This window comes from Saccoglossus kowalevskii, chromosome 15, assembly GCF_978046115.1.
Source record: "Saccoglossus kowalevskii chromosome 15, keSacKowa6.1, whole genome shotgun sequence".
NCBI lineage: Eukaryota > Metazoa > Hemichordata > Enteropneusta > Harrimaniidae > Saccoglossus > Saccoglossus kowalevskii.
In genome coordinates, this window is record NC_140655.1 from 28,085,205 (window position 1) to 28,207,100 (window position 121,896).

The 121,896-nt window shown below is 36.4% G+C and overlaps 8 protein-coding genes across 8 annotated transcripts; 6 read left to right on the plus strand and 2 right to left on the minus strand.

The window, feature by feature from the left end:
* Positions 1–7,370: 7,370 nt before the first annotated feature.
* LOC144350011 (uncharacterized) lies at positions 7,371–23,124 on the plus strand. Its single transcript, XM_085490675.1, has 5 exons — positions 7,371–8,141; positions 12,721–12,922; positions 15,950–16,055; positions 17,260–17,624; positions 20,338–23,124. The coding sequence occupies exons 1-5, from the start codon at positions 7,386–7,388 to the stop codon at positions 22,770–22,772; spliced, it is 3,864 nt and encodes a 1,287-aa protein (XP_085346801.1). The 5' UTR covers positions 7,371–7,385; the 3' UTR covers positions 22,773–23,124.
* A 4,457-nt stretch (positions 23,125–27,581) lies between these two features.
* On the plus strand, positions 27,582–34,021 carry LOC100369113 (uncharacterized). The gene is made up of 8 exons (XM_002730722.4): positions 27,582–27,741; positions 28,495–28,626; positions 29,002–29,131; positions 29,317–29,423; positions 29,925–30,078; positions 30,484–30,668; positions 31,180–31,351; positions 33,630–34,021. The coding sequence occupies exons 1-8, from the start codon at positions 27,604–27,606 to the stop codon at positions 33,812–33,814; spliced, it is 1,203 nt and encodes a 400-aa protein (XP_002730768.3). The 5' UTR covers positions 27,582–27,603; the 3' UTR covers positions 33,815–34,021.
* A 3,852-nt stretch (positions 34,022–37,873) lies between these two features.
* On the plus strand, positions 37,874–47,798 carry LOC144350061 (uncharacterized). The gene is made up of 9 exons (XM_078008439.2): positions 37,874–37,910; positions 39,091–39,221; positions 39,413–39,574; positions 41,767–41,890; positions 44,405–44,514; positions 45,408–45,558; positions 46,028–46,218; positions 46,452–46,623; positions 47,515–47,798. The coding sequence occupies exons 2-9, from the start codon at positions 39,099–39,101 to the stop codon at positions 47,634–47,636; spliced, it is 1,155 nt and encodes a 384-aa protein (XP_077864565.2). The 5' UTR covers positions 37,874–37,910; positions 39,091–39,098; the 3' UTR covers positions 47,637–47,798.
* Positions 47,799–62,536: 14,738 nt separating this feature from the next.
* On the plus strand, positions 62,537–78,187 carry LOC100369400 (uncharacterized). The gene is made up of 9 exons (XM_078008443.2): positions 62,537–62,681; positions 68,441–68,598; positions 70,070–70,213; positions 70,750–70,864; positions 73,430–73,539; positions 73,822–73,966; positions 74,554–74,738; positions 75,952–76,123; positions 76,407–78,187. The coding sequence occupies exons 2-9, from the start codon at positions 68,482–68,484 to the stop codon at positions 76,541–76,543; spliced, it is 1,125 nt and encodes a 374-aa protein (XP_077864569.1). The 5' UTR covers positions 62,537–62,681; positions 68,441–68,481; the 3' UTR covers positions 76,544–78,187.
* A 3,206-nt stretch (positions 78,188–81,393) lies between these two features.
* LOC144350014 (uncharacterized) lies at positions 81,394–92,998 on the plus strand. Its single transcript, XM_085508371.1, has 9 exons — positions 81,394–81,667; positions 87,605–87,777; positions 87,929–88,078; positions 88,251–88,368; positions 89,728–89,837; positions 90,081–90,225; positions 90,647–90,831; positions 91,695–91,866; positions 92,335–92,998. The coding sequence occupies exons 2-9, from the start codon at positions 87,652–87,654 to the stop codon at positions 92,469–92,471; spliced, it is 1,143 nt and encodes a 380-aa protein (XP_085364497.1). The 5' UTR covers positions 81,394–81,667; positions 87,605–87,651; the 3' UTR covers positions 92,472–92,998.
* A 3,751-nt stretch (positions 92,999–96,749) lies between these two features.
* LOC100369550 (uncharacterized) lies at positions 96,750–101,633 on the minus strand. Its single transcript, XM_006811513.3, has 8 exons — positions 101,514–101,633; positions 101,300–101,425; positions 99,790–99,919; positions 99,515–99,633; positions 98,098–98,236; positions 97,765–97,949; positions 97,350–97,521; positions 96,750–96,975 (listed from the first exon to the last, which is right to left on the minus strand). The coding sequence occupies exons 1-8, from the start codon at positions 101,631–101,633 to the stop codon at positions 96,821–96,823; spliced, it is 1,146 nt and encodes a 381-aa protein (XP_006811576.2). The 3' UTR covers positions 96,750–96,820.
* Positions 101,634–103,119: 1,486 nt separating this feature from the next.
* Positions 103,120–107,701, minus strand: LOC144350019 (uncharacterized). Its single transcript, XM_085508557.1, has 8 exons — positions 107,582–107,701; positions 107,344–107,469; positions 107,127–107,256; positions 106,853–106,971; positions 105,517–105,655; positions 104,981–105,165; positions 104,346–104,517; positions 103,120–103,352 (listed from the first exon to the last, which is right to left on the minus strand). The coding sequence occupies exons 1-8, from the start codon at positions 107,699–107,701 to the stop codon at positions 103,198–103,200; spliced, it is 1,146 nt and encodes a 381-aa protein (XP_085364683.1). The 3' UTR covers positions 103,120–103,197.
* Positions 107,702–113,210: 5,509 nt separating this feature from the next.
* Positions 113,211–120,643, plus strand: LOC146734293 (uncharacterized). The gene is made up of 6 exons (XM_085508372.1): positions 113,211–113,414; positions 115,273–115,416; positions 115,768–115,902; positions 117,623–117,820; positions 118,165–118,286; positions 119,368–120,643. The coding sequence occupies exons 1-6, from the start codon at positions 113,297–113,299 to the stop codon at positions 119,395–119,397; spliced, it is 747 nt and encodes a 248-aa protein (XP_085364498.1). The 5' UTR covers positions 113,211–113,296; the 3' UTR covers positions 119,398–120,643.
* The last annotated feature ends 1,253 nt before the right edge of the window (positions 120,644–121,896 follow it).

Genomic DNA, 121,896 nt, shown 5'->3' on the forward strand with positions numbered 1-121,896 from the left:
ATTATATAACCACCTAATTAGACAATATAATCTGTAAGCATCTAATTAGACAATATACACCTGTAAGCATCTAATTAGAAAATATACATCTATAACCATCTAATTAGACAATATAATATGTAAGCATAAAATTAGACAATATACACCTGTAACCATCTAATTAGAAAATCGACATCTATAATCATCTAATTAGACATTAGAGTTAGTTTGTAGGAATTTAAATAAATTTGTGTCATCTGCAAATTACAGCTATAGTCATCTAATTAGACTGAGATATCCATAATTTCGTGAAAAAACAAATGTTAATTAGAATAATTATATAACCACCTAATTAGACAATATAATCTGTAAGCATCTAATTAGACAATATACACCTGTAAGCATCTAATTAGAAAATATACATCTATAACCATCTAATTAGACAATATAATATGTAAGCATAAAATTAGACAATATACACCTGTAACCATCTAATTAGAAAATATACATCTATAATCATCTAATTAGACATTAGAGTTAGTTTGTAGGAATTTAAATAAATTTGTGTCATCTGCAAATTACAGCTATAGTCATCTAATTAGACTGAGATATCCATAATTTCGTGAAAAAACTAATGTTAATTAGGATAATTTTCAGATAATGGCAGAAAATTAAAATTAAACTACCCGTTTTGTACTAAATTTTCCCTTTTGTTGGTAGTTGAATTCATTTTTGTTGAAACAAATATATGTTTACTTCCATCGGTGTATCTTACAAGTTAGTCAAGTTTAATTCGTCACATGTAAGGGACGACGTCAAAAGATCGATGTCGGATAAAAAACTTAATTCCTTTAGTTTTTTTCCAAACCCCCCTACCCTCCACTGAAACTTAATTGATAAATATTGGTCATGGCGTCAGACTACATTCACCATTAAATACAAATTGATAATCGGACAGTAGTATTGCATAGCAGTTGGTTGTCGGGTGGGTGTAAAAAGATTTTACAAATGCACCTCATTTGACGCACAGATTTGCACAAACCATTTTTCTGTTTTTTCCCTTTTCGGTTATTTCTGTACATGATTGGATAGAGAAAAAAACAACTACAAATACTCCAAGATTTTTTTGACTTCATTAAAAAATAAAATCGTTTTTGTAGGATGGAAACTTTTTGAGGTCAAAACCCCCCACCCCCAAACTAAAGGAAATAAGATCTTTTGACGTCGTCCCTAAATATATTGAACATCCGTATTAATTGTATCTCCTTTGAATTATATAATTATGGATTATTTGTTTATAATCATCTCAGATATTTGTCACGTTCATTTTACAAATCGATCAAATTCAGAATTGTTGCTATTGGGGAAATCGTACAATAGATACCAACATAACGTCGCACGTCGGATACCCACTCTATTTATATGAGTGTCCCACGGAACCAATACCACTCAGTCAATTATCGCGAATCGTGTAGTGTTATTTTCTCTAGTTGGTAATACATATTTAGCTTAAACAACACTGGCAATATTTACTGGATGTCGAGCCAGATGTCGAGGAACTGGCCATCCACCTTACATTGTCAGACATTCTACGTTTGTAGTAGACTTAACACGGTACTATTCTTTAACTGACGCAGTCTGATAAATATTACGTTTACCATATTTACATCGCAATTAAAATCGTGTATGATCCGCAATAATACATACGATCGTTATAGACCGTTGGCGGCGCCCACCACCACCTGTTGATTGTATTTGAGGTAATGGTTTTTTCTACACACAGCATTGCAATACTCTTGGTCAAACTCATGTTTTGTTGTACAATAACTCAAGGGGCAAAGTATCATATTATTATTTTCCAAATAGCACATCATTGCTAAAGTCAACTTTCCCAAGGGCCCGAATAAATGACTGGTTTCTCCCTTTTGCGTTTTGTTTTGTTTGGAGAATTCATTGTGCGGCCCTTATTGATGTAGACGCGTGGTATGCTATTCAACAAATTTCAAGGACGCGTGTCAAGCAAATGTTTTCACAAACAAAGTGGTCCAAGTGTTTTTTTCTTGTCAAATAAGCAATGAATATTCATAATCTCAGTCCTTCGACTTCATTAGTAAGCGTTATTCTGGTCGGTGATTGGTTCACCTTCTCATTAACATGCAACATTTGCACTGTAACTTTTGGAGATGTTAACGGATCTTTCAGAAACCAATTAGGCTTTGTATCGTTACTTTGCCACAATTATATTGAATTGTAATTGTGTTATATGTTATCTACAATTGATGGCAATAAAATTAGAAAAAAAGATGATGTTTTTTTTTTGTTTTTTTTGCCTTTTTAGTATGGAATTCTCTTTAACTTCCCGAAGACGTTCTCCGTTTTCATAAGCTGCCTTTCAGAGTAAAATGTATTCAAATACGCAATTCTAAGGCTCCTCGACCTGACAACGATGCTCCTCGCTCCTTTTGCCAGGTGACAATCACGTCGATCTTCTAGACAATACGCGCTTCCAGGGGGTCGTGGGATACCTCGACGTCAGCGTTTCTGCTATACGTATTAGGCCCGTGGTCATTGTTGACCAATGCAGCGTGTGAAGTCAGCCTACATATCGACCAGTCATAAAGTCAATCGATATCTTCAGACGACCACTGTATTTTAGGGTGAGTTATTTTTATTTTAAGAGCGTTTTTAGTGACGCAACACTAAGTTCTAGTATACGTCATTCTAAAGTAATTGTCATCGGTGTTAGAGTCGACTGCGTAACACCTTTCGTGTCACGCCCATTGTCATGTACCACTTTTGAGAAAGCACGTTTTTTTCACAAGTCCGGATTATACTAGTATTGGTGTCTTACATACATAACTTGGGGTGTATAGAATCAAAATGGATGAACACATAATCACATTTAGTGTGTTATTTTGTTCTTGCACTTATGTGGCATGTCGCTTTTACGCGATGTCACGTTTATCCGTAACTACCACATGTACGGCATTCCTACACGGTTGTACACAAACTTCTCGTGCTTAAACAATTTCAACTTTTGTTCTATATGCTGTTAAAGTAATATGCTATAACCATCGAGGTAAAACTTGATATCGTGAGGGTAACGTACTCTAAGATCAAATATAATTCTCAGAATTCGACTATGTCAATATACGGTGAAGTGTACATGTTTCCATATAGGGGTTGTGAACTCTCTATATTTAAAATTGGAGACCGTGTCACCGTCACACGCGACATTGTCAAACTTCGGACTACTACAGGAATGTTTGTGGTCTGATACAACTATAATCAACGCAAGATATTCTCACGATCTCGGACTGAGTACACGTCTTGTCAGGTTAAAACCACATATATCACTGAGTCGTTGTGTTAACAAACGAGGCAGTGCTCACCGAGGTGCACAGAACCATAAAACAACATGGCGTGAGTTGATGTCAGTAACGTGACAGGCGAGACGACAATTTTCGTGGTTGGATGCGTGAAAACTTTCATTGCATTGAACTCACGTACATAACACATATGAGTTTTTGTGTTAGGAGTAACAAGAAATAGTGCCACTTCAAGGTATATTAATCGAACTTCTGTCCCACGTTGTTGGCACTTTCTAATTTCTATTGGAGCGCTTGGTTTTAAATTTCGAAATTCAACGCCCGTTAACGACTTTTCCTCGCCTTTGTCTGCAAAGACCTTTGTCTCCCCTCGCTTCCATTTGAAAGGGTGGCGTGCGCTGTTTTGATTGTATCACGCACGCTGACGGTTCAAAATCAGCCAGTATTTTTTTTTATTTCCGTCGTGTTTCTTAACAATTGTTGATATTCACATTTGTATGGCAGACTTCCAAGAAAGTTTATAGCATCGGATCGTTATGGAATGCACAGTTCCCTGGGCGTAATACCAGCGAGTGCTGAGGTACATCCCTACATGGCGTACACGGAGTCTGATCAACGTGATATCACCCGGAGATAATAATGTGTTGTACACAGGACAAAAAGTAACGGTAAGAGGAAGCCTTTCTTAGATTTAAGAAATGTGTTGACGTACATTAGTAGTAATACTGTCTGTAGTTACTATATTATCTATACTAGTAACATATCACGATGTTGAGAACGAGTTGTATTCCATTGCGATTCAAAACAGTCGAAAACATAGACAACTACCGTTAACTTTAATCCCCACAGTGAAATTGCTACCACCGTCTTTATTATCTCCATGCTATCATCGAAATTTCCAGAAAACCCTCTTACTTATTTCGATAATGTTCACTCGTTGTAAAATATACATCGCTAAACTCATGACTGACCGGGGTCCATGTGTAGGGATGTCTTGTACAGATTTTATAAAGAGACGCCTTGGCCATTGTTTAGTTTGTGATAAAAAACGGCCTTTCAACTAAAGATTCTTATTGAAAAGACTGCCACACGCCATTAGGACAAAGACGTTTCCGGGTGTGTGTACACGTATTTACATACGCTTCTACATCCATTCAGCCGTGATTCGGATAATACGAGTTTGCGCTAACGAGTAAGTGAACAGACTAGGGCGTTGTTGGCGCACAGTGGTTCACTGTGATATCACTCCCAAAACATCACATACAGAGATTACAATACCCAGCACTAAGTGTGCCATTTATGTCTAGTATTGGACAACTGCATAGTTTATTTTGTGATGAACTAGAATCTCGCCAAAGTACATGGATTGTCACATGCAGACCCTTCCATAACCCGTCCCACCATAACCAGGAAAGCCTCGATCCAGCAAATTCTGTATCCACCATGCTTCGAACCGTTTGTGACTATCAATGTCGCGTGGTATTTTGCCTGAGTACGTCACTTACTCAAATAATCAAAACTAAATGGCAAATTTAGAAGTATTCACATTTTTTTTCTTCTTGTCAAGTGGTAAAGCGTATTTTTTGTGATAGACATGTTTTTACCATTAACCAGGTTTTGTTTTGGTCACATTTCTATATTATTTAAATATCTCAGAAAAATAAAACTAGACATGTGCAGTAAAATGCGCCGCTTACATCCAACGAAAATATTATTGTATTAAAAACTGCCTTAGCTAAAATAATGTAAAAAATAAAATTCAGTAGACTAATCTAATAAGACTAAGTTTCAAGTTTGTTTTTGTTATTACCCACATCAATATATAATATTTACCACAAAACAAAAAAAACATTTTAAAATAATAAATTCAGAAAGTACAATACAACTGTTTCAAAACAAGAGAATAAAAAATGAAAACACCAAATCAGCTGTGGCCTTCAAAACCGTCGCCGTGTACCATAATGCATTTATAAATTCAATCACGTTTCATCTACAGAAATATATGTTAAAGGGCAGTGGTCGTCGCGCTGCGCATGTGTGACATTTGGGTTGATAAACATTCACAATCCAATGCGCTCTTTTATCGCAATCACAAGTATGAGATTTGACCTGGACGCCACTTGCACTTATTACCGCCGGTGACTCCTTTGATACTTTCCAATCACCAAAAAAAAAACAAAACAATTAAAGATTCGTAACGTCTCAGTTTGTACTCGTTGATCTCCGCAACAGTCAAAATCGCCATCTTTGTTTATATGAGACCCATATATCTCGCGCATGCGTGGTGCGACGACTACTGCCATTTAACATTTGTCTTTGCTAACTTACGTTCATATATTTGAATGTAATTTGTCTTTGGTTCTTTTTTTGCATCTGTATTACATTTCATTCAAAATCGTAATGATGATACGAGCTCAATAGTTGACACAGAACCACACTCTGAAAGTGTATGAGTACAATTAATATGTTTTACGTGTCCCGCGTTTTTACTGCTCCGTGTAATATAATATAACGATATCCGGTAACCATGGTGATGGCAAATTCAGGTACTAAACTCCGACATTTGCACAATATATCATGTACTTTTCCTCTGACACCGTAGCTCAGTAATGGATGAAATACTGAGAACATAAAACTCCTATAAATGTTAATATCGCGAGAGGTACTAGTATTATATTAATTACACGACTCGGGAAAAAGCGCGGAACGTTGTACTAAGGAACAAGTCACCCGGGGTTACAGACAAGAAGTATAGCAACTTTCGCGGAATTCAATTCAAATCGCAAACTTTCTAGCAACAAAAATGTCACGCTTACAGAATTTAGGACTTTGTGTCACCCCATAAAATTGTCACATTCCACGTGTACGGAGGTTTATTATTTTTATAGATAAAAGCATATTTTCTGTTAAGCAAAATATCTACCCAGGTATAATCACGCAGTCAACTGCCCATGCATCGTCTGTGACATCGGTGTTACCCCCACAGGAAAGAAAGAAAGAGAGTAGTCGTGTTTAGTAAACAGTCTCATCATATCAACGTCATACAGATTCAGATGTACGGTTTGAAGTGGATCGCTCAGTAAGTTAATCTGCATTTACAGCGGCTACAGTCGGCATATGGGTATACTTGTCACTGCCTGCCAAATGAACAATTCTACAGTCGCGGTATCTTGACCATACAACGGTAGTACATCTATAGTCTCTTAAATAGGAACCGTTTTCAATGTCAAAGGCACACCTGTCTCTTCTTATTACAGTCAATGTTATTGCTGTTCATTTCCTTCTACGCCAAAAAAAAACAAAAAACAAACAAACACGTAATATATTTTTCGCTTGCAACTTGCAACAAGTTTATATCGTTGGCAAACTTGTACGAACCACCCATTACGAATAACTAGTATGTGCAGAACAATCAATGTTTATGCTGTTTATATGTACAATCGACTCCTCCTGAGACGCCCTACTATACGGTTTATTTGCTCCATAATTTGTCTAACGTATTAACATTCAGTCCATCAGAAGACTTATTTTGTAATATATACATAGCTATCTGTACAACCAATGTCTTTATTACTATTATATACGACGAATTTATCTAACGGCATTCGATATTTTTGCTCTTTTTGGGATTTTTAAAGAAAGATAATAAATAATACCACATCGTTTTACAGGATGTAATTAAAAATTATTCAAAATTTTCTGTCTACGTGGTAAAAAAATATCACAATTTCACGTCGCATATTGCAATCAATTTTATTTCAGAACATACGGTACTGGTGTATGTGTGTGTGTGTGACGTCACTGGGATGCTATTAACGATGGGGTGACCTGAATCTAAGATTATAAGCCCAATAACCGTTACATTATTTTTACGGTAGACTTGCCACATTGAGGACTGCAAACAAGATGGCCGTCAGCATCATGGACACGGAAAATGAAACGAGTTTGTTTCTTGGCTCTTTCGGAAGTGATTCTATGGATGAAAGTTTGGACAATCAAAATGCATCAGATAATGCAACTAGTGTGGAAGGTGTTTTTCCAGTGAGCACGGTCGGCGTCGGCGTGTCTCTTGCAGTGATGGAGGTAGTGCTAATCGCCGGGAATTTACTGACTCTCTTTGTTATCAAGCGTTTCAGACGGAAAGCCGTGCCTGACGTACTTGTCGCAGCTCTCGCCGTGTGTGGCCTCATCACCGGAGTGTTCCCGATACCCGTGGCTATACACAGCTACTTGAATACTTGGAATCTTACCAATAATACATCCTTGTGCGACTTCTTGGGATGGATATCCTTCGCTTCCATCGCTGGATCTATGTTCGTGTTGACTCTGATGGCGGTCGATCGATACCTAACTATATGTAGACCAATATTTTATAAAACCAAAGTGACGGCGAAAAAGACGTTATTTGTGACAACTGGTGGGCTCCTTGCAATCTGTTTCTTCGCTGCCATTCCGTTAATGTCTTCCGAACACATGCGACCTTATGGCACCCATGCAGCCTACTGTCACTTCGACTACGGCGTCACGTCCGCGGCCGCGAAAACTTTCTCCATAACGGTCCTTATTATCGGATATTTCTTTGTCGTCGTCGTCCTCGTCTCGTATGTCTCCGCCGTCTGCGCGCTGAGAAGATTCATCGCCAACAGAAATCACATGACACGCAGAGTATCCGTAATCTCGGAGGAAATCCCAGGGCTCGTCACAAGTCCAGGTTTCCATGGCAACCGAGGATCTCCCGGATCATCGGAGCAAAGTTTAAAACTCGAAGCACAGTTTACTAGAATGAGTTGGGTATTATTGATGGTATACTGGATCACGTGGACCCCTTTACTGGTAAGCTCATCTTCCATAAAAAAAAATCAATAGTCATTTTCAAAAAACAATTTATCATAGCCGTTGATGGCGCTGTCTGATAATGGGGACGAGCAAGCCACAGATAACATAAATTGCCCAACTGCACTACACGCTATTCTACGCATTGTACATTCAGTGTGTGTACAAGTTATTGTGAGTTACGGGGAAGCGTATATAAGTCAATTACAGAAAAATGCTCACAAAGGTGCTTCTTATTTCAAATTTCACAAAAGCCTTAAAAAGGGGTCCCTTGCCCTCGCTACTGAATTAAGGCACTATTACGTGGCCCTGAATGCGACCTAGCCGATTACGGGCTGTAACGATTTCAAAGATGACAATGGATTTACGAGATTTGATCAGCAATTGTAATTCATCACGTGGCGGATTTTGGATTATATCGAAACCCATCCAACTAAATCTAAATATATAGCGTCTTATACATAGTATAATCAGTTCATGTTGAAAGTAGTTCAAACCAATATATCAGTACCCCCCCCCTCCCCTAAGGCTTTTATAGTTTATGGAAACTGGCTATTGCATTTTACGTTCGAAACTGAAATGTACTGATAAACAGGTGAAATATTTGCCAAACAATTCTCTAAAAGCTTATGAGGGCAACGTTAGATGACGCAGAGGAAACCATGGCTTAAACCATATTATGCGGCCGGGGTAGTATCACGTCAAAACGCCTAGAGTAAATGTGTCTGTTTACATCGTCGTTGTATATGTTCGTACCCCACCACGTCAGCCAATTCGCAGATACTCCGTTGTAATTAGTCAATTCGACATATTACATGAAATTTAGAGAGCGTACTATGCGTTCAGTGCATTAAAAGACTTATTCATGCTTATTTTACTGATAACTCTAGATGAATTTGGTATCATAAAATTAACACTCGTGTGAATATTGAATTTCATCCGTATGTAGGTATGTAGGTATGTAGGTATGTATGTATAATTGTTTCCTTCACAATCAGTTAATTTAAAACCTACTTAATCCGGCTTCGGTAAAGAATATTCAACGGTTGATAATATTTTTAATACTTATCTAGGCTGAGAGCGCATTTATGTAATTTTCATAGGCTTTTTCAAAGCCTTTGATAGGATAAATCATGCAAAATTATGGTAGAGGTTGACGACTAAGGGTTTTTATCTCTCTTCTTCTTCAACTAAGTAAAGGAATATATATATATCGCACAGCGTGTCTGGTGATGCGTAAATGGCTAAACGAGGCTGATTGAATTACACGGCCTATTAAAACCAAAATCCTTCTTTTCAAATATGGGATTGGCTTCGTCTGGCTTGAACAAAAATGTTGGCAATGTTTCAAATGTTTATTTGTTTTTTTAAACTTAGTATCTCAAAGAATTGACAGTGACTGACTGCAAGGAAGAGCGGAATGGCAATATTGTAGTATGGGACCCTGGTTTGCCTATGATACAGCTAAATTGCTCACAATTAATGTAGATATTGCTTCCCGTGGAAACACTTTATGTAATGTTGAGCGAGTTTGTGATTGAAAATGAATTACATTCCTTCGATAAGCCCTCTATACCATGCTATAAGGAATGATCGTTTGTCTGTCATCAAGTGGCTTTACAAATTCTAAAAAAAAAAAACTTGTAAAACAATTTATCCATTGATTATTTTCCCTTTTACAGTACCACGTGACCATGTTCACTTTGCATACATTTATTGAAAGTTGAATCATTTTTTTTTAGAAATTGGGTAGTCACGTGTCTTGTACGATAACTTTATTTTTTCGACCATCCTATTTCGGCGAACAAGCTTGTTAGGGCAAGGCAAACGTTTCTTTGAATTACGATGGTCGCTAATGTCATGACACGATAGAAAAAAACTGACAGTATTACGATACGAATAATTCATTGGACGGATTTGGGGGTTAGTCATGATCTCTACTTAAACCTCAGACAACTAATTGGTTGTCTGAACTTGAACATACTACTGAGCAAGCGTAGAAAGGAGCACGCTTTCCTTGTTCACATGGATATCATTTTCTCTAAAACTACAATGAAGGAAGGTTAATGTTCCTCACTAAATACTCGCATACACGAAATCAAAGCATTCTTATTTAAATGTATGGTCCTATTTTACCGAGGCTTGAGTCTACTTTGCCCACTCGTGGAACCGTGTCGTGCTCCATGGGTCACGAGCATTAACAAACAACAGAGTCAAGACGATATAGATGCTGACAATCCGCGGCGTCTGTCGAAACAAAACACTAAATCGTTTTTTATGTTTTGTTGACGCTTTCTATTGTGATGAATCTAATTTTATTCTTTCGCTGGATCTTGTGCGTCTAAGTTCTCGTAAAGAAGCGATCACGTTATATGCTGGTTGAATGTCTTATACAAGATCACTGAACATTGTTCATATTGTGGAGGGCAAGGCAGCGCTTAGCGTCGCTTGGGACAGGTTTTGTTCTTTCTGTGCCATGATAGCGTGGGTGAGCACGCTAATAATACAACAATACCCGGCTGGAATACAGCAGCCTTATCTGATAGTCATTCAGGCGTTGTGGAGAGAAATTTCGTCACTGGTAATTGTCGCTGCGTTGCATGTTTGTCTTTAGTTCACTGTGATTCAGTATTGTATACACCCGCTTTGCAACACCGACGCTAATCTATAGAAGCGCTGATATGCAGACGTGTCGTTCTGGTGTTTGTAGAACCCCAGTTTAGCAAAAACTGAATACCCTCCTTGCTCATACGGATTGGACGAAACGCGTGTACACACTACGCGTATACTGTTGCCGCTTATAAATAACTCGAACAGCAAGACGATGTGAAATTATTCGGTGCGTTCATTTACTTCAAGGTGACGTAAGTTGATTACTAGTATCTTCTCGCATATACGCTTTATTTGTATCAAAAATACATTTATTATGCTACTAGTTCCGAGGGCTAGGATTTTAGCTATGTCCTATTTAGCATAATGCGCAACCTACCAGGGCATGGTCATTATCCCGTGGACAGTTTCCTCGGTCTGCACGAAACAGCAGCGGGAAGTGGAAGTTGATGACGTACTTCGAAGACGGACGACGACAAAACTTTTGGTGATAACAACCGATTTACAGAAGATTTTGGCAAGACATTCTGTTTCTGTCGGTGAACTTTGGCGATTAGGCACGCTTTGCTTGTTGTTCACTCCGATCGTTCGTGACAAGACAACGTAATAGTCGTTCACTAAAAAATCCTACAGGTGTATATTTCCCTCGATGTCACGAAACCCTGACAGTGCAATTCCATTATACGGAAAGGTTGTTTATTGATTAATTCGTACACTGATTGATTGATTCGCCACATTTACGTTCAAATGAGAGTTGAAAAAAAAATGACGATTAATGCATCTCGATATTCCCGCAGATAATGCCAAACTTTCAGCTGCTCCGGTATACGTGATATTGAAACGGTGACGTCACATAATGACGTCATAATAACGCAACATATCCAATAATCAGTTAAAAACTATCAATAACCTAATCAAATTTTAATTGCATGTCAACATCGGAGACGGTCTTTGTTAACACCGCATTGCACTGGTTGCCACGGAACGCTTTGACAACTCGCGAATGACAAGGAAAACAATAAGCAAATAAATCACATTTGTGTTGGTTTTGTACCCGATTTATTTCCCATGGCCGTGATTACTTCTACTACTACTACTGTGGTAATATTAGTACGTAGTTTTCAAATTTTTTCGTGTGTTTTACTTTTGCTTTGGAACGGGTAGGAAGAACTGTAACCTCCTGGTGATGAAGACAACCCTGAGTGAAACTGTCCTACTTGCAAGATACCATAGCTTAACGTTACCATTTTTATTTTAAATCACCAATACTATTACGTATTGACGGGCCAAGCATATGGATTTATATATTTACTATGCTTGGTGTTTGGAGTCAGCGGTACTTGTCAGTTGACCTGCCGTGCTTCACCACACCACGCATAGTCAGTCAGTGATCACGCTGTTGTTGATATGATGTGTTTTCAATATACATATAGTAAAAAATGTTATGTTTACAAATAAATAAAAGGGCAATAATCTGCGTTTTCGTGTCATTTTCCGCATAACTTTGTATTCCGTGTAACACTGAGCCAATATGACATGTGTGATATCAAATGAAAACTTACAGGGGCAACATGTTATTGAGTTCATTCTGGCACATAGTCAGCAAAAACGTGAATTATTTTGTTCGGACTATATTACATTTCATCATATACACACATCAGGCTTGGCATTGACATTGGTAACCTTTCCGGTACCATACTTCACTTTAGTTCAGTTTTACATAATTTAATAAATAATAAACAATAACTGCATGTATGAGCAAAAATTATTTTTACAGTTTTTACTAACAAAGCAAAACGGAGGAAAACTTACAAACGATTTTCAATTAATCGTTTTTCGCCACCCGCCGAGTCCTTTCCCTCATAAGAAGCGTAACTCTCTAAATAAGTGCTTTGTTCGTTTTATTACAACAAAAGCTCTATTTATCATATACATGTTTTAAAAATCGCCATTTCCTTATGTATTACAGGGAGTCGTCACAGCTGCTCAACTTGGCCAGCAAGTCGGCGCACTTGTTGATTTCATTGCAGTGCGCTTGGCTGTTCTAAACTCTGTCGTCAACCCATTCATTCTGCTTTGTTTATATGGTCCATACCGCAAAGGATTACGGGATATCATATATAGAGTGTGTTCAGCCTTTCGCGAAAAAAGGAACCTTACGCCTCCGTCCAGTAAGTATGCCGTCATATTGTTGTGTTAAATTCGTAGTAGTTTATAAACGGAGATGAATACCTACTCAGACTGGAATCGACTTTTAAGCTTTTCGTTCTCTATTGCGTTTTTGCCAAGATCGTCTATTGCCTTGATGGCGAGGCTGCGGAGATGGTCACATCGCACGGGATGTGTAGGGGCGGGGGATTCTCGCAACATGGTCAAACATTAAGTTTTTTGAAAACATACCCAGTTGAATCGGTGGTTTTTTCGGGTAGTTTAAAATTAGTCTTTTCCAACCTGCTGCTTCGACAACTTCGAAAGGTCCGTAACACCATTTTCCAAACACAGGGAACACGCACGTCCCAGCGAATTTACTATAGTTACCTAATTTGCATAATGAAACTTATGGCGGGTTTAATCAATCTATAAGCTTATTAAATCCATATTGAATAGACTAGTAGACTTGGCCCACCTTTATGGGTGAAAGCTGTCATCGGAAACAACTTGTTTTTTCTTCCTTTTTTATATTAAAAGTATTGAAAAAATCCTTTTCTGAATTCGGCTTCGTTACACGTCAGTGAACACGGACGGCGGCAGGACACTGGCAGCTGCAACCGACACTGCAGTCTATTTCCCAGAGGTGAAATTTCCAGCTTTATGACACACGCATTTCAGCTTCTGGAAACTGTACGATAATGGCAAGTCAAGTATATGCACGACGGGGGTCATTTTCTGATAGATCTAATACAAGGATAGATCAATAGGAAGCTTAAAACGCGGCGACAACAAGTGTAGATCTGATAATAAAACCAGAACGGTAAAATGAACGGGCATCGACAGCTGTGAGAAATGATTGCAATTAAATAAAATTGCTGGTATCATTTGAGCAGACTTTCGCGCTTTAATATTATGTATATCGAGTAAACAATCGCACGATAACAACGAGTAGTTGAATATGCATAGTAATTGATAGTATCCAATATCTATGTATGCTCAGTGCGCCATATTATCCGGTCACGTACAACTAATTCATCAACCAACATAATATTCAAAAGGGCGGCAGTGGTGTTCAGAAGTTACCATCGTGACTCAATCAATCTCGTGTTACCGAGTATGTTTAAAGCGAGTTTTATTCAGTTACAGGGAAGCCCGGCGATTCGTACCAATAACTGTCGAACTTAGAAATTGTGAGAAACTCTGAAACAGTTCTTTATGTCCACGAATTTGCAAAAGTATTCAATTCAAGCGATTTACTTATTCGCATGTTGAATAATAAATTTGACCAGTTTGCACCGATTGGTTGAATTGCAACACGTGTTACTACAAAATATACCATAACCGTGAGCATTTACTGTTACAGTTTTCACCTCATGCAATAAACAACTTGGTGATGACTCAGTCTTCGTTCGCTTGTCATAGAGGCGACACAGTGTTAAGTGTAGAAACAGAAAAAAATAAAACCTATAAAATAGAACCTATACAGTATCCATGCAATATATTAGTAAGCTAACATTTGTGTGCGTACGTAACGTTCCAGATCACGTGACCATTATGCTAATAACATGCAAATAGTTAAAAATGAATTCATTGTTGAAACATAAATTTATCTTCCTGCTGTCTTGGTACACGTACGTAATCTATATATAGTAAATATCTATTCATCCGTGTATTCATCTGGTACCATTTTGTACCATAAATTATAAAAATAAATATAAATAATAAACGAAGCTGATTAAAACTTAAATATCATATACCATATAATTGCAGGTCCCGCTAACGATCATTGCGCACATATCGGCACTTTTATTGTCTGAGAAATGATAGAGTACAAGTCTCAAAATTTTCAGCCAATCTCACTCCAAATCGCAAAAAATATTCAAATTCCTTGTGTATATTTAAGGATAGTTTTGTACATATATCACAAAACTACGAGTCACAGCTGTTTATAGAGTATTACACATCGTTACACAAAACCACCGTCGGACATATAAAGTTGTGACTATATAATAATAAGGACATTCACATGAACGCAGTTATGACTAGTGTCAACACTTGTATGCAGTGAGTCAAAGGTCAAAATAGAAAGGCTCGTGAATTCAGATTCAAATGAGTGCCATTCATAATGCGCATAGAACGAAACAAGTGGACATCTAAACACTTTAGAGAAACAAACAGCGCGTGAATATAGCTTGAATGTTATCGTGTAATTGCGTCCATTGTTGGAATGACGTCACCTTTATGTTAATAAGGGTCAATAAACAAGAATTCTTATGTCAGCGGCTGACATTTGTATGTTGTTTGCTTCAACAACTCATATATACGAAATAATAATGAAAAAAAAAGTGAGAGTCGGGCATGCCAACTTCTTTCAAGTTAAGGCGTGGTCTTCGAATTGTTCGATTATAAACAAAGCTTGTTATCCACCGGGGTTGCCATGGAGATTTGTTTTCGCGGTATTTACGTTTTTAACAAAAGTGTGTTTTCCTTTTGTGATGGAGTCGCACGTACTATGATGACATATGTCCAGTGAAGGGCGGCATTGCTCCCACCTGGTGTACCGTATACGCATCGTAATCAGCGTCACAGATGAACAGTCCCGGTGAAAGGTATACATGATCGTTTCTCTACACCACTTCCGACGTATCAAACGACGTTGTTATTTTGATCGACGCTGGTTAGCCCCGGGGTGATGGGGTATAACTCCCAGTCGAGTGCGGCGAGTGTATAAAGTGAATCGTTTCCCACGATAGCATAATTTATGTTCTGACAGCCCAGATACATAAACGTTCTCTAGTTGCCTGAGATTTATGGAAGTTCTTCAGAATCAAGGGATGCTTTGAGCGTGGACGCTCTCTCGCCAAATATAGTGACATGTATTCGAAATAACCTGGGCCGATGGAACAACAAACATACGCACAAAAAGTTCCATGAGTCGTAATTTCTTTTGTCTGCGCTTATTAGTTTATAAATTGAGATATCTCTCCCAATTGTTTGATCACATTCAATCCCAGATTCTGATGTTATTTTTTTTCTTTTTTTTTCAGATCCTTGGAATGATCGTCATCGCTCCTCCATTCCAGGTACGAATAGTTCAAGATCAACGCCAACGACACCAACGCTACATCACAACAATTTAGGCACACCCAGAAGGTCAGTTGATCTCATACCTATTACCCCAACGGCGTTAGCACCGCCAGAGGTGTGCATATCGTGTTAACATCGCGTAGATAACTACACGCACCGATAACTCACCTAATTGCCGCGATGTGACACCACATGATGCATGTAGACGTATAAGTAACATGTCCAGGATTTTAGAATCGTTCCTTCGAATCCATTTGTAGCTCCCGTGTGCGCAAAGCACAAATGGGAGGTAATACTTATCCGCTCGTCTGTCCGTATGTGTGTCTGTGTCAAATTTTGTTCCACTGATATCTCAAGAACCACTGACAGGATTGAAATGAGACTTTGCACAATGCTATTATAACATGAGGACCAGATAATCCGTGTATGTTTATTAGATAATTTGCATAATAATTTGCACATATTGCATTGATATTGCATCAATATAAATATTAATGAACTATTTTCATTGTTTTTGTTTGAAAATTAACATTCAAGTGGATTAAGACTAAACACTGTTTTTGTAGTTCAATATCAAATGACATTTTGAAATTAATCTGTGTGTGTGCATTAACTAGTTAGCTTACTAGCTGACTGCGTGTTTATTTGAATAGTCAATCCTAGCTTGAGAATTAATCTTTACATAAAAATTGCTAATTTGCATACAAATTAACTAATTTCATTTACATTGTGGTCAAATGGATTGAACATTTATTCAATTTACTCGAACAGGGAGAAACTTTGTACATGCTTGTTATTTCACCAAGACAATACCTCCATGCATTCTTCAACTAAAAACTAGTGCACGGTATACAAGTATCAACGTGTCTGCTTGAACGACATAGTAAATAACTCATTACCGTCATTACCTGACAATTTTTATGACCCCCCTCTACATCCATCAATATTAGATTTCTATTTATTCCCGCATACCTTTGCTACTTCTTTCGAAATGGTATTAACTACACTAAACCGCCCCGGGGATGGCGACCACTAGACCCATTTTGAAGACCACGGAGCTGTTTCATGCACCAATACTAAACAGGGGTGAACAACAAGTAGTAACCCATAGTATGTAACATAACGCCAATACAATTACATGGCATGTGCCTTGTTATGCTGACTGGGATACACTTCCTGATTAGGCTGTCGAATATTCACCTACTGTTTATATGCCATCATATCGTGACTACCTGTTTGACATAGTTTTGTCTTGTTCACATTTGTATAGATGCCTGAGTATGGGAGATATAATTTCAGCGACAAGACATGAGAGAGCCGAGAGCCCACCACCTGTAACGTTGGCAAGGGCCGCCAGTACCAAGTCAATCCTCGCTAACAGACCACGCCCCCATGGCACTATACGGAAAGCCCAGAGCGTACAGTGGAATGAACGCGTTACTATAGCAGGAGAACAGCCAGGGAAAATATCTATCGATACGCTCAAACACCATGGACGTTCACGATCAATCCCACGAACTAAACTGGAAAAATATGTACCCAGCGACTTAGACTGGAGTGATTCGGAGTCGTGTAGTACATGTTCTGGTAGTTCCTATAGCGACGATTGCTATAGCGACGAGTATTGGAGTGACGGTGAGTTTAATTCATACCCGAAATTCATATTTGAACTACATACATACTATACCATCGCCCGGCTTTATCTAAGAACAACACTCTATCACTCATTTTCATTCGCCGGAATGGGACCTTTAAAGCCCCACAAACGTCGAGTAGCGCGCGTTTGCATTTCGTGTAAATAAACACGTGTCGCCATATGAAAATTGGTGCTTACAAGTCTTAGTAGGGGATTTGGATTATAACACGATCTAAATCCAACGTTAAGCCTATAAACGTTCCATTGTTTTTAGTGCCAAACCCCTTTGTTAAGTACAACAACAAATATTTCGTTGGTGTTTGTGAGCTCTTGTGTGATTGGTCAATGCATGGACAGCTCTTCAACTTCCGTGTTTTACTCCCTATCAATTTGGGCCCTGTTTAACCATAGACAGTATTGTAGTATAGTAACACCAATGTCAAACGCCGTATGCCTAACGTAAGCTGGGCTAGAATATTATGATGAGCAAGTAAACAATGACGTCATATTTACTTCGATGCGATGTCACTACTTTCGTATCGAACTACAAGTATCTTTCCCCAAACGAGTCGTTTTCTTTCCGCAATACGCATCTTCCGAACACACAATAGTTATCAGATGTTCTCGTGAACGTGGTTCACGAGTAAAAAATATGACTTTTAATATATATGTTCCTGTTTAATTGAATAAAATTTAGTTTCAGACGGCAGTAATGTTTCCGTACATGCTATATTCAGTCTGTACCCCGTTTTCGACAAAATATTTGAATATTTTTGTTTTCATGATGCATGAATCTTATTATGTTATTGTTTACCGACTATGCTCGTTTTTTATTTTTCTCTGCCACGCATTTTTTTTTCAAACAGACTTTGAATCCGTATGTTCTCTCGTCTTTCACCATCTTGACTATAGCGCACACTCTTTCAACTGGAATTCATGTCTAAGGTTGTACCCCGTTTCGACAAAATACTCGAATATTTTAGTTTTCATGATGCATGAATCTTCTTATTATGCTATTTTCCACCGACTGTGCTCATTTTTTGCTGTTCTCTGTCTTGCACTTATTTTGAAATTAACTTTCAATCCGTCCGTTTTCATGTCTGTCGTCATCTTGACTACCTAGTCACACTCCTTCAAGCGGACTGCATGTGTAAGTTTGTACCCCGTATTCGACAAAATACGCGAATATTATTGTTTTCATGATGCATAATTCTTCAAATTTTGTTATTTTCACCGACTACACTTGGTTTTTGTTGTTCTCTGTCTCGCATTATTTTTAATAGACTTTCATTCCGTCACAATCCCTCTATCATAGAGATAGAGGGACTGTGGATAAACACATGGTCGTTTTACCGGTCGGAAATTAAGCGATATGCTGTTGATTAAAATGTTATGAAAGCGAAATATTGGGCGAAATGAGTATTGATGCCCATTTATAGCTTGACATGCGTCACGAAATGGCGACATGGTTAGAGTTGCTAGTACCATGGAAGGCACTAATCCATGGTATTACCAGTACTAGTATATACGGGGAGGGAGTCCAGAGAGGGAACAGCCAGCATCCCTTTTACGGGAAAACGTGAAATCTCGACGGATTTGTTTCGTTCTCACATGTAATATTAGGTTTTGCGTTCTTCTGAGTTCAAAAAAGATGACTAAATCAGCCAAAAAGCAAGTGTTTAGAGACATGCCTATGCAGAAGTTGGTTTGCCAGTACTTAATCCATTTTTAACACCTAGGCTACTCTATTGACATTGGTTGTTTATTTCATGGATTTGGCACTTGAGGTGGCTGATAAGCCGTGTCGAAAACGTGCACAGAATGGTCGTTTTGTGCACGTTTTCGACACGGATTAAAAACCAGTTGTAAGCACAAATTTTCATATGGCATAGAACCTTATCAAACACGACGAAGGTTACGCTTTTTGTTATTCATTTCTGTGGAAAATCTATCTTTATATACAAGTTCTAGGACACGATGTGTATACAAAGTTCAGTTAACACTCGAACGCTTCAACATTGAGGACATTCTCAAACTAAGCCAAGCGTTACCAAGAATCCCGAAAAGCATACGACCTCGACATGATCTTGATTTGTGGGATTAGTGTCCTCGTACTATGGGATTGTATTCAAAGTAACACAATATTAAATAAAACACGCTCAAACTGAACTAAGCCCACTTGTTCGAATTAATATTACATTGTATTATGTTTTTTTTTTCTCGGGTGGCGCTTGTCAAAACTAATGTGTTTCAGATAATACCTTAATTTTAAATGACGTTGTCATTTTGAACCACATCGCCCATCTTATTTACGCCTGAAACAACGACTTACTGAGAATAGTGTAAACAAAAATCTTTGATACTCGTTGCTCGGTATGCTATTGGCTGATGTTCACCAATAATTATGATTTTTTTTAATTATAATAGGTTTTGAATAGTTTTGGCGAACTATATTTTGATTGAAAATTAACATTACAAATTTATTTTATACCAATTCTATACTGATGCAAAGAAAAATAGAAAATACTTTTATGGTCAATGCGTTTTTTTATCGAAGCACGCTCGCGTGGTTTTGCATTGCTTGAATTTCCTTTCATCTGTTTTCAAATTTTTGACACACAGTTTTAAACTCGGACAAGCGTGATGACCAGAATCATGAACATTTGTTCTTAATTTACGCGTGCCTAATACATATTTTTATTTCATTTTCAGAATGCTGCAATTCTCGTGGCATTGACGAACAGTATGAGGAGAAGTCCCACCACCGACAACACCGAAGAACGAAATCTCTTTCACAACCACAAAGAGTAACCACCCGTGATAGTTTTACTTCACATCGATTTAGCTACAGTGAATATGATGATGTTAGAACCCGTAGCCATGGCGACCACAGTAGAGAAGATCGAGAAGTGTCAAGTGGTAACGCAAGGGCTAATCCACGCGACACACGTATAAAGAGCGTGAGTGAAGAAAGCCAACGTAAAGATGATGTTGCCAATGGCGATCCTAGAAAAAGAACCACAAGTGAGACCGCGGAGAGAACAGAAGATAGGAAAGACAAAAGTAGATCTAATATTCAACGTAGAGGTCGCAGCCGGTCTGCAGAAAATATTCCAATCAGGATAGAAACTTGTTTGTATCGCCACTCTGGGTTCAGACCGTGTTTTCGGTGCCGAGCGTTGTACGGTAGAACATACTCGGGATGCAAGCACATAGAAGAGAAGTTGAAATCTACAACGAAAAGTGATGTCAATGATGATTCTTCCGTTGTGGAAAACGAAGTAAAAACAGGCGAAGATAGAGTTATGGTTAGAACGATAGAGGGCAGAAATCCACAAATGTATAATTTGATTTTTCAACATGTTATGGGATCGCAAAAGAAGAAATCCCACGGACGAGAACATTCTCAAATATCACAGGAACAATTAAAAGAGCCGCCCGTCAAATCAAGTGACACAAATAATCACAATGAGACGCGAGAGATTTTTGTGGAAAACAATGACACAGATAAAGAATGCGATGCCGCTGGAGTTGTCGTTGTCAACCGATCGTCGCTAGCCAGACATGGCGCCATCCCCAAGGTTCGCCGCACTACGCAGGAAAAAGGAAAATTATCGCACAACACAGACATTTCAACGAGAAAACAGACAAAAATGGACCAGTCAAAAAAGATAGACAATCACAGGACAAACAATCCCACATTTCAACGGCCAGCTGCCGTCGATTTTCAGCGAGAAAAATGGCCCGGTGTAATTTGTCACAGCGCTGATTCCCCTACTATCCGTGTTGCGAAAAACAAAGCTATTGTTGAAAAGCACGTGACCACCGGACATGCAAATAGTGTGCAGCATCACAGCGAATCGGAATTCGCCGCGCCGTCACGTGACGTCGTAGTTAGCGATCTGGGACTACAGCGACAATTGGCGGACACTGCGCCAGAAAGTATCGCAGACAGTGGCATGAGTGACGTTCCTCCAGAAATGTACTACCCCAGCAGCGGTAACGTCTCGGAAAACGAAATTCCGTATAACCAGTACGTAAGACGAATTCGGAGCAACAAAAAGGAAAACGGAAATGAAAGGACTCATAGTGAAAAGAAAATATCTATTAAACCAGATGGAAAAGAAAATGAACATTTCCGTAGAGCGACAATGCTGGACGGTAATCACCAGTCGGTACAAAAACGCAGCAGCATAAGTTCAGGGATCGGCTCGTCCACAGAATGCTCCGATGGAACAGCACCACACAAACACTTTCCGCCAATGCCAGTGAAATTGACACGTAAATACGACGAAAACGGTTTTGTTAACTCTGGATACGTTGCCGGCAGTGACTCGGACGTCGTATCCAATAGCAAGCACCCTGTCATCTCTCCAAATCACAAAACCCCGTCTCCAAGGAAACAAAACAAAAAAAGAAGATCGTCGAGGTCACCGTACGACAAATCGGAAGGAACAAAGAAGGATTCAAGTATGTGTTCGAATTGTGGCTGTCACCTCAAGAATAAGAAACCCGGGAAGACGCCAAGCGCTAGCATTAATAAAAATGAAAGCAAGTCGTACAGTAGACACGATTGCCATGGCATCATTGGCGACCATCCACACCAAAGTCCAGAACACAATTATGTTGAAGATTATAGTTTTACCCACGACAGCGGTTCCCCTGAAATTCGCAATTCACCGAGGGATTTGTTAAGAATTTCACCAGCAATAGTATATCGTTCAGAAGTTAAAATAAAGCTGAAAAATGAACCGGAAGATTTTAGCAACGAACGGTACAATCACGGACAAAAACAAATGTGGCAAAGTTTACAAGAAAGAAACCTTGAGGGCGCTCTTGCATACGATAACGCGAATTTCGAGGCTGACGTGGACGACGTGTTCAGCAGCGAAGAAACAAATACTGATATGCAAACCGAGCTGAAAATATTGAATAAATACCCACCTCAAATCAAAACCAGGCGAGCACACAGCAAACCAGGGAGTACTCACGAAAGAACAATTTGTAAACCAGGGGGTACTCACGAAAGAAAAAATAGTAAACTAGAGGGTACTCATGATAACGATAAAAAAGGTTACGATATACCTCGTCAAAGAAGGCCGGTAGTATTGAATATGATAATGAATACTGGGGTATCTGAAGTTTAGAAGAACACTTTTTCAGGCATCAGAGCAATTCACAATTACAAGTTTCAGTAAAATAATATCTTCTTATCGCCGTGCGTTTGTGTAGAACAATGTGCCTTTCCTAAATGTGCTTTCTTTACCTGTATCAGGTGACAGACAGACATGGCCAGGTATATTCATGTTGTTCCCTGTGTCAATACCGATCTGTGTAGAAACACTGCATATTATTTCACGATTTTATGAATAACTGATATTTGTATCTTGACACACATGGGTTTAACATCACTGCCAACTTCTTCTGACATACTGATTATATAGATGAACATTATTATTTTTTTTACTTTTTTGTTGATATTAAAAATTGTAAATAAAATTTCTTATTATTTTGATACATTTATTCAGGTTCAAGTTCATGAACGTTTTTATTATTTTCTATCAGTTGGACGAGGCTATGACGTCATTCGTGTAACCTACAATACAGTCATGGTTTGAGTTAGTATGAGAATATTGCTGTAAGACAAATTTGAGGTCGACACGTCTTTTCTAAATTTCTATAACGTTATAATATGCTTACCATTGGATCTTATGATATGGTGTTTGGCCTAGTATCCAAATAACTTATGTCGTAATCTATGTAGGAGAAATGAAAACAAACTAAAACATTTGGAAATGTAAATGAGATATTATTTGAAATATCCCAGCATCTATAAAGGCCAATCATATTAATGATGTTCAAGCCTTCAAAATGGCAACGGAACGCAAACATATATATTTTGAAAACTGTTTCCGCGGAATGCAATAATAAGTTATTGTTTTATGTTCAGGCTAATTATAAAATTTTGAACACCTATTACTCCACTAATCACGGTTTACAAAGTTCTATGAGGTTTCTCATCACATGTTATTGTGTTAAAGTTTGTGCAAAACAAGCCCCAAATAAGACATAAATATTACCTCCAGGGGCATGACTATTTAAAATAATGAACCAGTTGCAATACGATCTAGAAACGCGAGAACTAATTAATCGAGATACAAAGTCGCCAACTGTCTTTTGTTTAGGAAACCAGTCTAGGTAATTTGTAGTGTACTATCCGTTTCTGTAAACAGCGTCAGAATAATTTGGGTAAATAGTTTAAACGAAGAGAAATCTGTCGTTGCAAGAAATGTGACGGCCAACAACTCCGATACTATATAAGAATATATTAAATAAGTCTGATTAAATATTTATGATACACAGTCTTTGAGAGATTTACCAATAACTGAAAATTGCCTGAAAAATAAAGAAAGTCGTTACAAAGTTCGTAAAATCGTTTCGAGGGCGGGAAAGTGCCTTAAACGTATATAATGCCAGAGAGTCAACTTGGAGCTGTCTGGAAATTCGTGAAATCATCAAAACCAAGACGGGAAGTATTGAAATCTGTCTGTAAAACCTTGTGAGGTCCTTTCGGAAGGCGGAGAGATTGGTTTTAAAGTATTAAATTCCGTCTGCAAAGTTTGATATATCGCTTTAAAATGCGATAAAGTTTCATGAAAAGTCACAATAGCAATTTTTGAAAGCTCACTTTAAAAAGTGTTAAAGGCGGAAAAGCACAGAGTCACCTTGGAAAACAATAAATTTCGCTGAGAGGTCAAGAAAGCTTGCTCCAAAGTTCAGAGAGTGGTTTGGAAGGCGGGGAAACTAACTGAAAAGTATTGAAATGTCCTTTCAAGACGTAAATGTAGGGTAAAAATTAAAGAAAGCCGCCTCAAATATCAAATGAGTCGTGTGCAATTTTTAAAGTCACCTCGGAGGCAAACCTGTTGCCCAAGATACATGAAAGCCATTTTTAAGCTCTAAAAGTCGACTCAAACCTGGAAAGCTGCATGAAAAGTCACAGAAAGCAGTCCGCAATATTTAGAGATTTGCTTTGGAAGGTGTAAGGTATTGAAAGCCGTATGTCAAATTTAAAAGTCGCGCTGACAGGCAGTATAGTTGCCTGTGAAGTCAAAAGTGTAATCTGCAAAAAAACAGAGTCGCGTTAGGAAGTAATAAGTTTGCCTGAAAACTCAGAAAGTTGGCTGGAAAGAGTGGCTTTTGAAGTCGGAAATGTTGCCTGAAAAGTCTTGTAATATATTTGCAAAGCATGAAGGCGTGAATATTGGCAATAAAAAGAAGGCCGTCTGCAAAAGCGGTAAAGTTTTCTGAAACGTCAAGGAATTCGCTTGCAAAGTTCAGAGAATAATCTTGTAGGTGCACAAGTTGCTTTAAATCAATAGAAGCTGTTTTAAAGCTAAACAATTGATTAAAAACGTGGGAAATAACCTTCTGGAAAGTTTGGGAAGTTGCTTTTGGGGCATAAAGTTGTTTGCTGGGCCATTAAAGCCATCCGCAAAGTTCAAAGAGTTGGAGGAAAAGTTTTTCTGGAAAGTTGCCTTAGAGACACGAAGGATGCCTACAAATTTATAAAAACGCTTGCAAATTTAGAAAAGTTGCTTGAAAGTTCGAAAAGTATCTTTTGAAAGTTGTCGGAAGATATCCAAAAGCTCGCAAAAGTTGCTTTGGAAGGCATAAATGTTGTCTACAAAGTACGGAGAAGTGTACGCAATGTTCGAAGTGTCGCTTTATAAGGTTAGACAGTTGCCCGAAATTTCAAAAAAGTTACTTTAGAGTCACTTTAGAATGCAGCAAAGTTGCTAAAATGTAAAGACTTACAAAAGCTTATGCAAACAAGAATTGAACCCGTGTTCTATGTATATACATGCAACCACTATTCATAAAGAACTCGACACTCATACCATAGTACCTTCCATGTTCATACAAACATCATCTGTACCATATTCAGTGTCACTACATACCATTAAAAAACTCAGCATTACTCAGCACTGTATACCATGGACCATATGTACCAAATGTGTGGTATTCCGGGGGCGAACTCGCAGTGAGAGCGCGCATATACACAACACAATACAATACAACGGACAAGACTCAAACACGACCAACGATTATAGAATACTGACAACCATATATTAGATCACGCTTCTTTATAATACCAGATATACTGGCAAACCAGGTGTACAATTAATTAGCATATCAATATAACGTGTACAGACCACGACATCACGCATCTGTGCCAGCACGTGTAACGGCGATGGAGCCAAAATACCTCATTTCTTCGCACAGTGACGTGTTGAATATTCATAATTCGATTGAGCGCCCTCCCCAGTATTTGAATAACAGTCAACATAGTAAATACGTACGTATACGCAACAACGCCGTGTACAACAGTGCAGTAAACCATAATAAGGGAACACGGTCAACTCGCTGCAGCATAATTATATTTTAGACCAAGAATATCGTCAAGTTGTTACACCATGTGCGAACATGCGGGATATCATGTCGCACTAATATGCAATTGTCCCATTAACAACTGCGCAGGCGCAGGAGTCATCATCGATTTCATATTAATAATGCGGATGTCGAACATCAAGAATACAGATTTTGTTTGTGGACATACGTATTCATATGTTGGCACTATATAGATTCAAGTGAATTAGTATTTTGATACCAGAGTCCGAATTAGCAGTATGGTTCTCAAATTGCAGTAGAGTGGCTTAGCTACAATTTGAAATGGACAACATGCTTTTAATAACTACCCGCAGGTCTCCACAGGATGACGTCATTTTGAACTTTACGTCGATTTACTAAGCTATTTTAAGAACTCATTAGTGTGGCTTGATTGTATGTATACCACGAAGCAAGGACATGGGTAAGGCAGCAATGACGTAACCTATGAATACTCACGCTAATGTGAAGACCAGAATGTTTTCAGCGATTTCACTTTAAATGTTGATGTCCAAGCATATGCCTAATTTCACTAAATTTCGTATCACGTGTCAAAAGTAGTTAAAATTTTGATTTATGTATTTTTGATGTACGACAAAAAGGTAGATTAGTCGTAGCACTAACTGTGTGTTTAACCTTTTTATATGAAGCATAAAATATAATAATAAATATAAGTATAATAATAATGATATTATATAGTGGGATATTTATAAATGTTTATTTCACGCTGGTACGATTTCGAGCGAATCCAGCACCAGAACACCCATGAATTTCGATATTTCCCGTATCACGCACGATTACTTACTCGGAACACCAAACAAAATAATTTTAGATAGCACATTCATTCAAATGGTTTTTAAATTGATGAAATTCCATAAAAATCATTCGTAATTTGACAAAGCTCTCAAAACACACTAGTTACACGTAATTGTCGTTTCTACTCTTTTGTTTTGAAAAAAAAAATCTGTTCTGATTATTGACGTGTACAAATACGTGCGAAGACACTATGAACTGTAACTAGTTATCACGACGATGGGGCGAGCGTACCAGCATGTATGTGACGTCACAATTGTAGTACACCACGTGATACGTTATCTTAAGTTTTCGATTTGTTCAATTTCTACAAAAAATTGATGATCTTAATTACTGGCGACAAGGGCCGGGGGAAACATTGCATTGATATTTAAAAATAATTTCAATGTTATCATGGGATTAAAATAATAAGTTCAAACCGCAATATTTAATATATTCAGCGATGATTGTATGCTAACTTGAACGGACACATAATGGATCACTCTATTGTTTCTCATCAATGAAATCAACACATCTGACCCACATACATGAAATGTAACACGGGCGGCGCGGTTGAACCTGACCACAATCATTCTATAGTCTATAGAGGGATGTAACCTGACATAAAAACACGGGTAGTCACGTGACTCCGGAATTTGATCCTACATGTATACGTACATATACACATGACTGTTCTGTCCCGTGCTTTGGTTGAAACAGACATCAATAGTAAGGAACATGAATTCAATCGCATTTGTTACATGTTCATTTTTAGCGCTGATCAGTGGGCAAAGTTACGGCGTTTCGATAGCACCAGTTTATCGGCGAAACATTCATTCAGCTGTACCGACACGGAGTTACATCGTGGTGCTGAAGGTGAGAACCCTTCTTTTTTTATGTTATTGTCAAATTGTCGGAAAACATGTATTTGACACGTGTACTGTAGTCCCAGAAACCTGTGTAAACTTAATTATTATCCGACGTCGTAATATTCTTCTGCTTTATTTAAAATAAGTTCTGGAATACATAACTAACGCCAGGCAACATTTTGGTTCAACGGTTTACAAATTTTTAAATATTTATTTATAATTGTGTTTATTACTTTTGAACCAAACGGACACAATTTGTTATTGGCCACGTGTTTTCATCACGTGACACCAATAACGCAGATTTACTATTTCGTGGATGACGATAGCATTTGTATTCGGCGTTCACAAAGGGGGTAAATTAACGCGGTTAGTGAGTACGGTATTGGTTTGGTTCAAATACAATCTGTGTAACCATAATTAGAAAGGATTGCTCAATCATGTTGCGTTGACATTTCTATTTTTAGCGCTGTTCCCTACATTAAATATGACATTTGACCTGCATTGCCCAGTAATGTAAACACGCGCGTAATGTACTTCGGAGCAATGCGGAAATGTACATCTGAACAACCTACCAATTTACGAAACTCGAAAACCTAACATGGGTAGATTAAATATGCAACTGTTTCTAACTGAATAAATATCTCACATCTTAACTTTGACTATTACAGATAGTGTATTCACAACTTCAAGTTGAAACTTTGACGTCATAGTTTTTGTTGTTGCTGCGTCATTCTAGTTCGTGATATTATTTTTCTTACAGGAAGGTCATGAGTACGATTCTGTGGATCGAATCATCGATTATCTGAATATTAGAAAACTGAAAGCACTCAAGAAATTCATTACAATATTTCGAGGTTTCTCAGCAGTGTTAAATGAAGAAATGCTAAACATGGTAAACTACCAAGTCACTTGGCCCTCAGGGTCTTCTAATTTTTTTTTTTTAATTTAAAAGGCATCAATTATCTCAGTGTTCTCTTGCACGTAAGTGGTAAAATCCACAGAAATAAACGCAATTTTCCTTGCATATAACAGTGATACAATATTGATTACTTGAGAAACTTGAAGCGCCACAACCGTGACATCACGCCGTGATCAATATGAGACTCATACGACGTATACAACACGTGTAATAAACCTTGGTTGCTTACACACAACTCGAAAGAGGCACCGGACGGACTCAATTGTAGCATTTAAGCGCGTTGCTTCTACCAATACATGTACTAAATGAACAAACCTTGATTTAAATACAACGTGTTGTTTAACGTAGATACGTACATTTGAAGAAGTTGAATATATTGAAGAAGACTTATTTGTTGAGAAAACGTTTGTTCGTAGTTGGGGATTGGATAGAGTTGACCAGCGGGATCTACCACTAGATGGCGTGTTTAAACCTGCAGGTAAGGCCGTGTTTTGGTATGACACTGACACACACTGACTAGCTGTTGGAATGTAATTATTAGTCATGCTTGAAATGGGTCCCATGCGACGTAGAACGTGCGCTGTACCACGATTGTGGCGCGTTATCTTGGCTTCAATTTGTGCGATTTATATAATGACTATTTGCTTCTTTGTCTCTGTCCAGGTGATGGTGCAGAGGTAGATGTGTACGTAGTTGATACCGGCATTCGATACGATCACGAGGACTTCGGTGGAAGAGCACATTTTTTCTTCGATGTATTTGGAGATTCGGTAAGCCTTTGTTCTCTATAAAAAAAGGAATCAGTTGAGTTTGATGTTAGTCTTTTTGGCATTATTGTCCATGTGTCACATCCCATTTCTCGAATACAAAAATACATACAGTGTCACGCGTAAATGAAGTTTATAATTTATTTATTTTTAGTGGTTAGTTTGTGTACCAGAAAATATAATTTAAACTGAGTCATCATACCCAGTAGAACCTCCTGCACTGAACAGTCGCACCATACGTCAAAGCAATATAATTAGACATACATGGTAAAATATAATTTACCTGTGAATAGCGCCCTCTAGTGACAAATCACACCTGTGACGTAAATATACACCATTTACAGCGTCAGTATTGCCCTTATTTGGATTCATCCGACATTAAAAAACTAGCGTGTTTGAGTTAAACGTACTCTAAATGAGATACAAAATCGCGGCTCTCGACTATATTCGAGCTATTTCTCAAAAAAAAGAGCGAGGTACGAATCATTTTAATGCATATTTCAGGCAACGGACAACGACGGCGACTGCGAAGGACATGGTACTCACGTGTCAGGCACTATTGGAGGAACGACATACGGTATAGCAAAGAAAGTCACTCTGTGGGGTGTACGAGCTTTGAACTGTGACGGCCAAGCTTCCTACTCAGAATTGCTCGCAAGTAAGTTACAAGCATATTCGAAATATTTGATTAAATCTGAGATATAGTTAAAAAAAATACTGTTTTGGGATAATTTGTGTCTAAGGTCAAAGATAACTTCGACAGTTTAAAGGGCGGTAGTCGTCGCGCCACGCATGCGCGAGATATATGGGTCTAAATAAACAAAGATGGCGACGTTGACCGTTGCGCAGATCAACGAGGTATCAAAGGAGTCACCGGTGGTAATTAGTGCAAGTCGCGCCCTGGTCAAACCTCATACTTGTGATTTCCATTTGAAGAGCGCATTGGATTATGGGAAAACCAATGTTTATCAGTATAAATGTCGCACATGCGCAGCGCGACGACTACCATGCTTTAATTATGATTTTTCTGATAGTGTGCTGTTACATCCATCACTCGTTACAGGTTTAGAATATGTCGCCAAACATGGCACGACGTCATCCGTCATCAATATGTCACTGGCCGGGGACAGGTCAATCTCGATAAATCTTGCACTTGCATCGCTATCACATCGGGGATTCACAGTAGTTGTATCGGCCGGTAATGACGACACAGACGCATGTGACAAATCACCGGCAAGCTCACCTGAGGTATTTATCTTTCTATACACGCAATTATACCGAAAACCGCCACACCGAGGGTGGGCACTCGAGCGCACTCGATTCCAATCTTACCCCCTTTGATGAAGGGAACTTCCTATTTGCACATAACGTAGAGCTGAAACAAGACTATTTGTTATCGGAATACAAAGTGTTTGCAAACCTGTTTGCAATCCGCCCACTAATCGCATAGTGTGCCTTGCCAAAACATTTCCTTTTAAATAGGCGTTTTTTGGCTTTCAAGTTTGAGTACCCGACTTTCTGCCGAGTTGGTCGGATCACCACTGCTCTCTCGGCACCAGAATCACAGTCTAGGCACCCGTAAAATATTGCGTGATAGATAATAAACGACTGTTGACTGAGCATTGTTTAGTTTCAATTGTATGTTTCATAAATTACATTTCTCCATTGTATAACAACGCAGTCGGCAACTGACAACATATAGGAGCAGCGAGAAATAAGCTTTTCGCAAGCCTATAACACGTACATATTTCCTCTGCAGGCGATAACCGTGGCGTCAACTGATAAACACGACATTCGATCTGGTTATTCGAATTATGGAGAGTGCGTGGACTTATTTGCACCTGGAGAAAAAATACACAGTGATTATTCAACGTCTTCTACTTCTACGGCTGTTTTGTCCGGGACGTCTATGTCGGCACCACACGTGTCAGGTAACCCAAGACCCCGGTATATTTCATATTTTATTAAGACTAAAGTGCAGAAATGTTAAACACAATTCGGAAATATGTTTGACGAGTCAGAAATAATGGGATTCTATTTTCAATTCGATATGTTTCGAAAATAGATTACACACATTTAAGAATTTATAAAAGTTTATAAACTGTAATTAATTATCTGGGCAACACGTCACCGTACGTCACCTGGCCGGTACAAGCGGCCATGAACTTTGACCCCAGGAAAGTACATTATGTTAGACATTTCACTCATGTTGTCTATACTAATGTTTGATGCAATATATGTTTACGGGCTAGTTGGAGTCTATGAAAGAATATTTTCGTTCAAACTAGTGAATAATGATTTGCTGGTTATCTGCAGACATCTACGCCTGGCGCACGTTTGGACAAAACCATAACATGGTTAGGGGTATCATCTTTTCATAGAGGGATACCGCGTTTTGTATTCTACGTGGAAAACACAATCTCAACAATGCATTAATTAGCTTTTTATAATAAGGCTACTAAGTAAAATTTACCAATTTAACTACCGACATAACACAGTTTGGTGGAAACATATTCGTATTTATGTTTGTACCTTTTGATTCTGACGGTAAAAACATGTATGATCGCACCAATTCTCGTCCGGGTAATAAGCGAAGAATGACTCTCGTAAATAGGTTTATTTATTTATTTATTTATTTATTTATTTATTTATTTATTTATTTATTTATTTATTTATTTATTTATTTATTTATTTATTTATTTATTTATTTATTTATTTATTTATTTATTTATTTATTTATTTATTTATTTATTTATTTTAAGTTTTAGTTTAGTTTAAGTTTTTTTTCTTTTGTATTTCGTTCTATATTAATATTATATTCTACAACACAAAATCATTTCTACATTTTTGTTGATTGAGGGGTGATGGGTTAACCATTGAAATATAGTGTGGGGCATTCTTGTAGACTACTATGCACACTATATTTACTTTTTTCACGGTGATGCTGCGTCAGTGTGATAAAAGTGTGTAGAATTTGTTTGTTTTTATAAGTTTAATTTTGTTCTTTCACCTTTCCTCTAGAATTTGCTTCCAGAATTTTTTATGTACAGATTTTTTTTTGCAAAATCCTTTTTCCCCAGAGTTGTTATTTTGATATACTAGCCACTGTGACCGTTAACTTACTTAGGCAGTAAACAATATTAACTGTCTACCTATACCCTTGATAAGAATTGTTCACCGATATTACAGAGAATTGTGGAAACTTATTTTATTAGTCTACTGTTTAGTGAATGTGTGTATATAAGTACTAATCACAGTTTCAGAACTACTTAAGAAAGCTCTTTATTTAAACTTGTATGATTCTGATGAAATGTACAACATAGCAACCACAACTTCAAGTTGTTTCTTGGTAGTTAGACTGAAGCTTGCTGCTAAATCACGAAGCTAAAGGGGCCGATGTAGTCCTTGGTATATTCAACAAAATCTATCTCACCGACACAACGACATCAATTATTAGGCAAAAACTCTTTTTCAATCAGGTATTTAGGCATAAAATGTTTATCGTAACTGCACACACTACTACGCTATGCGCATTTACTGATTAACCTCTGATTATTGTTTAAAATATTAAATACTTGAAATAATTATAATTTGAAATAACAATATAAATATTTCCACGTCCAACTCACCAAAGACATTCAAAACAGGACACCATTTGGCAATAACTAGAACGTACGTACACCATTCTATAAAACCGCACCCCGCTGATATAGGCCGTACCAGCACGCCCATATTTGTACGTGTTATGTGTCCACACGTATTTCCGTTGACTTGACAGATTGCGTGTCTGGCGGCTCCGTTAAAAAATCTAGAGCGGAGGCAAGACAAACAACATATAACAATAAACATCTACATAGATAGTAACAATTAACGACGTTTTGGCTAAATCACTAGATTGTACGACTAACATGACGTATGTATCTGAATAAACTAATTACGTTGGAATGGTCTATTAAAAAAACTGTACTTTTCATGCTGCCGAACGTCAGTCCACTTTGGTTTCTAAGTAGGGAAAGCGTCATTGAGCAAATCGTTGCCGAAGATTACATTAACAATTCCCTTTTCATAGCATCGGCACCAAAAATGGTAAATAAAACTTTCCTTGATGTAGTTGAGCTCTGTATACGACCTGATGTCAATATTTCACGCGATTAAGAAATAATATTTATCTCTCATCTTAACTGACTAAACTGTTATTTTCTCTTCTAGGAGTTGCTGCTTTGACATTACAGGCTAATGCTACCATGACTCCGAAGGAAGTCAAGAACACTATCATCTGTTCGGCAACGCCAGACCATATCATTAACACTAAAGACTCGCCCGATTTGCTCGTATATAACAGCGCTGAATATGAAGCTGTTACGTTTGATGCAACTTACCAGTCGGGATGCTAGCAGGTTCACAATAAAATACTGTAACATTTTTTTTTTACTTTTCAAAATGAGTCCATCAAGAGGATTTTCGAATCAACACAAATCTAACTACTGATGGAGTACTAAAAACCGTTTATGCGACTCGGTGAAAGCAGTTTTGTACTTAGGTACACATGTAATATTATTTTCGTTAGACAATACTCAATAGATGTCTCATTGATAAACTGATGCATTGTAAGAATGGTTTTCTCATTTGTCATTTAAAACGCCCATGATTTTAAACGTATATACATAATATTCCAAAACAGGAGGTGAAGTTAAGTTTATTTTCTAGTAGTATCCATATTTCTAACACTCCCACACATATATATATATACATACTACAAATTAACAAAACAAAATAACAGTAAAAAAGAACAAAATTTTCACAGCGAGAAAAAAAATGCAAAATTCAAGCAAGTCAAAATGTTGTGACTGCTAAAATTTTAATCTAGTTCAAGTTAACTAGAGTACAGATAATAAAGACATAAATATGACAAATTAATACTGCACTGAATATATTACCCCTGAATAAATTAAACTATACCGAACAGATTCAACCAATCAAAATTAGTTATGTTTCTAACTATTGTAATAGGGATAAAAACTTTCGATATGTAAATATCGTGGGTTGTATGGGCTCATTCTGATATGTATTTATATCATGTAATTTTTACAAATTCAACAAACATGCATTTTTTAAAATTTTATATAAGTCAGCAGAACAGTTTCTTCTTGTAATACGATTCGTGTAAGTAGTATAATTCGATAACATGTTATGTTGATATTTATCACGGTAACAGGACAGTTGTTTTCGGAGACTGCCCTCAATGTCAGCTGTCAACAATCAATTTTCACTAAACAGTTTAACAATCTATCCTCGGGGGCGGACATCCGGGCATTTTCACCGCCTGGCAACCCGCGGCGGTGAAAACAAAGGCCCAAAACTCGCAGAAAACGGTACTTTGGGATGATTATTGAGACTCCTCTGAACAGTGTAATAAGATTAGCCCTACGTATGTAACATATATAAATTTGGTTGTTCAGGATTACTTCAAAGTTGAGTTTGTGTTGTTTTCTCGAATTTTCACCGGCTCGACCGGCGTTCCACAGCAGCGCGCACAGAGCCCATAGAAATGCATGTACAGTGGTGCGCGTCGTAGCAATGTGGAACGTCTGTGACGTACTCCGCCCCCGAGGATTGGCTATTTTATTCTTCTTCATTTTTTGTAATATTTCCGCGTCATTAATTCACTCTGACAGTATTTTTCCAATAATCGTTCAATAATAGATTAAAACACTGACATTGTGACGTTAACCATTTGAGTAGCCTGCTGACAGTACAGAAACATTCGACACATGGATACAATTAAAATATGTCTTATTTCTGATTAAAAAATGCGCGGATAACTTGAAATGACCTATTGTAAAACGTGTGACTGCCATCTTTTCCGATGTATATATTAAAAAAACGTGAATTGAAACTCTGGCGGCAGTTGTCCGGTAGTAGTTGTCCGGGGCAGCTGTCTGAGGAAACTGCACAGGAGGCAGTTGTCTTACGGGTGTGTTGCCCGGAGGTAGTTGTTCTATACATGTGATATAGACACGACGTAGAACAAGATAATGTCACTTCGTATTCATAATGTGTTCGCGTGATGCTTACAAAATCAGATTCTTAATCACAATCTCACAGATTCTATCAAATCAATAACTATAACTACTCTTAATATTTGTTTAAAAAACAGTTCAATAACGAATCTATCACAATGACCCCTACCACGCATACGATATATACGCCAGCAACACACACAGAACTTCATTATTCAACTTGAATTGTACTATCTTTCTTTGATTTTTCCGTAAAATCCGGTGCTTAATATTTTCGTATGGTTGTTAGTTCTATTTTTATAACCAGATGACGTAGGCACTGTGAACTGCTACACGCACGCGTTTGGTGTTTCGTGTACAGATAAAAGTATATTCACATAAAATTATACGGATGTGTGTCGTTTACTTGTCTCCACGAGCTGGAATTCTTTTAAGTACTGTTAAGGTGACCTTGTTTATTTGGATCGAAATACTGTTTTTAACACTTGCAGATATTGGAAATTATGTTTTTTTGGAACTAACCCAGGATGTTCTTGATCGTCGCGCAAACATGTAAATAAAAATGTCGAAGTCAATTTCCAAGGTATATGCTGGATTTGGAATACGCGACACAAATAAAAGTGTACCTCAATTAATAATGAAATACAAAGAAAGAAAAGAATAAATAAATAAATTGTATATTAATTGAAATTGTCGAAGGGTGCGTCGATTTGTACTAAGGTGGACAGCTACGTTTGTGTTTTGTTTACAGATGGTGTAACTGCGCATGCGTCAACGTACACTTCGTTACCGGATATCACAAGTTTGAGCAATGAAATAATAGAAATTTACAGTCTTTAACAAAAAAGATGCCTCTTTTATTCTTTATAAATTGGATTATTTAGACATTTTTTATAAGTTGTATTTTACGAAATTGGAAAAGTGTAAATTTTGGTCTATGGCGGCAAAGTTAGCTTCTAATTCCTTCTGGAATCTAAAAATTTGGTGTTTGATGTAATTTCAATTGATGAGTTGGCAGTAACCAATCACAATTTACTTTAGCTATGATTCTCGAAGTTATGCATGCAATGATGGCGAAATTCAAATTTTCAATTTGAGACCATTTTGCACATTACGAATATAATAACGAAAATAATAATTGATCAAATGAAATCAACAATGTTTTTAGTCAGTTGTGTTCCCTCGCCTTGTTTACATGACACCGGGGAAGGCAATATACACTAAAGAACACCGAAATTTGTCATTGTCTGCAACGAAATTAAGTTTTCTATCTATAAAATATGTGACAGAATATCTTTGAGGGACGTCTGCGTTATTTTCTGGTACGTTTTACATTTTGTGGCAGTAACTAGATTTCAAAATTAACGAACACAAAACAATGTCGTTTTCATGCGGTCAATCGACCGGACATTTGGTCGTCACGTGGCTATATTCTAGCCACATCATTTGTTGGAACGTTTTCTACTGTCAACATTATTTAAAAGTGTTACCCCCCTTCCCTTTGAAATCGTACTTGGAAGTGTTGAGTGATAGTTTATTTTGGGACTGAATCAAATCCTAATTTTAAATGAAGTGTTTGAGCCGAAAGAACCGATAATTGTGATGCAGTTCAAAACTTGTCGCCACTACATGCATAACGAACCAAAATAATTCCAAATTGTGATTACTTATCTCTAATACATCAATTACGTCAAAACCAAAATGGCAGACTCCATAAAATATTCACTTTGCCATCATTAGCCAAGTATAAAGTATATTTTATAAACTTATATTCTCTTCTTTAATTACGATTGATTTGAGCTCTCCAATTTGTGATATATGTTTTTTAAAACTTTGTCTTAATTACATTTATTTGTACAGATCCACATTATGTAAATGTAGGTCATTTTGATTCGAATTAAGTTTGATATATTTTGTATGGTCTTAGTTTGCCCGCATAAACTGATTCACATTTTTTTATATGAAGATATTTCTTTATTTTGCAAACAGTAAATACACACACTAACAACGATATTATGGTAAGCTAGCGGATCAACAATCGCCATACACTATTGTATTGTTTGAGCTGTAATGTGAAAACACTGTCTGTGACGATGTGGGGGGGGGAATAAAATAGTATTTGAGGGGCTAAAACAATACTATTCTTGGAAGTACATTGACGCAGATATTCATTGATCACGCCGAATATTTATATAAGTTGCCATTCATCGACAGTCCCTCAACTTTTACAAAAGACATTATTGAGGCAACAGTGCGTTCGTGTAAGAATTCTGATTGAGGTCATCCCGTGAATGCTCGTTGTAGCTACATATGAATTATCTACAATATTTGACGAGAAACATAAAACCAATAAACTGGCAAGTATTCGTGATTCGGCGTGTAGTCAGCTGACTGCGTATTCAAAGTGGTGTTATTTAAGTCCTTCAAACGTGTAACAAGGTTTATTTGCCGAAACGCCGGGTGTACAACGGTAGGTTTTATTTTAATATTGCTTATACACAAGATATATATGATTTTTGTAATTTATATCTGATTTTATTCATTATCGGGTAACCTTTAAGGCGATTTGAGATAGATAAATCACTTATTAGTGTGTTTGCCGCCAGGTTCGGTAATGCATATGTTTTCTCGCACAGTCGCATGTTAACCATAGTGTAAATACAGGACGCGTCAATTTCAATGAATGCATTGTTCAATTCTCTATTTTAGTTGGTTAGAGAATACACAACATAGTTGTGAGGTCTAGCACTGATCATCACATGATTTCAACCGAATGAATTTTATCTATATGATTTATAATCATTGAATCTATTTTAGAGATTTTAGATTTTGCCGTAATTAACCTTAATACCGGAAATAATTTCAAACTGTTCCAAAGTCGGCAAAACGTGATTAAGGGATTCGTCAGAGGTTTACGAATACATGCACATGTCATCCGCGTGTTGCGAGATCCTATACTCGTTCCTGTATAATTTAACTCCTTTTATAACAGAATCCGACTTCACCTTTTTGGCTAACAAGTTCGGCACAAATTATAAACTACGGTAGTATGGCAAAATCGCACACCTGGTTTGATGAGAAAATACTCCGAAGACCATCCTTTATCAACAACACGTGTTATAGGACCAGAATAAAACAGTTTACTGCAATCGAGGAGCTCATTACCAGAATTCAAAAAAAACAAAACAAAAAAAACAAAAAACGTCAAAGCTTGATGCATAACATTTTAATCGAGAGAATCGAAGGCCTTCTCCTAATCTTCATTAAACACAGATCCTGGAATTTGCTCAATCTCATTATCATCAGTAATTACTGTTAAAATACGGATGTTTTCACATTATACCGAGATTTACACTTTGCGATTACGGATAGATGAGGCAAGTTTATAATCAGGGTTTAAAAAAAGATATCGGTCTCCGGTCGTTAAGTTACCAGGAATTGTTGTTCTGTTTGAGGACGACAGATAGAATACCTACGGGGAAATAAGAGAGTTTTCAATTTATTACCGTTAACGCGTGAGAAAATCCACGCACGCTTCTGCCTAACATGACACACTTGTGTTTAAAAGCATCTCCAAGTTACTTGAATATAGCTCCATCGCCGCGTTTGGTATATTAACCATGTAAACACGACTTTCCTTTTTACTACAGTATTCAGTATGAAATTATTCACCGTTTTAACGATAGTTGCTGTCTGTCTTATTGCTTGGGCGAGATCTAAAAAACCTTTTATTCGAAAAGTGTCAGACTGGGTGGAAGGCGAGTACATTGTTGTATTTAAGGTAAGGAGAGTGTGATCAATAGTCATATTAATATTAATTAATATTCATATTAACCCCTCCCCCTAAAAGTCAAGATACTGATAACATGAGTTTAAAATTCAGTTTAAAGTAATGTTTTGATCAATGTGTTCAACGTTCATTTGCTCTGTTTAGATTTAACTTTTACTCTGATGATTTTTTTGCCCCAACAGGACGAGATTGTCGGTGATGTGGCAACCGCCACTGAGGCTATAATGAAGAAACTCGATCCGCTCGACCTCAAATTAGCCAAGGTCAACAGAGTGTTCAATAAAGCCATTAATGGAGCTGTCATCCAAACCATGAACGTGAAATCAATAGATTTATTGGAGTCGGTGAGTTGCTAAATATTTGCTTGTGCGAAACAAGACGATGTAGTCGTCGTATTGTTGTTATTTACTCCATCTTGATGGGATTAAATTGAATCCGACTGGTTACTTATATTAAAGGGCGGTGGTCGTGACGCAGCGCGTGTTCGAATTTCATGTAAATGAACAATGTATTTTCACGCGTTGTATACATCGATATGAGTCCCATATCGAACAGGACGGGCGCGACGACTGTCGCCATTTAAGTATAGCTAGCTTATTAGGTACAGTTACGTTAACCTTCCGAAAGCTATACTGTAAACTATATTATTTTCGCTTGGAATTTATTTTCGCTAAAGTGATGATTCAAAATCCAGCCAATATATCTTTTTTTTCTGTATTTTACATTAAACTCGTCAAAAATCAGTGAAAATTAATTCCATACTAAACACCTAAAAAGCCTGACTGATTTCAGCTGAAATAAAGTATTTTACAGTAGTTATCTTCACCATTTTACGTGCTGGTATTATTAAACATAATTATTGCATTGTGATTTTTTTTTGTAAGAAGTGAAAAACCTGACTACCGGAATTAGTCATCTTTGCGTGTAAAATATACTATGGTGTGCAGTGAGTGCGTCAATTATTTATTTTGTATGTTTATTGCTCGTTTAACGATCACATTTTCTTCTATGCAACAAGTCGGCTACATTATAAAAAAAGTCTGCGCGCTTTTAAATATGACAAAGCAAAATTGCCAATTTCAAATGCACAGCAGGTCAAATCATTGGAACGGAAGTTATGAGGTACCCGCGTCACGTTATGCATATCATTGATCCAGTCTGGTTCCTAGGTGGTTTCGGTGATTTCCACTGGTGGCCTAGGGAGTCATTACCACACTGTTGTTCAGTGTGTATATTATTGAACAACGAGCATTCATGTCAGATATATATATATATCACCCCCAACGATGATTGTGCAAATGCGTCACTTGACAGGCATTGACTTTTAGATGATCTCGCGAGAAAAGAGTTACGTTCAACACAAATCCGGGACGACAAGAGAAGACGAAGAGAATGTTGTTAGGCATTTGTGTCGTGCCTAGTATTTAGTAGTATATATAGACAATTTGCAAATGACATCACGAGTGCGTCACCACGCGATATACTATATAGGGAACTTTTGTGACGCGACATCATGGCCGCCAACATCTCGCCAGTAGCGTTAGAAAATCCCGAATGTACAAAGGTTCTATACAAAAACTAATGTGCAGGCAATAACATAATATAAATCGCCGCTTTACAGACTCATATTAGACTGTCTGTGGCAGACAAGTAATAGGAAACAAAACACAGGCAGTACGTTTTATATTTTTACCAGCCTATACCACTTGGACTAAGGTGTCAACTTTATTGGTGTGTATACTAATAGTAATACAATCCAGAGTTATGGGAAAACCAGGATTGTCATTGCATATTACAGCGAATGACACGGTGGAAGTGTGTACAAATCCTCAGCAGTCACTGGTTTGTTAGCTGTTGTATATATCTGGTACCGTCGCTTATGTGTGGGCTTCAGCACCATCAATGTGGTGAAACCTCATTGACGGTGCTGAACTTGACGATGCATGTAACGTAAATGCGTTGTGGAATACGGAAAACGGGCCCGAAGCATGCGTACTGCGCACACAATATGTTAATAACCTTAAACGAGGTTATGACGTAGGCATATCTCATGAATATTATTTGAAAGTGAAATTATTATTAGAAAGTATTTAGTATGAAACGCCGGAATCACGTATATTCGGTCTTGAACCCCACTATGTCTATTGCGGTTATTTGAAGACTGCAAACGCTTTCTATCATACTAAATTTGTCACCAAATTTAACAACTGTTTTTTCGTTTTACAATACAATCTGAATGAGCTACGGCAAGCCGAAATAGGTCTCAATTGCATACAGCGCAACAACGTTACTTTAAACAACTCAAACCCTTACCTTACAATGGGTAGCGGTTTAATATTGCTAATTTGTCAAGTTTTGCTTAGAATCTTCACTTACATCATATTAAATGCGGTTATACTAAATGTTATGATATAAGAAAGTTATACAGTGAGATTTGAAATTAAAATTGGTATAAGATTAACTTCGTGCCGTAATAAAAGATTGCTAAGCATATCGACCACACAATTTTCTAGACTTATTTTTCTAATTTTCAAAGATGGCGAGCGAGCTAGGAATTGCCTATATCGAACAAGATGCCAAGGTGAAACCTGCGGAAATATGGAACCTCGACAGAATCGACCAAACCAGCAACATCTTGGACGGGACATTCAATCCTAGCGGTAAGAGCACATTAATATCTCAGTTAGATCGCCTACAGCAATTAATGCCTGACCACTAGATATCAAAAATTAAAAAAAAAATGTGCAAAGGGCATCTGGAAAAATATGTCGAATAACTGCGATTTAACCACAAATTCCACGATTTCTATATAGAAGGACGTTTGTGAAACAAATATGTAAATATAAAACAAACTAGTATCCCACCATGTTCTTTAGTTTGTTTTTGTCAAGATATGTGTAGTACACACACACACACCAACAAATAAAACATCAGTCCACTTTATTGTACTTTGCAATTAAAAAGTTAAAATTTGTCACTGTGGTGATACGACTATTCCATCGTCATGACGAGGATATTAGATTATCTGTATTTTAGTTAAAACATGTTTTAGATTACGAAAAGATTGTTATATCCCATGATTAACACTTACTGGGTTTATGTGGCCAACATTCATCTATCTGATATACTGCCACTAAACGCATTTATATATCACAGCAATGAACATTATTAGTAATTATATTTTGTAATGTACACATACAGTCATTTAGAAGCGAATTATCGTATTAATACATTTGCTACCGAGACAGTATATAAAATGTAATATAAACCTTAACTATGAATTCAAATTAGCCTATATGCGGTTTCATCAGGATTTTTTTTTATTGCGCTATTTTCTACTCAGATAGTTTTGGCGTTACATTGTTAATATATCTATATGTTTTATTGACGAGCCTATCAAAATTCGTAGATACCATTACTTGAAAGTTAGAAGTCACAGGGGTACTGCAAGTTATATAATACATTCTACTAATACTAAATTATGGCGAAACACATTTGTAATTAACTTACACATATATTTTAATATAAACTGACCCATCCAAGCAGTCTAGGTGATGGGTATGCGCAGCGGACCGAGTGAATATGAACTAGTTCGTTTAGTGACTATTCATATCTTAAATATTAAATATTTTTGAAACTGTTAACTTTATTGAAATGTACGTATTTCCATTTTCGGCATGTTAGTCATTTTTGTAAGTTTTATATTTTTGTAATGCACGTTTGACATTTTTGAATCTAAAAACAATGAAGAAAAAAAACAAACATACATGGATTTAAAAAAATAAACAATATTAAGTCGTCCTGTGTTGGCTATGTTCGGAGCTGGTTGAAGTTTTTTAAACATACTTTGATGTTCAGTAACAAGCTCTTTGTCAAATAATAACCCTTTTAATATTTTATATATATATTAATTTCACCAATATATAATCACTTACGTAACACTGTCCGATGGATGATTGTTTTCTTGTTTAAACTTAGGATTGAATATTTTCACCGAGTGTCGACGTAAATTCTAACCTGCTCTAATTCTAACTAAGTTTCTCTATTTGGATGATATCAAAGACTTGATAACTCCATAAGCCATTAAATTCTGAAAACATGCATATTACGATCTCTTAAAAACAGTTTAGACACACAATCAATTTGAGTGATGGTAGCACGTGATTCGGCTCCAAATGTCGTAACATGGCGACACATTGATTTTTTAAAAGTACATTGATTCTAAATATTGAAGATATATCGACACAATTGAAATAACGTTTAAATCGCATTCACGAACTCCATAATTACCAAGATTGCGTCTGATTTGCTACCAAATCCTTTGGGTAAGTCTGACCAACCAGAGAGCAGCCTATCAAATTATGCTTTGTGTATACGCTTCGACTTAACTGTCATTTCCTTGAGTTTTTTTGGAGATTCTACTTTCAGGTTGAGAAAGTTGATTATATTTCAGTGAATCTTATTTTGCAACAAAAATGAGCTGCTGTCTTATTGTTTGTACACTAGATGATACGCACATTGGATCATATTCTACTACTACTATAGTATTAATTGGCTTTTGGACAATCACCATCATATATCTTCGACATTCTGTATCTGTATCTGTATGTATGTAGCATAGAACTGTAAATCATTTCAGCAGATTTATTTTTCATTAAATGACCTCAGTGTCAGTCACACTAATTATTATGCAAATTTGTTAATTATTCAGATATAGGAGGGACACTCAAATTAATTAAAAGAATTGTTTTCACTGCACCAATATCTTCTCGAAAGAGATTTTTTCATAAAGATTAAGCCTAATACTTCAAAATGCTATGTTTGTGATGATAAATTATTTAAATTATATTAATATGGGCACAATAGACGCAAATGGGCGCCAAAATATCGTCGAAAGCGAGAACAAGAGAACTATCATCGCGTTAACACCTCTTCCTATCTATGCAATTAGGATACTTTGATAACTGGATGCGATATCAAAAGGAAGGATTTGAGGAGCGATATAAGTCTCGTGACTTTTCTCACTCTCAACAAAATCTCGGCGGCCATTTATTTCTAGGGTCTATTACGAAAGATGTATCACCGTATTGGACTATCATTCGAGGTACTTCATCTTTCAACTTTCCATTATATCACTAATGCGAGCTATCTTTCATGCTTATTTGATTGATCAGGAGACGGAACTGGAGTCAATGTGTATCTTGTTGATACTGGTATATATACTGACTATAGCAACTTTGCCAATGAACCCACGGATTGGATAGACATATACAGCGGTCGCAAGGTACAAATTCATTTACCGTTGCATATATACCGGTAAACACATATTGAAAGAATCGTTCGGCACTGTTTAATACTACTGATACAATTTAAAATCACACTTACATTAAATAATTAACAACCAATTTTATGTGTAAATGGGACCACTTTTGTCACATCGTTTAGACAGAGGCGCTGATAGCTACCTTTCAAAGTCGATACGCATGCAGGCTTAGATTGTATGTCTGAATAAAAATATGGAGGGACAATTAGTATAAATGGTAGCGTTTATTGGAACCCAATTATGTAACAGGTTAATATAAAGTTCAGTTAAATATTTAGGTTTCCTTGAACACTGAATTTGAATTACTTTGATATGGTGTTCCTTAAAATTGTCCATTCAATCTAATGGATTGGCCACATGATGAGAAATGGGGGAAACTGCCATATGCATTGCAAGCCCACACATAGCCCCCAGAAGAAAAGCAGGGCGAGCTAAAACAAAATACAGGTGAACGGAGGAAAGGGAGTAATTGTGATGGACACAAGAACATTACAGCCTAATAGACCACATGCTTCGAAAAGTATACACAGATACATGAAAAGCTAAAGACATATCGAGAACGGTTAAAGCGGGGTAGTCGTCACATGCGCATGTGTCAGATGGCCATAGCGTGTCATTGTTTACAAACAAGCGTCTACCCATGAGCCTTTGCGTTTTGAGCGTGTGTTGTTATCGTCTCTTGGGACTCAATTCCCGAGCGTGCGCAGGTGACGACCCTCCCACTTTAAACATACAGATGTGCCTTATTTATTCACAGATTTCAACGTATGTTAATTACACAGAATAGTTATAGTTGTGTGGCAATGTGTTTAGCAATTATTATGTTCATGTTAAAGTCAGTTCTCTGTTTGTAGGCCCCCGTAAAAGGTGACTGTAATGGACACGGTACTCACATGGCTGGTACGATTGGGAGCATGACGTACGGAGTGGCGAAAAACGTCAATTTGTTAAGTGTCCGAATATTTGACTGTAATGGGGATACCACTTGGGGTTACGTAATTGACGGTACGTTTCTTTCGTGTTATTCAAACGTTCGACCCGCAGTTAATGTTAATGTGCTATTGAGAAACATGTGACATGTTTACTAGTAGTAAGAGGGCTGGTCCCGACCGCGTCTAACTCCGAGATGAAACACTTCTGAACAAGGTCCCGGGGCTAAACAATTCCCTCTATCGGCCATCCAATAGTTGGTGAATTAGGCGTGATAATTTGTGAAGATTGAATGTGAACCACTGCGACTGGGATATTTACAAAGCGAAATAGCCCCCAGTTTCTCAGTACGTGTAAACTCCATGCAATAAACAACTCTTCCATAATACCGAATTTTTAACTCAATGACTGAAAATAAATACTAATAATGCAAATCACTTAATTACCTGTGTTGATTCGAACATAGTCAAAAGTTAAATCTACTTAGACTGGCACCAAATGTCATCTAGTCGTTTACATATTCTGTCTGTTTCTGTTTCTACAGCGTTGGAATATATCCTCGCGAACGCCAACCCTAACATACCATCGGTGATCAATCTATCACTCAGTGGCGGGGTTAGTGATGCAGCAAACGCGGCCGTGAATAAACTCTATGATGCGGGTATTCTGCCAATTGTAGCTGCGGGAAACGGAGGCATTAACTCCTGCGAAACGTCACCAGCTAGCGCCGAGAAGGTAAACAGAACTCACACAGCATTTCAGCGGGATTTATGTCTTTATAACTATAATGTATGAGTCAATGAGAAATTACTTACTTGATTGTATCTGATTGGCTACCCAGCTCTAATATCTAACACTATGGCCAATCAGAGAGCAGCTTCTTGTCGACAGTTTGTTTTCGGTGTTTTCATATTCTGCTTTGCATATGTGCTTCGACTTGACTTCATTGTAGTCTTATTTCATTGTAGGCGCTTGTCGTCGGAGGGGTCGGACAAGCAGATGAACAAGTATTCAACTATGGGCAGTGCGTAGATGTAATCGCACCAGCTATCAATATTGAAAGTTTGAATTTCGAGCGAACTCGGAAAATTCCGAGTGTTATCGCGTCTGGAACCTCGTCAGCAGCTGCCCATGTCACGGGTACGTGGCTTTCATAATTATTATTTCTCTATTTCGTGGCTTTTCAATGTGATTGACCCTACTCAATGCGTAGCTTGTTTCAATACTTGATATGTGAGTCCCTGTGTCAAATGTGCTTATTTCAAGGCGAATTCAATTCAATTTCGACATCTTGAAAACTAACATTCTGATTTCGTTGATACTTATTACAGCGGAGATCACAAGTTACACCATGACGCCTGCGTCTACCTTTTGTGGATATGTAGTCTAAGGAGATCCCCCTATTGTGGATAGATAGTCAGTGGGGCATGCCTATTTTTGTAGACAGGTAGTGTGAAGGACATACCTCTGTTATGGAAGGTAGTCAGAGGGACCTGCCTCCTAGTGTAGACAGGGCGTCAAAGGGGAAAGACATAACCTTTTGTGAACAGGTAGTCAGAAGAGCATGCTCCTATTATGGACAGGTAGTTAAGGAGATATGCTCCTTAATATGGACTGGTAGTTAAAGGGCATTTACATATCATGGACTGGTAGTCAGTGGGGGCATGCCTCTATTCTGGACTACCTTAGTGGCGGCGGCACAGGGGCGGAGGCGGTCGACCACGCGAAAACAATGTTGGAGGGGCGTCGCCCCAAATCAAGCTGAAACCCTTGTATGTAAGCCAAATTTGTCTCTCAAAATGCAGGAAATAGCGTTTAAGAGGGTCTAGATTTCAAGATTAAGTAGATCTCGCCGCCATGCAAACTTTCGTGCCGCCGCCTCTGTGTCCGAGTACCTATTGTGGACTGGTAGTCAGAGGGGCATTTTTCTATTGTGGATAGGTAGCTAGAGGTGGTTGACTATAATTCATATGGGTTGGACATTGAAACTAAACACTATAAAGTACTTATGAGTTATTGTTATTTCTATAGGAGCTGCGGCCATTATTCTCCAGAATAACCCGAACTGGACCCCAGTTGATGTTGAGAACTTCATTAAGAGTACGGCCACCACCGTCTCTGGATTGGATAACCCTATCCTTTACGTATACTAGCGATCCTGTAAATATAATATTGGTGTTGATAATAAATATTCTGGATATAAATATTAACAGATAAATAATTCAATGTTTGCCGTTCCTTGTTCAATTTAGGGAACGTGCAACTGTTCGTCTTATATGTAATAAACATAGGAAATAAACAAGTAAATAATCACACCTTTCTGATATGCATTACCAGGCCCACAGAATATTCAAGATAATATCACGAATAAAAGTCAATGAATGTAGGGGCAATTCAATACGTTTATGAAATGTTTCGCTTGAGATAAACTAAATATCGTTTGTCACGTACATTTTTACTAAGAGATGCAAATAATTTACAATCCTCGAGATATTTCATTATGTAATTTTAAATCAGTAAATCGTCAGTATGAATTGTTTTGGGCCGACAGTTGTCAAATCTGGTTCATAAAGTTATTGTATGTTTTCGGTTAGTTTAGTATTGAATACTTGTTAGGACAAGAGAATTGTGACTTAAAACTGCCTCCGAAAAAAACAAAAACAAATACAAATAACCGTGTCAGTATGTACAAAATAACTGCATCTGCACCTGTTACTGCAACTAGAACTTTAATTGCATTTGGAATTTTTTTCGACAGAAGATGGTGATGTGATGACAGTAAAAATAGATTGCATTTAAAACTCATACGTTTTATTCTTTAAAACTAATCAACAATCTGACTGAATTTGTCAATCCCGATTAACGTTATAGAGACGTTTTGGGGTTTGACGTCATCATATTTTAAGTGTGAAAGTACGCCTCTCTAAATTCAAGTATAATCATTATCACATTTATAGAGCAAATTCCATGTCATGAAACATGTTATATTTTATATATCACCCTCTGCTTCCATTATTACACACGTTTTCAGCAATTTTTTTACCTAGGGAGGACTGACCACCTGCAAAGACCCCAAACAAACAGTATAATGCACAAAATCAGGCAATATTAGGAGTACCAAGGACCATATTTGTTATACAAAACAATACGTGCAAATGAATTGTAAACATATTAAACTTTGATTATGGTTTTGAAATCAAAATGTATATTAAAAATATAGAAATTATGACATTTTTGCAGAACATCACTACTTTATGTCTTTGTAGTAAATTATCAATTGTTGTTGTATTTATAACACTATTATCTATTGCTATACTTTAGTATATATTTTCTGCTCTGCTCTGTGAAATATATGAGCACTACCAGCCGTGCAATGGTTCCAGATAGTTGATCTAATGAGTTGTATGGGAGTGGCTTCATCCAGGAGGGGTCTTGTCTCCCAGGCAACTCTCAGGGTTCATCTTATTTACGCGTCAGTTTTCCCGTGCTGGTAATTTGCATAGACTCCAAAAATTCTAACTGCCTTTGAATGATATATGCATATATTCAACCTAAGACTAAAGCTCTACCATTTAAAAACTCCACGTGTCAAACAACAAAAAAACAGCAAGATAAGGGTTTCAGTACCCCCAAGTGACCAGTTCTAAATTTGCGACAATGAAATCTGTGAAGAAACTGCTCTCTGAATAATAAAAATATGTACATTAAAAGGTCGAGACAATAAGAAATTTAAAAAGTTAAAAGACTTTGCCAATGGAGCAATTGAATGGGAAAAATGGAGCGAAATTAGATGTGTTATTTAGAGACAAGTAATACATTTCTAACACTTAACTAAGAATACTCTGGTAAGCTGGGGAAAATACTTATTTCACAAAATTCAATAAATTACGATCTATATCTTGACACTGATGGCTTTCTATGAATTATTATACACAAATGTGAACTAGTAGTCTATACTGAGAAATTAATTTTATTTCTCTGAAAAACAGAATTCTAATGCTAATTTCAGATTAGCAGGTCTAATCAGTATAAACCATCAGCTTTGCGAGCTAAGTCAAAAAAATGCCTAATGAAGAAGCTGTTGTTGGCCAAAATCCCGCTACAAGAACTTGATCGATCAACGCCCCTTGAATTGCCCTGCTTTAAGAATGTTAGGGTCAAGGGAGACCGAATCTGATTGTAACTTGCACATTTGGGTAATTGTTTGCTTTACCAAATGGCTAATACTCTCAATGGGTGTGACTGTTTTATATTTCCCCGCCACTTAACAGACGAACATCATGTCGCTCCTGGTTCTAAATAATTAGAGCGGATTAATGTATACACTTAAGTTATCGCCACATTATTAAAAAAGCCGTTTAATAGAATAATCATATCATAATGATATTAGAGACAACATAATATTATACTGTTGAATAGGTATTATTTCATCTTATGTAGATTCATATTTAGTACATTAATGTACGTTATATAACATTTTGCGTTTGTCTTTCAATTATATATTCTTTCAAAATCACCTACATACGTAAGCTAACACTTGTAGGTTTACAGTAATTTACCCAACTTCATCACACTAACGCCCTCTGTGCATACTAATAACAAAAGATTACACTTCTGTATATGTTGATGGCGCTAAAACGGAGATAAGTATTAATGACTTGATTTATGTCAATGGTGGGAACATTATAGTTTTTTTTTCATTGTAAAATTTGATATGGCATGCGCTATGCATATGGAATAGCGCTGAATATTGTCCGCCAACACACATACATAAAATAGTATATGCACGTGGTTTCTGTTTTTGACGATGGGGGCGGTATAATTTTCTCAGTGAAATGTCAAAGATGAGACAGATCTTGACATCATAATAATAACGAACAGCGAAATCAAGGCTGATTCGTTTATTTTATGCGTGAGTCAAAATACAGCAACATTGACAATTAAGTATAATACATATAAAAAGTGTACTTGTATAAACACTTGTTATTTCCGTTTAATTCTAAATTTATAAAAAAAATATTACACGTCCTTGTCGATGCAATACACATATACCTTTATCGTAGCGTGATGTAAACATAAATATCTTAACCTGTGAATTATTACACGTTGCAACTATATTTGTCGTCATGGCTGCAGGCGGCGATATTCACCATCATTTCCAAGCCTAATATTTAACATCCATCCGTAGAATTATCATGTTTTTTCTATAGTACTGACCTTAATAGTTTAATGAGTTCTTTCAACAGGCTCACTGTATACCACATATTCATTCAATTGTTTAATGTTTTAGAGCAAGTGTCGATAAAAGAATACACATATAGATGCCAATACAAGTAAATAATCGTCTTAAGGTATATCGCAACCATGTGTTCAGTATAAAATAGCAGGGGTGGCAGCGTGAGCATTGTCTCCGCCGGATGAATGTGTCACTAGAAAATCCATTCCGACGTTTGAGGGCACAAGCCCTCGATATTCATCAGGTAAAGATACACATATCTGATAAGAACTTTGGCTATTCCAACAGGTGCGTTAAGTATGTCACCTTGTTGTCATATTTGATAATAAGCCTTAATCAGGTTTTAATATTGTTTGTGGAAGGTACCAGCTGACGGCTCATAATAAGATAGAATGCTTTAGTTATCATATAGGGTATAAAGATGGACGTACCGTCCATTATTGCGGGACAGCAGGGCAAGGACGGGAATGTGTGCGAGAATGGGCGATTATTTAAGTGAACATTTATTTTTTATTTTATTCGTAACTGTTCCAATAGGAACAAGAAGCCCGATTAACATCCAAACTACACATGACAAAATCACTATACAAAATAATACGAAGCAAAACACAAACTAGACGAAAAAAAAAATGAAATTCTCGAAACCATCATCAATGGTGTTCCATACTCCAAAACATCCCTGTCCCTGTTGTCACGCAAGAATGGGCAGTGTACGTCTAACACTAATACCTAGAAATGTCGAAAAATTGAATAGGGGATAGATTGAGAAAAATTAAATTGACAGCCTTGTAATCGCATAGTAAACGCTTGTACGTCTAAAACGATCACGAGCAGACGACACGCAAAACATCATATTTTTCTAGATGAACGTAACCAGCATTTCTTCACGTTTAAAAAATAATTTGGACTTGTTGTTTGAATGATGCATACACATTTAGGGAAACATTTAACATGGATGAGTTATATACATTCTTCTCGTTATCATTGACCTTAACTACTGATCAGATCAGTTATGCGGCATGGGTCAAACTGCATGCACCAATTGCACGTAATTAATTATATGCACCGTTGCAAATATCAAGGCTTAATTATCGTATTATTAAACCAATTCTGAGATACCAGGGTTCGGGGAATTCGCCACCTTTTCACTGAACAAAGACACACAGACAGATTAATACTTGTCAACTTCTGGCCTCAGTCGCCCTGTGGAGAGCCCGACAAGGCTGGTTTGCCTTGCCGGTAACTCCGCCAAGACTCCCGCAATACTGACTGTCTTCTGGTAAGCTCGCCAAGACAGATTCAAACCAGCTTTATTAACTTCTCAACTCTTAGCCAATTACAAGCGAGTATGAAGACTATAAGGCGTAGCCTTCAATCATACAGCCAATCACACGAAGTACATAACACGTCATATCTACTGATTAATCGTCCGCTATATTAATAAACTACAAATACCAAACTGTCAACAATAGTAGTCAGATTGGCGACGGTTATATCGCAATTAGTTCCATTCGCTGAGTCGAGTTCTGCCCAGGATTCGCATGAGCCTAAATGTTGACAGGTTATGGAAATGTGTTAAATGATATAAACCAGCTGTCCACTAGAACTCAACTATCAAGTTCTATTAGTAACCGATCTTTAGACAAATAGAAATAAATCATGACACAAACAAGCTCTGTCAAAGCTTTGTTTGTGTCAAGAGAAGGTCAGGTCAAATATTAACCCAAAATTATAAGTTATTCTCCGTCAACATGAAAATATTCGAGTTTTTATGTTTATATAAAGAACTAATGATAAAGTGGTATTTTCTTTTCGGAGGTGAATAAACTCTTTATCGTATATATAAAGCTCATATGAAGCGTTAACAATAAAATAAAGTTTGAAATCAGACGACAAACCTCAAATGACCTCCTGCATAAATGTTTCTGATTAATATATGCTGATTAATATATAACGTCCTAATGGCACTGCCGTTGTTGATATTGTAAACAAGTCTCGGAATTTAATAGCATTTCAAATTTATATGTGGCGATCAGGTATTTTCAAAACAAGAGCTTTCAAGATAATAAATGTTGTTCATGCATACTTTGAATGAGTATTTACATATTCAAAATGGCGGCAGTATAGCATCCAGGAGACATGAAATGACATCACAGGAGACAAGACGTAATGTCGGTGATACGTTTACGTTTCCTGCTGTAGTGTAATTACACTTAGACCTGACGTGAACATTCAAAACCGAAGATTATTAACATTTTACAGTGGTGTGTATAAATTTGATTAATTTAGTGTTAATGTAGTATTCTGTGAATATAAACAATCGATTGTTAATTATTTTATTTCAAAATTAGACCAGCAAACACCAACACAATCAGTTATTGATCAATCGGAATCGCGTTCATAAATAACATGAAAACATACACGCTTTCTCTCTATCGAGTTGAAATTGTTTTTGTATACTATGATACCGTTATGTTGGGAATGAGGAAACATAGAGACTTTTACGGGACCTGGAGGCGATGAATCTAATGCTATAATCGGTCACGACTGGAAGTCTCGGGAGGTACTTTGCTGCTCTTACGTCAGTGAGAATACCCGAGGTTGGGACTAAATCCTAAACTCATTGTTGGCAATCATTTGTTGCTACTGTTTTGTTATCCACCGTAATCAAAACACCGCGACATTCCTCTGCCTCCATTGTTATTGTCGACGAAAGCCGCAAAGAATAGCTTCTGAAGAACTAGCCAACAACCGAATCTCGCCCATGGAATGAAAATATAACAAATCATGTGACTAATATTTCATTTGAACGTGGGTTATTTACACTATGATTATAATTAAATACATAAAAACATCTCTAATTGGCTTCTTATAATTACAACCCACATACTTCGGTGACAGTATGAGGGTGTTCTACTGATGTGAAGCTTGCAATAATTACTTAGCTGTGGAAAACATAAAGTCGTTCTTTTAAAAAAAAACCTCGAGACAATAGCTTTGAACAGTAAAAGCTGCCACTCATATAAAATATAATTTTTTTTACAGCGGGCGCACTTCTAGACCGGAAACGGTAATACTTTTAGACTGTAATATTGACAATAAATAACATTTTACCGGATAGGACGTTTAGTCATAATTATTAACCTCCAATCCGTACATAGTCATTCATAATTTTAAAATACCTATGGTATATGAGTTGAATGATTGAATGTTTCAAAATCTCCCGCAACGATTGCTGCGATTAGACACCGGAAAGGTATAAACTGCGCATGTCTGTACAAATACCAATGATCATGCTTATTTAATATATCGTAGTATATACTGAGGTCACATAATAAGCTGGAAGGTTATGTAAAAAAGCGGTAGGTGTTGTGTCTGAGCATTAATAGTATAAACTTTGCATGGCCGTATTCCCGCCACCAGTTGGATTGTTTAGCAACAGATGGGATTCTTGGACAGGGCTACCATCTTGTTTTGAGTTCTGTTATACAAGTAAACCTTCTTTGTACTTTGAACCTGTCGTTTGCGTGTTTATTTAGTGATGAAGAGAAGCCAGTTACTTCTCGAAAATTGTCTCCAACTAAGCGTAAATACTCAACAAGCGAACGTGAAGCTTTAGCGTGTGTGTATGCTTCAGAACATTGGCATATTTTACTCTACGGTAGGAAACACACACTACGAACTGATCACGAAGCGCTCAAATCAATTCTGTCAACATTAGGCCCCGGTCATAAACCACTACGTATCTATAGATGGACTGATCGTCTCTTGCAGTACAACTTTGATGTAGAGCACATACAAGGTAGTAAGAACTTTGTCACAAATATGCTAAGTCGTCTTGTACACACTACGGACAATACAGAAAACTTAGATGGGTTAGTCACAGCTAGTGAACTGCAAACACAGTCTCGTGATGATCCGCTGCTTTAACGAGTTGCCACATATGTTCATAATGGTTGGCCAAATAGTGTGCCACCAAATCTCAAAGTATTCGCTAACCTCCGTGATGAGCTTACAGTATAGAATGAATACTAGTACTCTATTGCTCATAGTTCACGTGCAGTTATTCCTGAAGTCCTATAGGAACGAGTCCTACCAATGGCCCATGACGGACATCCAGGTATATAGTTATATATATGTCGTTAAACAGTCTGGTGGTCAGGTATGGACTCTCAGATCGAAGATTACATCCGCAATTGTGAGCCTTGCACTACCAGTGGCAAGTCAAATAAACCAAAACAACCACCACTTCAACCAATGCCATGGCCGACAGAACCATGGAACTCTATACAAATAGATATATTTGGTGAGATAGTCATAGTACGACATAGTCAACGTTTCTTAGTTGTAGTACACGACCTACATTCCAAATGGTCTGAAGTGGCAACAACAGGAACTGTTCCATCTACAGCAGTTTTTAAGATTCTTTAAGGACTTTTCACTCGATGGAGATTTCCAGAAGTCATCACTACTGACAACGGACCTCAGTTTACCTCAGACGAGTTTCAAAATCACAATCACATGGTACCAAACATAATCTAACATCATTATATAACCCCCAAAGCAACGGCGGGGTGGAACGATTCAATAAATGCCTGAAAGAGGGTTTAAAGACAAATTTGTTGGAGGGAAGGACATTCGCAGATTCAGTTCGTACAATACTGCAGAACATGCTCTTACTCAGAAGTCACCTGCACAACTTATGCTTCATCGTCAAATGCGTCTACCACTTGATAAAATAAGACCACGCACTATCAGTGTCGGTAATGCACAAACAGAAATAAAAGTCTTACACAGAACAACGACGTCCTGCTAGATCTACCAATCTGAATGTAGGAGACTGGGTGAGAGTTTAACATCTAAATCGCAGCCATAAGCTCTCCTCTACATTTTCTGAGCCACATCACATTGTTAAGAAACTTGGTAAGTCTTTGTTTAGACTAGACGATGGTACAGCATGGAGTGCCAGAAGATGTGTACGTTCGCATAGACATGATTCATCTGTACTGCCACCTGAACTCCCTAGCAAACACTTAATGATAAACCCAGAATATCGTCCAGTAGTTTCAAATGCTGACAGCTTACCTACACGCGAGAGTCATCCAGTACTATGTACTTTCATAAGCATAAGAACTGTATCTATAGAACATTAGTTGGTTAATGCAGTTAAAGAGATTTAAACTGTTGCATGTTTGTAATTTTGAATTCTTATCGAACTTTAATATCGTTTTTTCATTTATTGTATGTTTATACTTAGGATTAGGCATCCTTTACGTGAGGGGGAATTATGTTGTGTCTGAGCATTAATAGTATAAACATATATCGTACTTTGCATGGCCGTATTCTCGCCATAAGTTGGGTTGCTTAGCAACAGATGGGATTCTGGGACAGGGCTGCCATCTTGTTTTGAGTTCTGTTAGTTATTACAAGTAAACCTTCTTTGTACTTTGAACCTGTCGTATGCGTGTTTATTGGGCCCAACACCACAGTAGGCTGGTTGGAGATCCGCTCTGCTCGAAAAAACAAGCAATATGTTTCCGGCTCTTGCCATGGTAGGACGTGAACGTGAAGCTAGCGTAGCTTTATGACTAAAACCAGGCTCCGTATATGAAGTTCGCAAAAAGCATTTAGTCTTCAGAAGTCACCACACTTTATTATTAGCTTACATTCTGCTATTATAATTATTATTTCCGATCGTTTTGCGATTGTATTTTCTAGATTCTTTGATTGAACACAGCATTTATTCATTCAAAGTTGCGTTGGGAATACGTTGCTACAGTGTAACAATGTCGGCGCCAGTGATCTCTTGTCATTGCCCAATGTAGCCAAAATAAAAAAGCATGATCATTTGAACACTGCTATTACAAGACTGGTAGGAGGTAACACATTTGGGCGAAAGTATTCAAAAATCAGTTTTTAAACTGTTGCCATGACAGCGGTGGGTGGATTTTTTCTGATTAGTGACGGTATGATTTGCCGGCAGAGTATGAACAAAATAGGTCAAGCCAAACAAATCACAGCAGAGGTCAAAAGCCATTACTGGTGAAAAGTTGAACTTTTTTAGTCTTAGAATTGTAGGGCGAGACTTATTTGGCGCGAAGTTAATTAAAAAAAATCAGTTTTTTGGCTGTTGCCATGGCAACGGTGGGCCAGGATTTTTTTTACCAGATTTTACCACCTAACTTGAGTGAAGGTGTGACTTCAAAACGCACAGAAGAGTTAAAATACCATTCCAGGTGAACAGAACCCAGACTTTGGGGGCGAATTTCTCGGTAATGAAAAAAGATATCGGTCTGAGTAGGGATGTTTATTCTTAAATTTGTAGGAAGAAATATATTTGGCACTGGCATATATGCACTTCAAACATAAACTACATACAGTCCCCAAGAAAATGTGATTCCAACATTTAACAACTCGCTAATACGAGAGGCGTTCAATAAATACTGCCCCTGACCCACTAGATGGAAAGTTTGCATGTGTAATGATTTACATCTCTATTTTCTATCTCTATGTTGCAAACAAGAGCTCTGAACTTATTGTGGTTTCTGATTTACAGGTGTTTGAACTGAGTCAGGAATGAAATGAAGCCAGTTGAGTGTCGTACAGTGATCCAGTTTTTGTATTTGAAAGAACGCACACCAAAGGAGACTTTTAATGAAATGAAAGAAACTTATGATGCCCAGTCATATGACGTTGTAAAACGTTGGCCGGAATTCTGTGGAAACAGCTCCCAGGTCTAGTCGTCTCTCTTCTGCCATTGATAAGGCATCTGTCAAGTTGAGGCAGCCATTTTGGAAGATCGACGCATTACTGTTCGCCAAATAGCCCAAGAGGTCAAGATTAGTACAGGGTCTGTAGAAACTATCATTCATGACCATTTGCATATGCATAAGGTGTCTGCCAGATGGATTCCCAGGTTGCGCACACCTTTCCAGAAGCAAGAACGCGTCGAGTGCTCGAGGATGAATTTGGAGATGTGCCAAGGAGATGAGTCAAAGTTTTTCAAAAGACTGATTACACAGGATGAAACTTGGATCCATAACTATGATCCAGAGACCAAAGCCCAGTCAATGCAGTGGAAACACTTGGACTCACCACCTCCAAAGAAGACAAAGTCATTCTCACAGTTTTCTGGGACCAGGACGGAGTAGTGATGACAGATTTCCTGGCAAAGGGTACCACAATTACAGAAGCCTATTACGCTTCACTTTTGATGAAATTAAGAGAAGCTATCAAAATCAAGAGGTGGAGCAAGATCAGCAAAGGTATCCTCCTCCAGGACAACGCTCGGGTCTACAACTCGCATGTCGCCAGATCAGAAGCACGGGCGTGTGGCTATGAAATCCTCCCCCATTCCCTTTACTCTCCTGACCTTGCACCCTCTGACTTCCATCTCTTCCCAGCCATGAAGTTGCTTTTGAAAGGAAAGCGTTTCCTAGATGATGAACCTTTGATTTCTGAAGTTACGACGTGGCTGGAGGACCAACCTACAAAAACGGTGTCCAGAGCTGCATCAAACGATGGGAGAAATGCATAACTCTGGGTGTTTCCCATGTAAAAAAAACTATAACTGTGCCAAGTTTCATTAATCTCCTGCTATGGAAAATGGTCAATGGCATTACTTATTGAACGCCCTTCGAACTAACAGAGTGTAATATAGTTAAAACAAATGGCAAAACTGGTTTGACGGGCATCAGTAAACACAAATGCGATATAATAGGTTATCCACATACATTACAACTGGAACAAAAGATGATGGCTTTCTTGAAAAACATTGAATGTGGTTATTTCAACTTTCATGTGTAATTGCTAATTGCCATGATTCCAATGTAGCGATGAAAACATTTATCTGGCATTTCTGCCATAGAACAACAATTGCCAAGGAAATATTTGATTACGTTTGTCATATAATTCGCTAAATGCGAAATGGTGTCAACAAATTACATGACCATCAAAGTTCTTTTCATCCAGAATATAGCAGAGAATGGGAAGTGCATGAGGTCGATATGCGTGTGTTTCCGCTTACATTTGTATGAGGAAACTCCCATACCATTGTAAATGTACTGATCATGTGCTTACTGTCGGAATGTTTGTTTTACCTTTGTACAAGAGTAGGCTGGAAGGACACAGAGGTTGATTAAACGACCATATTTATTAACACAGTACAGAGGAATAAGAATATTGCAAATATGATTTATGAAATACTGTTTATAATATGCTCGAATATGTATAATATGTGTGATTTGATCCTTGCAATGTGTATTATATACAGCAGAAGTAGCCAAGCTACTATTATGAAGTGTTTACTTTGGTGTGATAATGTTTGAAGCTGTAGTGAAGCAGTTAAGTGCTACGAAAATCAGAGGTCACTTCATCAACACAGAATGAACATTGCATGTTTTCAGGGAACAGATAGTTCCGTTACAGGCTGCTACACAGAGTTAGTTACCTTGTTAGGAAGAGTGAGCACGTGCCAAGAACAAACAATGAGAATTCAAGTAATTGTCATAAAGTGTAGAAAATGAACATATTGTCCTCGAACCAATGTACTGGCTTGTACTGTAATCATGCTCAATGGTAAGATGCAGAATGAATGAAAAAAAAACAATCCCATAGTGTGCAGTATTGTTTGGGTGGTGCATGTAATTACAGAGTTACAAATCAGGCGAGTGTGCTGTGAATAACAACGGGGAGCCTCAATAATGACTTAGCTATGTAAAAAATAAGCAAAATGTTTGCATGTGGCAGTGATTTTTATGCACTCACAGCCGCAAGGAATATGCAATAAATTGATAAATAGATTATGATATAGCAAATGCCATATATATAAAAAAGTGATGTGTTTATGCTTTTCAGGTATATATCACATTCAAACTGTACACATGCATCATGGCCCACATATTTTATGATCAAAACAATGGTCTTAATGGGTGAGTTTTAGCACAAAATGAATACAATTCTTTTCCGTGTGTATTTTTGGAAAATTAAATGAAGTTAATAAACTCCGAAGGAAATTTTATTTCATGTTGAAAGTACAACAATTAAACAACAATGACCATAACAATTGAATATGCTTTTAATTCCAGCCATATGTTACATAGTATTCCTAAAAATAACATGTACTGACATGATTTAATAGACCATTTTGATAAGACATTACAAATGTAAGGCGAAGCTAAACATGTACTTTAGATAAAATACAGTACCTTAATTTAAGCAATCAGTGCGAGTACTCACCATTGTTGTGAAATGCACAACTATTTGATAAGCGGATAATTGATTTGCCGAATAACTGATTCACAATATAACAAAGCCAAGCGAATATTAAATGGTTTCTAATTTCTTTCTAATTTAGAAAATTTGAATATATAATTGTCAAATTTGCTAGCGATTTTGAATGTGTACATAATACTTGTACGCTGTATTTCCAAGCGTAATGCATTATTCGTGAACTAAACTTCCATAACTCCACGTCAGGGCAAAACCATGATTGTACGCCATGGTATCATAGTACAGTTGATTGTACACCCAGGATAAGAATTGTACGATATATATATATATATATATATATATATATATATATATATATATATATATATATATATATATATATATATATATATATATATATATATATATATATATATATATATATATATATATATATATATATATATATATATATATATATATATATATATATATATAGGAACGTTGCTCACATAATACGAGTACAATGTAGAATGGCGTTTTCAAAATGGCATCGGCGACGTAATGGGAAAGATTAATGATCTGAATGAGTGTCACGTATTTTCTTAGAGTAATTTAAAAGTTTTGACAAATCGTGCTATGTGTATATTATCAGCAGAGAACTTCAATGGTAATTTACAGTAAAGTAATCAGGTGTCAAAAAGTATAATATTTTAATCGCCTTATTCTTATATTGTGACTTGATTTATTGTGAGTTTGCATGTACACGTATTCCAATTACTGGACCAGTTTTCTGTAAATTCATATATCACTGCGATTTGTGTTACATTAAACACAACCTGACTTTTACAAAAATGCTTGGATATTAGATGTTACCACACAAAAAAAACAAAGTGATAACGAGTATCTACGAAGCGACATCACGGGTGTGTTTATGCAAGGACATATCTATCTCGAAGAACCGAATATTACAACCGAAGTTTTCGCAACACGTATCATGTTTTTTTTTTATAATAGGTGCGTGCGCTGATGACGTGTCCGCTGATCTGAATTAGATAATAAGTGGCGATATTAAATATTTATATATCAAATAATGAATGTAATTATGTTCTTCTAATTCCATAATCCAACTACGAAATTGGAAAAAGTGTTTACCTGTACGGTCAATGTAATGTATGCCTAATTATGAAAACAACTTCTCCAACAAAACAAATGTTATTATGTTGTTCGTTTTAACCCAGATGCGAAATTGAAAATTTGTATATTCCTGGACGGGTATGTTTGATTGGGATGTGTGTGCTGTAACAATCGATCACCGAACACAGGGCAGAAAATGACTAACGCAAAATGTAATTCACAGTGTTAACAAATAGTTGATGTCACACACAAACATATGAATACTACCATACATTATATACAATGTCATTTCCAGTTCGATTAACATTGGAAACATACATTTCTAATATGATTCCCATACTATTAAAACTTCCAGTGATTATTTGCTAATACTAGCTGTAAATGTGAATTGTCGCAGAGTTTGTAAACAAGCCTTCAATATTAAAAACTCTAATTAATAACCTTTTTATTGATAAAATAAAATTTCATTGCCCAACATGCGATTGTTAAAATCATATATTTTAAACCATATATCATTTCATAGTGATATGATAAAACACCACGCGTACTTTTGTTTACTTCATCAATGATACTTCATGCATTAAATAAATAAAATGAATGTACATTCATTCCATCACAAGGTGTTTAAATATATATTTATGCAGTAAATAAATGTAAAAATATTTACTTTTATAATTTTAAACCGTTTTAAACTTATATATTTACCGGTGTTTGCGGGGAACATTTGTAAATTCAAATGCCTTAAATTTGCATATCAGCATGATTACTACATTTATTACATATTTATTACATAAACATATATCTTGAGATCCGTTAGTTCAACGACAAACGCTATAAATATTTAGGCTACACTAGTTGACAAAGTTCATTTATATATAATTTTCATTACTCGAATAATCCAATCAGAAATTTGCAAGTACCACGAATGTCAATTTAGCACATAGTTTAACAGACATAGAAAAGTTCACGATGTCCACTATGACAGATACTAACAGTAGTCTAACACTCATTTTGTCTGGATTGAACATGCCAATTAGTGATACGCTATTGGTATTGAAGCAAATAGTCTAAATGATATGATTGCAGGGGAAACTAATTTGTTTCTTGTCCTCGCGAACCCTTTCAACGAACCGAAATAAACGGAACTAGTTCGGCGGTTTTGCGTCATTGTCCTTTCATTGCTTTGTAAACCAGTTTCACTAATATATGAATTAATTGTGATTAGGCTCGTAAATTACAAGCCGGTACACCGTGTTTATTTTGTTATACCTACTATACGCCTTCACCGACAGCGGTGATTAGAATTTGTGCACGCGATCATGCACTGTGGTAGTTAACAAGAAATTGAATATGTGTTGGTACTTCCCCTCGCTACAGTGACAGATTTATAAATATATATGTGAATGACATCAAGCAGCATACAGGGAGGGTACACTATTAACTGAACAGCCAGTATATTTAATGAAAACGGATGCCATGATTGTTAATTGCGCACAAGTACATGTGGACGGTTTGGCGCAATTTTAGCGGGTAAGTTGTAAAACGTCGTGTACATAAACTTTCTGGTACTGGCGTAAACGTGTGACTTGTTGAAGAGAGAGCGTTCGTTCGTGAGGTAGGTGGTACTGTATGCGTAATCAATTTTTATTACAAAATATCTCTTGTTACGTGTAAGCTTTCCGCGTAAATTGGTATACAGTGCTACAAAATGTTACATAGTCTACTAGATTTCAGACTGCTAACAAGCGTATTTTCATTTACTTTCGACTAAGAAATTCACTAACAACTTAGATAAAACATTACACAGTCTGTATAGCGAATGGACCTATTTGTTTAATGGTAAACAAGGTAGTCGTGTTCTTGGTATTTTAGTTGAATAACTGCATTAGTTGAAATTGTTTTCTGGGTTTTCATTAAATTGAGTCCACCGGTGACATGTTCACTTCAAATAGTTTCAATCAGTGTAAAACTTACAATATATATAATATACAAAGCTTTGAAACTGTGTATTTGATACAGACTACGATTGCAATATGGTTTTATTACTGAACCATACGAGTTTTATTCAGTAGTCAATGAAATGTACACGTGTTTTTCGCCATAATACAACGGTTTTAATCACAACTGACTAGATGTATAATGGGGTTACTTTCTCACAAATATATCTGACGGTCTGCTACTTGTAACGAATTTTACTGCGTGTATGTCGTGTTTGGATGTTTTCTGAGGCAGTGATGACAGCGTACATCTAAATTGACCCATATGCTGGTGTTAATTCACGTGTAAAAATAGTTTTACAGATGACGGAAAACCGATGCAGCAATTCTTTAGGAAACATTGAGTGTATCCACGTGGATATTTACGAGATTTCAAAAGGAGGTTAGGGACCAAAATAAACTGGCAATGAAGCGTGGAAAGAGAATCGTGTCGTTTCAAAGGGTGCATACTGATCTGTTTTATGGTCTCATACGTACTGCTAACACGTAACGCAGATATATAACATCGACTACTATTTTAATCCAAGTACTGCTCGCGTAACTGCAAACGATACGTGCACGCAGCAACTCACCTAGCCACACGACTCGTCCCGTTATCAATCTGACCAAAGTGCTCCCCCAAACAAGAATGCATAGAAAAGTATGTTAGCAAAAACTTTGATTTTACATTTATTTCTCAGTAGTATATCCTAACCATCGCCTGCTCAGCCAGGCTACGCTGCTAAGCTTACATCGGCGTGCATAAGAATTACTGTCTCCAGGATTTATTCAACATGCCAGTTGTGTCGTTTTTTTGTCTCGTACATACAACGTGTATGATTATATGGTGTCTTAATTTTCTTGAAATTGATGGTGATACATGCCATAAACGATACTCGGATCACGCAGAAGTGCACCCATACACGATAAACGATAATAATATCTTGAAATTGCCATTGTATTCAACATCACAAATAAAGCAAACACCGAAGAAAACATACTTATACCACGTATATGTCATCGGTTTCTCGCTTGTGACGCTGTCTCTATAATCAGATTAGCTCCTTGTACAGACATTCAATTTCCAATTTCAATTATGTGCTGGCTCCATGTACAGCATTTCATTTCAATCTCGTACAAATACATTGATGGTACGACAAAGCTAGTGTAGTTAACTTGAAATACGACACTGTCAATTGATTGAATGCCATTGTTAGAAAATGTATTGTAATAAAGGCTAGGTATGGTACGGGTAATAACATGGTATGTGTGGACAGGATAAAATCAATAGGTATTTGTGTTATCGTTTAATGTTTAGTGATTCGGGTTCATGATGGCATATAATTATAGTCTTCAATGAAAAGTTGAAATGTTGCTAACGTTATCCGCGCTCTCAAACTGACTTTCTAGATTCCCAGGGCCAAAGATCGAATGATGTTTTTATTGGGCTAAACTAAATATATATTAAATTAATTTATAAGAATTTGGGGGAAACGTTTGAGAACTAACGTCGCTTATTCAAGACGCGTGGTAACACACGGCATGTCTCAGTATACAAACAACTGGAACTCCATAGCGCAAGCTTTTCCGATTACATAGAAACGGGTTGTTTTTTCTGCCAGTTCGCCAGCGATATTTATTTCTAACGGAAAATTTTGAAACCTGCGTTGTCGTACATTAATATATAGTAAATAGTCTTTGTTGGTGTAGGATGGAATGAGGTGGAGCGGCTCGCATCTGTGCTGAGGAAGGAGGCTCAGTGTTTGTTAGCGCAGTGTATTGATGCCATCAGAAAACAAGCTACTCCACCCGAATAAAACAGTTTCGATATATTTTACTATAAACACGCTCATTTGGAATTGTTAAACAGTACAAACTAAGGGGACTTTGTTGTAATGGGTTGGTCATAAATTATGTGTCATTAAAATAGAGATGTGACGTAGCCAATGACGTGGTAGCTCCTCGTCAATTAGATTGCTATTTCATAAATCATAGAAAGTATAATGCCTTTTATTAGATGACGTCATACAGCTGCACCCTATTGTTGTTGTTGTTGTTGTCTTAGAGACGTAAATTTATTAGCCAAAAGATACAACTGAAATACATAAACTAATTAGGATTTGCGGTAATATGATTGCAAATCTGATAAAACTACTGTACAGCTAATATCTCTTTTTTTGTATTTCTGTCTCTTCGTCAATCGCTTTGTTATCAATATATCAGCCTTGAAACCCAAATCGAAAATGACGTTGAAGTGATATAATTGAATAAATTTGCGAAAAATTTAATTATAGAGTAAAAGAATGATAAAAGACAGGTCCGGAAATTTGATAACCTGTCATAGAAGGTACTTGTAGCAAACAGTGGAACTCTCGTTAAATGTTGAACTGCACTCATGGAAACAATGTGCAGGAAACAGACAATATGTAGGAGTGCAACTCACCTTTCTGTACTCAATTTTTAAACATATTCATATTTCTACCATTTATATAGAAGGGTTTTGTAATCTAGGTTAATTATATGTATAATTGCGACAATTTTCCGGATGAATTTCACTGATATAAAGCGAATGAAATTATATTACAGAACTCCGCGTGCATTATGGTTAATAACGATTACAGAATTTTTCAACGGTCTAATTACAAACACACAATGTGATGTTCTTGCGTGTCCAAGCCACCGCACAATCTGATACTTTTGCTTAAATCAGAAGTAGGAACGTTTAGTGACCTATTTGTAGAGTTTTGTTGTGTTCGAGATTGATGGTTGTACGCTTAGTTCGTGATCAGAATATCGGTGAAACATTTATACGAACGATCTAAATGTAACGCTATATTTGACCTTTCCAAAAGCTGTTACTGTTTGTCTACACGTGTCCAATGCACGCCGTGAATTACGTATATAATGTAAAATGTTGATCAGAGGTCATAACCAGTTGTATATACATTACCATATTGACAGCATGCGTAAGGTTAGCAAATAAATAGTTCCGGTCAGATATATATCTTTTTATACGCCGACACCCGTCAAATACTTATACCATGATCCAGAAAAAAACGAAAAGAAGAAAAAATTTTGTATATTCCCACTACAACTAAATATTAGCTGATTTCAAACAATATTGGCATGAAATATCAATGTAGTACTCTTAAAATAGACATAAGCACGAAAGACTATGTCTTACAAATCTAATCAGAATGAAGAGAATTTAGAATTAGACAGTTTCGATCAATGTTAGTCAATGCGCCAAAAACATATGCAATACTATTGGAAATACCAGATACCAAATACTGAAATGTACACACACAGAAATCCTTTAAACTTCTTTATAATAAATACAAATATATAATACATTGATGCATTTGACCGGTTTCTCTTTATTATTCACATATAGGTAAATGGTGATAACATTTATGAGATGCGTGCGAAGAACAATATTACTCAAATTTTACATCATGTACCGACATTTGAGATACAATATATATGACATCATGCTTTGTTTAATGATATTGATTGGTATTAGACGTCGTTGAACACGATATACTATGATTTATAGTAAACACGTGGGCACTCGACTCACACAAAAATAAGGAGGAAAAATTCTCCTAATTTTGTTTCAAAATTGGAAAACAATTAAATTTTGACGAATGACATTAATTTATGTTTTTTAGTACAAAATATTAGCTGAAAAAAAATTGTCTAAAAAAATAAAATAATGTATATTTTTAGAATAATTCACCTGTTTCATAAAAAAATAACAGTAATCAATCGAATATTCTAATAGTTCATCTGAATGTTCTCCCATATGTAACCACACACAAAAGCGTCTGATGTAGCGGGACTTTTCTACCATAGGAGCCAATGGATATTTGACTTGGATATTACCTTGATAATCATACATTTTATCTGGGGTTTGTGAATACCAACATAAAATAATATTGCGAAACGAAATAGCATTTGTTATAATGGTAGCAAAGTACTTTAAAACGTTGTTTTATCGCACTATTATATGTTTGATTGCGCATCAGTGTTTTAATCTGTCAGCTGTTGTAAATCTCTAAAAAGTATAGATAACTATCTTTGTACGTATGGCAAAAGAAATAATCTACAGCCGAGAAAATAATAGCGTGGCTGTTGTGTATGGATGGCGACTGTGAGAATGCATGGCATGCACATGCGCCAAGGAGGCACACAGTATGTTGTGTATGCGCCGACTGTGATTGACGCCTTACATTTTATTTGAAATGCGTGAAATCAGAATGGGCAACCTTCGTAATAAGGCGTGATGGACAATACAGTATAAAACGTATGTCATTGCGTCTATAGACGCGCGAGCAATCGGTACACGTTAATCGGTATTAGGTTTTATTTTATACTGTGACTCTTGTACATATACTTAACAAGATAAATCTTCTTGGCCATATGACGCCATGTTGCCCTCTTTGTGATAAGTATTAACCTTGCTGTCGCACCTGTTATTGAGTGATTTCAATTAGTTCATCAATACATGTAGTTATATTTAGTTACTCTACGTGGTCACGAGCTCAATCATTATTTTGGAATATCGCTGCTGCAACAGGCATATATATTTATTTACTGAATTCGCATACTAATAGCTACACTAGCGCCTTTCTAATTGATTTAGTACAATCACATTACAAACAAAAACGCTTCGAAATGCCAAATAACAAATTTACAACGATTTTGAACATTTTGTTTGTTACTACAGTTCTGCCCGTGGACATCATCGCCACCCAAATACAAAATATATATAACACTATACTCAATGGAAGCGTAAAATACATACAACGTTGTATGGCGCCAGATCTGGTTGTACCAATTTAGCAAATAGAATAAAACAGAGAACGAAATCACAGAATACTAATTAGGTCGCATGCCATGGAGTACGTAGACCCGATATAAAATATATAATATATGCTGACAATGAAAGGAAACAATATCAACAGATGAGGATGCAACAAGTAACCCAATTACATATGCTCATCCGGCATCACTTGTAATTGAGACGGAAATATTGTCTACATCAACCATTGACACGTGACAATAAATCATTACCCTATCAGTCAATCAGATTAACACATTTGTGTGTCGCTGTCATTAAGTATTAACCGCTTGAGCAACCAGGAGAGATATGCCAAAATTTGCGCATGCGCTGACTATCACAATAAAGTCTATCGTGCCGTAGTTTCTTTTTTTAATAGAATCACCAGCAGAATATATCTTACAACAGGGACATTTCCTGTGAACAGATGTAAACATTATACATTTCTTGAACCGAATGGGGATTGTTATTACATAGTACGATTACGTTGTTTTATCACACATAAATGCTATGACACATATAATAAATTATTATATATTATTTCTGTCTTCGCAGATTAGAGAAAACAAAACGGATACTTGATTGTGCTGGACACAATGATGAAGGTTCTTGTTCAGATGATTGCAGTCAGCCTTTGCTGTGAACTGACGTTTACAGCTCGATTATTAAAAGTTGCCAACCCACTCCGAGAAAACTATATAGTGGTGATGAAGGTAAACGAAACTGATGTACTCAGAATATCAGAATCGTATTTAGAAAGAGTATTTGTAGTTCGCCAACATACGAGTTCAATAAATGTTGTAGTGCATGGCTAATTTGTGTTCGCTTATCAACTAATATGATTAAGTTTATATTTACGGCATCATATCGACTTCATATAAATACTTGCAAACAAATACATGCATAATGTTGAACCAACATGTATAAAATAACACACAAATGCATATGTAATTGTTGTTTACCCTATACCTAGAAACACCGAATAAAACTCGCAGAGAAACATTATGTCGTCGATTTCGCGTGAAGTTAATTATTCACAAATTCATCATATCGACTTCTTCATATTCTAAGTATAAACGAAACAAAAACATACTGATTTTGGCAAATAAATATCATAACGACATTGAGACATGATAGAAAAACATTCACAAACACATCGACTTAAAACAAAGAATAAATGTGTATTGATGAATACATACACATATATACATATATATTGTTTTCATAGTTTCCACATTATAATTGTAATGGATACGAACGCGTTTGAGCAATTTGAACAATAACCATAACACAATTATTGTAAATATTGCATTGCAGGGTAATCGTTTCAATATTATTCTAAATAGTAAAATCAAAAATTATTCCCTTGTAATTAAATTCAAACAATTGTTTCTGGTATTTCAAAGAGAAATACTCCATGTTCTACGCATTACGCCACTCTTTAGACTCGGCACAACTGTACAATATATTGACTCGTATATAAATTCCCAACGTGAAATGGGTTTAGTGTGTGTCTGAAGGTTCTTGCATCCAAAAATAATAAAAACACAGTTTATATTAAGATCACAATTCTTGTTACGCAATGGGCATTAGTGTTATCTACACATTGCTTTTAGTTCTCTGAGTGAAAGGTTCCAAGGAAAGGGCGACAGAAATCTAATTAACAATCGGGGTCACTGATCTGAACCTGTATTCCGTGGAAACAATAACAGCGTAGTGAATTCCCTGTTGCGTTAAATCCTTCTTTGACGACCATTTTGGATTGAAAATGCTTATAATTTAAAAACTAATTTGGATACCCCTTATTTTTCTTTGGAATTTAAAAATCAAAATCACAACAAATAATTCAGCAAAGTGTCAAGACATCACCAAAAATGTGACAGAGTAAGACAACATATTGTATATACAGTCGAGCGTACATTCCCTTTCTCCAAAGCATTCTCGACAGGAAGATAAAAGTAGTGAGGTGCATCATGGGAGTGCATACATATATAGCTTTATTAATAGTATATTGTTAATTTAAGAGCAAACACAAAACAAAGCAATGAAAAAACTTATAAATTAAAACCGAGTGGACAATTAATTATTGAAATGACAAATCGATACCAATCATTCCTGCAAATAAATAATGCTATTATTTTGCACATTTCATGCGTGATTCGTGGTATTTTGTTATTGTTTCAGGGCAAGCACGTTGACGTTGACAGTGTGGAGACCAGACTTGTTTCATCAACCAAGGTTAAAATCAATGGAAAGATCAAAGGTAAAGGAAAAATGAAAGCATTGAGAATTGAGATTCCAGATGATGATCCTGAAAGTCTCGAAAAGGTATGGTATAATTTGGTTATTTTGCTAAAATATGTGTAACGGATATGTTACAGTTACCTCAGCAACTATATTGTCATTGACATACTTGTACGTTCTTATTACACTACCAAAAGTAAGAATTCTTTCAACATTTACAGTTTGAAACTGTACGCATTAATAAGTAATAGAACCGGTGCTGGTAATACTTGTACCGCTTGTGTGAAGATAACGCTAATTATTATACATCTGTCACCGTAACGCCTTAAGTTACAGCGTGCCGTAATTTTGTGGTATTTTACAGGGTATTTTCGTCCTACCATATTAGGAAATTAGAATGATTACGCGCGTAAGCGTCCTCTAATAATAAAAACAAACATGGCTGCCACCAGAGTTTCACCGGACTCAACACAAAGAAGTTCGCATTCCCATGATGTATCCTTGGAAGGAAAAGATGTATAATAATAAGGTTATTGTAATAACCTCATATTATATAAATGACCGTTACCTTATTTCAAACAAATTATTATTCATTTATTTTTTATGATAATCCATTTTAGCTTCTTCAAGATCCAGCAATAGATTATGTAGAAGAAGACGGCGTGGTTACTCCGGATAACTGGGGACTGGATGAAATAGACCTCACCCCTGGTAATGGGATATATGATCCACCAGGTATTAATTATTCATAACTTGGCAAAACTGAAATAATGTTGTAAAATACATGTACATTAGCTGTATCTGTATATCTTATCGGGCTCGTCCTACCATTAGTACCCAAATACTAAGAGGTTATCTCACGACAATCACCATGCCATCGCGTCGTATTTACGAGTGAGTTGGTATGTTGACAAGCCAGAACACCGACCGTAATTAAAACGGTGTGATATACACGGCGTTGTCGCGTAATAACCTCCTTATCATACATGGTTTACGAGCCAATTGTTCTGTGGAACAAATACAGGTTATCTCAGGAGCGGACATATTTCATTATTTCACGCTAGATGCGTGCGTATTGCGGCGACACATAACTGCGCACTCTCGGTCATGGCATTTGGTAAATTAATTTTGTAACGATTTTGAGAAAGTGTTAAAACAAACTGAAACAAACTATAACTTTATACATCAAAGTGCGGTCAGTGCAGTTGATAGAATGTCGGGGTGAAAGTGGATACAGAGTTATAACACTACATACCAAATGCGATGGGGTAGTTTGCGCTGTTAAATTTCCGGCAACATGATTTCTATTAGATTACTCGGTCTACCGTGAAACGCAACTGTCAATTAGTGATCATAAGTAGGTGTAAAAAAAAAAACGCTGAAACACGCTTCACTGAGTTTGCAATATGCTTAATCAGAAAAAATAAATAGTTCATACCGAGTTGACGAGTTGCCGAATTTCATATTTTACTGTATGATCGAAATGACCCCACGTTCCATATACGATAAGAAAGGTCACTAGGTAATACAAATAGCATGACAAATATCTTCAAGTGTCCTGATTAAGAAACGTACCACGAGACAATAATTTTGCAATTACAGTATATCTTGATTCGAGTTTTATGATAAGTGTTTTTGTTAAAGTACCTACTATGAATCCAATGTCGGTTTGTGTTCATTGTAGTCCGTCGCCTAGCGTTTTACGAGGAGAATCACGTGGAAAGTGATGTGTAATTACAAATACATAAATTGCATTTCGATTTGTAATTTTGTATTGTTATTTATGCTTTAAAGTTTGGTATCAATTTTAATCGTGAAATCGTAAAAGTATTTTTAAAATGCAAATAATAATGTTAATTATGAATGCGTAAAATATGAACAAAACAAATAAAAAAACTTGTCATTTACAAAATGCATGGCCGTGCCCCCTCCTCGGTTACTGTAATTGTTTAGTTCTAGTGCAATGGTTTCTTTTAGATCAGTGAGACAATATTTCTTCTTATGAGGAATAAATGTTCAGTGTGGAAGTTTTTAATTGAGTGATGTTTTAACTGTTTGATATATGAGCATGTACCTGCGGAGAGTCTGTTATACTGTTTAACTTTATCCCCAAAAATATGCAAATTTGGAAGTTTATTCGAATGTAATGAATTTTCAACACGTCTTTCATGAGTTGTAAATCAAAAATCGATTAACCTAACTTTGACACATTTGTTTGTAGCGATGTATGTAGTTGTGATGTCGCCCTGACGCGTATTATTTTAGAAGAACCTCGGTCAGATTTATTCATTCCGTGATTAGATTTGTGTTTGTTTTCTTTATTTTTGGTAAATATATATTCTATATTCTACCAGAACGATTGCTGCAATGCTTAAATGATCATACAAGAATGCGAGATCTTTTCGACTGTCTGTAGCTTGTCTGTACATATAAAGCTTGCGTTGGTCTTGTAAGTTTATTATATTGTGTTTGTATTGTCCGCCAGTGTTATACCGCATACATAGAGAATACAAAGCAAAAATTCTCACACCTTCTCAAATAATGATACAAATTGGTCGAAATGTTTTGAGCGAAAGGGGTCAAGTTTGTTTAATAAACTACACAACTGCTATCAGGGGTAAATCTTCTTCTCTAGGGTTCTCCACACGTGTCAGGAGGGAATCTCGTTCGTCTCTATGTCTCGTCCCCTTGAGGTACGGAACCGGGAAAGTCACTTAACTTTACAGTCAAATAAGACGCACACAACAGATTACGTTTCAACTCTCGTCTTAGTCGGACAGTTGAGTACTCTATAAGACACAGCGCCCTGGGGAAAAGTCCCCAAGACTATCGCAAGGATGACCCAAGACTCGCCCAAGATTGGACTGCCTCAAGACTCGCCCCAAGACTCTCCAGGACTGGACTGCGTCTCTCGTGGTGTACTCGCCAAGACCAACTAAAACTCTCTTTATTCATTTTCAAAACCTTAACCAATTACAAAGCAGTAGAAAGACTCTAGGGCGTAACCTTCTATCATAAAGCCAATCACATTAAGTACTGAATACGTCATATCTTTTGATTAATCGTTCACTACATTAATAACTACGAATACTAACTGTCAGAAATAGTAGTCCGAATAGCGACGGTTATCTCGTAATTAGTTCCAAATCACTGAGTCAAGTTCCGTCCAGAACCTCAAATGGCCTAAACGGTGCCAGACATAACACAGCCATTCAGCTAATTAAGTCGATTAACAGATACGCAAAAACAAATTCATCACACTGCACTAACACTAACAATATCGATTCATGTCGTCCTCAGGTGATGGGTCAGGGAAAACGGTATATATCATCGATAGTGGAATATATCCTAAGCACAAAGACTGGGACACGTCGCCTAAATTATTATCAAACCACGTTACGGGCAAGAAGGTTAGTAAAGTAATATTAAAGAAATATACAATCGGGAGGAGTTATACAAACATGCATACATATTGAGGGGGACTGTCACATTTCTAAGATATGTAATAACAATTGTTTATTACGACTGAAATTAACATGGTGTCCTGTACAGAGCACAAAGTAATGTTACCAAAACCATGAATGGCTGGAATTATGTGTAAATCCTGTATGCATTATTGCAAACCTACCAGTGCAAAGTATGTTTCGCTGGTGGGAACAATTCTTTCGTATATACCCGTTTTTGTGTTTTAGAAATTGGGCGACTGTTATGGACATGGCACACATGTAGCAGGGATTGTGGGAAGTAAGACTTACGGTGTAGCGAAAAAGGCCCAGCTTAGTGCTGTAGTGGTATTCGACTGTGACGGCAGCGGTACTTGGGGGAGGGTTATATCTGGTAAGTTTAAATGTACACTGTACGTCTTTGAACATATAGGATTCGTGGATAAGATTGTTTGCTGGAACCATTTATCAGTCTTGGCACAAATACATTATACAACGTCACATGAATCTTACTTTAGATTAAATGTGGCTGACATACAAATATGCATGACTACTCGTACTTGAAAGTGTCTGGTTCTCGTAGATAACTAGGTTTATTTCAATAATCCAACTTTGCAGATTAGTTGTTTTTTCTTGAATATATTCAAGATGGCCGGTTAACGGCACTTCCGCTTTATTTCACTGTGTCTCATTCTGTTTATCCTGCGCCATATAATAACCAATTGAATTCCAAGTTAGTACACATAAGCTGTATCCCAAGATGCAAGTAGACATATGCTTGCTTGATATCTATGCTAACATTTAAATACATATTTGGAAAGGGGAACATTATCAGGTTGAATGGTAAATTTAAAAAAATGTAATTCGTTTGCTTTTACCGCCTACCACGTAACATGTTGCACTGAGATATGCAAGAGTATGTATTAAATATATAATAAATCTTAAAAAGGACTATTATTGTATATTATTGTATATTGGCAGGTTTGAATACAATTGTAAACGAAGGGGTACCTGATTCAATTATCAATCTGTCTCTAGCCGGGTCGTATGCTCAAGCAGTCGTTGATGCCCTTGCTGACGCCAACGATGCCGGTTTTCTCATTGTTACCGCTGCAGGTAACGCTAATGTCGACGGGTGTACCATGCTGCCAGCCAACAGTACTGACGTAAGTTCAACAGTGCCACTTGGGACATTAAGGTAGCGAGACTATTATTTGTGTTGAAAATTACGATTTTCACATTTATTTAATAATTGATGAAATGCACTATAAACTTTCATATGGTAGAGTCAACATAACATAGAATGTCATGTAAGTTGGTTAAAATGTATATTTTCTGAAGGGAAGCAAGGCAGCCTCAGTAGTGTTTTCCAAAATCAACAATACAGGTTTAATCTGTGTGCCTATAAGTTTCAAAGATAAACTCAAGACAAAGCAATGTTAGGATGTGTTATCAGTAGCTATCTGACACACAATGAGTGTTTCCAAACATTCAAGTGGTTTGTCTCCGCCCCTGTTTGTTTCACAGATTAGTCATTTGCATATGAATGTGTCAGACACAAGGTCACACAGCCACTGAAAAAAATCATTGATTTTGGTGTTTTCATATGCCGAATTTATCCAATTATAGCTATCCCATTCCTTTATTTTTTTGGTTTCTAATAGCCTTACACATTTGGATGCCCCTACACATGGTAAAACAGACCTTGATGGGAAAACAAATTGATTGTGCCGATAAACAAGCTTGAAAATCTTTGCTGTTACTTCATGGACGTTTTCTAGGAGTTTATGTTTTTCAAAATACAAGGTCTTTAACAAAAAATAACGTATACTTATTGTCGTCGGATTAACACCAAATTTTCACAGTTTTAAGGTGACAATGAGAGGAACTTGAATGTGTCCAGACAAACTATTTCATCGATTATTTACAAACGAGTTGTGGTTTGAGTTGGGGGCAATGTGACTAAAACAGTAATTGAAATTCAGCACACTATTTTTTAAAACGCGTTGCTTGAATAAAACTGACCAGACACATTCAATTTACCAGACTATTGAACAACTAGGAAAAGTGAAAAAAATACTTCTTATCGCCAGCGTAAATGCGTAATTATTTTTTTTACAGAAAAAGTAATTTTTCACCTTTGATTGAGTAACGCGTCGTAGAATGCAGATACGGGCATGCAAAATACACTTGTGAAAAGCTTGAAGTCTGGCGATTCTAAAAATATATACTTTCCCGGGTCTATTTGTAGTCATTTAGTCACAATTAGAAGATGAAAACAAGTATGCAAATAATAGTCTCGCTACCTTAAGACAAAATTTACGATTTGTGTTATGTACATTTGAAATTCCTTTGTATGGAATATTTTCTCTTCCTTAGGTGATTGCAGTCGGCGCCACTATGAGTGATGGTTACGTATGGCCTGGATCTAACTACGGCCCGTGTGTTGATATGTACGCACCGGGAGCAGGTATTTTAAGTCTAGATATTCAGAACCCGTCATCAACTACAGTGAAGACTGGCACTTCTATGGCATCACCAGAAGTCGCTGGTAAGTATACACCATACGAGTAATGATGTTTATTCATAGCAGCGTTTTGAAAAAAAAACCCTACATCCTATTAAAACGGAAGAGTCGTCACGTACGCATGCGTCAGATGGCCATAGTGTGTCCTTGTTTACAAACAAGCGTCTACCCGCGAGCCTTTGCGTTTTTAGTGTGGGTTGTGATCGTCGCTTGGTACTCAAATCCCGCGCGTGCGCAGGTGACGACCCAATTAGATACGTGTTAATTTGTGTATTTACACGGCATGTTGTTTTCATTTTATCAACAGGTATGGCCGCTGTCCTATGGTCACTGAACCCAACATATACAAATGCACAAATACGGGACCTGATCTTTAATGACGCAATTCACGATGAAGTTTTAGGTCTGGATGCTACATCACACAATGTAATGGCATGTTTCTAGTTTGATGAAAGCGATCGACATTTAACACTTTACAACAGAGGGATTTCATAATCTGTCTTCCACATAGCTGTAGATATATAGTGTAGGCATATGAATAAAGAATATCTAGATTTAGATACACAATAGTTATAAGTGACAACGTTTGGATTTTAATTAGCTATCACCCGCTCATGTTTTCACACAAATCAATCACCATATTTGCCACTATTCAGTCATGGGCGAGTGTCATTTCATTTATATGTTTGTTTGTTTGTTTGCTCACTTATATGGTGATTATTAACAGAGCATTGTTAACAAAGAACGTAAACAGTAAAATGCCGAATTAAAGATTTATGAAAGGTTCTCAGGAAGTAAAATTCACACTAATTATTTTCGTAGAAGAATTGTTTTAAACTATATATATTTTACGAAAGCTCATAATTCACACTAATTTAAAATCGATGTTACGTTAGATGTAGCCTTTATGTGGCCATGTGACTGCTAAGTAAATAAAACCTTTATTGAAGACTCAAATAATTACTCTGAATACAAATTTAAAGGGATACTACAATCTTATTTCTCGAAAAATTGCGGAATAAAACACGAGCAACTTAACAGTCACGGCGATACTTTTTTTTCTTTTTAAATGTCTATTTTTGCATTTTCACTGGAATATGCTTTTTTACATTCAAATAGTGAAATCTTTTGAATGCGTAAATTTAACAATACCATACCTACAATATCTGAAAAAAAACGCAGAAATTTGAAGTATGCCTGCTGAGTAGCACTCACAATTTCAAAAAGGAGATATACTAATTCGCATACCAATAAAAGAATAGTGGAGTTGTTTCATTGTATCTTTATGGCATCTTTCCATTGCAGGAGTCATTTATGTGATCTCGACATTTACTATAGTGATTTGGTTTACATATATTGATAATTAAATTGACAATGACATTTATTATAGTATGTGTATACCTCTTAAATTATACCTCAGGGCCGATTACGTCACAATTGCTATAAATATAATAAAGGGATCAATTATAGTCAGCTGGTTTCATTTAATACAACTTCCAACCAGGATGTGTCTGAAATAGTTTGTACTGGCCTTTTAGGTAATTAGGTATTCTGATGTTTTGCATATATTATTCATCTTCTAAAGTATAGGTTCATTCATATTGATTTGGATGAAAATCACTATTCATCTCATTCTTTTAAAAAAATTAATAACAACAAATAAATAAGTATTCCTGTCCTCTTTCATTGACATTTATGTGCAGAGTGCAATTAACAATTAATAAATAAGTGATATTTAAACAGAAAATGAAATTCTCACATTCTTTTTTTCGAGTTGTCTACAATGTCAGTCAATTTGAGTAATATACACATCAGAATGGGAGGGACACATAACAGTCCCTTATTTCCCATTCTATATATAGACACACGAGCGACATAACATTACAAAATATAACGTAGCCCTCTCTTTCAGTAATTTCTGATAACTTGACGATTGTAATGAACATGCGTATAGTTAAGAGTAAGAGTCAGAGTAAGTGTCAGTTGAATATACAAAATAACTTTTTTGTGCATATCAGCATTCTTAATTTCATTGTACTATCACTGTAATATTGTTTTATTAGCAAATAAACTAGTATTCGACAAGTATGTCAATTTTATCTTATATAATCATAAAATCATGATTCGAATACAACATAATATGTGGTTGTTCACACAGTACCAGAATTTGCAAAGGTATGGTTCGAGAAGCGAAGGAAATTCAATATTTTGACACCTCGTGAGTGGGTTTCTAATCAGTTAAAATTATACAATTCGTGTAATACATGGTTAATGTGGGCTGATGAGCACTAATATAGTTCCATATAATTATGTGCGTTAATGAATAGAGACAAGAATGTACACTGTTAAATGTGAGAAGCTACGCATGAACGACGTGACACCATAGTTTAGTAGGTACAATAACATTTTTGCTTGGCATGTTTCTCCTCTGCGGCAATATTGCTCGCCCCTGCAATAGTTCAGTGCTAAACGCGGACTTCACCACGCACCAACGTTCAAACCCGGTTAGTAAGAATTGAAGGTTACAACATGCACTACATACACTACATTACACGGTCGGTAACGTTCATAATAACAAGGAGCAACACCATTTAATATATATATATATATATATATATATATATATATATATATCACAAAATTAAACAATAAATATAATAACTGAAAGCCCAGGACTAATTCATATCAAGTCATATCAGTCCACCGACAGATCGGTTTACTTCACCTCAGTGAATTTTATGTAGTCAGCGATTCATGAACTCATTCGCAGCTGCATCAGTAGGCTTCCTTTTCAGTTTGACTTCAAACGTTGATGTTCGACCATGGCAGTACGTAGATCTGCTCCCCAGATTTTCTAAAGCTTTGTTGGGCAAAACCTTGAGCAGCAACCTCGTGGAAACACGCCGTCAAACTTTAAATACCGGACATGACATCACAGTCTAATGCGCAGTTGTCGATTGGTTCACGACACCTGTATATCCATCTTCCATATACTCATCCAGTGAACTTCAGTATATCATTTGAACATGCAATGTTAAATGCGCCTAACTTTGGACAACAAACCTTACTTCTGATCATAGGACTGTTATTAGTTTACACTGTGACATGTAATTCGTTATAATACATACATATAATAATACCCCATAATTACAAAATGTCCTTAACATTATTCAGATTACTGAGCCTGTATTAGTAAAATATATTCAGCATTATTCAGGTTACAGGGCCTACGTTAGAAAAAAAAAACTTGAATTGTACTCGTCATCTACATCATCCACATCACTGTCAGGATTATAGGTATTTATGACGTCATAACTTTACAATATCACACAACGATGTAAATCTCTATTTGCAACTGAATTCGTTTCCGAAAACATGAATAAATTACCTATTGTTAATCTGCTTTGTATTTATGAATTTGATTTTATCGTAAAGATTGTGAACGCCAAGGTCAACTTTGTTCATCTTTCAGAAAATGTTTACAACCTTGACTCAGAATATAGCCAGACACACTGAAGTATTGGTATGCGCTGTATAGGGTAAATTCTGCGCCACCGAGAAACATAACATATGTAATTTACCTGGTAACACTTTTTACTAACGACTTACATTTAATAATGTGTTATTGTAACCAATCAGAGGACTCATTTAATACTCAAAATGTACATGCCAAGTTTGTACTGGTCTTTAAATTTCGAATATAAACGTATTAAACACCTGTATGATACGTTAATCTATTTCACGGTGGGCGAATCTCATTTCATGTTATAACAGGGTTCTGAAATACGTCCTCTAAACTTAACAAATATGTTTTAAATCTACGTTTTATCATACTGCCATCATCGGCGTGGAATGTGTAGCATCTGTCAAGAAGTATTCTATCATGATATACAAAGTGTGTCAAAGAATTTAATTGATATAAATGTGAGCTTCGTTTTAGTTTTGATATTCGGCAATATACACACTCAATGCTTACATACACACTTTGACTATACCACTGTATTTGACTGCAAATTTATTGTGTACCATACAATTGAAATCAGAAGAGATTATTCCAGAATCGCTGCATTTCCATAAAGAATTGGGGTAAGCAGAGGATAATAGTTGTCGTGACGATTTAAAATCTCTCTAACGTCATCAATAACGATCAGCAGACAAATAATACTATCAATAGTACAGTTAATAATTAGGTTCACAGACAGATGCACCAATGGTGAGTGCCGGACTTACGCACAGTTACCTTCGATCAAATGAAATCTATTATATTTCAAGCACGATTACACGATTGTATGATTGCAGAATGGCATTGCCTGTATACGTCGAACGTTATTGTGTTTGAAGTGATGACAATGACATTCACTACTTCAAATGAAAAAAAACAACAACATGTTGTTAATACATATTTACTATAATTTAAAATTTTCTTTTACCATTTTGCTGTAATTGTGTGCACATGTCGATCAGGGTTTGGATATGATTGTATACAATCTCATTTATATATTGCCGCAAATGTGAAGTACGCATAATATATACATATAGGTATACTGTTCATAACATGTTGTACGCAATTGGTTGGTGGGGGAAATTGCTCGAAGTCAGATACCTAACAAAGTCCGCACAATCAGCACAACTGTTTTGAAAATAGTAAGCAAGTAGCTAATCCAGCAAGAGACGACAAGAGACTCGGTATACATATAAAGTCCGAGTTTATGCCGACAACTTATTGTTAAAAGTGGTAAATTCAGTTTGAAACGAACGTAATGATCCGATTATATTGACCGCATAGGCTGCCTGCATATATTTACAATGCCGCTTATTGTATTTGTGCTTAGATGAATCGTTAATGCCGGTCGAACTTACAAAATCCGTACAGAAATTGTCGTAAAATTATCCGAGAATTGACGAATTAAGTTAATGTGGCATAACGACCTTGCAATTATTTAAATGAGTTGCAAATATTCATTACATCCGTAGTGGCTATCAGTTCCGTAAACAGACAGAATCAAATTGTTGGGTATATATTCTATACAATAGTCTACGCTAATCGATATCCAAAAATAATTACACTGATATACATGAAAATATATCAATCGGGAAATAAAATTCGAATAATCTTGATTATTATTATCATTAGCGTTTATTTCATTTTTTTCAACCAGTAACTTTGAAAAGAATGAACGTGTTATTATTTTTTTATTGGGATATTAACTAAAATTGCTTTTGTTATGTGTTGAATGGTAATACATGCTGAAAATTGACGACTGACTGAAAGAGGCTTACTGACCGCGTTAACACGCGAACGACCATCACTGTTCTTCCACTAAAAGTTTGCTGTACCTCCCGCAACAAGTAGGGCACCACACATCATTTGGGAACATTTCCTATTATGCTAGGGAGTGTGGCCACAAACTAACACAGCCTAAGTGGATTTGAGGGAACTGACGTAAACAAGAATGCCTGTTACGCATCACATGGCCGTATAAATGTGGCAAATAGTTGTTTAAAAGGACCATCATCACGAATCAAATTGAACAGTATTCTTCAAACAAGGCTTGCTGCAGGAGAAAGGTAAAAAATACAGCTTCTTATATTTTATGTTATGTATTGTCAGCTTTAGATATAACCAATTACTACAGTTGTATCGTGACTGACACTAGTCATTTATCATTAACTAATTAATTAACATTAACTAATAGTAGGTAACGAATTTTTCAAATCAAATTTCTACCGTATTTTTAAAGACTCACATAATGATGAACTAAGTAAACGTGTCTGTACGTCGCCTTTTTTACTTCGTTTATTCAAGTTAAACAGTGTATATCAATTGAGCATAGCCATAGTTTATGTTGGTAACAGTATGTCGACCAAATACTTATTTATTTGTGGCATCACGCTTACTTTCTATAGCGAACACTCTTTGTTTAAATAACGTCCTTCGTCAATACTTGTTCTATTTTATAAATAGTTCGGGTGTAGCATCTTTGTTCTAAGCAAGACTCTTTTCTTATTGAAACAGCTGAGTTACAATTTACTAGTAAGCGGGTACGCGAACTGTTTTTTTCCATAAAGAGGTTGCGTTAGCAAGAAATTAATAGTGAGTACAACTTTTTTCTCACTATATGGATTCTTTTTGACAGCAGCACATACATTGGATTTGAATTAATAATTTCCAGAATTACGAGCAGTGCGGATTCATGATTTGTGATGGATCGCAACATGTAGACCATGTAGTTAATTATGTTATCATCATGAAATGAACAAATCTTAGAGCTGTACATGTACATGTAGTACCTATATGTATAACATCAAAGCAATCAGACTTGTGGTTTTCAACAAGAAATTGAAAATATCACTTTTTACCCAAAATGACAAAAATATTCATCAAAATTAGAGAATCAAAGATATCATCATGAAATGAACAAATCAACATTGAGTTCCTTTTTGAGTTTTGTGACGATACATACATGTATCAGACATGATAGCTAAAGCTCACAGGGCTTTATTCCGTAACACGCTGTGATATTACAGGACTGTCAATTTCCGTTAACGCGACCATAAGACTACGTTATCATAACTACTAGTGATAATGCGGTAATAAATAAACAAATTACCAACGATTTGTTTGAAAAATAGCAAAGAACAATTTCATAAGTATCGCGTAGACTTCCCGATATAGTAATTATTTTCAAAGTTTAATGCAAATGCCATTCTTTCTCACGTGATAAATGGAAAATATTGACTTATTATTTTCGAATGAGAACTTATTTTTAACTAAATGTTTGAAAGAACTCGCGTTCTTTGGATATATTTCTCTATTTATAAAAAACATGATTTGTTTTTGGAATTGGTTGAAAATATCTTCAATTTCATATTTAGTTATATCGTTTCTATACATTAGTAATGCCACTATATATACAAATAAGTATGAGCTGGAGCAACCATGTCAATATCAGCTCATCTTGCTTCATATCTATAATTAAAGTCCCTTGATGATGATCTTTAATCTGTCAGTTCTCTGCCTCATTTTCTGATAAAATAAATTGATTTTGTCCACAAGGTTTCTAATTTATACTAGCTATAGAGGTCACGTTTCAAGACTAATTGTCTGTGATCAGATCATGTAGTCAAATTGCCTAGTTTTAAAACGACACTATTCACCCTCGAGAACAAAAAGTATTCAACTTTGACAAACAAATATTTGACAATAACCCAAAGGCAAATAGCCAATTGAGTAACAAGAAAAGTATAGTGTTAGCATATGCTTGATATATTACGAGCGCCAAATATGTAAACATTCATTACCAAATTCGTGTAATCAACTAAATCTAAACTGTACTGTAGTTGTTTTACGTTGACTAACAACGTTCGATCATTGACATTGGAGTCATTTCCCGTATTTCCTAGGGTGTTGAATACCGATCATGAGTCGCCCCAAAATCTACGTGAACGTATTACTGATTCAATTGAAAGGTCAAAGCCCTTTCCAGTCACTGACAATTGTATATGGGGGGCCTTAATTCTATAATATATGATTATACGCTATAAACACAGTCGGCTCACGGGACATCGTCTCGCAAAAATACGTTGTTGGAATAGGTTTGTTATAATGTCATTTTAATCTGTTCGAAAATACAGACAAATAGTTTAGACGAGGCCTTCAGAATGTCTCTTTGTTAATCTTCCGGTCGATTGAACATAATATTTTTCATAATCAGCGATGTCATAGAGTACATAGTTTGTATTATAATCTGAACAATTCGTATCAAATGCGCATGAATGGCGTAGCGCAATTTTGATTAATATTGTGTTGACTATTAAAGTCAAATCCTTCAAACGAGCCCGAACACAGCTTGTGAGTATCTAGCAGCGAGGGCAACAACGAGGAAATCTCACACATGTGGTACATTCTGTAAGCACTCGTGACAGTCTGTAACGATGTTTTCCAGTCTAGCATTCCGTGCTAGAATAGAATACTAGTAGTTGATTTAAACTGGAAACAAACATTATATCATCAAACAGAAAACTCCGTTTACTCAGGCAAATTCTATGTGGAGTAGAGAAAAAGTACCCTGTTTTTGAATGAATAAACATGTACTTGTTTACTGGTTTAGTCGCGGTATAATTACCCTCTTTACTACATATGCCTTTCATTCTGGTAGTTTACCGTTATTACCGATATCACGATAAAGCTACATACTCATGCGATTGATATGTCCTCGGAAATGACTGATCAATTTGATAAATGTGCCTGTTCGGTGAAAATGAGTGTTGCTATACACCAATACGGCATACAGCGGCATTATTGTACAAAATCAACAAAGAAATTAAATGAAAGTGAAAACGTACGTACATACGTCCATTTTTTATCGGCGATATTTATAATTACCTTCCGAGTAAAATGTCATCGAATCACCAGCTACGTCACGGGTAATTGATAAAATTAGATTCACTATTCAAATTCAAAATAATTTGCATTGCATTTCGTTAAATTCTAAATACACAAACTCGTCAAATTGCAGTGCGATATATTGTCGCTTCCTGTTCATCAATATGTTGACCGTTGTGGATTTATATCTGACATACCTAAACCAACTACCATTGACTAACTCGATAATAGCATTAAGTTATCAGCATCACGGTTGACTTATTTCAGTGTGTACTTTTCATAATTCCAGCCTGGATTAGATGACGACATTAGTGATGCATTTCTGTGACGTAAAGCGCTTTGATATCATTTTATCTGTAGTCATCAAATACGGTTATTTTTTGGAGAGTTGGAGAGTTTCCTACATTTAAAATAACAAAGACTACACACGTATACATCGTTGTCGATTTCAGCAAAATTGTTGTCATTAATTTACGGCGTACTGGCGTCACAGAGACACTTTTTTAGTAGAGGACAGAATTTCATAGCAATGGTGAATTGTTTCGATTCATCATAAACAGATGACAGACACGGGTAAAACTTTATCTGTAATGACGCTTAGTGAAACATCACATCTCAGAAAGGTGTTGTTAGGTTCATATTTTTAGTCTTTATTGAACCGAATCCGAAATGTTTGGAAGATTCTTCGGTTATATTTTGTTTATTCACATACCGCGCAATGTCGGAAGTCAATTGCATTCACATAATCAGTATCGTTTTTCATACTCTTTTGTATTAATAATTTAATGGGTCAGAACATTATTATGTTAATGTGTTACACCTTATAATTTTGTGCTTAAGTTCTTTGATAATGCTTTAACAAGTATTAGCACTATTTAATGATTTTTCAACTTTGATGGAATTTTCTTGCCACATGTAAATTCCGTACATTCAGTTTTAAAATGCGCAATTCGTACCTTATTACGATGTTTGCAAGTAATGTGTGCAAAGTCGCCATAGCGAAGACCATGATGTCAAACTAAATAGTACCGCAATAACGTCGAGTCTGCGTGTACAGTCAAACGACATATAATACAAGTAGGAATCGCATTAATCACCAGACTCTCTTTAAAAATAATAAATAACGCTGCTTCTGATTCGAAATAAGGTAACGGGATTTTAACTGTTTTTTTTATTGGTATTCTATTAACGATACCCGTGTACTCGACACCGCTACAACGTTAGAAATACATGGTATATATTATAACATTTATAAACGCTGATGGTCAATTTACCGACTATGGGGGCAGACTTATTTGATTATACAATATAATATCAATGAATGATCACGTAATTTAGTTTAGTGTGGCCAGCACTTTATCGAGCGTATACCGACTGATGGGGTTGGGTGGGGTGTGGGTGGATGGTTCTATTACGATATAAAATAATACAAATATTCACCCTAAAAGAGGTGACATATAGTTTTAACCCAGTGAGATCATTGACAACCGAAGGTCACTAGGAATTTATGTCCATCATTTGTGTTAATATATCTTAAAACATAAATTGTGGCACTCCGTCATGCATGGTTCTCTCGAACACCCTTATAGAGCCGAATACATGTATTCACACAAATGCACAAGTTGAAAGAATTAAATAGCAGTGATTGAATTTTATTGATTTTATCATGATCATCGTTTTCACCTTCATGGTTTTGTAAACCTTATTTCAGCAGCTGCAGCCTGATGAAGAATTACATTTCACAAACACAGGCGGCGCCATCATGTGACCCCGGTACTTCACACGGCGTCCTTGTACGCTGTTTGAGTTATAGGGTTTTGTCATCACCACCCTGTTGCAAGAAATAAACTATGCATAACAGTTAAATATATTGTCTAACGACACAAAGTGAAAGCGAAAAAAACACACGAAAGTTCACGATTTTCAGATTTTTAATAGACACGAATTGCGCAAGCGCAAATCGAATTTCTCAAAACGCGCAGCCGTGTGCGCCGACAAAAACCCGTAGCAAGCGTGACTAACAATCACCTGTACACAAAACCACTACAGAATCACAGTTTTAGCTCCGATAGGATAGAGAGCCAATATAAGGCAATGTAGCAAAACCTGCCTGATAAAGTGTAACAAGAACGAACTCAATGTCCTCAGGAGGACATTGATAACGTCATAACGTCACTCAATATTAGTTTTATTTCATTAACTAATCACCATAATGAGACTTCTAAGCATGAAAGGAATCGCGACTTTGCCATACTCACCCTTTTACGAATCCCCGCACGCGTCATTCAAACAGCATTCCAACAAATAACGTTGCAACAGCGTTGGCAAGCTACATTTTGCTGTTGGCGGCCACGAGTAAATGTTCAGACACAATTTTTGCTTTCAATACATTAATATATACGCACCTTCATTAAAGCATTCATTCGTCTTTATATCATTTAAACAATTCTAAAATACTGTGTAAAACGCAAATAGACAAAAACAAACAGCATCTACGCCAGCGTATGGTGTCGGACAAGCAATGGTCTTTTAAATGAAAAGACATTCGATTTTAGAATGGCGAGTCGTGTTACAAACGATATGTCGGTACCTAGAATTGAATGATATAATTTTATTCAGATATTGCGTGTGTATGATGTTTGTATGATAAGTGCATAGTTTCGTAATCTACACGCCAATAAATTCAATCATTAAAGTCGGCGAAAGACTTCAATGCGGTGTATTGGCGAAACAGTCCCCCGTGTGTATTGCTTTTTCAGTGTGCTGACAGTTTTAATGGCACTAATGACAAGTATTGAGATAATAATTTTGTTAAGACTAAATTATGGCGTGAGTTAGATTCCTAACTGAACGCTATGCGTATCCATGCATTCGAAACGACAGGCTACATGTAACTAAATTATTTCTTATGCAGCCAATCATAATGCACTATTATAACAAGCCAAATTAAACTTGTATATAGCAGGTAAATAATCTACGTTATGATGTCGTGTCTGTCTGGTGTTTTTATTACTTATCACCAGTGTTATCGCAGACTTACTAAAAGCATAAACTTCGTGAATAATCCTTGCCATATGTTCTATAAAATGGCAGTAAATTAATTATATATTTATATGCAGATTGTGATCAAGAGAACGAGACTGTGCTTGAAACACTCGGTCTCAACATGGGTCCAACTACGTTATATATTGTTACTACTCTAATGACCCTGGTATTTGGCGTTGCTATGGGTGGCGTATTCCTGCCAGCGACACGAAACGCAATACAAGGAGAATATATTGTTGTTTTAAAGGTATGTGTTTGGAAGTACATCCATGCTGTTGAATTACCTAACCTAACCTCCATTCCAAAATATGTTCTGCCTTAAACTAGTTTGCGTATAAATATAATTTTGTATGAATAATTATGATGTCACAGAGCGCACATCTACGTTTCGCTTCCAGAAAGAAAGTGCCATTTCGGATGTTGATGACTTAGAAGCCAAAATAAAGACGATTTCACGTGATACAATCAATGTGCACTCAAAACTGAAGAAAGGGGTCAAGGGCATGACATTGGGCATTAATAAACACCTATCTGCTACTCTGCAAATGGTAAGTTCATTTGTAAATATTACGCTGCAAATGTTTACAGTCAGAGCGCCCGGACGCAAATAAGTAGTGCATTCCAAGTCGCGCTGTATGACAGGCGATTTTGATTTTTCATTACGGACGAATCGCACGCTAAACGAATGTTCAATGTCATGAATTTGTTTCGAGTTTTCAGATTCTTGATGATTCACGAGTGGACTATGTGGAAGAAGACAGTACTGTGCAGTTAGATGAGAATTGGGGACTTGATGCAATAGATTTGAATCCAGGCAATAGTGCTTACGACATAAATGGCAAGTAGTATCTCTGTTCACCATAACGATAGATTTCAAACGAAGTGAACAGTCTGAAATAGACAATGGGTAAATGCCATGTGATGCCGTCATATATGTATATGTATATATATATGTATTTGTCAACCTCAAAAGTTGGGTTGCAATTTCGGCTGAACAAAATTCACAGAATAGTCGGAATGTCGGAATATGCATATGATGTTGCAGTGGATTGCAAATAAATTGGATATTTTCGGGGAGATCACTCATATTACACGAAACAAGGCGTGTGCTTAATATATATATACCAGAATGTTCAACCTTCAAGCGATGCCAGTCATTCTACTGTTGTCGAAAGCACTAATAGGGCAGTAATTCGGTGAAATGTATAACATAATAGTTCCAAGACCACAATAAAACAGTGACTATGTCTGCGCCGGAGTGGGGTCTGTGAGAGTTCTCACTCATAAACGAAACTAAACAAATTAAAACTACGTGGTAACTGTCATAAGCAGTGGACATGAGAGAATAATAACGAAAGATCAAATGCAAATGACAATGTTTCAAACTAAGGTAAGAAAATCAGAAGAAAAACAAATCAACAGCCTAATAACAATTTAAACAAATGCAATGTTTTGTTTTTTATAAACATTTTAGTGATGTATTCAAGTGTAGTTTGCGTCATTCGTCTTTATTGAAAGGATTATTAATGATGATGATGGCATGTACAAGTCCAATCAAATCTTACGAAAATTTACGGTTACGGTTATTTCTCACGACACATCGTCGTGTATTTATTTGTGCGCGATTTGAAGTTGTCATTTATCCTGTTGGTAAAAACTTATCACATCACATCACATCACATCACATCACATCACATTACATCAACATCACATCACATCGCATCACAACAACATCGCAGCACATCAACATCGCATCACATTACATCACATCACATCACATCACATCACATCACATCACATCACATCACATCACATCACATCACATCACATCACATCACATCACATCACATCAACATCGCATCAAATCAAATCACAACACATCACATCACATCACATCGCATCGCATCAACATCGCACCACATCAACATCGCATCAAATCAAATCACAAAACATCACATCACATCACATCACATCACATCACATCACATCACATCACATCACATCACATCACATCACATCACATCACATCACATCACATCACATCACATCACATCACGTTACATCACATCACATCACATCATATCACATCACGTCAGATCAACATCGCAACACATCTCAATATAAATTCAACAATAAGCACCAATTAGAGGCCTCCATTTTCAATAGTATTATGACGTGAGATTTAATTGTTTTCTAGGAGATGGCTCTGGTAAAACTGTTTACATTATTGACAGTGGGATATACGAGAAGCATAAACAGTGGAATATAGATCCAACAGAACTCATTGACTGCGTCGATGGAAATTTGGTAATATCGCTTTAAGAACTCCTTCTGGAACTCGTTGAAATTGCATGACACCGTGCATTTCCCGCCTAGATAGAAAGTATACACAGTGGCTGCTGTTAATATTAACCCCACAGTGGAGTAAACTTCGTTGGATAGAAATGTGATAACACTACTCTTGTTTGTTCGGCTCGCTAAACAACAGCCCAGTTTGCAAATACTAATTAATTGTATATAACGTAATTGTCGCTTTCTTTCCTGCATTAGAGAGTTACCGATTGTTTTGGTCATGGAACTCACGTAGCTGGGATCGTTGGTAGTAACAGCCATGGGGTAGCGACAAAAGTACAGTTGAGCTCCGTGCGGATATTTGACTGTCAAGGCGCCGGTACATGGGGAAGGGTGATAACAGGTAGTTCTCGCGTGATTTCATCGAATGGTCGTAATTTGATCAAATATCTTACTTCACTCTGCTATGAAATTCGAACACATTCGCTCATTGTGAGAGGGGCGGTCGAACAGCCATCAGTTAGCTTAATACCCAGTCTGATCAACTGTCACAATATACTGACGTCTTGTGCATGTTTACATACATACATCCTTCTGTAGTAGGGTAGTTCTGAGCAGACCTGATACTCTCACCTCAAATTTCAAACGCCACTGTCACTGTCTTTCGTGGCACTGACAAAGGTTGAAAACAACACAGTCTTAGGTTTAAACGCATCCTAACAACCAACGAGTTGATTTGAGCATCGCACAGAACTGAAAATGAGTGTATAAAGAAACATTATACTTTTCGTCAACTGAAATGCAATTACATGTTTTTTTAACAGGTTTAAGTGAGATTGTTAGCAATGGGGTGAGCTCCTCCATCATCAATTTGTCGCTTTCTGGAGGGTATTCACAGGCAGCAGCCGATGCCCTGGAAGCAGCGAACGCTGCTGGCTTCTTACTAGTAGCCTCTGCTGGCAATGGACATAATGATGCGTGTACAGTTTTACCTGCAAGTAGTCTTGATGTAAGTAGTTACGTTCATTTTAACATGAAGTGTGTATGTGTGCGTGTGTGGTAACAACGTTGTGACGGCTTCAATTCAACTTCTCACCGACTCGTGACGACAGAACCCTGACTATTTTCATAATTTATATTATTATTGAATCGTATTTAAGTCAAGTTTGCGAAATTTAGGCTTGGTATTAAAATAGTGAAGGCATGGTTCAGTTTATATTAATATACTTGTACCATAATTTCACTAAACATAAGCTTCGCAAACATTTCTATGTTCAGTCACGAGATATTCAACTTTTATTTAATTCTACGTTTTATTGGATTGTAATCGAGTTTAGTTAAACTCCGATTAAAACGCAACCCTATATAGGAACGCGTTTTAATCGAGTTAATATGATCGGAACTATATTAAATGTTAATTCAATGTGTGTCGTTATAACGACGATAAGACGTCTATGGGTGTGTATGTACGTGTATGTTGATGTTTAATCAGCCTATAATACGAGAGGGCATAACCAAGTCCCAGTCCCAGGTATATTCAACCACATCACTGTGCAACATAGGGAGTCCAGATTACTCCCTATATGTATCGGCCCACCTATCTAGAACACAATCACGGAAATTTGAATAAGGTAGAGATGCAGGTTCGTATATAACAGGTGATTATACATTCACGTGGAACTTTTTGTTTTGTCGTTTTTTTTAATTGCAGGTATGTCTGATTTTTTTAATTGAGGTCTGCTTTAATGATGCGATGCTGAGGAGAAACAGCGACAACTAATTGTACACATGATTTCTAACCCCACGCACATACATTGCACTCGGGTTTCCTGATCGTTTTCATTGTACATTATTGTCATTATTATTGAACAGGTATTAACCGTTGGTGCAACCTGCGAAAATGGCTCTGTGTGGTATTATTCTAATTATGGGGAGTGCGTCAATATTTTTGCTCCTGGTGTTCAGATTGAGAATCTTGACAATAGAAATCCACAGTCTCTGACCGTTCGATCTGGAACATCGATGGCGGCACCTATGGTAGCCGGTGAGTCCTCTTTTTTTTATTTTTTTTATGTTTGTTCGGTAGCACTATAAGCAAGAAATGTATTGATTAATTGTATGAGTTAGCAGATTAGTATTGGCTTTGCAGTTTGCCAGTTTTGCATCTTACTAGCTTTAAACATGTCTACTTTGCGTAACCTGGAACTTTTTAGCGAGACAAAGCTATTGGCATTTTGCTCTGTGTTGTGGATAACTGCTGTTAACTAAGCTGTTTTATGTAATACCCAGTACTGTTTCATATCCACGAACATACCACCTTGCTTGTACATATGTCGAATGTTGTGTTGTTTAGTGGAAAGTGCGTAGATGGAGCTATTTGTTGGGAGAGGCGCTGACCAGTAGTGTAGTGTGAATGACTTGTTTGTTTGTGCAGGGTATTAACGTGTTGAACATTACCTTTAAGATGATCAACAACATTGAATTAGACTTACATGTGTGTTCATTTACACAGGCATTGCTGCAGTGATATGGGCAAACAATCCGAGCTACACAAACGTTGAAGTGAAGAATGCCATCTTGAACCGTGGAACTGTTGGTATTATTGATGAACTAGATTCGGCGTCTATCAATCTGTTCGCACGTCTTTAACTCCCCCGGTCGCTGTTTTTGTTAGTTAATTGTTTTCTCTTGGCTTTTGGGTTAGTTTATTTGTCATTTGTTTTTTTTGTGTGTGTGTTGAAACATGACACCGCAAAACTAAGAGGAACCCATATAATTTCCTTAGCAAGGTGAACCACTTTACTTGGTTTTCGCTGATATTATAAACCGAGTATTTTCACATATTTGTTCAGGTATACAAACGGATTTTCGATAGTATTATCTAATCGAGTGTAATATAAAGTTTACTGCAAAGAATACGATTCAGGGAAGGCAAGGCCAAACCGGCAGTTAAATTCAACAAAACGTATTTCAGTTAACAACCTTATTTTCGTTTCTTTTTTAAAGCATCGAATGTGCAAATAATATTGATTTGTGTGGCGTAATAAGGGTAATACAAATACCGTGCTGAACCCATGATTAACATGTGTTTATGATTATAGTTCGATATATAAATTTCATAATGAGTGTATCAACGATTATGATTGGATGGGTAATAAATTGGATGTGATAATGTCCATTGCATGTCATGTCTCGTTTCATTATTTGTGCAAGCTCGTTCATATCACGTACAAGCATAACGGTCTTTTCAAATACTCGGTCCTATTTCAGGGAACAAATAAATGTATCTGGTTTCATAACTGTTACATATAGTTGTTTTGTTATTGTGATTTTCGGTGTAAAAATAATATACTATTTGATATTTTTGCAATAAAACCTCTATTGTTTTAATATCACACAAAACAAACATATGAGTACACCACATTAAGACTATACGTACTGAATGTAAGAATACATTAGAACAGAGTGAGCGTTTACCTTAAGAATTACTAAAAGCTGAACCATGAAGCCACTTTGGCATCTTTTGACTACAGTGAATGTCACAAAGCAGAAAACTTTAGTTCGTGAACAGATCATAGGTCTTCATTCAAATTCAAACGTTCATTGCTTATCTTCAACTATTCGCGGTAATTCGGACAGTTATGTCACATAATGGATCCTAAACCACATTAAAGTTATACGAGTGTAATCAGAGTGCAACTGAATCATATTATAGTGGTGAGTGATCTACGCTAATCACTGTGACTGTATTATGTTAATCCGTACTTTTCAAATCATTGTGTTTTCATTGAATTGCATCATATAAAATCAAATAAAATAAAATAGTGCGTTTTCATTTGGCAACTTCAGATAGATTATCTATTCGAAGCGACCTACGCATACGCACACTTATAATCGAGGTTGAAATCATGAAACACAGTTACTGGACTGAAGTAATTTGTTGCGTGGAGATGCGCGAAGTGAACGAGCCATGGAAACTCATCTTCTATCTCCTCTGGCAAAGGTTGTTTCAAGTAATGAGTTACTCGTAAGGATACAATACCAGTTTTCGAAATCATTATTTGAACGATTTTTAAACGCTCTTCTGTCCTTATTTATTCAAAAAAAGTATGCCCCACTCTATAGGGTTCTCAATTTACAGAAGCGGTGTGTTCCCCAGCATCATATGCATAGGATTGCAAACCAGGGTTCAATCTTGACTATTGCATTCAACATCTTGTGTTTTGCAAGGAGCTGAAAACAAAGCAAGGCGTGTTCAAAACATCCCGATGTTTTCCTAATTACACACTTGTAGTTATAATAACGGAGATACAATTCACCGTTCTTTCAAGGGAAGCATTGGTATCATCTCATATCGATAGATGGTATTACATGGTGATAACCAAAGTTTGCTGCATTTGGATTATTTTTGATAAAGTCAAGTTTTTTTCCAAAATAATTCTGACATATGTGCCCTCGTAGTAACTGTTGAATGTCTGAACGATTGCCCCCAACTCGTATATACATTATACCCATCCTCCTACTAGGCTGCGATTTGCATTTAAATATACAAACTTAGGTGGCGTACATGATAAGAACCTATTGTAAGGCTTCTGTTGGGGAAAGACATTTTCCCAGCACATTGGTGCGCGTACCACAAACCAATAATGTGTGTAAGTGTTGTCGCAATAGCGCCTCTCCTTAGAAGTGATAGAATAAACCGATTCCTGTTAATATCTTATACACACATTGAACATAAGTTGACAAAAGTACGTAACGTATGTTAAGTACCTGTAGATAGCCAGTCCGTTCAATATACTAGTATACCTAACAACTACCACTAGCATTAATTCGTACATACATTTCAACTTATAATTGTGCCACAATTTCACATGTTATGTTTTCTTTTTGGAATAGTCAGTAATTCTCAGGTATCAAATTTATTTAGATGTCAATCACTAATGTTTTTTTCAATGTCATCGAAACGAGAAGCTGGGCATTTGTTCAAAGTTCACATTTGGACACCATTACGGACTTCGACACGTCACATGTAGATTCCCTGATGTGATTGGTCTATCCATGCTCTCTCGGTAACGCTCAAATGCACTGTTACACTTGACGCTGACTTTAGGAACTGTTCAAAAAACCGAGCAATGCGAACTCAATCGCGCATGCGTAATGTAGACCAAATTGATCAACGCATAACTAATGAACTGATATGCAACTCGCTCACAGACGACTGAATACGGTCATTTTCAAATTAGAAGTGTACACAAGAAGACGCAAAATGGCAAAACACCGATGGACCTATAATAATATCTAGACAACGTTGCGAAATAATCAAAATACGGTGATTAGTCAGGACTTTTAATCCTCCCTTCCGGTTCAATAATCAGTGTAGAAACCAGAATTGAGTTATTTAGTTATTGTCAAGCTCTGGGGTCAAATGTCAAACTGCAATACTGATGAGATAGTAACAGGTGTTCATGAAGATAGGGGTTTGTATTCTATCATCATATTAAGATATATCGTTTTGTGATGCTCTATATTATAAAGATATGTGATATATTGACTTAACCCGGCATGCGAAAGAAACAAACCAAGAATTTAATTAAAAGTATATTTTCTAATTCTAGTTGTTTTCAATCAACTATACCGGAAAAGAGTTAGCGCAGGATACGTACGTAGAATAAACAATATAATATCAAGGTGGAACTTCCCGAGAACGTCCAAATTAGGAAGTGGTGGTTATTTTACTGGTAGCCCGGTCACCACTGACCTGAGAAAAAACACGACATTTTAAATAGTACGACGTCATGTTATATGGCAGTGGTGAGATGTACACAAATAAACACACGTCAAATACCGCTCACATAACCTTCACCTTGTTGTGACCTGCTGATTGTAAACATGTTGACAATGACATCTATAACGCCCAGATATGAGAATCACACGTGCGTTTATGTACCAGCAATGGGTAAATTACCAACACCTATTGCTAAATTTGAGCAGATTTAAGAATCGCCAGGACATAATATGCTAATCCGCAAATAATACCACCATTACTTGGTAGAATAGCTGTTAAAAACGAGGAGAAGTGAACACCGTAGTGATAACTCATGCTTTTATCATATATATATATATATATATACCTAGCTTTCGCTCATCTATCCGTGGAGTTAAATCCATGGCGAATCTTATGTATTGCGCGCAGAATTCTGTTGTGATGTGAACATGCTTACGGCTTAAATGAATTGGGGGGAGCACAATTTATATAGTGCTATATTTACTGAAGTAGCTATGCATATCTGTACAGGTTTTGTTTGTTTGTTTGTCTTCAACATTATCATCGGTATTTCGAAATTGTAAAACACTTCGAAAAAAATCTAGGAAGCATTACTCTAAACTGTGTACGGCTGGGTGTTCCACGTGAGAACTTGTGTGCTTTGAAAATAAGAAAATATTTAGAATTATAGTAATTTGGGAGAATAAAATGTCAGATGCTTTGACGCTGGTGTCTGTGATCAAGTAATCAACCAAGGTATTGCTGTGTATCTTTCAAACAATCCATTGCATTAAGCTGGTTCATCATTATGCAAATTGCCTGGCATCTAATAAAATTACAAAGTGAATGGAACTGTTATCTTTGGTTCGTATACTTAAATCTGTGAAATACTGATTGAAGATATATTGAGAAATTGTTACTTCAACTATATATATTCTGAACACACCAGAATGAAAGTAGCAAATCCTAATTGATTAACATTATATACGCCAGGATGCAATATTGCACTATTTTTATTACTGGGGCCTCCCTGTTCTCATTGGAACCACGACGACCACAAACGTTCTTCACGGAGTTATGATACCCATACATATTGCTAAATTCGAGCATATCAATCACTCAAGCACTCCTTTCGACAGACTCACTTGTACGGCTCTTTCACATATGTTTTTTATGACATGTTTATTATATATTACTATGAAATGTACATGGTATTCAATTCAAGTACCATTTTTTATATATTCTCTGCTGAATACAGGAGTTTATTTGGCGTGTCTTCTTCCTCTTTGGCATCATTGACCACTCCAGGAGTACTATCAGCCAATATGGTAGTTTTGACTTCACCTGGACTCATTTCCGGTTTGATACCCAACTTAATAGCCGCAACGCCTACAGTAGTATGAACAATGGGTTAATATGGAAACATGTCATTGGAATACAGAACTTTAAGAAAAAAATATTGCCAGGATACAATGGCGTCTACATTGTTGTTAACATGACAATATTTGCACTGTAACTTTGTTTCTAATATAATTATTCATATTTTATTGATGACAAGATATATTACTATTAATCTTTGTAATGTAAAAGAATTTAAATATTTCTCCATGGTGATATCAATTTCCAATTACATCACTGGGACCCTTTGCCCATAGTGTATTGCAGCTATTTCATATAGTTTTTATATTATTGCGGATAAAATTAATTTGTACGCTGTCAAGAGACAAAAAACAACGTGGCAGCATATACAAATGACTTCTTACCGGCAACATGTGGGCAGGACATTGACGTACCACTCTTCACCGAGGAGCCATTAAGGTCGTTATTGTCACAGCTTACAATATCAACACCTGGGGCATAGATATCTTGACATGGCCCGTAATTTGAGAAATATGCTCTGGTATCTGTGTCATCTGTTGCTCCCACCGCTATTGTCTGTTGGGGAGCAAGTACATGAAATATAATTCAGAACTACTCAAATCATCTTGTTCATATATCTTATTCAATAATTTTAAGGAAATCATTCTTTGCTTTTATTCACGACATGTCATAGCGTTCTTGCAGCCATTGGAAATGTGGGAAAAAATGACATTCAGTATACTATTCACACACCGTGGTTTAAGACCACCGGGAAACATGTACATATGCAAGAATATCTGCTGAAGAAGAATAACTTACTCTATTGTTTCGCTGTGGCGATTTAAAACAAGCATCTGCATCATCATTGCCAGACGAGGTGACGACAGACACTCCGTTTTCAAAGCAATAAGTGGCTGCATCGTCAATAGTTACAGAGTCAACATAACTCAGTGACATGGAAATAGCTGCTGGCCGATCTCCGAAATCAGCTACCTCTGTCATGCCTTGAAGAATGAATTACAGTGACAATCAGTTATGCAACAAGTTCATGTCAGGTTTCACATATTTCATCGGTGGTAATAATTATAGAGGAAATAACCGACGTTTTTATGGTGATTACTTTCATTGGTGAAGCTCAAAACTGACGTTTACCTGCTGCAACATCGCTAGCTGGTCCACTACCGAAGCAGTTTAACACACGCGTGTTCCAAAGATTCACTTTCTTCGCTACCCCGTATGTAGCACCTCCAACAGTTCCAGCACAATGTGTTCCGTGTCCGTCACAGTCGGTCTATTTTACAAAATAAATCATTAAGCCGAGAGGAATCAAATAATTCTGTAGTAACTTGAATATTGAAAGATAAATATAATACATCTTTATTGCAGGATTACATCATCAAATACAATAATCCCGTGAACCAGTCAGAAAGCTAGATTTAAAATACAAAATTAAAAAAAAACAATGAGTAGTAACAGTCTGGTGTATAATGTGCGTATAACTCACATTAGTATGCAGAATACATTATTATATGTCGCCGTCAAAATATCCAGGCATTTTTGACGTGCAAAGACCAAAATTGCGTACATGCTAGCACAGAAAGTTTTGTAAGTTGTAATGGTTATTCTACCAGGACCCTTAGCAACGCGATTACAGGTTTTTATCACATGTAGTATCCTACATTTTCGTTTCATGCAGTTTGAGGCATGTTATATGGTACTGCGATGTTACTTTTAATAATCAGAATTAAACATTTGTCTTACGATGAAAGAAACATTTTCGACAGATATAGTGCTGACCATAAGTTGTTAGGAAGAAAATCAATTCTGACACTAAATCTAAGAATCAATGTGAATACGTCTCAGTCGTTTGCTCCTTACACATGAATTGAAAATACGTGTACATACTTAACACACTGCAAGAGGACAGAGTTGTCTCTACGTAAACCGAGTTGCTGTTATATATTGACAGATTTCGCAGTTCTAAATTGATCAGTGCGATTATCCAAGTTGTTTCAATTAGTGATTTACATTAAGTAATTCACAAATACATTAATAACCGAAAGGGTGGGGTTACTTTTCTGTCACACTCCTAACACTAGAATATGTAATCATGTAATGACGGGCGTCGCCTTAAGAATGATATCTTAATAACATGGCTCGGACATGGATGTGGCAAATTAAGTAAAATCCCGATCCATGTTAGCCATGTTATCACACAATTGTAATATCTCAATGTATGAAAACTGTGAGTCGAGCGTTTCGAATCTAAATGTTCAAACGATTTTTACAAATGTGGGAAAACATTGGAAATTGTTTCTTCTCACATTTAATTAACTGTTCGGGTTTTGATGTTCCTCATCAAAGGCACTACCATGTTATAACCGTGTTGAGTTGCACTTGGTACGGTCAATTATTGACACCGCACAATATACATGTATTATGAAAACATATAACCTAAACCTAATTATACGGCTCACGTATTAGTGCCTGTAACAATATAATTACAGTTAGTATACTAAACAAATGAAATGTCGTAATGAACATATTTATAAATGATAAGAAAGCTTACTTCTGATGGGTTTCCTGGATTGACCATATCCCTGAACAGTTTGGCCCGTCCTTCAAAATCTGTATGGGCGTACGTAATCCCTGTGTCGAGGACAAACACATTGGCACCGGCCCCATCACCTGTAGTTAAAAATAGCCGTACTGTACAAATCGCGGTATTGTACAATGATCATTTGAAGCGAGATTACCATTTCTATCGTTTATATCTCTTAGTAAATACTTATTTAAACCAACTGTATGCAAAAATTGTCACCTCCACCCCAATTCAGAATATACCTTCTGGGACAAATACATCGTCCAAGGGCAAGGTTCTCTGATCAGTTCGGTCCAATCCCCAACTTGCAATAGCATCCTTATGGCCCATTTGATCTTGTTCAATATATCGCACTTCATCCAAATCACGCATCTGTTGAAAAAGATCAGCAGGAAATGATGGCCGATGTATGCAATGTAAGCATTGTCATGAGCAAAAAATAATATCAAAATAATAATTTGCGTGTTTATTTGGAAGATTGAAAAAACACAAAAAAAAACACACATTTACGCTGTGAAATTTATTTCCACATAAGCTGCATTTTGTGATCATTCATTTAATTGATTTTACACACAACAATGAAACTACAAATGTCATGTATTGACTGTACGCATATACAATTGAATAATATAATTGAATTTAGAAATTTACTTCAAACTTTTTATTTTCTATCTTTCGGCAAACTGTTATAGCGTTCGTTTAGACCACACATTTTACTATTTACATACAATCCGTAAAATTTTATTATCACGATGAAAATCAAATCTCCTCGGACGGCATTAATTTTTGTTAGCTTCGCAGTCGACTTTGTCGAGCGGACCTTATCATATGAGTGATTGTCCATCGTCGTCCGTCGGCATCCGCGTAAATTTTTACTTCTTCGACTTCTTCTTGAAAATACAATTTTGATAAATATTTTTGTCATTTTTGGTAAAAACTTCTTGTTAAAAACAGCAAGTCTGATTGCTTTGATATACGTACAGGTGGACCTTTCTCATATTTGTTCATTCAGTGATGATAACTTTAATTGTTTTAATTGACATGTGCATTGCTAACAGCGGTGCTATCTTAGGCGAGAAGATGCTTGTTTTATTTTAATTAGGAAACTTGACGCTTAATAATCGCATATTCGTTATTGCTACACCTGATAATTTAATGGTTAAATGGCCATCATATACCACACATTAAAATTGCTGCCAATCTTATTGAAATCCAATTTAACTGTTTTTGTTTTTCAATTTCTAACCACGTATAATTTTTCGACGTAGAAAGCTAGTCACTCCTATTTATTATTCGAAATCGCATACACAATAAAATGGCTGCCAATCATATTTTGTTTTCAGAAAGTGTTTTTCCAAACTTGTTTAATTTCAAAGACCATTAAACCCACGTAAAAGAAAGTAGTAAGAAAGTCACGCCTTTGCGTTATTTAGAATCGCTTACATATGGCAATCTAAATGAAATTAACTTACAAGAATAGTTGTCGGCCGTTCTTCGTCATTTTATTTTGAAAAAAAAAACGCGTTAAATCTAAGCGATGCTAGCACAGTGGCAATTTAAACAGCACTGATTGATGGTCGACGCTGTCGACCTAAGCCGACTGAGAAGAACCGTGCAATTATTTAATTTTAACCAGTCAATAACAAAGTAAGTGATATATTTTAGTACACAGAAGGTAGACATGGAAATTAGATTTGTTTCGTTGAAAACAAGTTGAAACAACCAACTGTAACGCTTAAAGCCGTAACTTACGTAGTTCAGACCTTTATTGTCGATTGTAACAACAAAACCATTCATTCCTTTATACTCCCATCCAAACTCTGCGATAAATGAGAATGATTTGATGCGCATTTTAATACTTTGCAAATCTGCATCTTTCTGAAAGAAAATACATAAGTTTAGTAGCACATTACACTTTAATTTACCCATCAGAATATTTAAAAATACATTAAGGCGAATAACTAACCTCCAGAAAGACCATGTACTTATTTGGAATAGCAACATCTTCTCTTGCGAAGTAGACTGGCGCTGATGCGTTGGTCCATTGCACCAAAGTCAACACCGCTAACACTAAAATCCACTTCATTGTCGAACTGTAGAATAAAACGAATAATTTCAGAATACCTTAGTTTCCGTAGTTAACTAATTCTTGAATACTGTTTGATATGATATTTTATATTTATGGAAATCAATAGGACCACCAATTGCTCGTGCTCCTTACCTGTTATGTATCCAACGACTCGAGGAAAATAGCGGTCTCTTCGTTATTCTGTTAGGCGTGGTGTGACGTCAGTGTGAACTTGCCATCTGTTCCGGTGCGCGATAAAACAAGGATACCTTCCTTTATTAACATATTACCTACCTTTGCTATCGTCCTAGCGAGATAATAATCACGTGATACATAGGCGTTATAATATGACCGGATACTCTTCTCTTACAGTAGTATTATTAGTGTAATGATGTAGAAATCTTGTATTTGTGACCACTTTGGCATAAGCAATAATTATGCATTTTTAAATAAATCACACAAACAACCACTAGGTTTTAGAAGAAAAAGAAATGAACGATTAAGTGTATCTTAAAAAAAATAGTCTGACTTAAGGTTGCGGGATATGTTTTCGGATATCTCATTCAAACCCTCATTTAGCGTATATATGTTGAAATATAGAGGGTAGTCATGTGTATCACGTGACATACTAATTGTCGGACGATGTCGAAATTACTGAACTTATTTTCACATTAGATACAATTTAGCGACTACTGCACATGAATGGTTTGTTTTATTGTTACACCAATCTACATACGGACGGTACGATTTATTCTACAGCAGCACATATAACCGCAATTGTACTGTAAAACCAAGCTCAGTCGACTTAAATGGGGAAAGTCGTCACCTCATTGTTTACAAATAAGCGTCTACCCATGAACCTTTGCGTTTTTAGCGTGTGTTGTTATCTTCGCTTGGGACTCAATTCCCGCATATGTTCAGCTGTTGGAAAATGAAATACATTAGGTTTGAAAAAAACATTCGAAAATATATCACAGGTTTTTAAACTAGTTTTACCCTGTCCTGTGTTAAGACGATTTATACGTCATTATATATATATAAATATCCAAACTGAGGGTGAGTTACTCACAAGTTCCTAATATAATTATCGTATGTAGAAAGTCATGACAGGCCCATCTTTTATTTAAAAAAATTAAAACTTTCATTTGCTACCTGAGTGCCAACATTTTATTTTCTCTACTAATCAGTAATTTGCAATATTTCTATTAAACATGTCACATTGCGAAAGGTCGTTGGAACGCCCTCTATCGTAGTATTTATATAGTTATTTTTTGGTGACCCAGGTCACACTCAATTTGTCAAGGTGGTCACCAGTGTTCTTAAACTATCCATTGATTAATGGTTTTGCTACAATTAAAATCGACAAGAGTTACCACTTTTCAATTGTACCTCCTTTTTTGAAATTCCGGACATACGGCATTTTATTTCCCAGCCTTTTCCCATTATTTATTCTATTTTACAACGTGACACCACTTTAAGACAATGTATATCATTCCAAGCTACCTTTGTGTATGTCATTTGTATTTATTTAGCTCATAAAATAATTATTACATTTCAATTCAAACCACGATGTGATTTTTTTTTATAAATTTATAGATGAATACAAAAGTAGATTTGGCGTGCCTTCTTCCTCTTTGGCATCATTGACCACTCCAGGAGTACTATCAGCCAATATTGTAGTTTTGACCTCCTCAGGTGTCATCTCCGGTTTGATACCCAATTTAATAGCCGCAACGCCTACCGTAGAATGAAAAAAACGGGTTAATATGAAAACATGTCATTAGGACACAGAATGGTAATGAATGAAAACAACGTGGTGTTAATCAGGGTGTTTTATTTGTCAATAATTCCATACTATACTTCTGTTGTTTGTACTCTTTTGTTTATCTAGTTAAATATATCTTATACTATAGTGGCCGCCGAGATCTCGTTGAGAACGAGAAAGCCGCGAGACTGGTTGTCATTTTCTCCTGATATCATGCCTACTCTTCCAAAAATCGCTGTAACCATGGTTTACATAGTACACTTCGCTTAAAATTTTAGAGGTCTGAGTACTCAAATTTGGTTGTTGCAGCATCGTGTGTACATACACTGTCTATATCGTTATTAGCGACTTTTGCAACCATATTAGAAATGTTCAAGATAAACATCCTGTGGGACACTTGGAAAGAAATCGGTCGAGTAGTTAGCGCACCGGGGATGATTGCATTTAGCACTCGCGTAGCACGTTCACGTAGAAACGACAAGCGAAAATGGTGAAAATGACATACATTTCTTAAAATGATTAGAGGGCGGTAGTCGTCGAGGCACGCATGCGCAAGATATATGGGTCTCATATAAACAAAGATGGCGACGTTACCAAGCTTCAATCAAGTAATTTTTAGGTGATTGGAAGGTATTGAAGGAGTCACGGGAGGTAATTAGTGTACGTCGCGCCCAGGTCAAACCTCATACTTGTGATTTGTTGGAAAATCAATGTTTATCAACACAAATGTCGCACATGCGCAGCGCGACGACCACCGCCCTTTAAATCTGCTTTAAGTGATCCAAATTCGAACGTTGCTACTAAGAGCCAATTTTCTTCGTTTCTCTGTATGCACTGCGGGGTTAGGACGTGATAATGGGGTCACACCCGGTACCGATGAGAACAAACCGTTTCAATATAATATTAAGCGGCGCGGTAATTTAAAATATGAGGTAGAAACTGTAAACAAACAGAAATTTTCTTACCGGCGACATGCGGACAGGCCATTGATGTGCCACTTAATGTTGCGGTGCCATCGAGATCTTCATTGTGACAGCTTACAATATCAACACCCGGAGCCCAGATATCTTGACATGGTCCATAGTTTGAGAAATATGCCCTGGTATCTGTGTCATCTGTTGCGCCTACCGCTATTGTCTGGTGAGATATAGTTTAGAGATATATAACTAATCTCCACATCAATATATATTATGATGGATACTAGTATCTTCAAAATGTAAAGAAAAAATAAGGTAACAATTTATCTGCGACATTCCCTAGACGTCGCTAACATGCTACTATAACAACCTATGCATCATCTGAAAGATTCAATATTGGTAGGATGACGCATGCGCACTAATTCACTGACTACTATCTTAAGTGCAAAGGTTGCCAACGTCTGTACTAGATATTTAATAATGTCATCGCGACCACCGCAACACAGGAAACTCGCCATACAGCCAGGCGCTTAAAGAGCGAGTTTGGGTTTTAATCATTAGTACCTTACAAAAAAAAAACAACTAGGCAGCATTTTTAACGAGGAAGCATGTACACTATATTGAAATGGAGTCGTGGAGCACGTAACTACAGTAAAGCAGACGTGCCTATGTAAATAACCTACCCTATTGTTTCGCTGAGGCGACTTGAAACAGGCGTCCCTGTCATCATTACCGGACGAGGTGACCACAGACACTCCCCTATCTACGCAATAGTCGGCTGCCTCATCAAGAATGTCAGAGTCAGGATAACTCAGCGACATAGATATAGCTGCTGGTCTGTTTCCACTGTCAGCAACAGCTTCCATTCCTTGAAGATAAAAACAGTAACAATATGTAAGCGCGATTGTGCGGCATTTTCCAGAATATGTTATATACTGCTTTTCAATTGCTTATAGACTCCTTTTTGAAATGTTGTTTCATGAGAACGGACGTAATACCACATGGGTGTCTGGGTAATGATTTTCGGACGCGGCAACAATAAAATAAGAAACTCGTTGTACGTGGCAACATGTGTATACTGGTGTGTGTGTGCAATGACAGCTACAGCGTGCAAGAATGAAATTAAATACGAGTGATTGAAATAAACGTGGATACTTTCGAGTAGTAAAAATAGTGATAAATTATCCTATATATCCATTAGAGATGATGAATATGTTACCGAAAACAACATCGCTGGCTGGTCCACCACCCAAGCAGTTCAATACACGCGTGTTCCAAAGATTCACTTTCTTCGCTACCCCATAGGTAATACCTCCAACAGTACCAGCACAATGCGTTCCGTGCCCATTACAGTCTACCTAATTAACAAAAAAAAAACACAAATAAACGACATATCATGAAATACTGATATGATGATGATGATATGATCAATGTCGTATATCACGAGGCAAAATTTTGTCAACTTTTTTCTTCAATTCCAATAAAATTGGAATATTATTACGCTGAGAACTTTTGTTGGTTTCTTTGTCAATGCCCCCTTTTGAAATGAATGACATCACATTTCTCACTGACATATTGTGACTATACTGTGTATTAGTGTTGGCGATTTGAATGGCGGGGGTACTAATTATTTTCCGTTCACCAAACAGTTGAACAATGAAATCAGACATTTTTATTGCTGTATGTATTAAAAAAATAATTAAACCAATTGTGAGATACAATAAGCATTTTCATAAATGAACGTTCTTTTCGTTAAATGTTATGCAGTTACGCTCGCACAAGAATATGTATAATAAAGTTTGATCTTAGATCTTGTCTGGGCAGAAAACTGTCAAATAATATCGTGATCATGTTGCAGCATGCACATTGCATGAAATATGATATATATATATATACCAATTAAAAACACTTCTAAATAAACTGGTTGATAATGAATAGGGAGTTTAAATACATTTTTTACATGTCGTGATTTGACATTGTAATATTTGACATTATTATTATTATACACTTGTCATTATGTCGCGTGTACATTTACTTCAAATGATTATATGCATAATTACAGTAATATAATTATATTTTATCATATAACTTGACAAGTAGTACATTCACAAAATGTGGCAATCGTTGGCAACAATTATCATAATTTGACAGCGACGACGGAAGGGTACAAGTCTACGTTTAGTATCTGCGTGCACGTTGTAAAGTGGGTATTTTACATTTCTTTAAGTTTAAATCCAAACGCAAATTAATGAACTCTCTACAATATTTTTGATTTGCTTGTCGACAAACAGCAATATTTCCAATTATGAAGCGATGAACAATTATAATGAACAATTATAACCCCGTTCATAATAATAGAGCATCAGAAGTGACATTAAATCATTATGACGTGGCAGCATTTTCAACTTGATTCGATTGTGTAGCTCTGGTTTAGTAATATGCGTAGTTTTCTAGCACAGTTTGGGCAATTACTTATACCATTATTGCAATCAGCATACACAACAAATTAATTAAACACCACAATACATGTATATATAAATGATAAGGCAGCTTACTTGTGATGGGTTTCCTGGATCGACTACATCCATGAACAGTTTAGCCCTGCCTTCGAAATCCGTATGGGCGTACGTAATCCCTGTGTCCAGGACAAAGATGTTCGCATTGAATCCATCCCCTATAGTTGAAATAAGCTGTACTGTGAAATCATGGCCTCATTTGAATCGAGTCTAATATGTCATCTTGATTTTCTGGTTGAATATGTATTTGGAATAACTGTATGCAAAATGATCACCCCGAAAACGACGCTATGTAATATGCGGAATATCATACCTTCTGGGACAAATATATCATCTAATGGCAAGTTTCTCTGATCAGTTCGGTCTAACCCCCAACTTCCAATCGCATCTACATATGCAAATTGATCTTGTTCAATGTATCGCACTTCATCCAAATTACGTATCTGTAAAAGCAGATCAGTATTAAATTGATTTGTTTTTTGTGCTATGAATGTGTTTACACTATTGTAACAGGCGAGACGAATACTTACGTAGTCTAGACCTTTATTGTCGATGGTAACAACAAAACCGTTCATTCCTTTATACTCCCATCCAAACTCTGCGACAACAGAAAATGATTTGATGCGGCTGATGGTACTTTGTAAATCGGCATCTTTCTGAAATCATAAATGCCATTTCTAATTTTTATTTAAAAACAATAATGCAAATGAGGCAATTGTCATTCATCAGATGAACTAATTAGAATTATTTTAGGGCTGCCCAACTCACCTTCAAAAGAACCATATATCTGTTCGGAATAGCAGCATCTTCTTCGGCGTAGTGCACTGGCGCCAACGCGTTCACCCATTGCAATAAAGTCAACACCGCTAACACTAAAAGCCACTTCATTATTGAACTAAAGAAAGGAAATTCAAAATAGAAAACTTATTTGAGAAAGTGCTTGCATAAATTGACGGAGCTGCCAACCATTTCTCCTTACCTGCGATGTGCCCAAATCATAAATGACAATGATGTTATCTTGTCCTGTAAGGTGTGGGGAGCAATTACTGTGAAGTTTCCATATGTTCATTTGATAGATCAAACAAGATTACCGTTTTATTGGTAACATATTAGTATATTTCTCTACTAGTTTTAGATCTCGTCTAGACGGTGCGTTGACACAGTAATATTCACCAATGGTGAACCATTGTTTTGCAACAGATGTCTTATGTGCACTGGCGGCTTTAAACGAATTTGTAACTGAATCTGTATTTGTGTGAATCTTATACATGTAGGTATTCGTAAAGTGTGTCGAACTTTTAGGCAATTTAGCCCGGAATTTTAAATTTGCATGTATATACGTTGTTAAACTCAAAATATGCTGCTTAGTTTCAACAAGGAGCTAAAAGGAGATGAGCTGCATTGTATGAACAAGTTTATATGCATGTAACGAATTATTTTATATAATCCAGAATTGTGAAATAATATTGTTCGATTTAAAAAGTTCAGATTCAGACAATGTGCATACTGTATATTTTGCTAACTTTGCTGACCAGGCTAAACTACATTGGCACGATGCCAGTCGAACATAATTATATATTTTTTTTAAATATTTGCTTGCTTAATTTCATTGTAATTTTTATTTATGTTTATGTTCATATAACACAATGATACAACGTATACCACATCTGTTTTGCCCATGTGTGTCATAGGGCAAATTATTTTGAATTTTAATTCGTCCGCTGTAAGCGGGCGCACACGGTGGGATGAGAGTGGTGGTCAGCGATGATTATAGCACTTGTTCAGATTGACTGTGCGTCGAATTTGGAACATGAGGCAACCGCTCAAATCAATGCAGAAAAGCATAATGCAGGCGACCACCACGCTATTTGTAAGGCTGTTTCATATTGGTCAATATGGAGGCTATTTTTTGGGCAACATGTAAAGTTGCTCCTGAGACGATCCTGTAGTCCATAAAATTTACCACTGCAGAAGTTAGAGCAATATCACGATTTTCGAGTTCAGTGGAAAGAAGAAAGTTTATTTCATTTTTATCGCAAGCGGGCGCATCGGTTTAACTGTATCACTCCACAATGAATGCTCATATAAGAATACATTTTGAGTACTAATTCACAATAAATTCCATTTTTATTTTCTAACATATTCGTTTTTTTTTTATTTATTACATTTTTCTGCCAAATCAGTTTGAAATAAATTATTTCAGGGCAAACGAGTCGCATTCCTACAGTCTATCATCACAGTGCTTGTAATCTTGTTTCTTTCAGATACAGACACTCTTGTTTCATAGTGACACGAATACGTACTTGTCTTTACATGCATAGTAAACAAGCATCACTTTTTTCTCCTCGCAAAATCCAACCGTGGAAGGCAGGACAAAATCGGAATGTTAATACACACTGGGATACTAATTCTCATTAAGACTTCGCGTCTTCAAGTTCTTCAGATAGGAAATCATTTCAAAGCATGTCATATATGCTCAATATTTAATTTTTTTTACACATTTATTTTAGACAATTTGGTACAAAATGTACTAAAAGAACGATATTTGTGGGCGATGACGTTGTGATTCAGTTAATTTTTACATCACATCAAAGTAAATGTCATATTGGTTGTTCACAGACTCTGGACAGTTCGTAAAATAGCGAGGCGACAGTAAGAACGATTGTAACAGATACAGTAACGGTAAATATCCGTACACCTACTGTTATTCTGGTAAACCCGTAATACGTATGAACAAGTAATGAGACAGACCTTTGAACTGCATTGGATGTTAATCCGAAATATAGACAAATGGGAAGTTATTTTGTATGTAGAATAGGGCGAGTCACTTAAGTACTACCAGGCTGCTGTCCTCCGTATAAGATTTCCCGTAACATTGCGTCAGCGATCGCCCGAGAGAAAAAACAGGAGTACACCTAGTTGCTATAGCTACCTCTGTCGATAATTTATATTTTCAGAATTCGAGCATATAACCCACTCTTGGTTACCTGTGTTTAAACACTCACATTGTGATTAATTGTATACTTTAAACCACGAATGTTAGTGCTTATGCACTAGAGGTATATTAATGAGGAATCAGCGTCCGTTTGAGTACTCAAGCGTGAACTGTAAGAAAGGGATATTTGGCATGGTACCGTTTCTAAAGTGACTTGACGCCTATTTATATGTTTTTGTTATCGTACTTACGGACCAAACGGTGAAACTACTCTCCAATATGAGGTTATCACGAAGTTACCGCAAAGTGTGCACAAACAAACTACATAAGTATTTGTGAAACACAAAATACGCCCATCGAGAAGTGTCACTGGTGGAATATTTTATATTGCAATTTCTTTCAATTTTAATTTGCTGTATTGCAATACATTAGTAATAACCATCTATACGATCATTACTTATAGTATGTCGCTAAGCAGTACGACAAAAATGCATGATGCAAAGCCCATTCTATAAATAGTCAAATGTTTCTTAGTCGAAGTAAGAAACTAGGGGATATTATCAGAGCAGTTGTCATATTTATTAACTCCTGCTAGAGCAACAAATCATATGGACAAATTAACAGCACTTAAGGATGGTATTCCCAGATTAACACCAGTTGTTTATGACACATAAAACATTAATTCTCAACTCCGATGAAAATACAAAGCCCTTTTCACTGCGAAAGCTACTCGTTACAAAAACCACTGACAAGAAAGCCACCCAGCGCAAAGCTAGTTGTTGTTTATATTAATAAAACACTGCATACGACAATGCAACGCTCTTCGCCGTCAAGTGTGTTTATTCACTTGCAATTTAATTCTAGAAAACGTTTTCATTCATACGTCACCTGGTTCGCGGTGATTAGGGTTGTGACACATTTCTCTCTTCATCAATTATTGGAAGTTCCCATCGTGTCCTAACACTAAGACGTCTGTGACAGGGCTATCTGTCGAAAAGAGTAATAAATTGGAAATAGACACAGGTGTGTTGGCTTTGTTGTGTCTGTAATTACATTTCGTGCATTGACACGATTTTGAGTAGAGTTGCGTCACCCAAGTCGGTCGCCGCCGCCGATCTCCCTACAAAAGTGGGAAAACCACGTAACACATGCCATAGTTACACTGTCCATGCGTGAATGTCTCTGTCTGTATTTTCAAATGTATGTTACAACATTTGTTTGTGTAAATGCATACTTACTTTTACAACTTCAATAACTCTGTGTTTATACGTTTATCCCAATGATACTCGAACGTGATCAGAATATTAATTCTAAACGGTAACACACAAAAACAATCGGATATATATAATATATTTATATTTAATAATATGCGCATACAAAACGAAACACATTAAATTCGGACATGTAAGGCTATGTTTACCAATGACTCAGACTCCCTATTTTCTCAGAGGTGTAATCGACCAATGAGAGCGGAAAGCGACGACGACTTTGCTGATGAAGAGTAAACACTGGCATTATGTACTAATCAAACTTAAAGACAAAAAGTTTAATTTTAGCATGAAATACTCCATTTCGCATAGTCGTTGTGTTTTATTCGTTTTTGTCATTACGATTTCTTTGTCTTACATGAATATTTATTGTAAAGTAGAACAACGCTGATTTTGAATCATTTCAGTGATATTACGAATGTGAGAGAAAATATATATCATAGTTACAGTTGTTGATGTACATGTACTCAGCAATTGAGCGTTAATCGCGGGCGATTACTCTTTCCTGAATCCAGGCGAGGTTATAAAACCCCGCCAGCCTTAATATAGTGTCACGAAGCGAAAGAAACTGGTTCGGTGGTGTCCATGTGTAGTGATTGGTTATGTTGATTGTAATTGTGATTATCGGACAACTATTGAGAACAATTAGTTTATTTGGAAATCCTTATACCTTTTAGATTCATGTTTTTAAGGTCATCTAAATCAAAACCTGTATAAAAAATAAAGTCCTCACACTGTTGAAAGAGTACACACAAATAGAAAAATATTAGAAAATATGTTTAATAACATACTTCTTAACATAAAGCATATATATATCTTATAACTTAAAGTGTTGTGCATTGTATCTTTCGTAGGTTTGTAATTGCAAAAGATATTCAAATAGAATAGACATAAATATCGCAGTGAATCAATGACATATATTCTTGTTCGAGGACGCGTTCGAAATGTCACGCAATCTGTTATTTGTAGTTATGCATGACAAATTACAAAGTTGTTGATGCAAGAAAGGAAAAAGGCATTGTCGCTCTGACACAAGCGAATGCGCGACCAACTCATGTGAGTAAACACACGATGTGCGATGTCCCTATTATTGTAAATATAAGGCGCTGTGTTTGTAATATGTGACATCGAGAACTACCGACTAATTAAATTCCTTTTCGGTATTTACCGTTTCGCAATGACTTGTTCCGTAACGTGCTATTGTGGTGGGTTTCGACACTGTGTCGTTTTGCGTTTGTCAATAGCTTGTCAATGCAGACAACTGTTTTTTTCTGTGTCAATTTTCAATTCTTAGTTGTTCAGTTTTCTGTGGTGTCGATCATGAAATAATAACACCCTTGATAACCATTTTTTTTAGTTGTTACTCTTCTATTGATCGGTTCACTGCTTGGGGGAGAATTCAAGAGGGACAAATATCGTTTATTGCACACCTTGATCATTGAGTGGATAACGTGTTACACGGCAGACTTCGTCAGAAGTTGTACATTTACAAAACGTGTTGGAGCGTCGCCTGGTTCGGCAACGTCGCGATTTTACACTTCTATATGTCGTGTCTTCCCAATTGTTCTATCTAGGAAACGTTCAAGTACGTGTAGTAACTTCCAAGAGTAGCCAGTGTAGTACTAGTTACGCTCGACAGAAAAGTCAACCAAATACCCATTATCTGCACAGATTGAACTATGAAATTGACGAAGATAACAAATTGGCCTTACGTGACACCGACGTGCATGGGACAGTGGGTTCACCGGAGCTTGAGTGATATTCTACTTGAAACGAAGTAGAGTTGGCAAGCAGTGTTTTAATAGTATTTGTGAACGGTTGAGTACCGACATACCCACAGGCATTTGAAAACTGCAATCGAGTGAGGCTCGTTTGTATGCGTATTTTCCGAAGGCGACGTGTCGTTGTAATCGTTGTATCAATGCCGTTGTATCAAACTCTCGCTCGACTTTCCATGCAGCGCCTCATCACGCCTCTTTTTAAATATAACAGAATGTAACTAGTTCGTCAGTGTATTCAATATGTCGTTCCATGTGATGGCCAATTTGTTTACGGGGCATGATCGACAGTTCATATCAATACACTCCGTGAAACGTAACATCTATAGCATAACTCTTCGATTGTCTCAGTTACTTGGTAACGTCGATAACACATTTGCGGCGGCGGACAAGTTAGTCTGACAAACACACGCAATAGACTAGCATCTTATGTGAGCATATTTTCCAAAGTTCACAATTCCCGGTATATCCCAAAACTAACGAATGCCTATCAACACTGAATATGAACAGAGTACAGCTTTCTGGCTATATTAATCATAATCACGGCGATGGTAGTTTGTTTGCCGTCGTGGCACTGGTTTTATCGACGTTGTGGTCAATCCAAGTGATAAAAGCTGAAGGTAATGTCATTTTAACGTCGTAAACTAAACTCAGTCACCCTTTCGATACTCGGATACGTTTTGAAATTTACATACATACTTATAGCTAAGCTATTGTTGACATTGAACTTTTAGTATATTCGAAACAAATGTTCATCAAACTTCGTGTATACCTTCAAAATCAATAAATAATATGTTTTGTCTAATTTTAACTATACATTGTTTGTTCAACCAGCAATCTGTCTTCACTTGTCGTGCCCAGTTTACTGGATTTATAATAATTTACTTGTTTAGTGTTTTTGTTTATGTTATCCGTATCATCGAGTTATGTCCACGTTCACGGTGTCTATGCACATTAGCCATGCTCTTACACTTTTGTAGTTGTTCAGATCGGTCCATACTGTGCCAGTTCCCCTTGAACAGTTATACCAGTTTAGTACGGAACTTTTGAATAGTATTTTAGTTTGTAATAACATGACAACCATGCGGTTGGTTATAGAGTCCAGCATTTAATCCTACTTTCGTCATTGAAAGCAAAGACGTCATATATTATTCTCTCTAAAATTATTTTGTAGATGCTTACATCACCAATGTATCCATGAGATGCCGAATTGTTCAGCTTAAATAAAAACAAAAATATATATTGTCCGTTACCCGAAATTCGCTTAACTGTTATTAAAAGTTCGAGTTACAATTTGGTCGAGGTATTGCACAAGTGGGCATGGTTTCTGAAATATGGGCGTGGTAATTTTTGTAATTCGATGTTATCGTAACTCGAACAATTAAGCATCACTATATCAATATATATTAGGACATATCGAACCAAACTGACCAATTAGTCATGGCAACTGAAATATGGACACACATCATCGCCCAAGCGTTTTATAGCGAGCATGCTTTGTTACCATTTCCTAGGTGACCACTGTTTCATTGTTCTAAACGGTCACTGTTTACTTGTTTTGTTCATTAGAATGTTCGTTTACTAGTAAAGTAGCCTTACTAAGTTTTAAAAGGTCCTTGTTTACTAGTGATCCAAGTGGGGGGTACAACTTTTCCTTCACTATTTTTAAATGGGACATGTTTAGAGCAACAGCGGCTGGAGTGAAACCGACGATTTCCAGTTCGACGAGCTGTGTGAATGGATGGCCACTCTACAGCTGAGCTGGTGGTTTGTGATTGAAAGCAACACGTAGTTTACTATGACATCTACATGAGTCAGGTGCGATTTCTTTGGCGCCTTTTTCTTATATCAAAACGGAGTTACGTGACATTAATGCTGGCGATTGAATTGAATTGTGGCGCCGTGGTAGTGAATTTTGTGACGTGGTACTATTTCATGGATGCCATGCCCCAAATATTGGATAACACCGTTACATATTTGTAGACAAAGGTATACTATAATAGTATATCAACTTCTTGAAAACGTCAATGTGGTTAGCCACAGTTTATTGTGGTCAATACAATCTGTTCATACGTGTGAATAATCAAAATTAATCTTCTGTATCTTCGGAGAAACAAAACAAATTAGGATAATGGGGCGAGCGTAGCAATGTAATCATGTAGGCCGTATCTGTGCAGTGAATGTACTGTGATTTATGCTCACCGATTTATTCAGAAAATAGTTTGACTATATTGACGTCAAATCTGTCAAAATCACGCAAAACTAAATACAAACCATGTGTCTAAGGTGCTTTAACGCTAGGTTCTTGACCCGTTTACTTTACTATTATTCGTTTCTCCCAATTTGGAGGAGTTATGGAATGTTTTCCCTCGTAGACGTTTTTGTCATTGTATACCCCACCGAGTAATGGATTATTACTCGTCATAGATACGGCCGTCATTAACAACGTAATTATTATTTGTTTTGATTTATTACCAGTGCTGTGTACAGACACGTGCACCACTGCTAACAATGCACAATGTGAAGATGCTGGTTTCGAATGGTCGACTATGACCGGGTGTATTTATGGAACTGACTGCAGTGATTGTGGGTCGAGACCGTGGCCTTATGCTCACGATGGCTGTAAGTATAGTATAGGTATTCTTAATACTTCACACATCTTTAAATAAAGAATAAACCCCCAAGCCACTCCGCATTAAACTTGCCATGGGAAGGTTTGATCTCGTTGAATGAGATCGCCAAATTTCAATAAAAAATACATATATTACTATACCTAATTACTATACAGTTTAAAGTCTCGTATATATTTTATTTTAAACTTAATTTCTTTCTTTAACGAAACTTTCTATTGTTTATTGCAAAAAAAATGCAGCTTTTGTTTGAAGTCAGTGTGTATTTCGCTGTGATATGAATTGCTAAAGCTGCATTAGTACTCCCGAGGAATAATATAATATACCTGTTATATCCCTGTAGCGTCACTGTGTACTGATACCTGTTATAATGGTAATGGTGTCGCATTCAATGGTGTATGCGACGACAGTGTTCCGGATGCTGACACAGCAGAGTGCTATCTTGGAGAAGATTGCACAGACTGCGGAATCAGAGAAGGTATAGTATTACCTTTTTGAGTGTAGAGCAAATCATATTTATATACAATTTATTTTTATTATAATTTCATGATATATAATTATAATATAATGGACTTGCAGATTTTATTGGCGGGCAATTTATTGCATTGCAAGAATAGCAGATGAACGTAATTTAGAAGGAATATCTGTAATAATCAATTTATCACAGCTCCGATTGTGTAACTTGGCTGTTCCCCTTTTACTAAATTTTTGGTTCGTTTTAGGATAATGTTGTTTCCGCGGCAATTTTAACACAGCACAGAGCAATACGTGTACATGCATTAGCCTTGCAACTCTCTCCAGCCCCTCGGACAGATTTGGCCTAGGTAGTGTAATGTTACTCATCAACTGATGGGAGAGCTATGCATTTGCTATATGTGTATACACGAATTGTGTTCAGTATAACTCCATAACATCTTTATGTTATATTCGCCATACTCATCACTGGGATACTATTGTGATGTAAATATTTTAAAACTATGTCTGAATTTATATTATTATTGAATATTTTGTTCATTTTTTATTCAAACTGATAATCTCGCGGCATATTCAAAACAAGATAACAGCGTGTTTTCATATTTACAACGTATCATACATAATTGGGTCATACTAATGTGTGTTTCTTTTTATGAAAGCATTTCTGATCTCTGCTCTTAAATACTACATTCTATCCAGATGGCATATATGAAAAATGACATATATTTACTTTGATATAAAATATCCACAATTTTCTGTTAGTATTATTGACTTTTTCCAAACTGTGAATCAGACTGATTATGGATCTCGAATAGGTATCATCTGGTACATTGAATTTCCGTATTCAAGGCACACACACACACACACACACACACACATATATATATATATATACGTGGACAGAGAAATGAAGACACGACTACATGAGTAAAGTTCACTCTACAGTACTGTTTCATAAGGTACATGGAGTACCTCACTCATCAGGAGTTAAGACTTTATTAAATAAACCACCGAAACAGTCTACGTTATAAGCGCTACAGATTTGCATAACAATGGAGTGTGTTTACGATATTATATATATATATATATATAAGACACACAGTAATATTATATAGTTCTTTTATAGCAGTTTTGTTTTCCTCTTTATATGAAAAATAATTTGCTGTAGTTAGGTTTCTGGGTAAACGTTTTCATAGGTATCAGATTATTCTGTAACCCATAGCAACAAGAACATCGAATGTACGCTTAAAGTGATAGTGTTAATAGCAGATATGTTTGTATAACTCTTTTAAATCTAAATTTGTTGGGGCGATGAAATCAGATATGTGATTGAATATAGCAATAAAAACACAAAATTTGAGAATCTTTGAGCTACCATCCATATTTGATTCCAATATATATTGACATGATTTCAACAGCTATATTTAGACGTATGTATTGGGTGAACCATTGTTTAGGGAGTGCTGGTGCATTGTTTTTTCATAAATCACCAGCACAGTTGTGATGTGAGATCTGTCTTAGTTTACACGTGTCAAAACGCCAAAATACATATTATGGTACTGTTCATACAAAGACAACAAATACTATGTTAATGACAATAATTCCAACATCGTGAACAAAAATAAAATACGTCTGATACTGTGCAGTACTCGCTTGCACTAAAACGAACTTCAAAGCAAAAACGCAATTGAAAGGTTTTTGATTATTTTTCTTTTCTTTTGAAGCACCCGAGACAACCCCAGCGCCACCAACGACACCAGCGCCACCAACGACTCCAGCGCCACCAACTACACCAGCGCCGAATGTTGCAGCACATACAGCACATGAAGTTATACCGGGACTTGCAACGGGCGCTGGTTTGCAATCACCACTCGTGCAAACATCGACCACGACCATTGAAGGAACTAATGGTGACGATATAGGTAAGTGGAATAATGTAAAGTAATTAATATTTGGTGCGATATTCGACTTTAATCAGAATGATACACACAAGTTTCTGCATATTGTTTAAATAATGTACCAAAGAATGATGGTACTTGTCAGGAGTGCTGAGCTTGTGATTTTGTTTTTCGGTTTTATATAATCGAAAATCAAGTCAATTGTTATATTTGGTATCGTAGACACATTTGATATTGAACATCAGCTGACCTGTATACAATACTATTTACGTATAATATACCATAACCATATCAACTAACGGGATTTTGTTTGTAGCAGTGTCGTGAAATTATTTTGCTATTTACATCAAGTTTACTTTATTTTTCAGACTCAACTGCAATCATAGTGGGTTGTGTGTCTTTTATTTTGATTCTGATTTGCATAGCGTTGTTAACATACATATGCTATCGATGGAAAAAGAAAAACGTCATAGAAGATAAAAACGACAAGGTGATAACTGTTATAAGATAATTGTCATTCATTTACAATATTACCTTCATTTATTAAAACCTGATGGTGAAAACAAACTTTTCAACTGTGTGGCAGTAATGTTTTTAGTAGACAACGCCCTCGTCGAACCGAAATAACTGTGCATTGAACTACATTGTGGCGATTATGCACATAATTATGTAATCCACGTTGATAGTCATTGTCAATGACATAATCCTTGTCCAGTTTGTAGTGACTGTGTCATTTTTAACAGTAGAATATGCACATAGAATATAATCAAATGTTGAGAGGGGTATTCAGCATTTATAAATTTAGTGATACTTTAAATGGTTCATTCACGTGTTGTCAATTCAAAATGATATCTCCTAGGAAAAAGGTCATTCGTAAAGATCATATTGTACAAAGTTGTATAAACCCTTCACAAAGCTAATTTTGCATCAAATCACAAAACAAAACCTTATTGTTTGTTGTTCATACCAATTTTGAAAGATATTGACTCAGGTTTCCCGAGAAACGTGAGGTATCAAAGGTGCCTAAGGAGCAGTTGACTTGCTCAAATATTGTGATTCCATGGTCAGTTGCATGATTTTCATCAATCAAAATCCACAAACAATTGAAGGCGACATCATGTAACAAATTTAAACTAAACAATACACCGTACGTTATGTCAATGCCAATAATATCGATCATAGCATGCCTGAGAAACGGTTAATGTTAAAATGTTAAGTTGTTGGTGGAAAAAATGCTCGCCAGTCGGTCAGAAATCAACCAAATGACAATAAAGTTGATTTACCTATGTATCCCATTACTATTAATTTTTGTACCATCTTTGAACAAAATAGATCCAGGGGTTTACGACTAACAACAATGAACGGACATACGAACACATGTACCCATGGATAGACGCACGAAACATGGCATGACAATTGCAACAACAACGCAACAACGATTTCTTCTATGCTATCGATAAGAGCCAGTGCATGCAACGTCTAGCTGCTTTGAATAGTGACTTAGGACAATTACCAAAAATTATCTACTTTATAATTAAGATATCGTGTGTGTTTTTCTTTTCCGATTTCAGAGACCCGACGAGAATAATACCGATGTATAAGAACAGTTCATTGGTGAGCGACGTTGTAATCACCTTGATACTGTGATGGCATATTTCATATGTTATAGAGGTTCATATTTAGCATGTGCCAATGTTTCCACGCTCACCTAACCTCCTGAATACTAGTATAGTAATCATGCTTATCTGCCGTTGATGGCGTCGTGATGCATTTGAGACTCACCATAAAGACGATATATCCACTCATTGTGTGTGAACTTTCTACAAAGTTCCAGTTTATGTTTTCCTTAACTTTTGTTTTAATAATTAGCAAACTATACAAGAACGTTTTTTTTAACTGCACCAAATTGGCAAGCACCGCAAACAGAATTTCCACTCAAGAACTAAATTTACCAAAACACTCGATTGCCTTTTAATGAACATTGTCTTTTGTGATTTTAAACTTTATAATAACACTTTAAATAGTTGGTGCATTGTGCTGAGAAGTATATGTATATAGTGCCTTTTGTAAAAAAATTTAATAACAATAATAATAACTTGTACAACATTTTCGATTTGAATTTTTGTGTCAGTATTACATATTGAGAATATTTCGCAACTAACCATTTATTTAGCCACATACAGTTCACAAATCAGAAAAAGCCAGGGCTGCTTCAAATAACTGTATTAATCAAAACATGTTCTCGTCCATCAAGATAAAACAATAACGACGACAGATTTACGCATGCCGTGTAGCGGCAGTGACATCACACAGAGTGAATCAGCGTTGACGGATATACAGATATCTAGGTATTGTCTTCTCGTAGGTTGAAATGCAATGAAATTCTCTACCATCAGTGTTTAGGTACCTTAAACTGATTGGTTATTTATATATGTGATGCATGGTGGTATATGTTACAAATGCAGGATCGAGAACAAGGTAAAGCCAGCTGGTAAATGTTGATTGAAATCTACCAACTTGATCAGCACCAACTGTCACAAGATATCCAAGCGAATATGCTAAAGTTTCTAATTGTCAATGAGGTGAAATGCAATCTTGACAGGAATAATCTCAAACGGGAACAGATAGCACACTGTAGTATCACATTCGTAACTGTTAATTAACGCTTGTTCTTCATTAAGTTTTGCTACAACGTGTATTTTAGAAATTCCTTGCCCGTCGAATTATAATGTTTTATTAGTGGGAACGAACAGTGTCCCGTTCTTTCCCATTTTGAGCTTGCTAACAAAAATATTGTGCAAAGCCTCGTTAAGTATGAATAAAATAAATGGCATGTCGGTCCTCTTGTTTGTGATTATTATGTGCATGTTGCTTAGCAATCATCCTCAAGACTGCCCTGAGAGCAGTTTCTATGACTATCTGTTCGTGCATGAATTTGACCGATGTTTTGTAATGCACAACAGCGCCAACCGTTTTGGATGTGTTAAATTACCTGAACATCATTTCTCAGTGTCGACACTGAGGGAGTACTACTAGCTCCAGGCTTCCAATCGTAAGTCGTATGTTAACATGGAGACATCGACTAAGTAAAGCCAACTTTATCCATTTCCACATGCATGTAAATTGAATATGAATGGTGTTGGCAATAAGTATACATATTAAAAATATAAATTTAGTTATTTACCAAAAAATGCTCAGTGAGTTGAGGGTTTGGTGCTCATCAGAACAAAGTGATTATGCCATCCTTTTTCTTACCTTCATTGCTGTGGTGTATTAATGCCATTAAAATATCGACGTTGATAAAGATTTATTTAATCATACAATATTTTTTCAAGAAACAGGAGCTCGAAATATCGTGGAAAATGTGTTCACAATTTTGCAATTTTTGGTTTGTATGGAAAAAATTATTTACTCATATCACGATATTAGTTTCAGTGATAAATAATGGAAAAACTCATTATTATTAATATGAAGGTTATTAATTTAAAAAAAATGAAACTAAATTAAGTGAGTTTACAGTATGATAAATTTATATCCCATAATGCATTGAATATATGCAGTACCAATCTCAGTAGTAAAACATTCGCGAATTGGCTTAAATTGACTTTTCTGTATTAACAGTATTAGCTATAAACACTGTTTTGCGCAGGATATGAATGCATGCACTGAAACCACCAGCTCCTTTATTTACAAGTAGTGTTTAAATGGGTCGAAAATGTGCTCAAAAAACAAAATATTGTACTTAGACGTTATTATAAGCAAACCAACTCACGTTACTCTTTGCTTTAGTGTGGGATTACATTTATGAAACAATCTCTTGTCGGTAGAATAGTTTAAACCAATAAAAATGCAGAAAAATGAAGACTTCACTGACAACAGTTGCACTAATTTGCATATTTACAATAAAGTTCATTGAACAATTTTTGTTATTCAATACCGATCATGCAACATTGAAGCCGCAATAACTCAAATATGCGATTCGACAACCAACACTTTCTTGTGGTGTTTTCCTTATCACCATACTAAATAGATATGATAGGTGATTATATTCCCAAAGGATATTAGTATAGTTTTCGCATAACTTGTCTGTCACTGCACTT

What these genes read in the sequence shown, in the direction of transcription:
- LOC144350011 (XM_085490675.1), top strand. Translation starts at nt 7,386, where the DNA reads ATGGAGGTAGTGCTAATCGCCGGGAATTTACTGACTCTCTTTGTTATC. An exon ending in TCACGTGGACCCCTTTACTG is followed by an intron (nt 8,142 to 12,720) that starts GTAAGCTCATCT and finishes TATGTATTACAG; the next exon opens with GGAGTCGTCACAGCTGCTCA. An exon ending in GAACCTTACGCCTCCGTCCA is followed by an intron (nt 12,923 to 15,949) that starts GTAAGTATGCCG and finishes TTTTTTTTTCAG; the next exon opens with ATCCTTGGAATGATCGTCAT.
- LOC100369550 (XM_006811513.3), bottom strand. Translation starts at nt 101,633, where the DNA reads ATGAAGTGGATTTTAGTGTTAGCGGTGTTGACTTTGGTGCAATGGACC. An exon ending in ACAATAAAGGTCTGAACTAC is followed by an intron (nt 99,920 to 101,299) that starts GTAAGTTACGGC and finishes CTTTTTCAACAG; the next exon opens with ATGCGTGATTTGGATGAAGT. An exon ending in CGATGTATTTGTCCCAGAAG is followed by an intron (nt 99,634 to 99,789) that starts GTATATTCTGAA and finishes TTTTAACTACAG; the next exon opens with GTGATGGGGCCGGTGCCAAT.
- LOC144350061 (XM_078008439.2), top strand. Translation starts at nt 39,099, where the DNA reads ATGAAATTATTCACCGTTTTAACGATAGTTGCTGTCTGTCTTATTGCT. An exon ending in CAATAGATTTATTGGAGTCG is followed by an intron (nt 39,575 to 41,766) that starts GTGAGTTGCTAA and finishes TAATTTTCAAAG; the next exon opens with ATGGCGAGCGAGCTAGGAAT. An exon ending in AGCAGCTGCCCATGTCACGG is followed by an intron (nt 46,624 to 47,514) that starts GTACGTGGCTTT and finishes TTATTTCTATAG; the next exon opens with GAGCTGCGGCCATTATTCTC.
- LOC144350014 (XM_085508371.1), top strand. Translation starts at nt 87,652, where the DNA reads ATGGGTCCAACTACGTTATATATTGTTACTACTCTAATGACCCTGGTA. An exon ending in TAGTGCTTACGACATAAATG is followed by an intron (nt 88,369 to 89,727) that starts GCAAGTAGTATC and finishes ATTGTTTTCTAG; the next exon opens with GAGATGGCTCTGGTAAAACT. An exon ending in ACTGCGTCGATGGAAATTTG is followed by an intron (nt 89,838 to 90,080) that starts GTAATATCGCTT and finishes TTCCTGCATTAG; the next exon opens with AGAGTTACCGATTGTTTTGG.
- LOC100369113 (XM_002730722.4), top strand. Translation starts at nt 27,604, where the DNA reads ATGAATTCAATCGCATTTGTTACATGTTCATTTTTAGCGCTGATCAGT. An exon ending in GTTACATCGTGGTGCTGAAG is followed by an intron (nt 27,742 to 28,494) that starts GTGAGAACCCTT and finishes TTTTTCTTACAG; the next exon opens with GAAGGTCATGAGTACGATTC. An exon ending in TCGATGTATTTGGAGATTCG is followed by an intron (nt 29,424 to 29,924) that starts GTAAGCCTTTGT and finishes TGCATATTTCAG; the next exon opens with GCAACGGACAACGACGGCGA.
- LOC144350019 (XM_085508557.1), bottom strand. Translation starts at nt 107,701, where the DNA reads ATGAAGTGGCTTTTAGTGTTAGCGGTGTTGACTTTATTGCAATGGGTG. An exon ending in ACAATAAAGGTCTAGACTAC is followed by an intron (nt 107,257 to 107,343) that starts GTAAGTATTCGT and finishes CTGCTTTTACAG; the next exon opens with ATACGTAATTTGGATGAAGT. An exon ending in ATCCAGGAAACCCATCACAA is followed by an intron (nt 105,656 to 106,852) that starts GTAAGCTGCCTT and finishes TTTGTTAATTAG; the next exon opens with GTAGACTGTAATGGGCACGG.
- LOC100369400 (XM_078008443.2), top strand. Translation starts at nt 68,482, where the DNA reads ATGATGAAGGTTCTTGTTCAGATGATTGCAGTCAGCCTTTGCTGTGAA. An exon ending in ACTATATAGTGGTGATGAAG is followed by an intron (nt 68,599 to 70,069) that starts GTAAACGAAACT and finishes TTATTGTTTCAG; the next exon opens with GGCAAGCACGTTGACGTTGA. An exon ending in GGCATCACCAGAAGTCGCTG is followed by an intron (nt 76,124 to 76,406) that starts GTAAGTATACAC and finishes TTTTATCAACAG; the next exon opens with GTATGGCCGCTGTCCTATGG.
- LOC146734293 (XM_085508372.1), top strand. Translation starts at nt 113,297, where the DNA reads ATGAACAGAGTACAGCTTTCTGGCTATATTAATCATAATCACGGCGAT. An exon ending in AACTAATGGTGACGATATAG is followed by an intron (nt 117,821 to 118,164) that starts GTAAGTGGAATA and finishes TTTATTTTTCAG; the next exon opens with ACTCAACTGCAATCATAGTG. An exon ending in TAGAAGATAAAAACGACAAG is followed by an intron (nt 118,287 to 119,367) that starts GTGATAACTGTT and finishes TTCCGATTTCAG; the next exon opens with AGACCCGACGAGAATAATAC.